We start from the raw sequence: 114007 nt of genomic DNA, 5'->3' as shown, positions 1-114007 counted from the left end.
CTAGATTTGTGTCCGAGTTGACTCTTTCTGTGCTACAGTGGCCCAGGGTACATGGGAGAAGAATTCGAAGTCAGAAAAGAGTACTTGTGCCATTCCACACCAGTAGAAACTATCCTTGTTTAGATACTGATAAGCAGCCATACTCTTCCCTTGGCGACTCTTTGCTCTGGGTAGGATAAATGAATTGGTTTCATTAGTGCATTCGGTGAATGGACACATTGCACAAGGATCAACCAGGGCTAATATGGCTCGGTTGAATTTTAATTTCTAGAAAAGTTTAAACAGAGCATTTTATGACAGAAATAGAATTTAATCCTGCGATCAGATTGGATAAAATAAACATATGCATATCCCAACTTATAGTTATATTATTATATACTTATATTATTATTATATTATTATTATTATCTGGCATTCGCATTGATATTTCAATTTCATCTGCGTCTATTAAATATTATCGTATCTTTTTGTTTTTGTGTGGTTTTTATTCTACTTCTAGTTGCTAGTTTAATTAATTAATTTTAAATCGGCCCACCGTGTCCGTACTCCGTACTCGTAGCGAAGTTGATTTGTAACTTGGCTCATCAAAATGCAACTTTGGGTCCTCCACTCAAATCCTATTTTAGCATATTATTAATATAGTCATTAGTGTCATTAAATTCACGTATGTGTGCTGCCCAGCATCGCCATCTCTATGATATATCTTTTTGCAATTTCCTTTCCTCTAATTACAAACCCGATAATTATCACGATAAATTTAGCTAATTAAATCAATATAGACTACCTGACGCATGGTTGGACAGTGAAATTTGCTTCAGTTTACTTTAATTTTTAACAAAAACTTACTGGGCCGCGCTCAGCCTGTCATTCCGCCTAATCTCTATAATTATGAACATGATAGCCTGAGGTCCCCAGGTAAACCTGTTGAGGTAAACCTAGATGAGGCTCATAGTCATAAAATGATTACTCCTTTTTTGTAAGCATTGTCAAATGTTTTAGAAATTTTTGAGTAGCATCAATTTTGAACTAATACAGGGTGGGCCAAAAGTCAGTACCCATACGTTGGCCTTTATAGCTCAGTCACTGAGTGCCCAATTTAAATACTTCTTTCTGGTATGACTTAGTACCACCACTGGTTCGAGGAATTTGTCAACTCGAAAAATATTCGCGTTCATTTTTTTTCAAATGGTGGTTCATTTTCACATTTATTTGATAGTTTGGATAGTCGGATCAAGCTAAATGTTATTGAATTGTGTTTGGTTATTTGAATTACGTTTGTCCTGAAAGAATTAGAACTGTAGCTTCTCAGATGACCGAGATATGAAGCATAACGAGTTTATTCATTACGTGTGATCAGGTGATTGGTTTACCTAATCACGTGATAAGGTGCCCTCGTTAACTACCCCGTTAAACATTATGGGAATTGTTAAGGGTGCCCAATTAAGGTGTCGTGTCACGGTGTCACATAATCACCCAGTCAATATTGTTAACAAGATACAGAAAATGCTTGATAACTTCGTCATTTCTAATCCGTTTTGCCTCATATTTTCAGATCATATGCAACATTTGATAATCTACCGTCTCTGAAAACATGAGGCGTTCAGCATGTTCAGAGAAAACGATATAGGTGTTTTAATATTGAATGGGCGTGGTCTAAAATATTCGAATTTTCAAATTTTGACGACGGAATCCTCGAACCAGTAAGTACAGTATGCCATCTGCAAAGCAACAGCTCTCAAATATAAAACACGGCGGAGCTATTAAGGCCAACGTATGGGTACTGACTTTTGGCCCACCCTGTATAATATAACCTAATACAAAAGAAAAGCAGGAAGACGGCGTCTTTCATTCCTACAGCATTATTTTATTGAAATAGGTGCAGAAAATTCCATTTTTCATATAAATATTTCCATAAAGGTGTGGTATTGATATAGCATATACAATATAGTCATAGATGAGCTACGCTTAAATTAACCTAAAATTTGTTAATTAGTATGTCCAAGAAAAGGTTATCCCACTTCTCCCGCTCTTATTAAATATTAGTACTCAATTAGGAAATAATCCTGTAACCATTTAAATTCCAGGCACAGACATTTTGGATGTGCTTGAACAATGTAATCTCAGTGTTCCTTTGTACTGAAATACCGTTTACCAAGGGCAGGGATGCACAGCGAGTTATGGTCGGGCACTCCTTAATGCTCGACAGTTAGGGTCTGTTTAACATCTTATCTATGTTCTGCACTTTTGAGTTTTGCCATCTACACAACTTTACCCGCCAACGTGACCCGAATGAATAATTGATGGGAACCCGGAACAAGGTCCTTTCGCCTTTGGGATGCATAATGTTAATGGCTCCTCAGTTCTCAGTTCTCAGCATGCGGCATGGGCGATCTATTATTCACTTTTAAATTTGACCACACAAACCATTCCCGTATCTCCCGTGGCATGAATATTAATATTCGGTTAGGTTCTTTGCATTGTTCAGTCTATACTCTACACGCTCTCGACTAACGATAGTGCAGGTCAGTATTTGCACATGTAACAGAGTCGAGTGTACAGGGAGCCATTATCAGGTTTAAGAGGGCAGACTCAGGAGAGTAGAGAGAGAGCCTAGACTTAGAGAGCCTAGAGAGAGAGAGAGAGAGTTGGAGAAAGAGATGTGACAGCTCTCTTGGTCCATTCCCACTAATGAGCGGTGTGTGGGCCCTCCTATTTCTCGGAGAGCTGGATCAGTGGTCAGTTATCTTTTGTTGTGAAGTTAACAGTGCACCTCCAGGCAGGATAAATGCTAATCTTCACCTTTCATCTCAGTCCCCCATTTTAGCCCTGAGAGCTCCGCCGTCCGCATATATCAAAATACTGTGTATGTAGTTGTGAGGTAGGCGGTAACAGTAACACTAGCTGAGGTTGTTGAATGATTTATATCTCGGAACCTGTACACCCATGAGCAAAGGTAGTTCCGGCCTCATATTCGTGCTGTCTAAAGTTTTTATTCCGTGATTTGTAATGTTAGTGAAGCTACCGGTAAACAACCAACTTTGCAACGCCAACATGCCCTGCCAGTGCCACTCATGCGATCGATGCTGAACGGCCGTGCCGCACGCGTTTGATGATTTCGATTGAGTAGGTTCAACTTTAAGTTTAAGCCAGTTGAATTTAGGCACCAGCATTGAATTTGTGCATATTGTGTTTTAAAACGTATACTGGTTTGATATCTATGATTTTTTTTTTCGTGATTGAAAGTTGAGCTTTCAAATTTTGGTTGTCTCAATAGTTTCTGTAAAGTTTAATGTACAAATTAAAACGATTGCTGCCAATAACTATAAGTATAAGCGTAATTATATCATGAACGCAATTTTCATCCGTCACATCAAAGTTCAGTAGTACTTCATAAGCCCGTTTGATTGATGACTGACGTAGACATGAGGATCACCAACAAAGACTCAGTCAAGTGGGAGAAAGGTCTTGTGACCCGGGAGAGATCCCTCTCCCCACCCCCACCTCCTGAACTACCTCCGCAGGACTCAACCTTTACCGCAGAGCCTGGTGAGCTGGAAATATACTGCACTGACTTTGGTACGTGGTGATCTTACTTCTTATCTCCGCTGAAACCCCATGTTACCAATAGAGCTATTATCTTATCTTTGCTGTTTACTATTTTCTTATCTTCTCTTTCACTTCTCTTTCACTTCTTGTACCCAATTTTGGGGAAATTTGGGTGGTTACGCTAAGGAGACGCCCGGCTGAGCCAGCATTTTAGTGACAGCTTAGTCATGGTTAGTGACATTTTAGTGACAGCTTAGTCATGGTTACTAGGTATCACTATCCAATTAGCTCGTTTTACAAATGAAAATTACATGTGCAAATTGTAAGGCTTTACTCCACATTGCTCACAAGCACTTACAAATCAATCTATTATTCGTGTCATAGAAATAATATAGTCAAACATGAAAGGCAAAATCTTACAAATCCTTACAAGTCGGAATTTCCACCTCAAGTATTGTTTCAAGACAAAGCTGCTCATTTGTGTCGAGCAGTTCGCAGGAACTTCGTGGAGTAATATAGCTGACAGATCAATGTTCCTTCTTACAAAACTAAGGGAACAAATTCCTTAATCCAACTTAATTTCTAATTAAGGAATGGAAACAGTTTACTTAGGCTGGTCGAGTATATCCCAAAATGATTAACGTTGTCACAGGACACTGTGTTAAAATGCTTCGAGACATCTGATGGTCTCACTCGTAAAGCTTCTTGTAAGACTAAGAGAGCTTAATATTTATTGTTTCGAAAGCTTGGTTTTTGTTAAGTTTCCTTTGCCAAAGACATCAGCTATGTCAGCTAGAAATAAGTGGAAGGCGCTCATAAATAAACACCAGTCCATGATTAACGCGCAAGCTGTTAACCAAGATGTTATTGTTAAGCAAGAGGTTAATCAAGATGTGTTAACGAAGCCAGCAATGTCACCTCAATCCACCCGGAACATGTGGGAGATGCTCATAAACAAACATCAGCCCACATTTAATCAAGAAAAACCAATCTTTAAGTCCCGTAGTCGATCTTCATCAAGCTCTATTAGGGGTGAAAATACTTTTCATTACATTTTCATAACTCTCCAGTAACAATTTTGAAAAATTCAAAACGTACAATCTGTGCTTTGTTCGACAAACTACCAGAGTTACAATATTTTCTTAAAACTCTGATTCTCAAGTGCTTAAGCAGAATGTTTATCATAATCAGCTTTTTCTTTCCGCTCTTGCTATGATGATTCATACAATTTAGCATGAGCTAAGTTCGACATTTTTTGAATGTTACACTTACACCATATTATGCTGATATATCTGCCGCACTTTATGTGTTATATTTGAGTGCATGACTAGCAGAAGCAATTCTTACTTTTTCTGTCTCTATAAGGAGTCGAGTCTGCAGGTTTGTTTTGACACGTCCTGCCTTTAAACTAATGATCCTGCCGAACAATGATCAGGTGAACCAAAGGCGCCGCGGAGCTCGGATCAAGGAAACACTTCAAGGTGCCGGGAATCTTGGGCACGTTGTAAGGAGGCCCACAAAGGAATTTAACGTGTCAAAACACACATGCACTTATAGTTAATAACATGTCTTCTCACCCACAATATATCCCAGAGATTCTTCCACCACCCACACCAAACAGCGAACCAGAAGTGGAGTATGATCAGAACGGGCTTGATGACGACGAGGATGAACTCATGGAGAACACCACCACTCCGGTAACTCCGGTAACTGCTGATCCTCTTAGCAGACAAAACTCAAAAGATTCATCTTCCCCGAAAGAAGACCAAATGATCAGGCGACCTAGCACTATATTTAGTTCGGCTGGAAATGGAGAGGTGGTCAGTCCCTGGGGTCCACCGACAAAGTTTGTATTTCATCTTATTTCCCTTGATGCTCACCTAAATTCAGAGCGTCGTAAGGTTTCACAGAGACCAGTTAAATACATTACCACTTTCTTTTCCTTTGAAATACAATCAAACGATGGAGCCCTTTATTAGCCTTCTCTGAGAAGTTCTCATACAACCCTACTCACAGGTCGATGAAGAAGAAAAAAGGTTGGATTGAGCCGGTAAAGCCAGTCACTGTAAAACCGACAAAAGAGATAAAAAAGATAGTAGCGGACACTAACGAGCTGTTCAATTTATTTGAGAGGCGAAACAAGGGGGAGAAAATCACCAAATTAGGGGACAGTGATGCTATAAGACCTGATGAGGTAGGTACACGCTTGCTTTTTTCAGATTGGCAAGTTTGGAGTATTTTCTGTCCATTACATTTAATATAATCTAGAAGATTGTAAAATAATTAACTTGACAGAAAGACAGCACGGAAGTCGGAGGCAATATCCACATGCGGATAAGCTTCAGTCAGCCAGCAACCCTCCAAGTTGAGGTTAAACAAGCTGACGATCTTGTTGTGTCCGTTAAGAACAAAACTTGTAACCCTTACGCTGTGGTCACACTCCTTGGGGAGTATGAGGTCTTCAAAACTGAGGTACTTTCTATAAATCAATAACTTGTTGATTCAATAACTTTTTGATTCCGCAACTTGTTGATTAAACAACTATTTAATTTAGTGAGCTGTTGATTCAGTTGCAATATAGCTCAGAATCATCTGGGTAATTTTAGTGTCCTGATCGGTGATGTTATAAGTATTCCCATCTTTACGGTGGTGTAACAAAGGCCCTGGATTGAAAGCTATGCTTGTACACTGAGCTGTGGTTACTTTAAACCTGTCATTATCTTATACTATCGGTAACACTGAGTAATAGTTACCTACTTCTCATCAACTCGTTAGCTGAAACCGATAAATAAGCAGTATTGGCCAAGATAGACTATTGATCTGCATTCTGCATGCTAGTGAACCATATTTGTCTGACACGTGACAGCGATTAACCAATCAGCTTCCATCATGGACGTATTAATACCAGGAATCACTGTTAGTACTGTGTCAAGACAAATATAGTTCACCTCTCCACCAGTATGCTGATCTATGATTTCTACTGAGTTTAGTTAACTTAACATTAGTACCAACTTCACACTTCACATGTGCACAATTTTCAGGTGGTGGCTCTTTCACAGAACCCAGTATGGAACCAAGTATTCGACTTTGCACTGCCTCTCAAATTCCTTCAAACCACGTAAGTCATGTCTAAGGTTTTTGTTAACATTACAACCTCACTTTCTACAACCTCACTTTCTAGATTATTCTCGTTGAATAGTACAATTACATACACGATATCAACCTCACTACGTCACCATGCACCCACTCCTTATCCAGGGACGGTCAGTGCACAGTGCACATTGTACATTATAATTATAAAGAAAGCGCCTTATTCATATATTCACTCTAACTTATCAATATTAAAGCTACTCCAGCGTAGCTCACATTGAGACCATCCTCATTAGCCCTCACGTACAGCGCCTGTGTCTACAATGGTCGAAACTTACTGGCTCACAATTAATAGTCTTATGTGGATTTGATTTGGTTTTAATCTCCACCACTGTACAAATGTAAATGTCGAATATAAGGATCATAGACTATGTTATAACTTATAAGGTGATCTCTACTCTTTTCATAGTGTCAGTGATCCACTGATCAAAATTGAAGTAGACAAAATCCTTACGACTAGTCATATTCCAATAATATGCACACATAATAGTAATACAATTTTAACATCTAAGACTCGACAAGGTGTGCCTTATTGATATAACGTTAAACTCCTGACTATCCCAGAGCTGTGCTGGTTGTTTTGTACAACAAACACGGGGAGACCGTGGAGGAGTTCCTGGGTGAGGTTCACATCTCCCTGGCTGGGTACAAACACTTCAAAGTCATGGACGATTGGTACCCTCTTGAGGATCTGGTTAGTGTGTGTGTGTGTACGTGTGCACGTGTGTACGTGTGCACGTGTGTACGTGTGCACGTGTGTACGTGTGCACGTGTGTACGTGTGTACGTGTGTACGTGTGTACGTGTGTACGTGTGTACGTGTGTACGTGTGTACGTGTGTACGTGTGTACGTGTGTACGTGTGTACGTGTTTACGTGTGTACGTGTGTACGTGTGTACGTGTGTACGTGTGTACGCGTGTGCACGTGTGTACGTGTGTACGTGTGTATTGTGTAACTGTCACTAAGATGCGTTAATGTAAGTACCTGTACATGTAGATCGCGCATCTATTAAGGACCTTAGCATCTATTAAAGACCTTAACAGGGTTATATCTTGGTGACAGTAAGTACGTGTGTAATTTCTGGAAAAGCTGGAACAATGGAGCACGGTCTTTAAAGCAGTCTATGTATTGTCCCTTGTACCTTGTAAGATCGTGCAGGTCGATTTGTTACATCTCCAAATGTTGCTTGTCATTGTTCTGGTGGGATAACCTGTATGCGATGAGGATTTAACTAATGTTGCCGCAGAGAGGAGAAGAAGCAAAGTTTGATGGTTACCAGGAACTCCAAAAAGTACTGAAGTCTCTGAAGACAAAAGCTCCGATGTCTCTGCCCGATACTCTGCGACAAGATGAACTGAGGAAGAAAGAAAACTTCAACAGTTACTAGAACTGCCGTCAATCAGGACTATGATAGACCAGGACAGCTGGAGTAACAGCCAGTTGGGAATGAGATTTATGAAAATATAGGACTTGATGGAATGGAATTAAATTAGGAACTTGATGAAAACTCAAAAGACGCTGGAAATATGTTCGAGATTTTGCTGAATCGTTTGCTAAAGATTTCAAACACCAAATAAGATACTATACAGAATGAAGTATATTATTATAGACGTGCGATAATTTTTTAAAGAGGATTTTACTTCTAGAATGAATAGACTATCACTTTCTCTAAATTGCTTGCCCAATGTTTTGAAAATTCTATGAGAGACGTATTATAACTCTTTTCTGACGAATTTTCGACAAAAAATACTTTTTTGGTTACGTGATAAAGCCAATGAACTCTAATTGGATTGTTTACAGTTAGATTAATGGTTTTGAAATTGCAGTTTCTTTTGCCAGAATACTGTCACAATCACGTGACATTTTTGGGTTTTACTGATATATTAAGAGGCAGACTTTTTTACTCATTATATTGAGATAAGATATTGACTGGAACTGACCTTTAATTCCTGATCGACTCTGCATCTCATTGCCTGATTATTGCTGGCTGTACCAATTTCAAATGCGAGAAAATGGTTACGAAATGAGGATTCGTGATTGCACGGTTTTAGGATGTTTTTAAATTTTCGAGGCGTTATTGTTTTTATGTCTCTATATTTCCTATTGTTTACAAAATTTCTGTAAAAATTAGCTTTGATTGTAAATGTTGAAAATTGTAAATGTCTTAGATTTCTTCTTAACTGCACAGTTAGCCATGTTTCGCAATGTTCCCTGGGTGGGTGTGGTACTTAAAGCACGAGGGCTAATTAATATCTTGAGAGGGTGGAAGAACAAAAGGTTCAAGCCAAGCGAAGCATGGCTAGTAATTGCACAGCAGTTTAGAGCTGCTTCGTCAAGTAAAAACCCTCAAAGATTTCATACTATTTCCTTTTCATACGTAACTTACATATGAAAATATGCGCTTATTACATTATTGTGAGCACAAAAAAGGACACCTGTTATACCTCCGCCATTGATGAACAATTGTATCGTCTAAATTCCACTTTAACAAATAACGATCTTTACTGGAAATAAATTGGTCTTAAATGCATGATATTGTCTTTGGAATCTTACTTTGAGTGACAAGATTATGGACGTTGCCTTGACAGACTTATTCACTTTCAAATGTTTTTCGTAACGAATGATGGAAATGAAACGATCTAAAATTCTGTTTCTAAAATATCCTGTTTAATCTAAGTAAAGATACCAATGTATTCGCTAATTGTTACATATCTATAATTAGTGTCGCGTTAAAAATTGTACGGCAATCAACATGAAAGTTCCTTGGAAATACAAAGTAAATTTATTTGAAATGATCATTAGGCATTGTTATTTGTTACCCGGAAGCGGCCAGCGCACATTAAATAATTTATAATCCCGAATATCTAGTCCAATTCCATCTTTAAAAGTCTGTTCTGTACATGTGACCATTCTATATAGGAGACCTCCATTGCTCTTCTGCCTCCCTGGTCGTCTTTAGAAACAGAGAAAGCGTTCCGTCCGTGCTGAACACGCCAGTTGTCAATCACTACAAGGTCACCTCCTTCCAGCTTTACCTGAATTGATACGTTATCACGACCAGAGATTCCTCAGATATAATAAGTGAAGCTAAGTAAGACAAATTGAAATAGTACAAAACATGTGACCAAATTGTTTATAATGAATATTTAAATGATTCATGAACATTAGAATTACTTGAGCTCATTAAGATACCCAGTCGATATAATAAGTTATTTTTAATTTATCGGCTAAAACTTCGGTGATTTCTTTTAAAAGTTTGTGGATTTCGGCACATTTTAACAGTTCGTTGAGTGCGTTTTATGTGCAGTTACGAGCAGTTCCGCGATAATAAGCATAATACGGAACGAAATACTTTTAAATAATTATAAAAACATATCATATCCTGATATCTTGTCAGAAGTGTGAATTACAAAAGCAAAGTTACCCCTCCTACCTGTACGCTTCTAGCGGGATTCTCCATAAGCTGTCTCAGATACCTGTACGCCTGCCACCATCGAGCCCTTATATCAGGGCTGTAATCCTGTATAAACTTAAAGGTATCTATCACAAAGCAACAATCCCTCACTCGGTAGATATCGTCCCCCATTAGTTCAACAGTCGGGTAACTTCCTGCCATGTGCCACTCTTTCGGGTACTGTCGGAACGGGATTTGGACCGAGGTCAACAGCTCGAACATGTCCGGATCTGTCTCTCTGAAAAGAAGTGCAGGGATGATTACCCTCCCACATAGTTTCAACTCTGTTTTTACGTTAACTTGTAGCAGGTAGCTGTGCATGTTAATAAATGATCACGAAAGGCCTGTAAAAATATAATGCAAGCTGTATTCAAATTATTTCACGATTTAGCCATGAAAGTCCGGACAAAGTAAGTGTACCGTGAAATTTAACGAAATTCATTCAATTGCTCGGAGACATATTAACCAACTTGCTCGGAGACATATTAACCTTTCAGCTTTGCCCAAATTCTCCGATTAGTCTATGGAGATAACTTTTGTATTCAATATGATGGTAAGGATAATCGAGATAAAAATCTCCATAATTTGAACATTGTGACTAAGGGTTGAAACAATGCAGTGTACATTTCTGATGAAAAAGATCCACAAGGGGGACTTTACTGGAAATGCAAAATAGCAAAATTGGAAGAAACTTTACAAAAATGATCACTCAAGTTATTGTCCATTTCAAGCTCAAGGAACAGTCAGCTCTTAAGAATAATTTTAAACACACTACTGACTACATAGAATAGCTCGAATTATCAAAAATACTGCACACTGAGAATTCTGTCTTATCTTTTGTGATGACCTGGGTTTTCGATGATCTGATGTATTCTAATTTTTAAAATCTTCAGTATTACACACATGTCCTCTCTACAGAAACTAATGGGACGCAGTTTCATCCAGAATCTACAAAGTAGTTTTTAGATTCGCCATGACGTATCTTGTAAGTGATCAAAAGAAATCGTTGTCTTACTCTTATGTTTATTGTCAGCTCAGGAACCCAACAAGACATATTGAGAACCACTTCTAAAATTACCTAATATGTTGAACAGAGCTGAAAGTATCAGACCAGAAACTCTCCCCACCTTCCAGCTCGTTTGCCACACAATGGAAGAAGTAGACAGAGGGAGTCTGAGTGTAGTAGGGCATGTCCGTGTGAGCTGCCAGTCGCTGGTTGTTGAACGCTTGGTTGGTCGGATCGTCTGGAAAGATAAATGGTGTCCTGTTTAATCATGAAACCTTGTGTTGATATGAGAGGTTTTCATTACGAAACACAAAGATGGTAGAGTTGACATAGCTCGGAGATCTCGCCATGTTAAATTAGTATTGTTCGAGAGGAATTTGAACTTACTTTGAAAAGAGACTTTGCTGAGGACACCAAACATGTTGTCCCAATAGGGAGTCACTTTGAGGTCTTTCAAAATCTAGTGAATTAAAAAGTTATTTCAAAATCTAGTGAATTAAAAAGTTATTTCAATTTCTGGTTCATTATCAACCGTTCTAAAATGTATACTACTATTTTAACATCAAACCCCATCCCAATGTAAATTGTAATCAAGTCTATTATAATCATTAAAAAATAGCAACAGCATATTAGGAGTTTAAGGGCGTAGTTCCATAACATAAAATTTGCCGAGATGAGCGGCAAACTGATGACACCCCCCCCCCCCCCCCCCCCCCCAACTTCTAATTTCTACCTGTAAAAGATCGTCAGGTTGGTGGGGTGTATTTGATAGAAAAGCAAGGCCATATTCCATGAAATGTGCCAAAAACTCTTTCGTTTTCTCGCAACTACTGATAACGTCTTCGTACTGAAACCTTGTGGAGATCTGAGCTAAATCGTTGTTATTATTCATTGGAATCAGAGGTAAGAAATGTAGCGATGTTTTACAATGTCATACCACCATCTGTGTAGAAAATTGTATGATTTAATATCACTTTAATTCGTGTGGAGGTGTAAAATTTACCGCAACTGAATTGATTAGTTAGATATGGTACAGAGTTAGATATGGTACTGAATTAGATATGGTACTGAGTTAGATATGGTACTGAGTTAGATATGGTACTGAGTTAGAATATATATGGTACTGAGTTAGATATGGTACTCAGTGAGATATTGTACTATTTACTGATCAGTGTTTTAAAGAAATATAATCTTCCTAAAAAATGAGCACTGAGCAGGCAGCTCGATGTTACCTTTTAGTGACTTCGCCTGTTGGGGACTCCCAAAATGTTTGTACGGAGTTTTTTCTTAAGCTTAGATCGTAGAATTTTGAAGAAGGGGTAGGCTTGTAACCGTTACCATAGGCCCCCCTCTGAAAATGATGGTAGTTATTATATATCTCTCCTCATTCGGATTATATATCACTTTTCCAAGAATGTTTTAATCTCTCCTCATTCTGAAATTCTTCAAACATATGTATATTAAGATCAATTGAGCTTCTTTAATTCTCATAATTTCCAAAAGTTGATAAAATTGCAAGCTGGTAGAGCTTGGATCCAGAATAATGATTATAGAAAATACAAAAGCTCCGGACGACAGGAGACTAACGTCTGATCTGGGGATGATGCCGGTGTGACCATCATCCCAGAGGAGAGATACGAAATGGTCCTGAACCTCCTTAACCTCGGTGATCTTCACATCTGAGTAGTCGTCAGTGTGGAGAGGTTGGTTACTTGTCGCTCCAAAACACTCACTGCACCTGTAACAATGAGGACAATGAGGACAATTCAGCAATGAGGAGTAGTAGTCCTCTAGTAGTACTAGTAGTCCGACTACTGCCGCAGAGCCTTCAACCAAACATAACTTAAACTTTGGACATTATCTTAGCTAACAATCTGAATCACTACTGTGAAAATCGGATCGAATGTTTATTTACTGGGCTGCGCTCAGCCTGTCATTCCGCCGAATCTTTATTCATGTTAATGAACATAATAGCCTGGGGTCCCCAGGTAAATGTTTATATATGATATTAAAATATTTGTAAATTCATCCAAATTAGTAACGTACACACAACTCGGTGAACACTTTTCGTTCCCCGTTTCGTCTGGCTTGATGATCGTTGATGATCCTTGTGCCAGTAAAAAGGTGGGCAAATTTTATAACCGAACCGTTCTGATGGATCGTTAATTACTGATCAGACCCTAATTGACATATTATATTTGATATGATAAGCTTACACTTTCTTCACGTTTGTTATTCGCATAGCATTTGATAAATTCATCATATAATAGCATTCAAAAGTAGGTAGAGTTTATATTCATGAATATACTGTTATTTTTCACTTGTTTGTTGTTGAATTGATTAAAGAAATATTGAATGTAGTTTCAATTTCAATTTCATGCAAATATGCATTATGCAACTAATACTATAGATATTTTAACGTTTAATTAAAACCGACTCGGTTTGCTTATTAAATGAGAGCGAGTTATAGGTTCGTCATCATATTAAAGACTGGTGAGTAAAATTGAAAGAAAATTAATTAATCGCGATTTACCAGAAACAACGATATCATTTCCAGTCGTGTGCTCTATCATTTGTGACAGTTTAGGTTAATGTTGGGGGTACTTTTGGGATATAATTATAAGGATCAGTTACCTATAGGGGTACCCTACGGGTTACTCAACTTCAAGTAACTCACACTTTTTGGGAGAGTGTCAAAGTGGAAACTGTTAAAGTAAATCCTTACTTGGTCAACATTTTGAAGTGCCCGAGTAGGAGACCCTCCAAAAAGGCTCTAATTGTTTACTTTTTGGCAGTTCCTCTTTAGGTTTGTGTTTAATTTCTGACGAGTTATAACGAAATTCCGAGAATAAAGTTATTCTAATAGAAAATGGTTCAATTGTATGAGAATTTAATCTACAGTATGCACTATGCATGCTGTTTCACTTTCAAACTTTGGTGTTTTTTAAACTTGTTTAACTCCGTCGTTATGTACAATTATGACGGTTATTTTTGGATCTCTGTTTTCAAAACCTGTTTGTAACAAATTGCAGTGGGCTTTTATCTGCATCACTAAGCTTTTCAAAATAATTTCTGTTTGATATTGAACATATTTTCCACCTTGGGCACTTATATTTTTCAGATTGGTAGATTTTCTCCATATTTTAAACTCGTGATATAGACACGGTGCGGGGAGGCGGTAAAGTTTGTTTTGACACATGACTAGTAACCAATATTAATAAGCTTACAGAATCTACCAATCAAATCTAGACGCTGTCACACTTTTTGATTCTTCTATCTTTATTAAAATCATTCTTACGAAAAACCAAATAGATCAACTGAAATTAATTTCATGGTCCCATGTGTTACTTTAGCTGTGTTTGCATTATTGCTACACTGTTCAACGTTTATACAGGACACTTACCTGCACAAGTACCGTGACTCGTTGTGAAGGACTAATTGTGTACCATCAATAAGGACACCTCTCTCCTCCAGAGTGCTTTGGTGGAGTCCGCTGAGATGCCGTGTGGTGCCGAGTTGTTGACAGGTGGTGCCGTGCCGGTTTCTATAGGCCGCTCCGGAGTTACCAGGAAGGTACCGACATACACGGTACATTTGTTTTGCTATTCCCGCCATTATAAGTAATGTCACTGAGAGGACAAGCTTAACTCAACCAAAATTAAACGAGGGAAATCGCCTAATGGAAGATTAAGTTAAAATAGCGGGCAGAGTATTACAAATTAAGACTAGATAACGAAACCAAAAAAATAAAAGAACTAGAACCATCGGTCAGGAGAGAATGGTCACATTTCATGTCAAAGTCCAGCACATTATGCATTATGACGGAGTCCAAAAAATATCCGATGTCATTTTATCAAAAAATTGTTTACCGACTGACATTACGGTGTGCACTACTGAAATTGAAAAAAGCAGGTCAGGGCGCATTTCGGTGGTCCCGTTACTAACTGAGTTAAGTTTTCGTCGGAGCAACACACATGGTATAATGTTGTTATAAGCTTTTATCTCGTTTTTATCAACTCGGAAAGAAGACTCGGCATCACAGTTATGTTAACTTAATTCAATTTATATCAGTTGACTTCAGTTCTTCTGTCAAAATTCTTTGGTCAATGGTTACACTTATAGCCATTATATGTATATACTCCATATTTTGTTTTCGTTAGTTGTTATTAGCTAAGCTGATTGAATGATGTCCTGTTGATTTTGGTAAAGCCAGCAGTCGATATGCACATAATCAGCATTTAGTCGCGGCAAAATACAGCGGGGCGAGAAAGATCAAATCAACGTGACAAGCAGAAACTCCAACGATCCCAACTCAGACATACTTAAAAGATTCCAAGTTTTTTTGGTTTTCACATTTTTTAAAATGCAGAAAATCTCTGCAACTAAATGATGCATCTAATGAGGCTTGACATGTGCAACCATGAGCACTGTATTAATAAAACGACGAATATCATTAAATAATTACATAGGTTAAGACATGCCAGCAGTCGTATTATGTGCAGTAGGAAACTCTACCTATTAAAAAAGTATTTATAGAATTGCTGGAGTCTGCAGCTGCTTTCCATGTTCGTCACACTTTTGGTGTAATCTGTATTGTAATTAGTATTTCAGTTAACAATATAGCTGAGGAATAGTGTTTATTATGGTCGCGTTTCAATATGACGCAATTTATTGTTTGTCGATTTTACTTATCAGTTCCAGCTTAATTGAAGAAAACTTGCGAATTTTAAAGACGGCAGTCCAATTAAGCAGAATCTTCAAAAATTGTGCAATCAATTGGAGAAATCACTTAAAAGTACCACACATTGCACCAGACAGAAAGAAAGGAAAGAGCAGCTCATCATAAAACAAATGATTACCTCTGACCCTACAAAGTATCACTATACGAGGGACAATAAGATGAAACTTACAGCAGTATAGCACGGTTTTTTCATTTTTAACTACGATTACTAATATAATTTATATCTTTATCCATCGCTAACAGTTTAGTGTGATGAAGTTCTTTTGTCCTTCGAAGTTTTCAAGATCTGTGTCATTGCTGTTGTCAAGATTGTGACTGAAATAATTTGTTTATGACAGGCATATTTGTAATTAGTAATTAGTATTAGTAATAATATAATCTAATATAGCTGTGACAAGGTCCTGACACTGGCACGGTCAATGTCGGACAAGTAAATAAGAGAGTTCACGAACACACCCTTGTTATAAACAAGAGCTAGGATCTGCATGGGAAATGGCGAAGATCCGGCTGGTGTGCGTGCTTTTGTCGCAGGTGGTGTTGGTGGCATGGCATTCTTGGTAGCTGGGCAACCATTCGATACCGTCAAGGTTAGTAAATTATGTTCACTATCACCTTGTTAAGTTCATTTCCGGTCGTTTCATCGTATGAATTTTGTTCTGTAATTCGACCACAGGAAGTGTGAAAAGAGGTTTTATGTGTTTGATCAGGTACGAATGCAGAGCCAAGCAAAAGGTACACTGTACAAATCTTCAACAGACTGTTTGTACAAAACAGTCTCACGAGAAGGCATCCGGGCCTTGTTTAAAGGAATGTCAACTCCCCTCGCTGCTTGCATCCCTTCTTATGCTCTTTGGTTTCTGGGCCACGACCATGCGATAACTTTACAGCAGAAGCTACTTGGTAGACAGGAGATGAGGTAAGAAAATAACAAATTGAACTGGTCCAGGGCTCCTACTTTTACATGATCTATGCATATGACATACTGCAACTCTTGGAGGCATTCTCATGTCCGATTTGTTTCAGTCTCTGGAACCACGGATTAGCTGGCCTGACAGCAGGTGCCTACATGGTGACGATATTGGGTCCTGGAGAACGGGTTAAGTGCTTGCTACAGGTTACAAATCTTAACATTAAATATCTTACATTCCTGATAAATTTCATAAATGAGAGAAGAGAATTAAAGAAACGCCATTTTAAGACGGGAGGAGGATTAGGACTCCTCGCTCCTCGGACTACATTAAATCAATTCCTTCTGTATCGTCCTCAATATAAATGTAATAGATTAGTAGTACTGCAATTTGTTTAAATATGTCACCTACATTCTTGAACTAATTCCAGATTTTAAGCTTATTGAACTCTGTAGATGCAGATGGACAAAAAGCAGAGGAAATACAAGGGACCACTAGATGTTATAAGTAAGACGTATAGGGAGGGTGGTTTTAGAACGCTCGGTAAAGGAACTCTCGTTACCGGTCTCCGAGGTAAACAGTAGACAATATAATCTACCATTCATATTATATTGTAATCGCCATCCGAACCAAAACATGCTCATCATAGTGGCAATGAGAAGTTGATATAGTGGGCTAATAGTAATAACTGAGTGAATTCGCACTCTAATTTTTTGTCCGGCAGATGTTCCTGGATCCGGCCTGTTTTTTGTCCTGTACGAGTATTTAATCAGCAAATATGGGGAGTCCCCAACTTCTATAACTATGGCCGGGGGAGTGGCAGGAGTACTGATGTGGTTTGTAGGAGTTCCCCCTGATGTTATAAAGACGCTCTACCAGACAGGTAATTACAGTGATCAGTTGTCTTGAATATCTTCTTTGTCAGGTTTTTAAGACGTGTTTGGTTAAATTAAGCAGCTCTACATATCACCATCTGTAAAGACATGCTTACTGCTTAGTGCAGTACTGAAATTCATTTATTCATTATGTTTGACGAGATCATGGCAATTTATTCGTTCATTAACAATAACACTGTATCGCACCAAGCACCTCCCAATGAATCTTCTTAATAATAATGTCTCCGCAGTTTCCTGATAACACACTTATAATAAACTCTATAATTTCAGCACCACACGGGAAGTACAAGTCATCTCTCCAGATAGTACCTGAACTGGTAATTTACTAATTCCTCTAGTTAAACTTTCTGTTTTCTAATATCGCTCAACACACTTTAAAAACCTAAATTTCTATTTTTATCACCTAAGGGATCGTTACATATTACGTCAGCTAGATTTTATACCCTCCCCGGCTCCCTCTCCGACTCTATGAGTATGATCACTTTTGCACTAATATTGAGTAGAATCTCAAGTGGTGCTTTTCCAAGCCCCCTAAGATGGCTTAAGTAACATGTTTACAAACTAAACGATCCCTTAATATTAAAGTAAAATATTACTCTTATCAGTATAAGTCAGAAGGGTTAAGCGGATTCTACAAAGGATTTGGTCCAAGTGGGATACGAGCATTCCTTGCCAACGGGGTACGTAAAAACATATTGATAAGTAGGGATAATAAGACATATATTATAAATATTACACGTTAATTCAGTAAATTGAGGACCTGATGTAGAGTGTAGGCGTGTATTTACCCACTATTTCTAACAGATAATATTTTCAATGATTTCATAAACAATCTTCGAAAGTTTATATTCGAATGTTCTCGTCGATGATCATGTCAAGCCTACCGCACACAACAACAACGTGCCCATCTTCACTGACGTGCATTTCCACCACAAACAATTATTAAAGGTCGCTAAAGGAGCACGAAGTTTGTGCTGCGATTATTATATTTTAGTGGTTACACATGAATATCATGGAGGCAACGATGCACGAACTTTTTATTGGACAGTCCATTATCATTCGAGTATAACCTGATGAAACATGAAGTTATATTTCCAGAGAAACTTAATCCTGAATTTTTTCAGATATGCTTGCTGACGTACGACCTGGTGATAAAAACGTGGCAGAAACTGTACCCCTTAGCAAACATGAACATCAACCATTCAACAAACGAATACTGAATTTTGCTTTTAATTAAGTTATGCTATATTACTTGAACATCATTTTGGTTTCAGATTTTATGATATATTTATTTCGTGCAGCTCTATTAGCGTTTCCATTATTCTATAAACGATCTCCAGTTTCATAAAGAAAATAAGCCAGTCCTATGGTCACAGAACAGTTTGGACTTTGGCACGGCTCTTATTATATTGAACAACACTACACTAAAAAGATATTAAATGCCACCAAGGTCGAGCAGCTTAAGTGCAAACTGATTGCCTCTTTATAAAGGAGTATAAAGTATAACGTGTGGATCACAGAATTGCTACCAATATTGCAATGATACTTGCAATCTCAATAACATATTTAATATTCATTTACGTCTCAAAACAAATATCAAGTGCTAGTGCTGCCTGTAATGTCCAAGCTATGTATGTGTTATACCAAGAATAATGTCAACAGTCAGTCATATGAGTCGCAAGATGGAATGAGATTAAACGGGATGAATATGAGCTTGTTTAACAGCTTCTCCCCAGTCCCCTGACGGCCTCTCGGACAGCTTTGAGAACACTCTCAAGTAGAGAGAAGCGAAGTTTCGTTCTTATGAAGCATATCACGTGAAAGTATTCCTACACTCTTTTACCAATGATGTTTAATGTGCTTCTGACAGTAAGTAAGCTAATTTGCTATAGAACACCGGCCTCTAAAGTCTAAATCACTTTCAGACTTCAGAGGAACAGCCACTAATATGAGTGACAACTCATTCGCAGTGAGAGCTGGACGACTCTGGAATGTTCTCCACAAAATTGTCAATATTCAAAAGACATTGGCCAAAAGTTGGTGTCAGTAATAGTCTGTTGTCGTACATAATGCGTCACCATTTGTCTTCCATTCGATCCGTCGCGTACCGCTAGCTTGAAATGATCTGAATTCCACAAAAAGATTGAAATGTACGTACGTGCGCTCTTCTAAACAAGCGTAGAGACTATACCAAATTATGGTTCGGCGGGCGCGCCGTACGTTCGTGGACAGTAACTCACCCCAGGTTGAAGTGTAGGTTCCCATGTTCATAATTCATATTCATAATTCAATTAAAGTATGTCTGCACCAGAATGCAAGACCTTTTTAGGAAACTTATGTACTAAGATTACTGAAAAAAGGCAAGACTCTTTTAAATTAAAGTATGTGTTTTTCAGAATCACATACGGAATGAAAATCACTGATATCGATACGCTCGAAATTATACCGCACTTATAAGTTATATATTAAACAATATTACCCCGTGGCGGTTGCCGGTTTCAACGAATTTTTTTCCAAGGTTCTGCTAAGTTTTTGCTTTAATCTAATATTGCATTAATTTTGAGCATTTGCTTCAAACTTCCCACATCAGAAAAGCTTATAATTATATCAAATCAAGCGTGTGACCACTAATTTTAAAATTATGCCTTGCACTTCTGCGAAATAACGGCAGATAAGAGATAAAGAACAGCAAGGGCTAAAAAATTCAGGTGAGACCACAGTTTGATGTGTTATGAAATTACATGATTCTGGTAACGAGTAATCAGATACTAAGCCAGGCCAGATTATGGGGAAGAAAAAAACAGTTAATTCACGTAAAAATCGAATTTATATCCAGGACACAATATTATCAATCGGACTGGCGGCACAATATAATTTACATCAGCTTAATTACGTTTAATTATGTGTCCAGTCCGGTAAACACATCTCTCCATCTAGTTTAAACTATGATTAAGTACCCACCACTACTATATACAAACTTCATTTGTCATAAAAATGGGATATTCAAGGTATTCAATACCAAAAACATAATAAAAGGTAAGTGAGCAACATTCCTTTGTCTAATGCAGACAGTCTAATTACTTATAAATCTAAATGATTTATGTACAGTGTATACTGTATATCTGTATTTGCAATGTTTGGTGCAGTTAAATGGCTGCTAAATATCTACTTTTAGGCAGTCTCCTACATAAGCTTACAAACAAAATTTCGTTAACCCTTCTTAATCCAAACATTCACAATATAAACAAATTAAACATTAATCACGCTACTATTATATCTGGTGACAATGAAAAAACTCATCGATATTCTATTAATCTAGTTATATTTTGTAGTCTTCAACTAGTATTCCTCTAAAGGAACGACAGCGTTCATTGCCTTGAGAGCCAACTCGTATCCCAACATGCAGCACTGCGAATATACTAATGTTAGTAAATGTGTTAATGTGATAAAAAGCTTTACAAGATATTAAAGAGTCACCAAAAGATGTAAAAATGAACAAATGAAATTGAAATAACGGTAAACTTACAGCATTGGCAGGCCAAGCTCGAAGCGCTATTGGAGCGAGTCCCTTGAAGAAACCACGGACGCCTTCTGTCGCATACTGAAATAGATACCAGTAATATGTGTAATCTGTATATCCGGAAAAAACTTTGAAAATTTCCTACCGGAGAAAACTTTGATGCAATGAAAATTTTGAATATGTCCGGTAGAACATATTCGAATTTCAGCTTTCCGCGACCCAAATTTCACTGTTTTGACTAAATTTTTCTTCAATGACCATCTTACAAGGTCACTGAGGATGGCCCAAGACACGATTGAGGTACTCAAATTTCTTTTCCCAAAGAAAGCTATGATAAACGGAAAATCATCAGAATATAAAAAGAGATTTTTGAAAGCTGAAAGTCGAATATGTCCTACCGGTAGGACTAAGGTATTCAAAATTTTCATTGCATCAAAGGTTTCTCCGGATATACTGCTTCCAGTACTTGATGGCGACTTGTGTCACTCTCACCGACCTCACTGATTGGTCACTGGTAAAAATTGCAATCAAAACCGCGAAATTTCGGTCAAGGGGACGGCAGAAAAGCTCCTCTTCAAAAATCTTCAAAAATCTATTTTCATATTCTGCTGATTTTCCGTTTATCATAGCTTTCGGAAAAGAAATTTGAGTACCTCAAGCGTGTCTTGTGCCAACCTCAGTGACCTTGTAAGATGGTCATTGAAGAAAAATTCAGTCAAAACAGTGAAATTTGGGTCGCGGAAAGCTGAAATTCGAATAGAAGAAGGTTTATATTGAGGTGCCTCCAATATCCTCTCTAGATTGATATCCACTAGAATTGGTGAATGACAGAGATGTTATTAATTATCATTTTAATTATTTCATCAGATAGAAAAGTAATAACTCACCAGTTCTGGTACTACACTAAGTGCACGCTTGTATTTTCCTTCTGGTGCTGCAAAATAACATTGGGTTAACCATTTGTTGAAATAACTTCATTAATAAAACATTAAAATATCATATTGGTGGTTTAGGATGGGTTCTAAGAATAGTGGTCAGTCGATTTTGTAAGCAAATTGAAAGCTTTTCTCTTTTTCTCAGACTAGTTTATTAAAACACTGATTGTTTGATAATATTGCGTTTGATTTATCATTTGAAGGATGTTCATATTAGGTACAACATATTCTAATGAATAGATTGTTTAACCTAAAGTGAGAGCGTTAATCTAACACCTGTTATAGTTGCAAGAATTAAGTAGGTTTATTCTAGATTAATAAGCCCATTGCCCAACTAATACTTATAAGCAATGAGAATATGGTTATCTCACAGGCCTTTGTTTTGAGTCTTCATGAAGAAACTTGCGTTTAAATTTACCACAGCGCTGTTAAATCGGCTCTTAACACACTCAATATCCAATAAGTTATTATCACAGTTTGAGTATATAATGTAGCAGTCTTGTGCGGTGAAATTCACAGCCCCTCACTACAATATTCAGTAGGCTATCAGATCGTGCAGGTCACAGATGAGTGACCTGGTGAGTTATCACATGACCAGGTGAGTTCCCACCTATCAACATCACATTGGTGGAGAATTATCAGGGTTTCTCCAATGTCTCACCTCCGGCTTTATAAGCCCTCTCTGATGCTCTCCAACCTCATCTCAAGATGACTCAACTACTTGTACTGTTAGCACTCTTAGTGGTAAGCACTGGAGCGTGGAGCCCTAAAACACGCTACCTCTACTGGAAGATATCCCGGGATGTGCAGGTGGTTGAAGGACGGACTCTCACTGTGAACACTATCAACGGCAGGATTAAAGGACCTGCCATCTTCGCTAGGCAGGGGGATTTCCTGGCAATCCAAGTAACAAACAACCTGCCAGATGCTGGACTGTCACTACACTGGCACGGAATGGAGATGAAAGGTTACCAGCTATATGACGGACCAGTGGGACTGGTGCAGTGCTCCCTGGCACCTGGGGAGACTATGACTTACAAGTTCAAAGTGCAGGAAGCCCCAGGAACCTACTGGTACCACACCCACAATGAGATGTTTCCCTCCGGTCATGACATGGTGAGAGGCCCTATCGTGGTGCTGCCTGAAGATGGACCCTGGTACCCTACCCATCTGGTTGATCCCTACGATTACACTCACCTGAACGAGAGAGTTCTATTCTACCAGGACTTCTACCCTAACTGGATAGCTCACGATTACCTGATGTCTCTCGGGGGGCTCAGGGGGCTGGGTGGATTCAATGCTGAGGGAGGATTTGCATTGACTGCACCCTGGAGTGGGGGCTGTCTGAACGGAGGAGATGAAAAGGGTTTCATGCAGTTTGATAACGGAGAGTACAGGTTCAGGATAACTAACGGAGGAAGTCTGACCCCCATGCTGTGGAGTATTGACGGGTACAGGTTCAAGATAGTGGCTACGGATGGAACTGATGTGGAGCCGTACGAAGTGGACCAGATCAGATCCATCTTGGAGAGAGGTATGATGTACTGGTAAACTTCAAGGTAGCTGCACCAAAGAACGTGTGGATGAGAGGTGCGGCTACTGCAGTGACAAACCCAGCAGCAGTGATACTGACCACTCTGCAACTCAGACCTGACAGTTCGTTCAAGTATGTGGAGGGACCAGCCAAAACCACTCCTAACCCTGATCCAGTCGTGATGAACTGCAACTACTTCGGAGAGCAGGAGAAATGTGTGTCCATAACAGCGCTCAAGACAAAAGCAGCAGAGTTCCATACACGTCCTCCTCTTGACGACACTGAACTTCACACTGCTGACTTCTTCTTCTCCCTCCCCCCTGTCTACGGATACTTCTTCGCACTTGACGGACGCACCTACATCCAAAATGCACTGCCTGGTAAACCAATAGCATACCCTGACTTCGACAACGATAAAGACATGACCAACCACACAAACGTGATGAACCTTGGTTTGCATAAAACTGTCACCATGGTCATCCGAAATGAGCAGGCATGGACCATCCTATTCATATCCACGGTCACAAATTTGAGGTTCTGGAGCAGATTTCCCGTGAAAAACCAAACTGTTTCGGAGGACATTGTGAGCTACCTGATCTGGAAACCGGCTTCTCCGCCCCCGTCTCGGAACTAGCTAAGAGGAAAACTCGAGGAGTCCTGAAGGACGTGATCATCCTCCCCATGTTCGGAGCAGCAGTAGTGAGGTTCAACACTGACAACCCTGGTGTGTGGTTCGTTCACTGCCATTTCGACGAGCACGTGGACGCCGGTCAGGGCTTCATCATGAACGAGGGTAACTGGAAAGCGAGCAAGGTACCGGACGACTTCCCCTCGTGCGACTACACTGGACGTCTCCAGAGCCTGACTACTGAGCTGTGTGGCTGTGATCCGGACAGACTGGACCCAACCTGGCTCTGTTCCAAGATTACATGTGTCACCATACCCGACGTAGAAAACCCGAGCACTAGGAAATGTAACGAAATTTTAAGAAGTAGCTGATTGGTTGCAGCAACCTTTACATGCTGTCCATCATTTCCAAGAGACGGTGAAGATGGGAACAAGTGATGAATGCATTTGTTCCAAGATTTATTCCAGTTTAATTTTCTGCATTTAAAGACATCGTGTTTAATTTCTACGACAATTATACCAAGGAATCTAGTATCCACAAAAACATCCCAGATTTAACCTACCTGTCTGATATCTAGTTTTAACAACATCAGGAGGGATAGCCCAAGCCCAATTAGCCCATCCAGCAAATCCTCCAGCCAATAAAACTTGGAAGAAAGTGAGGTCATCACTTCCGTTCTGACTCCTGAAGTAACACTTGGTTGCCTCGTATGTTCCGAAGTAGCATCCAGACGCCGGCATATCTGTAAATAAATCCCAGTCATTCATAAACTACATTAATAACTCATTTTCTAAAAGTTGCTCAAATATATATGCAAAGGATTTTAACTAATTTGATCTCTGAGAATGCGTTATTGTGGCTTATAAGACAATATTACAAGGTCTCAAGTTGAAATCTTTTGTCGCCCTTATTTTAAAAATGTGGAGATATGAAAATATTAAAAATATTTGTAAGCTGTAAATTAACGATAGAATTGACGAAAAATTACTTGAACAATGAACTAGTTGAAATAAAAATGACTCTGCCCACCTCTGAAAGCAGTTATAAAGGTTCCCCTCATAATGCCTCTCATACCACTCTCTCTGTACGTCTGCTTTATCACGTCCATTGGTCCGGAGTACTTAGCTTTACCTGTCGTCTGAATCTGGTGGAAGAGTTTAACTTTAGAGGAATATTTGTAATTAATTAATTAATCAAAGTGTGTGCGGGTGTGTGTAATGTAATGTACATTATGTTGTTTAAGTTGTCCAACGGGCAACGGCATAATATTTGTCAGATGAACAGATGAATCCTCTTTTGCCTTTAATCGTCTTTTCTATAGTACAAGGATTTGTTGATTATTTTTTGATTTGTGGACAGTAGACAGTAAGTTTGACTATATTAGCTATTAGCTAGTAGCTGGCTAGTGACAGGCTAGTGACCGCTTTTGAATAGCCGGCTAGTGACCACTTTTTAGTTTTTACTTGGTTATGACATGGTTATGACATGGTTATGTCCTGGACCCTGGTTATGACGTCGGGATTATAGTCTATGACCAACAGTTCTTTGATCAGGTTTGCTACAATTTTCAAAGCACCTTCAAACGTTAAAAAGTTTGTATAATGGTATGGATTTCTATGAATATGTTTCACTTTCAATACACATTTTTGTATTGTATTCGAATAAAGTTTAAACCAAATTTGAAAACAGCTACTCTGATTATAATTTACATCGTGAATGTGATCCTTAAAATGAAGTTTATTGATTGAAATCAGTATATAAAACATATTAAATGTACCTGAAGAAGACATTTGATTCGTTCACCGGGGGCAATAAGTACCGTCATGTACAGTCCACCGAGCGATCCAGCCAAAGCGTGGTTAATTGGGCTGAGATGAAATAGTTTTAAAAATCTCTATAATATATGTGTAAATATAATTGCAAATGGTATGTTAGGAATTTAAGAAATTAAGTAAACTTACGTCAAGTGTTTATTAGGATTGTTCATGAGTTGGAGGGATTTGCCGTGTGAGTATCCGAGAAAGTTAAACGCAAATATGGGGACCACTCCGACGAGAGGAGCTGCCATACCTTTGTAGAGTGCGAATAACCCCTGGTAGCATACTTTAGATTACTGGCATACTTAAGATTACAGCACTGATAATGTTATAACGTCAATCTTAGGATTATGTTTAACCAATTTACTGTATAATGAATGTTGCTTCTTAAACTTGGTTTGTAAATCTTAAACTTGGAAAACATGCATTTTTGAAACTGCACGATAAAATGCAGGAAGAAATAATAGGAAGTGTGAACTCACTTCGTTTTTTACGGTTTTAACAACACAGTCAGTAGTTCCCTTATAGAGTGCTCCACCTGTTTGATTCTGCATTCGAACCTGCAATGTACAGAATGACAACGTTTGTCACTCTATAGAAGACGATTATAAAGACATGGTAGATACCACAGAACTATTTAAAAAGGAAGTTAAACAGCACAATATTATAATATATTGGTATTTCAGAGATGACCCTACCTTGATGGTGTCGAAGGGTTGCCCTGATATGACACAACATACTCCTCCAAAACCTCCACCGACAAAACTTCTGACTCCTCCGGCTTCTTTTTTATTCCCCATCCTAGTTCTTAGGTAATTAGTAACTAGTTAACAATTATTGAGTTTCGCAAATAGATTAAACGTATTTTACAGATGATAAAGTGACGTCAAGAGTAAAAGCATTTTTAAGATTTGTTTATTGAGTACAATGTAGATTTGATAAGAGAACTGACAGTAGCTCAGGTCATGAAATAAACACACAGTCAACATACTCAAAACAAGGAAATATAAAACTTTATTGAAATCGCATAATTTTTCAGACAACATTTTTTCCAACTATGAGTGATCAACACAAACTTTACAATCGAGTTTCAGACAACGTTATTGTATAAAGATAGTCAACATGAGATAGAAAATGAGATAGAAGGAGCAAATGACCCCAAAAAAATAAATGCATGCACATTTCATATTGGCAAAATAGTTATGAATGTAGATGATGCAAATAAATTAATTCTAGCTGAGTTTAAGTATCATAAAATAGCACAAATATAATTCCTATTTCCCGAAGTAATGTCCAGTAACTTTTCTACATCCGTTGTAATAAATTAAACTATTCAAAGCCCATAAAGAAGCTACATAAAATCGCGACATGATACCAATCATGAGTTATCTTCTGAAGGGCTATCTGTAGAAGAGTTTGACTCATCATGTGACTCATCATGTGACTCATCAGGTGAACTTGTAGTTCCAATCAAGCTGTTGTATGCATCTTTTGACTTACTTGAAACTAATCGACCAAGAACTTTAATATCACAATTCTCTTGTAAATATTGACAAGATGTGATTATTCCTGTATTCCAGGATTTCTTAGCAGAGGTCACCAATCCACTTACATTAACACCCTGAAGAAAAAACATGTTAGAAGAAGAAGTTGAAATGATCGCCACAGAAATGACACATTATTTATTTCAGATAAGGTACTATGCGCAAGAGATATTTAACTAAATCGAATGAACATTCAAACACTCTTAAACTGGGATAATTAACATTTATTCGGAAAAAATTTGAAACGATGTTTCATATTAAAATGAGTGATGATAACAAGTCATATTACATAGATATATCTAAATCAGCACACAGTGACCACGTCAGCAGCCCATTTAACGCTCACTGTCTTTAGGCCCCCTGTATCATAGAGCTTAATCTTTTGAATCAACTAACCTGAGTGAGGACATTCCCGAAGCGTCGATCTGATTCCTCAAACGAATAGCTCAATTTCTCAGTTATTTGATTCTCATTCCAAAGCACTTTAGCCTCTCCAATTGCAAAGACAGTCGCACTGCCAACAGCTGCAGCTAGAATGGTTCCACGGATTATTTTAGACATGTTCTTCAATTCACATTCCCTAAGATGTACAATAAAGTTTAAAATGTTTGAGTGGCTTTCAAAAAAGTGATACAATAAATATTGAAAGGTAAAACAGTAACTTGCACTCATCAAAGCCATCCCTAAGAGTACTTATGAAGCTACTGCTGAACATATTTTGCAGTTTAAAATAAGTGTATTGTGTTCAGAATTTAAATCCGAATGGACTCACAAAATGTCAAGGCTCATTTAGGAGCTACGTGTCGATAATGTGAGTGACCCTGTCTGCTGTCAACAGCTACAGGATCTAGTAAGTTGGTGGGATCGACTGAGCACATCATTAACTGATAAGCTGCGCAGCACTCATCAGCTCTGTTAAAGATGATCAGGTAAATGACACCCACAATAAATTGCTCATTACTCGACTCATGTGAGGTTTTCAAGCAAATTAATGAGATGGTTAGCAAGCTCATCATCACAATATGATCTTCACTTTATTACCAAGACCAGCCGATTAGATGGCATATCGAGATATTCAAGATATCAGACAATTTGAAAAAGCATCATGAGGTCTGAAATTGTTTCTTTAACTCCGGAGATCGTACGATATGAATAATTCCCAACCGTTCGGGAGTTACAGTATACGAAAAAGTATGTTTACTGAAGGACCCACATACATAATTCAGAAAATAGAGAAACAATATATTGATATACGTATAAAAAAGCTGCATACCTTACTCGGGAATATTATAGCGGGTTAATTTATGACTGGGAAAATTAATAACCGGGAAAAATATGGCGGAATTTCCCAAAACCCGCCAAATTATCCCGGTCATGTATTTACCGGTGGCCGACCTTTCAAGTTTTTTTTTCAGAGGTCAACAAATTTTCAACCGAAATTTCTGTTTTTGTTACTTGTTAAAGAAGTTATTTCAAATTACAGTTACTGATATTACTCAGAAATAGAAAAAAAGACACGTCTGGGCACTTTCAAAAACTATGTTAACGAATCTGTCACGGGAAAAATTTCAACTTCTAGAAGCTCTCATTTGGTGGATAAACTCAATATTTTGATTAAACTTTTTTTCAGCATAGGATTTGCGATAGTTCAACTTTTACAAAAAGAATAGAATGTCTACTATGTCTATGAGCAGAGATACACGCATTTAAATCAGGGCTAATAATGGTGGATATACTTTTCAGAGGGGTTTGGTGGATATATCATTTGTTGGCCTGTAACTTTACGTGTGGTTAATTTATGGTGATTATTTAAAGATAGAATTGTAGCAAATCGATATGCCTCTATGATAAAAGGCGAAAACAAAGAAAGATTTCAATTTTAAGGCTAGATATGGTGGATAATAAAACGATGAAATAAATTTCAATACCGAAAATTTTCAACTGAAAAAATTATATTGGTCAACAAGTTCACCAGCTTTACTCAGTGAACGGATCAGGTTGGAAATCGTTTCAAGTTTATGATAGCATAGAAGATTTAATTTTTAGGCCATTTTTGGTGGATATATTGGAGCTTCAAGATTGATTTAATTTTAAGTCAATTTCTGAGTCAATAATGCAGGTTATCCATTGTTAGACCCCAATTATCTCGTCTAGAAGCTGAAAATGTATACAATTATTGCTCTAGGGCCATAATGAATGGATATAGTTTCATACGAACTTAACAAACTGTTTCCTTTCAGCCTTCAGAGCTGTTTTTGGTGGATAAAAGTACTAAAACGGGAAAATTTGCTTTTGTATCCACTATTTTTGGCCGTAGATGTGTTCTATCATGAAACTACAACTGTTTCTAGATAGAAAATCCCCTTTGCTGAGTCAGTTCAAAAGAATTTTCAGTCGAAGACGACTTTTAAGGTTAAAATTGGTGGATATTAAATGTGAATAACCTACCTCAGTGATTGAAATAACGATTTCTTGACTGATAACGTATGTGATCCACTTTCAACGCCCAATAATTATATCTTAAGATCGAAAGAGCTGAAAATCATTGCTCTGAGGTCGAAAAGAAGGGCTATAGTTTCAAGTAAACGTTCCAAACATTCTCCATTTAGGGCCGTTTTTGGTGGATAAATGCCTAAGAAATTAGCTTAAAAACGGTTAAATTTGCTTTTTTATCCACTATTTCTGGCCTTAGATTTGCTCGATTATGAAATCATACACTGATATTGGTTTGTTTAGACCTTTTTCTTGTTCAGCACAAAATGTGATAAGCTCAAGCCGACTTTTAAGGCCAAAATTGATGGATATCAAAATATCCAGGTCGATATTTTAAGTATTTTTGAGTTAATTATCCACCAAATTGGCCCTGAATGCTTAAAATGCCATAGTACCTTATGCATAAATGTTCAACATCTTATATTTCATCTTTTTCAACTGTTTCTAATCATGATGATGTCTTATTTATTGATATTTTGGTAACATTTACGTGTTTAACTAATTAATATTGACTTATATCCACCAAAAATAGCCTTTTAACTTGAATCTTGTACTTCATAGTTGATGCCATAGATTTAACATTGCCTTTGCATCATTTTAAGACCAGTAAATTGATGTTAGCTAACAAATAACAGTCTTAAAAAAGAGGTAAAAAAATATATCCACCAAATTTGGCCCTTAAGAAAAATCCCGGCCCTACTTATGAAATTATGAAGTTATAACGATTATTGTTAAGTCTCAATCATATTTTAGGAGTTTAGATGGAATTAAATATTTTTAAAGGCCACCTGAAGTGGATTGGTCTGTTTCACTTTTATCCACCAGATTTAGCCCTAAATCGAAACAAAAAGTGGCAGATAGTAAAGGTTAGGGTATAGCACACCATATCCTGGAGTTTCATTCCGTTCCAAAAATTATCCACCAAATTATGCCACAAAAACTGATTTTTGGCAAATTTTAACATTTTTTCCGTGACAGATGTTTTTGAAAGTGCCCGTCTAGTATTTAAAGGAAAATAAATCTATAGCAATAATAAGTCAAATCTTCATTAAAGCGTATTCTCATTCTCATTATCGCTAATTTCCCCTCCATTATCATTATTGATATCCCCCTGCTGCTGACCGTCAAATTCGAAGTTGTATTGTTGTCTTAACAAGACTTTCATTTTGTCCGCTAATGGGGCTACTGCTCTGAAGGTCAGCCGGAGCTTAATTTCCTGCCCACCGCTTGGTATTGGGGAACGTCTTGGCTTTGCATCTTCAACTGCTCCAGTAATCAATCCACCGTGGAGCATGAAATAGTGGCAAAGTTTACTCACTTCATGGGCAAGAAAAGTGAGAATCACGGTCCACCCTGAAATCTGATTTCTATAACCAAATTGTGATTTTTATAACGAAATTATGGTAGCAACCGCCAATAAAGTTACAGCCCTCCATCCACTGCTTCAAAAGTCTTCTCTAGCACACATGAGACTTCAGGTAAAATATGATGATCACCACCCCCTTGGAACCCCATAGTCTGAGTCGGCGGGTTTTTTTATGACTGGTAAAATTTTTGACCGGGAAAAATATGGCGGAATCTTCCAAAACCCACCACTTTATCCCGGTTATAATAATCCCGAGTAAGGTAGATGAATTCTCGATAATAAAATGTCGCGAGAGAGTGCAACAACCAAATCCTCTAAATGTTGCAGGGGTTGTGATTTTGGACCAAACGGAAAAGAATATTCAAACAATATACACATAATATAGCAATGGCCAATTGGCTGACTATAAGGTCATGGCCTGAACAAACAATTTTTAAAAATAGTCAAGTGATGCTAAAGCAGAGCACAAATGTGTAATAAGTTAATAGATTAAAAAACTGATTCATGTGATGCATTACGCAGAGCACAGATAAAAATACTGATTCAATGATTAAAATTATAGCTGTGAGTGTCAATAAATTACTGTGTCATAAAAAAAGGAACGATGTACACGTGATCTGAGATACCAATATCTCAATATCAAAAGGATAGTGTCTAGAAACATTCATAGTCCATGGTGGCAGGTATCAAGTTAAACGAAGTTACACTGACTGGCAATGTATACGATTGCCGTCTCCCTCTCTCACCCCTGACCGCTATCAGGGTGCTCCTGAGGATTGAGAATCTAATCCTGTTGCGCATGTAACACATAATAGCCGCATAGTCTTCTCCTCTCTTTTGGGATAGTTTTTCAGTGAGTCTCTTGTGGTATCTTGTGGCTTACTGGCTTGTGGACCCCATCCGCCATTTGTTGAGTATATTAGTGGGGTAAATGTGCCTTTTTCCACCTGGATGATTCTGTTGTTGTACTTTTTCATTTTCCTCATTTCATGAGCTTTATAGATCTGTTCCATATCTTTTTTGTCATATGTGGGTGAGTTGGGGTGGGTAACACAGACATCAAAGAATGTTCGTTCAAATGTGCTCCAGAGACCTCGTGAGGATACATCAGGTGCAGCTCTATCAGCATTGGTACCAACAATTTCTTCATTATCAAGGGGTATCAATGCTGGCTCAGTCGCTACATCTCTAGCTCTGCATACTACGCTGCAGCTCTGCATTTAGATCGCGGATGTTGTTGTGTCTCATAGAAACATAGCCACCTTTCTTGCATATAAGTGTGTGATTCACATTATTTCTCTCTCCACAAGCACAGTGAAATGGGGTGTTAGGGATCTCCCAACCATAACGCAAGTACAGAGCATCACGGAACTCAATCTTGTTCAGGGAGTAGCCAAATCTCTTCAATGGAAGTGCAGTAAGCCAACATCCTGAACCTTTCTCTTTGATGAACTGGAGAGATCTCTTTAGGTTGGGATCTCTTACACTGTCCTCTATTGATTTGCTAACCGTAAATAAGTGTTTCTCCTTGATTGCCTTGAGACTTTTTATAGTGTCATTTTGAATTGACATGTTGTAATGTTCAAGGGTGTTTTGCTGGTTGATAATCAGGTCTGTGAGGTCTTTTGTGATGGTGACTGAGGCTGTGAATTCTCTATTGCAGTTTTCAACTGGGTTGGAGATACCTAGGCCACCATGTCTGACTGGCAATGCAAATATGGAGCGGTCCAAGTCTGATACGTTCTTACCCAAGATTGCTGGAATAAAATCTGTTCTGATGCAATCCTCCAATGGTTGAAACAAGTGACTTATACCCGGGATGGTCCTCTGAATGAACGTCCACCGGTGACAAATTCCCTTAGTATATGCAGTCAAAGCAGCTTGGGGCTCCTCAACAGCATTTGATGACAACAGCCTGATGTCCTGACACCATTTATGGACTTTATCTGAGACATATTTGTTCTTAAAAGCTTCGCTGCCAATTGCTGCACCCAAATGGCGTTCTCCTTCAGACTCGATTTTAATACCAGTGCCTGAGAATACTTTCTGCGCAAGATCTAGGTCCTCGCTATTCTTCACAATCAGGACGGTCTTACTGGCTTTTGGGTAGTATCCATACTTTGGTCCTTGCTCCAACAGCGTATCCCACCATATCTTAATACCTTCTATCTTTCCACCAGCACTACTGTCGTCTGCATACCAAGACTGTTTGCAAACACTGGGCTTGGAGGCTGTGGCTAGGTCATCTACTAGAGGCTTGATCCCTAACGCATAGAATGCCATTGCTGCTACATCTCCCTGAGTTGAACCTTCCTCAGACTTAGGTTGGTAAGGAAACTGTCTGAGGACCAAACTGTCGTCTAACTTTAACCTACATAGACTGCTGTATAAAAAGCGAGAGAAAAAGAATAATTTAAATTAATTTTTTTTGGGGGTGATGCTGCTGTATAAGAATATTCAAACAATATACACATAATATAGCAATGGCCAATTGGCTGACTATAAGGTCATGGCCTGAACAAACAATTTTTTAAAATAGTCAAGTGATGCTAAAGCAGAGCACAAATGTGTAATAAGTTAATAGATAAAAATACTGATTCAATGATTAAAATTATAGCTGTGAGTGTCAATAAATTACTGTGTCATAAAAAATAAAAAAAGGAACGGTGTACACGTGATCTGAGATACCAATATCTCAATATCAAAAGGATAGTGTCTAGAAACATTCATAGTCCATGGTGGCAGGTATCAAGTTAAACGAAGTTACACTGACTGGCAATGTATACGCTTGCCGTCTCCCTCTCTCACCCCTGACCGCTATCAGGGTGCTCCTGAGAATTGAGAATCTAATCCTGGTGCGCATGTAACACATAATAGCCGCATAGTCTTCTCCTCTCTTCTGGGATAGTTTTTCAGCGAGTCTCTTGTGGTATCTTGTGGCTTGTGGACCCCATCCGCCATTTGTTGAGTATATAAGTGGGGTAAAGGTGCCTTTTTCCACCTGGATGATTCTGTTGTTGTACTTTTTCATTTTCCTCATTTCATGAGCTTTATAGATCTGTTCCATATCTTTTTTGTCATATGTGGGTGAGTTGGGGTGGGTAACACAGACATCAAAGAATGTTCGTTCAAATGTGCTCCAGAGACCTCGTGAGGATACATCAGGTGCAGCTCTATCAGCATTGGTACCAACAATTTCTTCATTATCAAGGGGTATCAATGCTGGCTCAGTCGCTACATCTCTAGCTCTGCATACTACGCTGCAGCTCTGCATTTAGATCGCGGATGTTGTTGTGTCTCATAGAAACATAGCCACCTTTCTTGCATATAAGTGTGTGATTCACATTATTTCTCTCTCCACAAGCACAGTGAAATGGGGTGTTAGGGATCTCCCAACCATAACGCAAGTACAGAGCATCACGGAACTCAATCTTGTTCAGGGAGTAGCCAAATCTCTTCAATGGAAGTGCAGTAAGCCAACATCCTGAACCTTTCTCTTTGATGAACTGGAGAGATCTCTTTAGGTTGGGATCTCTTACACTGTCCTCTATTGATTTGCTAACCGTAAATAAGTGTTTCTCCTTGATTGCCTTGAGACTTTTTATAGTGTCATTTTGAATTGACATGTTGTAATGTTCAAGGGTGTTTTGCTGGTTGATAATCAGGTCTGTGAGGTCTTTTGTGATGGTGACTGAGGCTGTGAATTCTCTATTGCAGTTTTCAACTGGGTTGGAGATACCTAGGCCACCATGTCTGACTGGCAATGCAAATATGGAGCGGTCCAAGTCTGATACGTTCTTACCCAAGATTGCTGGAATAAAATCTGTTCTGATGCAATCCTCCAATGGTTGAAACAAGTGACTTATACCCGGGATGGTCCTCTGAATGAACGTCCACCGGTGACAAATTCCCTTAGTATATGCAGTCAAAGCAGCTTGGGGCTCCTCAACAGCAATTGATGACAACAGCTTGATGTCCTGACACCATTTATGGACTTTATCTGAGACATATTTGTTCTTAAAAGCTTCGCTGCCAATTGCTGCACCCAAATGGCGTTCTCCTTCAGACTCAATTTTAATACCAGTGCCTGAGAATACTTTCTGCGCAAGATCTAGGTCCTCGCTATTCTTCACAATCAGGACGGTCTTACTGGCTTTTGGGTAGTATCCATACTTTGGTCCTTGCTCCAACAGCGTATCCCACCATATATTAATACCTTCAATCTTTCCACCAGCACTACTGTCGTCTGCATACCAAGATTGTTTGCAAACACTGGGCTTGGAGGCTGTGGCTAGGTCATCTACTAGAGGCTTGATCCCTAACGCATAGAATGCCATTGCTGCTACATCTCCCTGAGTTGAACCTTCCTCAGACTTAAGTTGGTAGTGGTCCTCGGTAGTATTAATGATCAGGTCTGCTGGCTTTTGGTAGTGGTTCTTTAGATACTGATAGAGCGGAGGACAGATCTCATGAACATTGTGAAGGGCTGCTTCTCTATTAAGACGATTGAACGCATTATCAGCGTCAACCTGTAGTATTGCTTCAGTGTCACTGTCTTCCCAGATCTGTCTCATTGCATGAATGGAAGCCTCTATTCCTGATTTGAGCCCTGCACAGGTCTGCAGTGGGCCAGCAGCATATTGTATATCAGTTTTGAAAGACATTATAACTGCTTTTCCGATGATTCTGCGCAATATCTCGCCGATTCCAATTGGTCTTACGCCAGGTTTCCCGTTCTTATCCTGGCCTTTATCAAGAGGGATTAATCTGCATGCAGTGAACTCTTTCAGACAGCTATGATGGATATCTTCTCTACAAAGGCGCCTTGCAACAATTGCTATTGACTCAGCAAGTGTCACTGATGCTTTGCCAAATGATTTGCTGCAGATGATATGCTTCCACAAATCTGAGTCCGTTAGTGTTGGGCCGCCTGATCCATCCAAATATAAACAAGCCCTCTTGACGGTCTCTGCGTCAATCCTCTCAAATATCACTTCCTGAGGTGGAGGAGTACTGTGAGGGTGCAGAACAACTGGATCTGCTTTAACAGCAGGAGGGTGTTTCTCCCCAAGGACCTGTTTAATGTTTGCTGTTAGGCTGTGAACTCCTAAGGTGTCATTGGAACTGTCAACAAATTTGGTGGCTTGTTTAACTTTCCCAAGAAGCATTAGTCGGCAGAAACTCTTCTTCCTGGATTCCTCGCTGATTTTTTGTTGCTGCACCAATGCTTTCTGAATACTCCTGCACTCCATCATTATACCTATTTTAGAAGAGATTTTTATAGAATGTTAGAAGTGCAGTAGGGTCAGTTTCAGACGAATTAAGCATAAATGACATCACTGCCATGTCTGAAGTGGTTTGTAAATGGGCCATTGTAAGCCCCAAGCGTTTTGGTCCCTCATTCCTGCCACTCAGCATTGCCTACTGTAAAGTAGAAATTTTTCTAAGATAATAGAGAAACTGACCTTGTCTCACTAAATTCAACCACTTACCATAGTAAAAATACTAACAACCAAATAAAGTTTTTTAAATAATTATATACAATCACCAAAAATATTTCCTCAAGTTTACTTCTAGCTAACTAATTCGTGGTTTAAGCTCTTATTTTATTTATGATTAAAGGAATGTAAAATAAAACTTTTCGTTTCATTGAAAACTTTTCGTTTCATTGATTAGATCGTCAAGTTCTCCATTTTTCCATTTAACCAAACGCTTGGTGAGATATGTTACATGGTCTCTTGCTTTTGACTTGCTTGACGGTTTTTGCAACATGATTGGCAAGAAGATATGAACCAGTGCGAACGATAGCCTTTCCCACTTGGTAGCATCTGCAAATAAGAGGATGAGCCGAGTCAGTTCTTTTATTAAGTCGCTACCTGATTTACCTCTGGGAACTAGGAAAAGATTCTTTCTCCATGTCACCATCTCTTGATAAACAGCTTGGACTTTCTCAGCTATCAACTCTTCACCAACCATTGAGCCCCAATTAATTTTGTTTGCTTTCACTGCTTGACAAGTATCACAAAACCATATCTCTTCATTATCCATCTCAGCGTACTCGGTTTCACTGATAAACAAACAAGGTGCATGGAACCATTCTTCACTGCCATCACAACCCAATGCCTTATCCGAATCCCCCACAACACTCCTACACACGGGACAGTTATAACAGATATCATTTTCCTCGTCAGGAGCATCAATGATCTGCTGGTTCTCTACATTATCCCTACATTTCTGACAAACCCACCGTTCACTGTCCACTGGTGCAGACTTGCCAAGACATTTAGGATGGAAAAATGTAAATTTAGGATGGAAAAATGTAAATAATTTAAATTAATTCATTCAGTCAAATCACATTATGTAGTTGGAGAAGTACTTGACGGATGATAGTCATCTAAATTTACTCAAAATAGAGTGTGCCGCTTTTTTCTCGAAATATCATGACCCGGGGCAAAGTGCAAGGTCAATCTTTTAACAATGCGGAACCAAAGTACACCACAGTGTAAGTGGCAGAAAAATAGTACATTTGCACAGTGGCGTAACGTTGCCTGTTGGCGCCCCCCTGCCGAAAAGGCGCCCCCCCCCCCCTGTTGGCCCCCCTCTCCTTTTGGTGCCCCTCCCTAAAATTGAACAAATTAGGCGATTTAAGAGGATACGCCGGTAAAATCTCTAAAAAAAGTGTGTATCTAGAGCAAAACGCGCAGTTTTGCTAGTACTTTAGTTAAGTTTTCGAAATTGTCCCACATTCAAACGACGATTTGGCGCCCCCCTAAGACGGCGCCCCCCTGCACAGCAGGGTCAGCAGGGCCCTTCGTTACGCCACTGCATTTGCATAGTAAATGTAAAGTAGTAAAGCAGATCAGGTCTTAATCTGGTTTCATCCAATAGATGTAGTAAAAGTGTGATAAAGGTAAAGAATCTTCAGTGTTCTTTTCTTCCAGAGCGGGTTGTTCCTTATTGGAACAAACTCCCTTCGGAGGTGAAGAACTGCTTGACAGTTTTGAGTCTTAAAATTGTTAATTGGATTGGAAAGTTTTAAAAAGAACATGATTTCTAATATAAATGTATTGTAAATGACTTTAATTTTTGGAATGTTTCGAAAGAAGTTTTAACAAGAATTGAAGGTACCAGTTATATCAGTAATAAGGAAAAACACAATTATTATCTGTGGTTTCATCCTTATCATGTACGTAGCAAGAAACGTTTTATGAATCTTTACTTCACTGGGAAGTATAGTATGAATAAATTACATTTTTTAAATGTTGTTTTTATTCATGATTAATATTTGATAAATTATTACCTTTAAATTTGATATGATGAAGACAGAAGAAATAGTTATTTTTCTATGTAGTGTGTTGTATCAAGTTGTGACCCCCACGACGTCGTTTCACTATAGCCCTGACGATACAGGGGAGCCGCGCACTCGTGCGCGGCGGGTCATACAACACATGACAAGTTGATACATGTTTCGTATCCCAATATCACGCGCGAAAAGTGGCATGCAACGTACTATGTCAAATGACAAGTTTTGATTAGATTTGATATAAATTATGCACCAGGTTGATTAATTCACTAAACTCTATCGTGACACAAAACTAATAAGTCGTAAATAAATCTTGCCCAATATCTTTTGTCTTTGCCCATCTTTTGTCTGATTGACGAGATGGGTACTCTTCCATATACAGTTGTCGAGTGGACATCCTTAATTTAATAACGCTGGCAGAGCAGCGAATACGTGGGGACCTCATTGAATCTTTTAAAATGATAAGTGGTTTGGCCAATTACGGAGCTTGTTAGTTCAGTATGAGAAGATCTGGTCTTAATGTGGTATTAAACAGTAGATGCAGTAAAAGTTGACCATTGTTAATGATGATCTGGCCCGGCGCGCGCTACTTCGTAGCACTTGCCATCGAGAAGAAAGCGGTGCGCGCTACTTCAAAGAAATTTAGGCGAGTAACATCCGTCAAATAAAAGTAAAAGTAGCAGTAAAATGAAGAAAGTCCACAGTTCTTTTCTCTTGGAGAGGGTGAGACCATATTTAATTGGAACAAACTTCCCTCGGATGTCAAAAATTGTGGGACTGTGTTAAGTTTTAAAATAAGATTAGAGGCTTTTTAAAAAAACTATTTTAAACGGATCTGTATAAATGATAGTTATTTTTGGTATGTTTCGGATGAAATATATATAATAGGAAAGATTGATGGATTAAATTATGCTACTAATAAAGAGAAGCACAATGAATATCTTGTGTGTAATCCTCATGTTGCTAAAAAACGCTTTATCAACTTATATAGTAGTGGAAAGTATGTAAATTAGATTCATTTTAACTTTATTTTTTTTACAGAAGAAAAGAATATTCAAACAATATACACATAATATAGCAATGGCCAATTGGCTGACTATAAGGTCATGGCCTGAACTTTAATAGTCAAGTGATGCTAAAGCAGAGCACAAATATGTAATAAGTTAATAGATAAAAATACTGATTCAATGATTAAAATTATAGCTGACATGAGTGTCAATAAATTACTGTGTCATAAAAAAAGGAACGATGTACACGTGATCTGAGATACCAATATCTCAATATCAAAAGGATAGTGTCTAGAAACATTCATAGTCCATGGTGGCAGGTATCAAGTTAAACGAAGTTACACTGACTGGCAATGTATACGATTGCCGTCTCCCTCTCTCACCCCTGACCGCTATCAGGGTGCTCCTGAGGATTGAGAATCTAATCCTGGTGCGCATGTAACACATAATAGCCGCATTCATTTTAACTTGGTTGTTTAGGCGAATAGATTTAAAATAATTTTAAAACTTTAGTAGATATATTTTTGATGATGTGTGATGATGTTTGTGTCATTATATTTTGATTTGATTTGATTTGATCTTGCCTACTTGGATCTCGGTAATCCAATTTGTATTCGTAAATATGTCTGTTTCTGTATTCACGTCTATTCGAAATTTTATCCTATCAGTCATCTTGCTAGATGTGCGTGATGTAACAGCTTCGTCGTCAATAATCAAGCTTCACCGAAACACTCTTGTTTTGCTTTAGAGCGTGCTGGTGGCCTACAAATAAAGTATTAAATATCACAGTCTCAGAAGGCATTATCTGAGCAAACAAACTGCTATTAATGAGCTACTTAAGGGGGCATACACCAAATCTGTCCAGACCAAATGACCTCATAGGCAGTTCAGTGACCTTCTAGCGCACCGTTTCCACACCAAAAAAAATTATTTTGAGAATACCCATTTTTGTAATCGACCATTTCCTGGTTAAGAGTGCATTTTCGGAAAAAATTATTTTGTGGTTGAGACGCTATAAGTTAATCATTTCTTGCGGTATCGGGTTGAAATTTTGCTCGCCGTTTATTCACATCTATTTCAAGGTGTGTGTAAAATCTTGATATCGTATCTAAAAAGGCTGGTGTGTTATGAATTTTTAAGTCAAAAAGCTAAAATTGTCCTTTTCAGGCTTATTTTAACAAAAAGTCAGTCAGGGAAGATCGGATTATTTGATGCTTGACATCAAATTGTTCTCTGAATTCTGGCGCAGTTTTTGATGCCCTCAAAAATGTTTTTACTCATTCACCTTCTGATCTATTGGACCTCAAAGCCAAACAACAAATTTAGGCACATTTTTCGTTTTTAATATTTACCGATTTTTCCAAAATTTTGATAGGAATGTGCTAGTGACTTTTTGAAGGGTGAAAAATAACCGCAACTAGCACATTTATATATGAGTTATGAACAAAAAAACACCCTAAAATGCTTCCCTTTGAAGTTATGGGAGAGAATGTGATTTTTTATCTGCAAAGCCAAAAAATCACATTCTCTCCCATAACTTCAAAGGGAAGCATTTTAGGGTGTTTTTTTGTTCATAACTCATATATAAATGTGCTAGTTGCGGTTATTTTGCACCCTTCAAAAAGTCACTAGCACATTCCTATCAAAATTTTGGAAAAATCGGTAAATATTAAAAACGAAAAATGTGTCTTAATTTGTTGTTTGGCTTTGAGGTCCAATAGATCAGAAGGTGAATGAGTAAAAACATTTTTGAGGGCATCAAAAACTGCGCCAGAATTCAGAGAACAATTTGATGTCAAGCATCAAATAATCCGATCTTCCCTGACTGACTTTTTGTTAAAATAAGCCTGAAAAGGACAATTTTAGCTTTTTGACTTTAAAAATTCATAACACACCAGCCTTTTTAGATACGATATCAAGATTTTACACACACCTTGAAATAGATGTGAATAAACGGCGAGCAAAATTTCAACCCGATACCGCAAGAAATGATTAACTTATAGCGTCTCAACCACAAAATAATTTTTTCCGAAAATGCACTCTTAACCAGGAAATGGTCGATTACAAAAATGGGTATTCTCAAAATAATTTTTTTTGGTGTGGAAACGGTGCGCTAGAAGGTCACTGAACTGCCTATGAGGTCATTTGGTCTGGACGGCACAAACCACTGTTTTGGTGTATGCCCCCTTAAACTTTCGTGCCGAACCGGTTTCTAAGCTGTTTAGTCAACGCGTTTTCATTACATCCTACCAGTATTGTTTAGCCTATTTCAATTTGTTTAAAGAACTAATTTTTGATTCTGCCCCTCAATTAAGTTTCCTATGCTATCATCTGGCTGAGTTATTTGAGGAGATTGCATGGATTCAATGGATCCTTAACTACTCCCTATATGTGTATTGTATGTTTTAATACATTGTAATTTAACTTTCTGAGGCGCTCATGCTGAGTATATATTTACATAACTTTCTACTCGTGTTTATTACTTCATTAAAGAGTGTTTCCACGCCCTTATTCATACTGTAGGTTTAGTTCTAATAAACCATCTCAATGTTTAACTTGTCCACAAAATGAAATTAAAATTCTAATTTTCTACACAGAATTTAGTGTCTTGACTAACTCACTGATATCTCGTCAACCTTGTGATTAAAAAAATGTCTTCGTTTTTGTTCTGGGACAGTATCAGTTTTCATTGAACTTTCAGATGAACGTATCTTTCCCTTAGTTTCACACATTGGTCTTAGTTATATGTAAATTTATTGAATAATGAATTATGTACTTAATTGTAACTAATTACTCTCATTTCAGCTCTCTTAGCATCATGGTTGTCCCACCAACATTCTCTGACCTTGGAAAGGTTGCCAAAGATGTGTTCAACAAGGGTTTCTCCATCGGCAGCAACAAACTGACCGTGAAAACCAAGACATCATCTGGTATTTCTCTGAGCCCTACCTTCGAAATGAAGAACGATGCTCTCGTCGCTTCATTTGAGACATCTGGTTCTCCCTCCGAGGGATTTACTCTCAAGGAGAAATGGACTTCTGAGAATGTGACCAAAACTAATCTTATTGTCGAAGATAAGATTTGCAAAGGACTCAAACTCGACCTTGAGGTAGTTGTTAATGCTGCCTCGGGAAAGAAGGGTGCTGTTGCCAAAACAGCATACAAAACGGACTGTTTCAATGGAACCTTCAATGCTAACCTTGACCTTGCTGGACCAACTTTGAACGCCACAGCTGTCGGAGAATACAGTGGAGTACAAGGAGGTGTTGAGGTTGCATTCGACACAGAAAAGTCTAAGCTCACCAAGAACACCCTCGCTGTTGGCTACTCTCAGAACGATTTCAGCTTTGTTGGATTCGTGAAAGATCTATCCCTGTTTGAAGGACTTGTCCATCACAAAGTAAATGATGATACTGAAGTTGCTGCTTCATTGAACTGGAACAACCAGACCAACGGATGTGCTTTCAACTTTGGTGCCAAACACACTCTTGACAAAGCCACTGCTCTGAGGATGAAGATCGACTGCAGCGGAAAGACCACCCTCTCCGTTACCCACAAAGTGAAGCCATGGCTGGAGGCTACATTCTCCAACCAGGTTAACGCCAAAACCCTGACCGGTTTAAGTCATGGAATCTCCCTTGAAGCCAGCCTCTAAATCCACAGTGACTTGAACTAGATTTTTATATAGAACAATGCAAGCATTGCTTCACGTTTATTAGTAAATAAACTTTATATCATAGCAACATTTGGACGTTCTCTAATTTATAAGTGGATGAATTTTTTCTAAGGTTTAGGTTTTATCTTGAAAAATGTTTACTGTCAATGCCTAAAATCGGCAAGCTTAGTTATTTATAGATAAATTGTTATGAGATTGTGATGTGGTAATTGAACTGGTCATTCCAAATCTTAGATTACATTGTTAACACATGGAATGGGGCTGAGAGTCTAATAAGAATTACTTTTTAAAGCTGATGAGTTTTGAATCATAAGATTTCGTTGAAATGTCATGGTGAGATTTTCGTTCAGTTAACATGTATTTGAATAGCTTTCTATGGCATTTTTTTCTAATTCTGATAATATGATATTCGAGTTTATTTGCATCTTCAAAATCCTATGGTCAAGCTGTTTTTCATCTGCAAACTACTAAACTTATGAATATCACATGCTGGTATATTGGGCATCTTTAATCTTAAGGGTAACCTGTAAATAAAAGAACACATCAAAATTTCTATCTAAAGTCAAACGAGTCAGGTAACAGCCTGTTCAATTGCAGTGATAAAGTATGAATGTTAGTTACCGCAATGTGTTGAATTAAATGTCCATGCTCTTATGAAATCTTTTATTTGAAGGTAATCCTTTACTTCTTTAGGTAATAAATGAGCTATTGGGGTAGTAGTAGTGCCGGTGGTACTTATAGCAAGGCGAAAAACAGCTTAATACCAGGATACAATCCTGCTGGCAGCAGTGCTGCAAACCCATCATATGTCACATATAGTACATCCAATACTACCTCTACCCCAAATGTCTCTTACCCTTCAGCTTCGAGCTATTCTAAACCTGCAGGAAAAGTAACTTACTACACACAAGACTGGAATCAGATAAAGCAGGCCCAGTACAAGGCAACTGGGCGCGTGACTACCGGCGGAAGAGGTCGCGGACGTGGAGGCTATAATGCTGGATCTGTGCAGGCTGTTCATTACTGTGAGATCTGCAAAATAACATGTGGAACAGCTGCAACATATAAAGCTCATCTGGATGGATCAAAGCATTTGAAGAAAGCCGCTAAAGCTGAGCAAGGTGCCGATGCTGATCCCAAACTTCCCAAATCTGGTTTCTACCAGTGTGTTCTCTGTGACATAACCAGTACTACTAGTGAAGCTTTTCAGGCCCACATCAAAGGTTCTAAGCATGATAAGAAAGTTCAGCTGCACAAGAGACTTGGAAAGCCTATTCCTGATAATATTACTCCTCTCAACCCTGAAGAATCAACAAACAAAGCTGAAAAAGTTGGGGAGGAATTCGTAGAAACCAAATATGATTCCACGACGAAGAGGACCATATTTTTCTGTAGCATGTGCAATTGCAGCTTTATGGATGCCACAGCCAAGGAATTTCATATTCAAGGTCGACGTCACAGACTAGAATATAAGAAAAAGTACGATAAAACTTTGAAGGTGGATCTGCCAGCCAGCAAGCGACAGAAGATGGCTCACAATGCGAGAGGTGGGAGAGGAGGATATCGTGGGGGTTCAAAGAGATCAGACTCTGGTATGGAGGATAACGGCTCTTACAAAGAGGTTAGCCAAACCAATCAGTATTATTCCTATAATTCGAATATTGTCTCCTTTTTAATTTTATGCTAAGTTCGTTATCTCATCATTGTATCTTAATAAGTTCAAAAAGCTCATTTCGTCTATTAAGGTAATTCGTTTTTAAGAGCTGTCAAGTTCGAAAATTAAAAATCTTGTTGGGATCATTTATCACTAATAATATTTTTCGTCATATTCTGGGGCCCAAAAGTTGTGACCAAATTCCTAAAAATAGGGCTGTCTGTTGTCATATTATAGCCAGTTTAACACATTAACCGTAAGTAAAGCCTGAAACGTAAGTAAAGCCTGACAGGCACGATGCTTTAGCCATCCTCCAATATCCTAATTGCAATGATATCGAACATTCAGTAATTTTTTAGGCACTGAAACTTGCAGCACTAGCTTACACGCCATATTATATCTGAATAACAAAAATCGAAAGGGCAATGTTTTTTAAAAACTCTTGAAATTCGAATATGTGAAGACGATCTAGATAATTACAAAATTCTCAGATCACAAAGATTTGTTAGTTGTTAAATGTTAATGATAGTAGAGCTAGATATCCAAATATGCGTGTCACAACTTTTCGGCCACCCTCGACTCTGGTTTATCCACAAATATCCACAAATCTAACTCATTTTGATATCCACAAATTGTGAAACCCTAATCTATAGGTTAATGTCTTACGCTCCATACTGGGGGCCAGCTACCCTAATACAAAACGCGATCCCTCCTGTTGAAGCTCCTGTTGAAACTGTAATCTCTACCTACAATACCTCGTATGGAGCCCACACCTCAAGTTACAGCACCTACGTGGCCAGTCCTGCCCTCTACATTGACAGACCTGTTGGGTCAGCTACTGTAGATGTGACATACACTTCACCTGGTTACGTGACCGCATCTCCTATCGTTGGTGCAATCTACAATCCTCTGCAAGTCTCTATTGTCGATTCTATTGTTACCCCTAACAATGCCGTTATAATTGCTCAGCCAGAAATACCCCTGACTGCTGAATCAAATCTAGAATCTTACACTCATGACCGTGGCAAAAGAGTGAGACAAAAGCCTACCCCCGAGTTTTGTGACATTTGTAAAGTTACTTGTGCGACTAAAGCTTCCGTTTATAGCCACTTTTCTGGAGCTCTTCACAAAAGAAAAGTTGCTCACCTCAGTCGTGATTCTGCTTCATCGAAACAACCGTGGAATTGTGAACTTTGTTCAGTCGAGTGCACAAGTTTAGATTCATTTAACAGCCATGTTAACGGAAACAGACATTTAAAAAAGGTCAATGAACGTCAGAAACAAAACATGCCAGTGAACGATAACTTACTTCCAAATTCAAGCTTCCAAAGTTCTGATAGCATGGTAGTTGGAGAGGAACTGATGGAAACGGTAACATCCAGTAGCGGAGTGTCCTATCGCTGCACGCTATGTGACTGTGAGATAACAGACCTTAATTCAAGAGCACTCCACGTTAAGGGCAGAAGACATAGACTTGCTTACAAACAGAAATACGATCCTGAAATGTTTGTTGAAATGCAGCCCAGTAAACGACTGAAAAGCTGCCTGCTAGCTGCTAAAAAGAGGATATCTCGTAAAGAGGCTAAAACATCCAGATTAGATAGTGAATTCAAGGTTTTATTAATACTACGTAACCTGCTGCTCATGTACCTAATTTTTCGGTTCTAAAACATATTCATTTAAGAATTCTAGGATTTCTAGTTATATTCCGACCAACTTTAAGAAAGTTTACATTGATGTTGCTACTTGTAAAGCAAAACACAAGTGGCTATTGCAGTATGCACCAAATTCTTCAAAACAAATAAGTTACATAATTTACAACACAAGTTACATGTAGCAACATCACTACAGATTTGTAAATATTATATCCCACTTTTCGGCCCTTATCATAAGTCATAAGTTGTTGTAAACACGTACTAATCATTGAAATAAACGCCCATTTCATTTCAGATTTGGGAGGCCGAACAGCGACAACTAGAATCAGAGTGGAGCCAGTACCGGGAGGAAGAGAGATGGTATCGCTACATTGAAGGCATAAAACGACAAGAGGAGGAGCACCGACAATGGTACATACAAGAAAGACAGAGATGTGAGAGACTGGGAATAGCTCCACCTCCACCACCCCCTCGCCCCCGTCCTCCACCACCACCACCTGCTCGGGATAACTCCAGAAAGCTTCTCAACAACCACGATGCTAACTTGATCCACACCAAACATAGCCAGTTGCAGCCTAGTAAAACAGAGATTGCTGAACTGGAAAAGCTTATGAAACTGACTGAGGACACTATAGAACTTATATCAGAAGAGCTTGATGAAGAACACATGCAAACACCTGAGTATAAAGCTTGGAAAGCTAAAAATACTGCAGCAGACGACACTGTTGAATCAGAACCAGCTCCGGCTCCAGAAGGTGAAGAGTTAGCTCCAGAAGTTGAAAATTCAGATCCAGAAGCAACAGAAACAACTGGTGCAGAGACTGAGGAAAATATGGATGCCGAGGAGACCATCGCTGCGGTCCCAGCCATAATTGAAGATGATCATTTGGTCATCAAAAGCTGTATCAGAATTGGGGACCTTCCAAAACATTCCATCATGAAGTCCAAGATTGAGGGTGTTCTAGCAGTATTCTGTGTCAAAAAGCCCTCCATCGAATTCTTTGAGAAGATTTTTATGAAATTAAAAATGAAGTTTGCTGAAACAGAAGATGCTTTAGATGTTGTGCTGGCTAGTGACATCTCCCAAGTAACCATATTTGTCAAGAGAACTGAACCAGTTGCTGTGGAGGTGAAGATAAGCATAACGTCCGCTGTGTTCAGAGAAGAGGAAGTCAACGAGAGCATTCTAGCTGAAGAGAAATCCAGCAGAGTTTTAGAAAGAAAGGCTTGTCTCGATGTCTTAGGCCTGCTTCGTCAAACTAAATGGTTTGAATCCCGCATGTCTGTCAGTCTGATTGTTGTCCTTCAGCTGCTTAAAGATCTCAGTAAACGTATTCCCGCGTGGAGTCCTCTATCAACTTGGTCACTGGAACTCCTAGTGGAGAGATGTGCCCGAACTAAGGGTTACTCAAGCCAACCCCCACAGTTCTCTCCTCCAGAGGTCCTGCGGAGAGTCTTTGAGCTCTTTGCTTCAGGATTCCTGTTGTTGAACAGCCCTGGACTGAACGACCCTTGTGAGAAGGAGTCAGTTGACGTTCTGGCCTACTTGACTAACCAGGAGCGTGAGGATTTGACCGCCAGTGCGCAGTATGCTCTCAGACTCATGGTCTACAACCAACTCTATAAGATCCTCGGAATTGCTCAACCTCCTGCGCTCAAGAACCTGGGTCAAGTTCCTAGGTCAGCTGCACCCAGCAGTTTCAAACAGAAGAGTTGAACTTATTGAACTTTATCAGATTTTGCCAAAAATTGGCTGCACTTAAAAGCGTTGAACATAACTGCTTTAAAATAAATTGACACAGATTGCAACTGTTTCTCGTTAATTTTGTTTTCTATAGAAAATATTTTTCAATTTACCTTGCACAGCTCTGCTCTGACTACTTTTCGGTTGTTAAGTGTACACTGCTTGTTTGTTTCTCAAGTATTTCTAGACGTTTAAGAGCGATGATGTATGGCAGTGTGAGCTGTAATTTATTCTTTTATTAATACATAGTCGAACTTAATAATTGTTTAATATTCATCGACACAACTGAAATTCGTTATTAATTATTTTGTTTTACTAAGAGGGAGTAACTTTGATTCATTATGATGTTAAAACAATTACAGTCACTTAATTCAACGTAATTTAATTCAATGAAATTTCGATCACTCTTGATCGGTCTTGATTATACATTTCCCACATTTAAAATCTTCTAAGCGACCCTGTTCGAATTTTCTGGATATGATAGTTTAACATTCTAACACCCTATTTTACAGGTATCATGTCTATTTTAGAATACAATGGTGCCTCCGTGGTTGCCATGAAAGGCAAGAACTGCGTGGCTATCGCAGCAGACAAAAGACTTGGTATTCGATTTCAGACTGTATCTTGCGACTTTCAGAAGATATTCCCCATGGGCAAGAAACTATTTATTGGTCTGCCTGGATTGGCCACAGACGTCATGACCTTTGCTAACGAACTGAAATTCCACACAAATCTCTACAGTTTATCGGAAGACAGAGAACTCAGTCCTAAAACCTTCCTCAGTATGGTCTCAAATTTCCTCTACCAACGTAGATTTGGTCCCTATTTTATTGAACCAGTTATCGCTGGACTTGACGAAAAAAACGAACCATTCATCGCTTCAACTGATCTGATAGGATGTCCGATGGTAACTAACGATTTCGTAGTCGCTGGAACTTGTCTGGAACAGCTGTATGGTATGTGTGAGACTCTCTACAAGCCAGAAATGGAACCAGATCAACTGTTCGAAACTATTTCCCAATGTCTCCTAAATGCTCAAGACAGAGACGCATACAGTGGATGGGGTGGTGTTGTGTACATTATTGAGGCCAATAAAATTACCAAAAGGGAGCTCAAGGCAAGGATGGACTAGAACGTTTCAGATATTATTGATAAATGTGATTTGTAAATATTGTTGGATTTCTGGCGATTCAAGTCCGTACGATATTTTATTTGTTGTTGGTTAATTTGTAGTTTGGCAGGGTTTCCATAATAAATAAATTTATTTGAACATCGTTATCTAAGAGCAACTAGCTGCTAAGGCACTAATATACCAGTCTAGCAATGGAGAAGCTTTATTTGTACTAGTTTCCATTTATCTAGGATGATATATAATGACTACAAGATGAGCAGGTTCTCAATTTTATGAGATGTTAAAGTTAATACACATGTAATTTCTAAATTACTTTGTAGGCATTAGCCGCTATTTAGAAGGACCTTGTTTCGTTTCTCATTTACAAATACCAAAAGTTGACAAACAGCAGCTCTCCCCAAAGTAAAGTGCACCATATTAATCAGATGTACGGGAAATTGACGACATTATTATAACGAGTGTGGGGAACATCCTGTTGTACACCCAAATGTTACAATACACTCCCTGACATGTATTATATTTACTTAATTACACCACTCCTAATTGCAGTCTAACTAACTATTCAGCTCACATCGGAAGCCGACCATATGTAGCCAAGGATCACAGAGCCAGAGTTACACGTGCTCATTATACCCTTCTAAGATGCTGAAAGCTAAGACATTTGTTAAGAAAACGAAGAGGGGGAATATTATAAAAGTAGTACGAGAGCACTACCTGCGAGATGATCTGTCCTGTGGAAGTTTGCTCTGTGGCGTTTGCCCTAATTTGTCCCCTGCCAAGTTGTGTGTAAAGCAGAATGCTGAGTCTTCTATTGTACCTAAACCTCACTACCTGGTTATTGATACCAATGTAGCCCTACATCAGGTAATTTCTACTGCGATTCGTCGGTTTACTTAAGTCAGAACAAATCTTTTAATCGCTCATTCTTGTCTTCGTATGAAAACTTTAAACGTTTTTTTCGTTCAAAGAAGTTTTTGTTAGTCTCAGACGCTGATTACCTTGTTTTCAGATAGATTTCCTAGAAGATCACAACATCACTGATGTAATCGTCCTTCAAACTGTCCTCCAAGAGGTAAATAACCAATTATCTTTGCTAAATTCCTAATGAAGTAATACGAGGGAACTCATTCATCAGAGATGATCTAATTGAATTAATAACTCTCAATAATCGATTTAAGTGTAATACCGGGATTACCAAACTTGATTGGCCCCGATTAAAACTTTCAAATCTGTATAATTTATATGACTTATCACTTTGTAATTCTAGGTGAGGCATCTCAACGATTCACTGTACAAGAGAATCCGAACGATAATCGAGAACAACTCCAAACGATTCTTCGTGTTATGTAACGAACATCACCGTGCTACTTACATAGATCGTGAACCTAACGAGTCCTGCAACGACAGGAACGACAGAGCTATCAGAGTAGCTGCAGCGTGGTATGAAGAACATCTGAAACATTTGGATGTAGATATCGTGCTTCTTACGAATGATAATGATAACAGAGATAAGGCCATCAAAGCTGGGCTTAAGTCTTATCAGGTATGTTATCTTTCGCACTGCACATCTTTAAATGGATCATTATGATTTCACCTCAGAATTTTTCATGCATCATTCAGTTTTATTTTTGGCCTACTTACAGTCATAAATAAGAGTTATCAATTAAAGCGATCCAACCGAGTCCTGATGAGCTTCTTATCACAGGTGATGGATTACGTGAAGAGTCTGAAAGGATGTGAGAACTTAATAGATCACCTGTCAGTCCAAGAGAAAGGTGACAAGACGTCCACTGTACACGATAAGAAGGTGATGTTCGACGAGCATCTCTCTTTATACGACATAAAGATGGGAGTTAAGAGCAACCGGTATGTGAACTTTTTATCAGCTACTTGACGATCGTTAACATATTACATAATTACTACCACATAATATGTGTGCGGCGGTGATTGTTATTTCTTGTTCCGCACTCCTGTACCTACCATTACTGATAATGAGGTAAGTATTGAAAGAACTGGTTGTTCTAATAGTTTATCTCTAAAACTCAACACTCCAGGTATCATCAAGGAAAGTTCGAGGCGTCCCGTGAGAATTATCTAGAAGGATTTGTATCGTGTACAGCGTACGACAAACAGGTTATCATACGTGGACTCAAGAATCTAAACAGAGCTGTTCATGAAGATGTTGTCGCTATTGAAGTATTCCCTAAAAATCAGTGGGTTAGTAAATTGAATATTTAATATTCAATTCACTGCTGTGTGTTAATGGTTTCTAATTTGAACTCGTTTGAATGTCACACCGCATGGAAAGTAAAATGAGATAATTGTGTTTAGTGTACCGTTAGTGTACTGTATTGTTACATTAAGAGCATTACTGAACCAATAATATAATTCCCATTCTTACTGGATATCATGGATATTACCATCCTCACACCCAAGCAGGAAATATAACATCTTCACTTCCTCCAGGTTGGTTCCAGCGGAACAGTCCAGCTTGACGAGAAGGTAGACGATGAAGAAGACATGAACACCATGGCTGAGGGAACCTCCGAGAGCAGCATCTACGTGAGACCCACTGGACGCGTTATCGGCATCATCAAACGAAACTGGAGGAACTATTGCGGAGTGTTGCTTCCAACTGTAAACACGGAGAAAACCAGACACATCTTCATCCCATCAGAGAAGAGGATCCCGAGGATACGAATAGAGACCAGACAAGCAGATGTACTGATGTCACACAGGATTATAGTCAGTGTGGACTGCTGGCCCCGATCCTCACGGTACCCATTAGGTCATTTCATCAGAGATATAGGACCCATGGGAGACAGGGATACTGAGGAGGAGGTGTTATTGTTAGAACACGATGTTCCTCATCTACCATTCAGGTATGGTGATACTTTGTTTTTGGGCACAACCTCTCCAGCTAGAATTCGATACGTCAACTTGATTTATTGCAAGATATCTTGTGTGTTATCTTCCCGTGTGCCTGCATTTTAATTAATTACCCGTAACTCGGACCCACATATCTGATTATCATGCTGCCAGCAGCCAGTTGTTATCAAGAAACCTGAAATTTGATTACCCCCAGTAAATCAGTGCTGGACTGTCTTCCAAAGTTGCCATGGTCTATTCCTGACTACGAGTTTGTGCTCCGGCAAGATCTGAGAAACACAACTGTGTGCAGTGTGGATCCGCCCGGCTGTACTGATATCGACGATGCTTTACATTACAAACCTTTACCGAACGGAAACTGCCAGGTAATTATTAAAATAACTTTTTGGAATATTCGAGAAATGTGTCTCGTTCCTCCTGGAATGTGATTATCCACCGAATAATTAGATTATCGTTACATCAATGAATGCTAAAAGCTACACACGCGGTATTGTTTGGTTAATAGAATTTAGGGCCCACCGAGAAATACTGGATATCATGCGATTTACAAATCTCATCCTTCAGGTTGGAGTCCACATCGCAGATTTGAGTTACTTTGTCCGACCAGGAACTGCCTTGGATCTAGAGGCCCAGAAACGTGGAACCAGTGTGTATCTGTGCGATAAGAGAATCGACATGGTACCTGAGGTACTAAGTTCTAATCTCTGTTCTTTGAGGGCTAACGAGGACAGACTTGCTTTCAGCGGCATCTGGGAGATGACCAAGTTAGTTATTTAGTATTGTAATATCTATTAAATAATTAGTATTTTAATATCTATTAAATAATTAGTATTGTAATATCTATTAAATAATTAGTATTTTAATATCTATTAAATAATTAGTATTGTAATATCTATTAAATAATTAGTATTTTAATATCTATTAAATAATTAGTATTGTAATATCTATTAAATAATTAGTATTTTAATATCTATTAAATAATTAGTATTGTAATATCTATTAAATAATTAGTATTTTAATATCTATTAAATAATTAGTATTGTAATATCTATTAAATAATTAGTATTTTAATATCTATTAAATAATTAGTATTGTAATATCTATTAAATAATTAGTATTGTAATATCTATTAAATAATTAGTATTTTAATATCTATTAAATAATTAGTATTTTAATATCTATTAAATAATTAGTATTTTAATATCTATTAAATAATTAGTATTGTAATATCTATTAAATAATTAGTATTGTAATATCTATTAAATAATTAGTATTGTAATATCTATTAAATAATTAGTATTGTAATATCTATTAAATAATTAGTATTTTAATATCTATTAAATAATTAGTATTTTAATATCTATTAAATAATTAGTATTTTAATATCTATTTCTGTAATATACTAGTCTCCTGCAAGCATCGTACATCTAGCAGCTGTGTTAAAATTGTTCTACATACATCCTTACCTCTTACAAAACCATTAACATGGTTACTCACCTAGTCCGGTGTGTCCGATGTAATTAGGTCACAATTGTCTCTTTGTACCCATGTGACTGTGTAGCCCAATGGGTTTGGTTTCCTCTGATTCATTTCTTAGCTCGCTAACCATTTACAGGCATCATTATACCGTATAGCTCGCCGAGCTTGGTATGTCATTTTACTATTCGGGAACTAATTGTAAGGTTATAAGACCAAATATGGCATTATTGTCCTTGTTACTGACGAGTGTATGTTGTATGTTATTTTTTGTTCTAGATAAATATTTGTACAAAGATGTGAGCCACCTGTCACGTTTAGTAAAGTGTAAACACTGCATGCACGATGCAGCGAGATAACACATTAACTCAGTAAAATGTGTTAATAAGCAAGATGTGGCAGGAAACGTCTAGATCTCTGTGTGCATTTTGTTGAGCCATGCTGCCTGTTTAAATGTTAAATCGCGATCATTCCAGAGCCTAGCTAATGTAATAGCCTAGTCAGTCTAGACTGCATCAGCTGCAAGCAAGATAAGTAAACATAGTTGCTACTTGTAACCATAGTTGGTACTTGTAAGTTGTGACCATAGTTGCAACTTGTAACCATAATTTCTACTTGTGCATGTGTAATACTACATACTGTAAAATCTAACATCAGTTACTTTCCAGAGAAGGGGAAATAGTGAGCAGGAGATTCTGTAAGACAGTGATCAGATCAGTAGCAGCTCTAACCTACATGGAGGCTCAGATACTGATAGATGATAAGAGTAGGACAGATCCACTCTCGGAGGGACTGAGAGGGCTCAATGAGCTGGCTAAGAAGCTGAAACAGAGAAGGATTGAGGCTGGAGCTTTAACTCTTGCTTCACCTGAGGTATGTGGGACTAATATTTCTAACATTTCTCAATCTAAAACACAATTTAGTACTTTAGTAACATGTTTATTATTTGTGAGCTTATTATTTGTGAGATAATTATTTGTGAAATTCTCACACCTCTCTTAACCAGGTGCGATTTCACATTGACAGTGAAACACACGATCCTATCGGTATCGAAACAAAAGAACTGAAAGAAACAAATTCTTTGATCGAGGAGTTCATGTTGTTAGCGAACTGCGAAGTCGCGCGACACATTGAGAAGGAGTTCCCCCAGTGTGCCGTCCTGCGTCGCCATCCCTCACCACCCCTGACAAACTTCGACTTGCTGGTCAATGCAGCAGCGGTGAAGGGGATCCAAGTGAAGTGTAGCACAAACGCTGAACTAGCATACTCGCTGGAGAATGCAAACATTCCGGGCGATCCTTTCTTCAATATTCTTCTGAGGATTGTCAGTACAAGGTGCATGATGCAGGCTGTCTACTTCTGCTCAGGTACGAGCTAAAACATTTTCCTTTATTATTAGGTAAAATGTTCAAAATACACGAATTGGATTCGTATGTGATTTTATTGTACGTGATTTTATTGTACGTGATTTTATCTCCATCCTGCAAATGTAAATTGTACGTGATTTACTAACGTTTTACGCCCCAGGAATGTTGCCTGAAGAGGAATATTTCCATTACGGTCTGGCAGTACCAATGTACACCCACTTCACCTCTCCAATCAGACGATATCCTGATCTCCTCGTCCACAGACTCCTCGCTGCAAGTGTTGGGCAGGACAAGACTTATACTGAGCTGCTGGACAGAAACATTGTAGGTGTAAAACTGGGGATTACTGGGGTTGTAGCAATGGGAATGTGTGGAATGCTGTGTGTAGCTTGGTGCACGGATTTCCTTACAATTTTTACAACATTCGATACTGTACTTGATTCGACTTGATTAAATATGCTCATCTCGTTTTAGCTTCAATGGCTTTAACTCATTTTAGCTTCTATGGATTTATCAAACTGAACGTGTATTCTCCCACAGGTACACGAATGGTGCGAGAACATGAACTACCGTCATCACCAAGCTCAACTAGTACAGCGAGCTTCCATCGCTCTCCATACACAACTCTACTTCAAGGACAAATGTATGGACGAGGACGCGTACATTCTCTTCGTACGGAGAAACGCTGTCGTCGTACTCGTTAGAAGGTACACGGGTTTTAAAACTAGTGTTCGGCGTATTATATAATATATATGTAGTATTCTCGAACGTTCTGTATAATTCTTATATGCAATGCCACTGCATATTACTAACAAGTGTAACGTGACAAATATTTTGTCACATGTCATGAACTTAGACCATGGTCTTAATATATTGGCGGGAGAAGACTCTAGAATTCCCAGTAAAATGTATGCATGACCTGACTAACAACAATTAGTTGGACATGTCTTGTCAGCAGTGTTGATAGAAACGTGTAATCTGTGTAAGGGGAGCTGGAGTGGTGTATGTTAATATGCTAATTGATTAGTGTAGTTTTACCCAATTAGCAGTAAATGCCCCTAAACGATCATTACAATTTATCAGGTACGGGTTAGAAAGCACCATATTTCTGAAGGCAGTGGATTCAAAGGTTGAATTTGTGTACGAAGAAGATAAGTGTAAATTGACAGTGGGCAGAGTTACCTTACAAATGTTCGACAGAGTTATAGTTCAGGTATGTTGCTAAACCTGGGGTTTTAAACTTGTAGTTCCTTTTCTAGAGACTGCCATTTTTGGAATTTTTGGCTGAAAAGCTCTACAACGGCAGCGTACGTGTTAATTCGGAATGACATTGAAAACATTATTAGTTCTTACATCTCAATACTACCATACTGCATGTGAATGTAATCAATATCATCACACCACGCATTGTTGGTGTGCTCGTGTCCATCACGTGGGGTAATCACAGAAATTATCTCCAGATCTCGGTGGAAGACTGCAACATTCAGCACAAGAAACTGAGGATGAAGCTTGTGAACCCCATTATACCTGGAGTTAGCGTGGAACCTATTTACGTTACTATGGGCAATAATGACGAGCCCCACGTGCCCCGACCTGATTCTGCCAGACACTGATGATGTGTCTTCGCAATTGAGACACGTGATCAGATATTTAGTCACACGTGATCGAATATATAAGAGACATATGATCAAGTTGTTTAGACTTTTTTAGGTTTTTATTTTTAGACAGAACCACAATGCCAGTGGCGTTGCTTTTAATTTATGTAGCCTGGCTTTATATTGGCAGTGTTTGACTGAAATGGGGGCTAATGAATCAAAGCACCGTGCTTTAAAAGCACGGTGTCAACTGCCAAAAGCAGAGATGTTTTTAACTATCATTTAACTTATTCTCTATTTATTGACCATTTGATATGTTTTGATTATTTTGAACTTTTGAAACAGTAGTATTACTTTGTCAGTTCTTTTCAACTTTCAAGCAACGATCTATAATAATATAACTGAAACCCTGTTCCTGCGCCGAAGCAAATCCCATCGTCAATAAAAATCCGTGTTTATTTTTGAAATTCAAAAGATTCCCACACACTCACATCTCCCCAAACATGTTTCTATTTGCAGCCCATTATTTCAGGGTCCCTAAACCCCTGTACCCTCTATAGTACACCCCACCATGGCTGCTCTTCTATTTGACGACATAACAGAAGGGCTCCAGCAGGTCAACTGTCCCTTCCAACCCCCGAATAGTGGGGCTCTGAAGGGTATGCTGGGTGGCAAGGCTTGTAGTAACATGTATACCAAGGTTGTGGTGTGGTTGTGTTATCAGATGAAGGGGCATGTGGAGCCGGTCTCTATTCCTCAGTCGCCTGATGAAGAGCCACTTTTCAGGTACAAATTAAACTCTCATTTTAAAAGTTGTAAATAAGCATCCTCAACAACATTTCATATCACAACTAACACATGATCAGTTTGTTGTTGAGATTTCTTTGTTTAACTTTTTCTCCATGACTCATGCACGTCTGTTTAAATCACGGGACAACTCATGAATACTACTATCCTCTAGAGTTGAACTGAGTACGGTTGTAATTGAGTTAGGATGTCCAGTTCCTGGTATAGGAGGAGCAGACTCACTGACTGATCCCAACAATCGTACTGCAGTCCTGCACTACCTTGTACATGAGCTGATGTCTGTTAGACTCGCGGCCGCTTCTCATACCAAAACTAAGCAGGTACACTCCGGTTTTTTCCGGGTCTTCAATTTGCTGCTCAGGTACTCAAGCATTCGGGGATTTTTTAAAGGTCGTCGCTATTATTTCATGTTGGATCTTGTCAAACAAATAAGTAAATTTGGCTCATTTAAAAACTTCTGCAGATAAATACAGATAAGGGTTGTTTCTCTGGTCACCCTGCCCTCCAAGATCTGGCAACTATTTACAGTACTCTCAGTCTACAGTCACCTGGTCCTGAGGACGAAATACCTGACATTTTTGAAACTATAATACACAAGATAAATGAAATTGCTAATAGAAATGGAGAAACTGTGAATGGTCTACTCTCTGATCCTATTCTGAAGTTATCCCTGAAACCAGAGGAATGGCAAAAGTTTGAGGAAGTCAGCCATGTTTTGAACGAAGAATACACGATAAGATTCAAAACTTTACTCAAGAGGCTGGACTTGACTTTATCTTCGTTCAAATGGGGAAAGAATAAGGTATTATTGATACTCCTATTTCTGTACGCACTCAATATTAATTTTGGGACCACTTAATCACCAAACTTTACCTATTTGGCGGTTTTGATGAATTGTAAACTATCAATCGTTGACGTTCTTTCTCCAGGATAAAGCTGAGACGCTGGACAAAGTTTATAACTTGCAAAGGCGGATTATGAAAGACTCTGCTAACCTTGGGGTGGCAGACGTTTTAGCTGCTAGAGTGGATTTAGCATGCATTCCTAAGACGAGTAGCGGTTCAGTGAGGGATAACACCAAGACCAAGCTCAACAAGATGGTCATTGTGGGACAGGTAAGAAATCTTACATTTTAAACGGCATGCACCAATCAGGAGTCCGGACATAACATGGGACAAAAGTGCAAGCTTGCCCTCGCTACTAGCAAAATGTAGTAATTTTGCGATACAAAGATCTCAAGCTTTCAGCAATCTACCCAGATTTTGGCGCGCGTATCTGCGCGTTTGATTTGTTGTCCATTCACCTAAGCTATATATGCTCAAGAGAAAGCCCTGAGCCGAATGAATTCGAGAAAATTCCGACGTGTAGCATGGGTTCTGAGTGTAAATTCACCCGGTAAACTGTCGTCGATGCTGCGAAAGTGATATGTCCGGGTGTTACTGCATCATTACACTAGCCCTGTGTGTGTGTCATTCACTCGCCTTGGACACTGTTTTGAAATACTGTCAACTCTGAACACTGTTTATTTACCATCATTTACTTTAATAATGTGAAAATTAACCGCAAGTGAATATGTATAATCTTGAATCTTTGTTTCAGGTTCCTGATAGAGGTGGAAGACCTTTAGAACAGCGACCAGAACCAGAAATACCATCTTGGCAGAAAGACAAGAATAAGAGGGGACGTGGAGGAGGTTATCATTACCAGCAAACACGCGGGGGTCAATCACAAGCATCGCGTGGTAATCGATATCAGCAACAAACTAATCAGAACAGACAGCAGGGGTACCATCAGAACAAAGGGTATCATGATCGAATGAACAATCCGGGACAACCCCAGAACGACCAGCAGAATCCGGGACAGCAGCCGAACCAAGGTGGTAACAGACGTGGTGGTTTCCAGAACAATCGAGCAAACCGGGGAGGGAGCTGGGGTGGTTATAGCCGGGGTGGGGGTGGTGGTAACCAGGGTGGTGTTTATTGAAGTATTGTTGTGATTTATGCATGGTGTTAGCGTAGTTTTTAATTTGTTGACCCTTTTTTATAAAGTTTTGTGTTTTAGAACGATGTTTAGTTGTATTTAACGAGTTGTTGGACAGAGATATTTGAGTATTAATTAAATTACGGTAGAAAGGTTTATTATGTAGAATCTATTCAAGGACATAAGAAGATTTAGTTTATCTTGTTACTTTTCGGTACTGAACTAATCTGTAAGGAAATGGTATTAGCGGCCATAACGCTAGTGTATTTAGATCGAACTTTTATGATCAACCTCTTGGGATCTCTGAAATTCTGAAATTCGGGGCGTGGTCTTCAAGTTTCAACAGCCACTTTAACTTCAAACTAAACGCCAAACATGACATAGCGGACGGTTATTCTTGGCTTCAAGGTGAATTATGTACCTTATTTACGGTGAAACTGATCTCCGAAGAAGGCTGTCTAGCTACACGGTTTTAAGGAACAATAAGGCATTTGTTTAGAGCCATTAACTCTAAGCATAGCCCCCCCTGGCCCTGGATGTGTCAACACACAGAACTTGCGTACGTGCGATAGGCCAATGCAAATGGGACTACATACACCCGGCCGCACGTACTTACGAATGCGACGCAGAGTGGAAATAAGATTTCTTGCGCTTCAATGTTAATCTATTAAACACTACTCCTTCCAAATATGTGGATTGTACTGCGACCGGCCCACTTAAAACGTGTTACACGCTTCCGTGGATGTAAGATTGTTGCTGATTATTCCACCACCGTACTACACAGGAAAATAGTGAATTTAAAACGAATAACTTACCACTTCAACGGAAACTCGTAACAAAAACTGGTCAATAAATAAAGAGAATGAACCCCAAATCTGAGACCTGGATACATGAAACCCTATAAAATGTAACCGCTAAAGATGTCCATTAAGGAGATTAAAAAGGAATATGCTGACTCTTTATTTTCCCTGTTATAACAAAATTAAGATGAGAAATGAATATCATTAGCGTTAAAACGTTCCAAAAGTTGTAAAAACTGGTCATTTGACATTGTTCTCGAACGTGTGATACTGAAGTCGCATTCCACTAATATTGCTTCAATCTTTTTCTTTATATCGAAGTCCTCTGGAACCATGACCTCGTTCAGGCTACAATAAATCTGATAGTTCTTTGTAAGAAGTTCGATAACTGCTTTAGATTTGAAGATCGCTGATAGAGTTTTGTTTTTACGAGTGAAAAGGATTCTAGTGAGTCCGTCCCATTCCACAAAGTTTATGTTTGGCATTGGGTTCAAGGGCTCGATTCTTACAACACTTGAATCAACCTGAAACGGTTTAAATTAACATGTGTATGAAAGAGGGTAGAATACAGTTTAATAACCACGAAATAAGGGTAGATCAAGTTTTAAAACCACAACAAAAATTCATGAAAATATAATAACGTTACCTTAGGTGGAGGTTTGAAGTTGTTTTTTCCAACTTTAAGCACGTGCGCAACTCTGGCCATAAGTTGGGTGTTAGCTGATAGCCTGCAGTAAAGCTTATCTCCGGGCTTTGCGTATAATCTCTCTGCAAACTGAAAACAAAAATATCATTTTCATCGTCACGAGAGGACAATATAAATTATTATGATTAAATTTTCTGATATGTAAAAAATTGATCTTTGAATTCGTATAACTATTTCTAACATCCCAAGATGATTTTGAGTTTACCTCTTTCTGAAACATAAGAACTGCACATCTGAACTTCCTATGAAGCAGAAGTTTGAAGACGAAAGGTGAAGATATCTGATATGGCATGTTGGCAACACATACATCAAAGTCCGGGAACTCTGATTTGATACAATCTCCGACCACTATTTCAAGCTTGCTCATGTATGGTGTTCCCATGAAGCGTTTCCGGAGTTCTGCAACCATCCTCGGATCTATTTCAAATGCTATCACCTGAAATTACCATAAGTGATCACTAATAAAGAGATTACTTTCGTTCATCTTCCCACTGAAAAGTATTAATGGAATGGTAAAGACAATTAAAATTTCGATTCAAAGTCACAATTTACCTTTTTTGCCTTCTCCAAAAGTTTAGCGGTCAAGTTTCCTGTACCAGGTCCAATCTCCATGACAACGTCTGAACTTTTGATACCTGCTTTATCCACTATACTTTGTACCACCATTGGATTCTGAAATTATCACCATCGGAATTACACTCATTGTCGAACACTTTGTATGGTATCAACAGAAATGTAAGCTGGTTTTGTAATATTCCACATTTTTCTGTCAGTAAAAACTTAAACGAACAAAAACGAAGCCAAGCTTCTGGAGTTACCCGAAGGATATGCTGTCCAAAGTCTTTGTTGAATGTTATGCTTTGTCTAACAGCTTGTTGAGTGGTCTTACCCTTGCGTTGCGCTGCCGCTTGGCGCTCTTTCTGCACTTTCGGCATTTCTAACTCTGCTACAAAAGCATGAGATCTCGTTAATATTTTGATAAAATAATAAATATTGATAAATAATGTTATCATAATATCAAATATTAGGGATAGTGGTGAAGAACTATATTAATTATAATCCTAGTTGAGAGGTCCATGTGTGATTTAAAGGGTTTAAAGCAACCAGCTTCTAACATATTATTAACCAACAAGAAGCAAAAAAACAGCAAATTCTTTAAAACTCATAAGTTATTAATAGAACATGGTTAACTAGCAGTTAATAACTACATAAACAATAAAATTAATCGATTCAAGTTATAAATTTAATCTAGAAATATGAAAATAAAAATCAGATTTTAAATGTTGTGGATATTACATATCATTATGGTTCACGAAGTTCGTCAAACAAAAATCAATATATTGAACGAAAATTACCAGGTGAAATCAGGGAAGATCTTCAGGAGCAGACGAGAAGTCTTGCCATGTCAGTTAAAAATCAGGCAACAGAAATATCATGGATACAAATAAAAGTAGTGAACTTTTAATACATACATTCGTGCAGGTAAAATAATGTCAAAGAAAATATCCAGTTATAAAAATTATCTTAACATGATGAACTAACATTTATTACTAAGTTACACAGTCGCTGCGCCACGAAAGTGTTTGAGAGTATTGAGGTACATACAGTTGTATTTTGAATCACACTTACGCCACGCAGCACTTTCATGCCTAATAACAATATATGGTAATACCACGGTTAACTTGAACACAGTCGCCATGATTAATCATTGTAATTTGTAATACGGTTTAATTGTCTGATAATTTATGACTATGAATTAAAGTAGTCTAATCTAATAATTTATGACTATGAATTAAAGTAGTCTAATATAATAATATTCTCGATATGTTAAAAACGAACAAATGTGCGAGTCCCTGCAAACAATTCAATGTCAACCCGTGTACCTACTTTAGGCATGAAAATACGGCTTATTAACCTGTTTAACTAAAAACTAATCATATGAAGTATTCTGAATCGAGGCACAAGTCTAAGTCATCAAGTTCATCAGAGTCAAAGATATTATCCACTGAATCCGCAGGCTCGGATGGGTTAGAGACAATAATTTCATTTTCTTGAGATGATTCACCCTCCACATGAGTGGTGGGTACAAGTTCGGGTGACTTAGCTGTTGGAAGAGCAGATTGAGGATCAGATATATCGTGAGAAGGTTGTTGGTCATCAGAGGAAACCAATTCAGTTTTTGGCAGAATAGCTTCAGCATTAATCTTGATTCGACTTTCCCTTCCAATGTTTGACTTGACAAGGTTTGTCTCGTTGATGCTCGGGGAGACAAGGGGCAATTTGAACTTGTCAAACAGTTGAGTTCGACAGTGCTCCTTGTGGGACTGGATCTGCGCAACATCAGATTGGAAGCATTTGTAGGAGCACTTATCACACGTGTAGTAATCTTCTTCAACAGGTTCCTGTTTGGGGAAGAGATGCTTCAGGGATGTGGCATCACAAACAGCAACCTGGGAAGAATTTGTTGTCGCATCTTCTGTGTCATTACAATGCACTTCAGGTTCCACATTTTCTTCAACTACATCATTCTGACATGGTTCATCGTTGTTATTTTCTTGTGGATGGTATTTACCCTCGTGAGATTTCATACCTCGTGGGGCTCCGGCTGTTAAGTAATAACAACCAGGGTAACTGCACGCATTGATTAATTTATCACCTTTCAATTTGCGGGCACATAAAAGCTTGTGTTTCAAAATTGCCATCTTTGATAAACAAGAATAAGGACACTTGTCACAATTGAATCTTACCATTTTATGCATTTTTTTGGGCCTCTTTTTGGAGCCACTAAATGAAGATACATTCTGAGTCAATAATGAACGAGCATTGCCTTTAGATACATCATGATCAATCATCTCAGAAGAATCTGGGGTTACAGCAACAGGATGCGTTTTCAGATGTACATTATAACCATGAACAGATTCTGATAAGAAATAACAGTCAGGGTATTCGCAAGCAATGATACCTTCTGTGTCATTACAATGCACTTCAGGTTCCACATTTTCTTCAAATACATCATTCTGACATGGTTCATCGTTGTTATTTGCTTGTGGATGGTATTTAGTCTCGTGACTTTTCATACCTTTATCTGAGGCTCCGGCTGTTAAGTAATAACAACCAGGGTAACTGCACGCATTGATTAATTTATCACCTTTCAATTTGCGGGCACATAAAAGCTTGTGTTTTAAAATTGCCATCTTTGATAAACAAGAATAAGGACACTTGTCACAATTGAATCGTACCATTTTATGCATTTTTTTGGGCCTCTTTTTGGAGCCACTAAATGAAGATACATTCTGAGTCAATAATGAACGAGCATTGCCTTTAGATACATCATGATCAATCATCTCAGAAGAATCTGGGGTTACAGCAACAGGATGCGTTTTCAGATGTACATTATAACCATGAGCAGATTCTGATAAGAAATAACAGTCAGGGTATTCACAAGCAATGATACCACTCACACCATTTTTACGGAGGGCACACAGGGCTTGATGAGACATAACAGGCCTGTTATCGCAGCGAGAATAAGGACAAAATGTGCATTTATGTCGGTTTTTATGTCGAAGCATTTTTGCTCTTTTTATGCTTGCCTTCGCTTCTAATGATTTAGGTTTCTGAGTCACCGACACTTTTGGACAAGAAGACGCCTCTGGAGATTCCCTGTGAACAACTCTGCAGTGAGTTTTCATGCCTTTTTTATTTTTAGCCAGAAAGAAACAGTCTGAATATTTGCATGCATCAACTATTTTACAGCCATTTTTTCTAGCGCGACATAAAGCCATGTGCCTCTCTATTTTAATCTTGTTACTACTGAAGAAAGGGCAAATCACACAACTGTGCCGAACACCCTTGGAAATGGCAGGTCGGCTAACATTGGGGACGCTGGGATGACTAACCTTGAGCTTGGCACTAGCTACAACCACTTCATTGTGAATCTTTCCGTTGTGTACCTTCATGGAAACATCACTTTTTCCAATGTAAAAGCAGCCTACATATGAGCACTTGAATGCCTCAAATAGTGGGTTACCACATCTATGTTTGTGTATCGTATGGTATGCAGCCATTGGTATCACTCCGGAACACTTTAAGCACTTCTTCGTAATCTTTCTGCCAACCCCACCAGACGCCTTGCAGCTCATTTTGTGCTTCAGATAACGATGAGGAGTTTTGGCAATGAAATGACAATTCTGGCACCTATTCGAATTATAAATGTTCTTTCCACAAATACTGGTGTGACTTGCAAGGCCGAGCTGGGTCCATGCACGGTATGGGCATTTTGAGCAAGTTTTATTGAGGATGTTACTTGCCTTCAAATTACACTTAGCAGTGTGGTGTTTGAACCCAGTTACATAACGCGAAAGATGATTGCACTGTTTACATCTAAAATTCTCTAATCCAGGCATTCCACACATATTTTGATGTATGGCGAATTTAACTTTCGAGTTGGCATGATAAGAGCACCTTTTACATCTTCTTTCTTCGATTTTTTGAGGCTTTTCATGTTCTGTACTGGCTGAAACAGACTTGCAATTCAGGATATGTCGATCAAACTTTTCTCTGGTGGCAAGAACGTCTGAACATTTTCCACATCTCCAATTCTTGTAAAGAGCTGAGCTGCATTTTCTTTCGTGATGCTTGACCATAATAGAAAACTTAGCTTTGTATGGGCAGAACGAACATTGTAGTTTCGGGGCAATATAATTTGACGATTTCGTACACTTTTCTTTGGTTAATTGTTCCTCGGCCTCTCTTAATTTTTTCTTGGCTTTTTTACAATGATCTGCAATTTTGTGCATATTCACAGAAATCTTGGTAGTACTTGTAAAAGAACAGAGATTGCAGTTGAACTTTCCAACTTTTGCTTGATCTTTGGTTAACATGACCCGCCTCAAAAGGACTTGAGCTTTCTTTTGTTTAAAAATTGAATCACGTTTTCTCTTGTTTCTAATACAGGATTTAATATGCAGTTCAAATAGAGCAACATTCTTTGTCTTGAAGCTACAATCAGTACATTTATGAAGCTCGAGATTGCTGATATTATCAATTGGAGAGAGTACACCAGGGGATTCAGTTGAAAGATTGTTGCCTTGTTCAGGCTCTGTATTCACATCCAATAACTTATCTGGAGTTTTATTGGATATACGGTGAGACTGCATATGGACCGTTAGAGTCCACGGATTTTGGGCATCATAAGAACAGATCTTACAAGACAGCACCTTTGAGTTGGAACCAGCACATGTCTTGTTGTGTCTCTCTAGATAACGTTCCTGTGTTGTAGAATAATTACAATTAGAGCAGTTTAATCTCCCAGATACGCCAAGTTTTTTATTCACTCTCTGTGGCACTGCATTTTCGTTCCCATCTTGATCTTCTTCATTATCACTCGTGTCTGGTGACTGTGGAGCAGAGTTTGATTTGCCCAGTCTCATTTTAAATTCATTGGGTTTGCGAGGCAGAGGTGGACTGGTCATTTCCAGTTTGAGCGGCGCCTTCATTTGTGGAGTTGAGCTAGCTGGTACAGATACTGTACTGTCACGTGTTGTTTCAGCAGGTTGTGCTGTTTTATCCTTACTGCAATAGTTAACTTGATGAGATGCTAAGTACCTTGCCTGGGTTGTGCTGTAGTTACAGTCCGTACAGCGATGCCTGTGACGGATGTTATGCCCTTTTGGAATCTGCTCTGCTACCTTCTGTTTAGGTAACTGAGAAGAATTACTCTTCTCCTCAGCATCTAAAAGTTTAGAATCAGAATTACTACAGGAGCCAGCCTCAGCCTCATTGTTCTTGTCAGCCTCATTGTTCTTGTCCGCCATATCTATCCCAGCCTTATTAGATTCGTCCTCAGAACTTGAACTGTCCCCGGTTGCAGAGCATGTTTCTTTATGGTTATCGAGATATCGCTGCTGAGTGGTTTTATAAGAACATTTCTCACATTTGTACCTGTACTTGGATCTGGCTTCTTCCAGCCAAATACCATGATTTGTGAGGTGTGAGCTGAAGTCTGTCGACTCCTTCACCTGTGCGGTGCAGTTCTTTAAAAAACACTGATAGAATCCGTAATTCAAGGTTTTTGTGTGGCTGTTGGAACTACTGACGAGGTTCAAGTCATCGAGGATACAAGATGGATCGTCATGAACTTTATCAGAGAATGTGGCTTGCGAGCAAAATTCACAGTAACGCAGATCATCTACATTAAGCAGCTGGGTAGGCTCAAATCTTACATTCATTCTTTAAACTTCATACCCTGAACATATATTGAATTATTGATTATTTTGTATTTGATAATTGAATTGGTCAATCATTAAATTATTAAATCTTATCCAGTGGATCTTATGAGTTAAATCAATCTAGCGCAATTTCAAGAATATTTAGAACCACAAGTTATAGATATTAGATAATGAGGAGAAAGTCTTGTAGAAAACGTGGAAATGTATTACTTATTCTAAATTATCGGCATGAATGGATGGTTACTCCGTCCTCCTGCAACCAAGACTGAAAGAACACACAATTGATTTCAAAATTATTTAAGAATGACTGATTCAAAATAAACAAAGTTCAAAATCAGTATGCCTTACTTAGCAGTGGTGATAATTTCAGTTTTACTTAAAAACGTTATCTTTCTTTAAAAAGTTATCTTTCTTGTCGTAAAGGAATTACTGACTCATATACCACAGTATTACTCAAATGAGGCCATAAAAATCGCGCAAACTGCCAAATAAATTACCATGGACCAATAATTTACAAAATATATACCAAGTAAAATGTTTTGCAACAGATTACAGAATTTGATCAAGTTCATCTTTTCAAGTTCTCCTCTTTTGGGATAACTTTACTCAGAACAAATCTAGGCTCCGGATGGTAGATCCTGTCAACACTAACGTAGGATCTCTCCCTTCCGTTCACTGCTTCCTTGTGGTATCTCACCTGGCCCATAGCCATGGATATCAGCGCATTCTCCCAATGATTACGCTGAGTAAATCAGTATGTTATTAAACTCAATACTGTGCCAAATTATATTGAAATAACCCATCTATGATCTAGGGCCAGTATTTAATTATTATTATTACGGGTATATTAACTTAAATTAACAAATTGCACGTTACCTCTAATTGTACATTAGCTCCGGGCCATATCGACTCAGTTCCTCTGGTCCTGGCAATAGTTCGTCCAGGTATAACACCCTCACCTGACAAAATAAATTTAACTGACATAGTGTTTAAATAGCAACGTACTGAGAAGGGCAATAACACTATGAAATAAAAATAGGTTATGAAAGTTATAGAGCAATATTATCCGGCATCAAAGTTCAAACTATCACTGTGCAAAAGCTGACATTTGCATTCCTGCGAGTTGACACACTAAAAGTATACAGCTGATAAACTATACAGATCAAATATAATGTTCTACAGTTTTATAAATATAATCTAATGAAACTCTAGAACACTGTGGTAAAGGAAGCCCGCAAAACCAACACTAATTGCATTAGAACTAAGGCCTAATAGGGTCAGGATTGAAAAATTACACACAACAACTGTATGGGACAAGAGTGTAGAATTACATCGCCTCCCTAACAGCTACCACATCACAACCTGTGCAATGTTCATAGCACGTTGAGAATATAGCTTTAATTAATTTCAAACAGCTAATGCTCGTCGAATCCATAACATAATGAAGTGGTAAAAACAAAACATACTATGCATATTGTATAACATCACACACAATGTATCACACTGCACACACTATGCATAGTATGCATATTGTATAAGAAGTTACCTTGCTCGACGATCCGGCCCCAATATTTGTCCCTGTTCAGAGGTCTGTATCGTTTGAAGTGCTCGCTAGTGAACTTGGTACGTACACACACAGTCACCAAGCCCGGTAACGTGTCCAGAGGTTTCCTCAACAGATGTAGTGACATTGCTGGAGAGAGAATGTGCAACTTTATTACCTACTGTGAATAGAAATGTAAATGATGAATTCAGTCATGTCAGGACATTTGATTTTTATTTTTCACGATGGACAGTGATTCGTTTTAGACAAATGAAATGTAATTACAACCAATTCTGATATACCCCCAACTTCAGACTTTAATAATGTCAACTTTAATAAAGTCTTTAATAAATATAAAAACAGGATAAAACAGAATAAACCGAAATTATATATTTTGGTTAACCTAAAAATGTGAAGAAAAAGTACACACAACTCTTTCAATCCATTGTTTCGACAACTTTTGACTTAGCCACGATTTTCTTAAATTTACGCTTTTCTTTTTTAACTTTCTGCTCTTTCTTCTTAGTCCAGCTGGGATTATTCTTGAACCTCTTATTTTTCTGATCTTTGTCAAGAATAGGCCCTAACTCCAATCGTTTCAAACGAGCTTTTTCCCTAATCTTATCGCTATAAGGAATCTTCTCAACATCAACCTCAACCGACAGGTTCAACTCAATAGTCCTGTTTTTCAGCTCTGGCATTTTTGGAACCTTCAACAAAGCGAACGACTCAACAAGACCCTCCATGTCCAGTTCTTTAAGGATGAAGATAGCTTTGCACATGTGTTTGGTGTATGACTGTATAAAGGAGACGAAGGCACGGACCCCTTTCTCGTACATATCCCGGTCGTGGGAAGCTAGTTTCCTTATCTTGGGAGTGCTGTCCAGGACTGGGAACTCTGTTTTGTACTCCTGGGGGTATGAGAAGTTAGTTTAAATAGTACGACTTGAAAGGTGGTGTAACTACCACTATTGTGATGGTCTGCTATGTACGCGGTGAATATTTTGTAGAATTATTAAGTTAGATTATATAGATTTATAATGTTAACAGATCATATAGAGAGTACAGATTTCTAACATTAGCAATTGATGGAATAATTCTTCTGGTCACCAGGGGGGGGGGGGTCCAAGGGGAACTTTGGGGAGTTTTGAGGAACTTTTTTTTGGGGAACTTCAGGAAACCTGGGGGACTTTCCCAAAGTTCCCCCAAAATTCCCCAAAAAATTATCATGCCAAAAAAATTATCATGCCAAAAAAATTATCATGCTGCAAGTATCAACAAGTAAGTTAAGATTATACCTTATAATAACATACATGTTAACATTAATGGGTATTAATGTATATTAGAGAAATTTTGAATAATTTCGAATAATTTTGAATAATTTTGAATAATTTTGAATAATTTTGAATAATTTTGAATAATTTTGAATAATTTTGAATAATTTTGAATAATTTTGGGGAATTTTGGGGAACTTTGGGGAGTTTTGGGGAACTTTTTTTTGGGGAACTTCAGAAATCTTGGGGGACTTTCCCAAAGTTCCCCTTGGACCCCCCCCCCCCCTCACCAGCGTGGGCAGTGGGTCTGACTACTGACTCAAGCACCTCTTCCGATGGGGTGGATATCCCTCAGTCGACAAGTTACTAGTGGTTGATAATGCTGGTAGAGCTTTAGGAAAGATGCAATGGAGAGTGCGTGCAATGGATTAGAATGCAATGAGAGAGAATAATGAGTTTTGCGAGCATAGACGGGGTAGTATTTTGGTGAGGTTCGTACGGTACCAGGGGAATAATTGAGTAAACACCGGAGGATCGAGAACACTCTAGAGGGGAGGGGCAGTTAGTAGAGCCACGAACGGAACATTATGTAAGGTCCGATAGAGGGCCAGGAAGGCAGATTGAGTTTGTAGGAGTTTGTCAAATCAGTTATTGTATTATTATATAGTTTAATATCTTGTAATCCTCTTTATTGCTCTTGTTTCTTTGTTTTCGTTGTTCGTACCCTAAATTGCTACAAATAATCTACGAATCCGAAGCAAGTGGTGACTGCTTACAAAAGAACAAGATCCCGTCCATCGTGATCACCTGACACGACACGTGACCTGTCGATATGCTAATTAAAAGTGGGAGATCTAATGACCCCTTGTTGGGATCACATCAACGTCATGACAGGTATAACGAGCTCGTTAATACGTGAGGACTACTGTACAATTACGGTATAAATACCGACTCTTATCTCTTTATCTCATCTATTTATTAGTTTTTGAAACGTTCCTACATTACAATTACCAGTCCTACAACATGACACTCCCCAATTCTAATCCTTCCACTCCAACTTCTCATCAACCAACTAGCCATAAAAGAAAGATATTGGACCTGAAAACTTATCTTTCCCAATCAAAGAGACCCTCTATCTCTTCTGAAGATAATCTATCCCAACAGACGGTTCATGAACATCAATACATTTCATTGATCTCATCTGATTCCACTTCAGCTACACAGAAGAAAAAGAGACCCCCTCCATTGGACCCTCGACTTACCCGCTCCAAGACGATCTTTTTATCTCCCCCAGATAAAGTCACCAACCATAATATAAAAGATCCTTACTCTCCAACTAAATTTACATCGCCTTCTGAACTTATTTCTCCTCTTGAAGGCGCCAAACGTAGACGATTACCATCCTGTTCTTTAACAGAGACTTTCCACTCAGTTCACTCCCCCAACATCCACTCTCCTGCTATCCAAACTGACTCTACTCCTCTCATCAGAATGCGAACAAGCTTTACCTACTCCCAGTTACAGACTCTGGAGGAGACCTTCTCGAACAGAATCAGATCAGCTTATTACATGGTCATGAGATCGCTGGACAGTTCGAACTTCCTGTTGAGTGCATCACTTCCTGGTTCTCAAACAGACGAGATTTACAAAGGAAACGAGATCAACGCAGGCTAAAGCTGCAGAAGACACGAGCTTGAAATAAACTCCTTTATTGACTGATTGTTGTCAATACAATATTTTCAATTTGTATATAAGAATTTCCTTAAAAACTGACAGTTTATTTGTGCATGATTCCAACTCTCAATCTTAGTTCACATGAGGGCCTCCCCGGCCCTGACAGGGGGAAACCTATGCCCAGCAGAAGAAGGGATAACTGACCCCGGCTAAACCTACACATGGTCGCTAACTGCATTGCTAGGGTGAGTTTATCTTACCCTAAAATCTTATGAAACCAGTCAGCAGACAGTAAAACTAGCAAGTTTATTAAAATGTTAAAATAAATCAATCCTTTGTAAATGTATAAAACACCATAATAATATGATCTACCCTCAAAAATATTCATTAATAATTATAATTATATTTTTTCTAGTTATTAAATTGTCCACTTTGCGCTGATCTCGTTTCCTCTGCAAATGCCGTCTGTTTGAGAACCAGGAAGTGATGCACTCAACAGGAAGTTCAAACTGTCCAGCGATTTGTTCAGCGTGTAATAAGCTGATCTGATTCTGTTTCGAGAAGGTTCCCTCCAGAGTCTGTAACTGGGAGTAGGTAAAGCTAGTTCTCAACCTAATAACTGGAGTAGAGTCAGCTTCAGGGGATTGTACAATTAAAGATTGCACCGCATGTCTTGTCTCCGACACCAAGCAGCAAAGTAACCGTCTTCGTTTAGAAGGTGAAGATAGTTTGGTTGTAGCGTAGGGTTCTTGCAAGTTTTGAATAACTTGCTTCAGAGGTCTCACTTTCTTCAGATTAGTTGGTATGTGAGAGATTGGAGCACGAGATCCACCTGATATCTTAGTCATTGTTAACAGAAATAGCACTAAGGTTTGTAAAGGTTTTAATGTAGCAAATGTAGACAACGAGGAGTGATGATCAAAACCTTGAAGCGTCTGTTTAAATAGGTCACATTTTATCCTAAGTAAATATCATAGCTGTCTCACTTTTCCTGTCACATGATGTAATAAGGTCCGTGCAGCTTGAGCCTTGATCATAAGATACTCAAGCTGCAGATCGTTTGTCAGATTATATTTCCATGTGACAGATTAAGCTTCAGCTTGACAGGATGATGTTTCTGAGCACATGTTTAAACCACACCCCCACGCACAACTAGTAAATCGCATTATTAAATAAAGCTTAAAACCCTAGCTCCCTAGGAACTAGCTCAGTTTTTGTAAAAGCGAAACTATTGAATCTTTTAAGTTCATATTGAGTGTGGACTTGTTGTACGACTGTTGTGTGTCAAGGGAGACCACTAATCTCTTCCAACAGTTCTCATATCCCCAGCAAAAAAATACATAGCCCTAGCCCCAAGGTCTTGAATGTAATAAAAGGTCAATAGATTATAAATAAATAAATAAATTCTAACATTTATTACACGCTTCGACATTAAAATATACCCAACAAAGATGTACATTAAAGTCATTCAAGCGAGACTTAGTGTTGAAATAGCAAGATTATGGACTTTTTAAACAGTTCAGATTTTATGAACAAATATTTGTATGAAGTTACCAAAATTATGCACTTTCATATCAGTTCAGACATTATGGACAAATATTAGAAATATTATCAAAAGCTAGTTGGAAATAAAACGTCTTTAGGGCATTTTTAAAACATTCTACAGATGATAATGATCTCACTGAGTAGGGTAGTTCATTCCAAATTTTTGGTCCACAAAACATAAATGCAGCATCTGTTCGTCTGAAATGAGGAGCAGGAGGAACTTTCAACAAATAAAAGTCATCATCTAGTCTGGAACTTCGTCTTCGTACTTCCCTTAGATTGACGTGTCCTTGTAAGTACTGAGGGGCTATGTTATTAAGACACTTGAAGACCAGAAGTGATATTTTGAACTTAATTCTGAACCGAACAGGCAGAAAGTGGAGCTTTTTGAGGTAAGGCATGATAGGTTCACGTATCTTTTTTCCGTAAAGACCAAATATAAATCTAGCAGCATTGTTCTGTATCTTTTGTAGCTTATGGAGATTCTTTTCTGTTATACCATAATAGACTGAGTTGCAGTAGTCTATGAAACAGAGGATATTGGAGTGAACTAACTGAACTTTTAGGTCATGGGAAAGCTTCGAACCGATTCTTGCTAAGTCCCTTTGATTCAAATAACATACTTTGGAGACAGCATTTATTTGAGAGTCCAGATTCATTTGGTGATCGAAAAGGAATCCCAGGTTCTTGGCCTTGCTAACAGGGCAGATTGAGAGGTCTCCTAAATCCATTGTCTGGATTGGGCTGACATATGGACCTATATCAATGAACTCTGTTTTTTCATCATTCAGTTTTAGGAAGTTAACTGTCATCCATTGCTTTATCTCCAGAAAGCAATTTTTCACAGCTGTTAAATCAGGATTAGAACTGTGAACATCAAAAGTAAAGTACACCTGTGTGTCATCTGCATACAAATGTATCGAGAAACCATATTTTGTGACAATTTCTTCAAGATCTCTGGTATACAATATGAACAGTAGTGGTCCTAAAATGGATCCTTGAGGTACACCAATATCCAGATAGCCTTCAGAAGATGTGGCTTTTTTTACTTTAACCTTGAATGTGCGATTATTAAGGTAACATTGTAACCAGCTGAGTGCTAGTTCTGTAATACCATACGCATTCTTGAGTTTCGTAAGAAGGAGGTTATGGTTTATGGTGTCGAAAGCAGCTGATAGATCTAAGAGTAGAAGCACAACATTCGATTTGCTGTCAATCATCATTAGAATATCATTATGTATTTTGGTAACTGCAGTTTCACAACTATGGAATTTTCTATAGCCTGATTGATATGGGGAAAACAGGTTGTTGACATCAGCATATTCATTTAATTGGCAATAAACTACTTTTTCTAGTATTTTGGACAGATAAGTTAGATTGCTAATCGGTCGATAGTTTTTCAGCTCATCAACATCTAAGGTAGGTTTCTTGAGTCCAGGCCTAATAGATGCTTCTTTTAGGGCAGATGGAAACTTTCCGACTCTTAGTGATTCATTCACGATGTAATGGATGATTGGGAGAAGCTCGGGTAAGCAGTTCTTGAAGAGCCACATTGGTATGACATCGAGTACGCTTGATTTATTGGGAAGACTCTTAATTAAGGTTTCAAGATCTGATAATGAGACTTCCTTAAACTGATTAAGTCTACACTTTGCATTATCTATCGAAGTAGAGTCCTTGGTACCTTGACCGTTTAGGGAAGTGTTTTGAATTTCCTTCTCAATTAATAAGTTTAAGTAAAAACAAACGAACCTGAAGAGGAGCTTTCTGGTTTATGCTCAAGAAGTTGACGTAAGCCATCTCATTGGGAAGTAAGAAAAGTAGAGCATTGCCTTTACACCCCATCCTAGCAGTTCGTCCACATCTGAAATTATATTTTATGTACAATTTCAAGACTGAGTGAGCAACTCAGGTATTTAAAAACAGATAAAGATCAAAAGCAAATGTGGTGACAAATGATGGTTATCCACCGATGGAAAATGGCGAAATTTCTGTAAATTTGTGGATAAATGGTGAATGATGAAACTGTACTGAATCTGACCTGTGAACGAACTCCTCTGGTTCCCGAGGAGGGTCGTACTGAAGAACCCAGTCAACTCCAGGCACGTCAATACCTCTAGCAAGCACGCTGGTACAGACTAGCACACCACGTGTCATCTTACGAAACTCTGAGAACACATCCTCTCGTTTCCTCTTCATCTTGCCGTGCAGTAATAACACCTTAATAAAAAACATTTATGAAAATCCCACAGTTTGCAAACGTTAACATTGTAATTTCCAAGTTCGTTTTTGACATCGATTTCTAGTATTATAATACCCGTTCGATAAATCAAGATCTAAGCTAGTTATATGTGGTTTTGGTAGAAACCAGTACAGTTTGATCTTGATATATCATGCCTCTCTATACCGGGTACCCAGATATGACAGGGCCTCCTCCTCCCCTAAACTATTAGTTATGATTTGAGTATGTAACAACTAGCATATCGAGATGTATTTCATCACAATACGTGCATATAAGGCCCTATAACGGGGTATATGAGACCAGAGACGCTTGACAGATTATTTGAGAGGCTACAGTTACTGGGAATTGGAGTCAGGCGAATCTCATTATACGTGATTTTTTAAAATAAAGTTTACTTTTCATTTTCCCCAAAGGTCCGGTATAATGGGGTATAATATAGAGGTATAACTGTAGTCAATTTTCTACCGTTATTTTTTTTAAAAACAAACCTTGGTGTTTTTGAAAATAGTTGTGATAATTTTGCCGAAGTATTCGACTGCCGCGCATGTGCTGAAGAACAGCATTTTCTTGGCATCCTTATTACATCTCAGGAATGAGATAAGACTTGACGACTTCTGGGCAGCATCACAGCAGATGTAGTAATTGTTCAGACTCAGAGGTGTCTTTTGTATCTGTTAAATTACAGTAATTAATTAGAAGTAATAAAACAGTAATTTAACATCATAGCATCATCAACACTGCACTCTTGAATAAATTATGAAGACGTCTCCAAAAGCTGAATGTTTAAAGCTGAAAGTATTCGCATTAGTTGATAGTAAACTAACCTGACGTTGATTAGTTGATAGTAAACTAACCTGACGTTGATTAGTTGATAGTAAACTAACCTGACGTTGATTAGTTGATAGTAAACTAACCTGACGTTGATTAGTTGATAGTAAACTAACCTGACGTTGATTAGTTGATAGTAAACAAACCTGACGTTGATTAATTGATAGTAAACTAACCTGACGTTGATTAGTTGATAGTAAACAAACCTGACGTTGATTAATTGATAATAAACTAACCTGACGTTGATTAGTTGATAGTAAACTAACCTGACGTTGATAGTAAACTAACCTGACGTTGATTAGTTGATAGTAAACTAACCTGACGTTGATTAGTTGATAGTAAACAAACCTGACGTTGATTAATTGATAGTAAACTAACCTGACGTTAATTAGTTGATAGTAAACAAACCTGACGTTGATTAATTGATAGTAAACTAACCTGACGTTGATTAGTTGATAGTAAACTAACCTGACGTTGATTAGTTGATAGTAAACAAACCTGACGTTGATTAATTGATAGTAAACTAACCTGACGTTGATTAGTTGATAGTAAACAAACCTGACGTTGAATAATTGATAGTAAACTAACCTGACGTTGAATTAGTTGATAGTAAACTAACCTGACGTTGATTAGTTGATAGTAAACAAACCTGACGTTGATTAATTGATAGTAAACTAACCTGACGTTGATTAGTTGATAGTAAACTAACCTGACGTTGATAGTAAACTAACCTGACGTTGAATTAGTTGATAGTAAACTAACCTGACGTTGATTAGTTGATAGTAAACAAACCTGACGTTGATTAATTGATAGTAAACTAACCTGACGTTGAATTAGTTGATAGTAAACTAACCTGACGTTGATCATTGAACTTCTGTTTAACAGTTACTCTGTATGGGTTCCTGAGACCTGCTCGTATCAGATCCTCTACTTGATCTGTTTGAGTTGCACTGAACAACCCTGTTCTTCTCTGTGAAAATACACTTTGTCATGAAGCTGTAACTGCCATGTGCGTTGTACATTGCACAAGTGAAGGTTTTTTTTGTATATGGATTTTCAGAGATTTAAAAAGGGATTTAAATTTCACACACAATGAAGGTCAAACAAATCAAATTTCCGTTAGCGAAGTCAAAATATGTAAATGTGAGCAAGATTTCCTTTTGTTTGATTTCTTACGATTAGGCAACTTATACTGTTCCAAATAAAGAGAGCCTATCAATTCAAAAATATTTAAACTAATACCTGTTTAGGTAATCGAGTTAAAATGGTGGTTAAACTTTTCTGGAATCCCAACCGGAGTAACATGTCTGCTTCGTCAAGAACGAGCATTTCAAGCTCTTTTAAATAAGGAGCCAACCGTTCTGTTAATAGGTGTGAAATATCAAAAAATGTAATATTTTAAAGAATTTTTTGCCAATAATTATTATATTGTGGGCACTTATATATTATCTCCCTAATATCTCCTGATATTTGAATTATGTAAATTATAAGTTAAAAAAAAATTCCCAACCAAGGCATTTCTCTATTCTTCCAGGAGTAGCTATGATAATGTTTCCTCCATCTGACTTGAATTTCTGCTCATCCTCCTCAGGTAATGAATGACCTGATAGAATATTTATTGTTATCTTACATTTACAGTACTGTTACATTTACTGTTACATTTACTGTTACATTTACTGTTACATTTACTGTTACATTTACTGTTACATTTACTGTTACATTTACTGTTACATTTACTGTTACATTTACTGTTACATTTACTGTTACATTTACTGTTACATTTACTGTTACATTTAATGTTACATTTTCTGTTACATTTTCTGTTACATTTTCTGTTACTGATCACAAATTGAGAAATTGTACCAAAATCATTCACACAACTTGACAATATAGAGCTATAATTTAATTTACCTCCAACAAATACACATGTTTTGATTTGAGAGATGTGCGTTGAAAAACGCTTTACGACATCATCAGTTTGCAAGGCTAACTCTTGAGTGGGAGATATTATTATCCCCAAAATTTTGTTGTCCTTAAGTGCAGCACCAGATTTGAGTATTTTGTTGAGCATCGGTACCACAAAAGCAAGTGTTTTCCCTGAAATTGATAAATATGATGATTTAGTTGAAGTTTTTAACTTCAAAGGTTGTTAGGTAAAATGAACATATAATGTCAATATCAAAATAATCTCACCTGAACCAGTCACAGCTTCAACAGCAACATCTTTGCATGTAAGAAAAAGAGGGATGGAATGCTCTTGAACAGGTGTGAGATCATGAAACTGAAATACTTCAGTTATAGCTGATAGAATAGCCGCATCAATATTCAGCTCATGCCATTTCATATCCTGAGAATTAGGATTTGCAGTTAATAAAAATATATTATTGTCAATTACAGTTAAAATTTAATTCTCTTGAGTTCAAAGAATACAAGAAATTCATTAAATGTCTCCAAACTGAGAATACAATACAAGGGATCTGGTGGTTAAGTAGCGGCTTCAATAATTTGAGATTGGTAAGTTGATGGTTTGAGACCCGCTTCTCCTATCAAGCCCATGGGGTGAGATAAGGATTTAGGTTTATGGAGTCCCCTCTTCTCTTAACCCTAAATCACGAACTTCCATCTGATAATTTGGTTGAGTGAACCTTGTAAAGTCCTTAGTCCACTTTAATGAGTTATGAGGAAGGGCTTTTCCAAAAATCTCCATTTGTTCTAGTAAGGATAGCCGTTATCCACTAATTGTTAACCTTTCAGTATACACGCGTTGAAGTGTGCCATAACAAATGTTGAGTAAATGCAACCTATTAACAAAAGCATCAAGCAAATTCAGAAACAAAGTATTCTCCAGTTTGCAGGGGTATCTTTTTCTCACGTCTTGAAGGTTAAGGTCTGTCTTTGAAGACAGCCTTATTGTCTATAGATAGTGTGCAAAGTAGAATGAACCTCTCAGCCCGTACTTCAAAATAACTTAAGAAGGAAGAAAGGGCTACAGAATCAACAAATTTATAACAATGAAAATATGATGCCCATCTGGTGTATGAATTTTTGTCCATGACTGCTAGTTTGTAATTGGACTGTAATCAAGGACAGACAACTAATGGGGCAAGAAATGTTGAATGTGCGGGCCCAAAAGATTTTGCACTCACCGAAACGCTAGTCCATATGAGTTTTTGGAGACAAAGCTCTATATGAAAAAAGGCTAGCAAGATAGGGGATGCAATAACGATTTTGAAATCTTGGACCTCGTCAAAAACCAAAGTTCAAAATGCCATTCAAAATCGAAATGAAAAGAAAGAGTGGTTCACTTGAATATGGTTCAAATTATCTGAATCAGATATGTTCAATATAAGTACATCAGTAATAAATATTGTTTCAAAGATAAAGCGTGCAATGTTAAAAGCTCTAAATCATCAAGAAATCTTAGTAAAGCGTTTCTATCTGAGAGAGTAATAACTTATTAGAATGCCCTACCGCTACCAGTGCAGTGAATGTTAAGAACTTCTATAGTGATTTTAAAAGAAATCTCGAATGCTTTAATAAGAAATGAAGCCTAAAAGGAATTTGTTCATATAATGAAGTGATAAGAATTGAAGGATATAATAATTTAGAAATAAGCGTAATCATAATTATCTGTGGTTTCATCAATAAAAAACGAAGAAGAAGTTTATAAATTTGAATTAGGGCTAGCGTTGGACCTAATTTAAAATGTTTTGACTCCTTAACATGTTCACTTCATAAAGTGAAAGTTTAAATTAATCGATATTTTTATTTATGAACATTTTTGATTATCTTAACAATGGTTGGAGCAAATTAGAGACAATTCATCAAAAATGGTGCACTTCGTTGTGTTACTAATACTTTTATGTAAGTTAGCAGATGTTCTTACTGGTGCCAATATAACTAATTTGGCGATCTCTGAGGAATCTACATTGCTTTATTAGTTGTGTAAAAATTATGTCCAAAATCAAGTAGTATCTGAGGCTAAACAAAACAAAAAAAACAGTTCTTGTAAGTCACATTTTAAAACAAAGCTCTTAAAACAAATCTCTGTAAAACAATTTGGAACTAACTAATAAATATTACTTTTGACCTAAATTTGAGTCTTTGAGACTTACAAATTTGGCCTCTAGGGTCATAGTAAAAGAGAAAGAATATTCAAACAATATACACATAATATAGCAATGGCCAATTGGCTGACTATAAGGTCATGGCCTGAACAAACAATTTTTTTAAATAGTCAAGTGATGCTAAAGCAGAGCACAAATGTGTAATAAGTTAATAGATAAAAATACTGATTCAATGATTAAAATTATAGCTGTGAGTGTCAATAAATTACTGTGTCATAAAAAAAGGAACGATGTACACGTGATCTGAGATACCAATATCTCAATATCAAAAGGATAGTGTCTAGAAACATTCATAGTCCATGGTGGCAGGTATCAAGTTAAACGAAGTTACACTGACTGGCAATGTATACGATTGCCGTCTCCCTCTCTCACCCCTGACCGCTATCAGGGTGCTCCTGAGGATTGAGAATCTAATCCTGGTGCGCATGTAACACATAATAGCCGCATAGTCTTCTCCTCTCTTCTGGGATAGTTTTTCAGCGAGTCTCTTGTGGTATCTTGTGGCTTGTGGACCCCATCCGCCATTGCTAAGCAGATATCCGGCAAGCCCTTTCGTTTGCTTGGCGACTTTAACTCAGACCTCTTCAAAGTTTCGTCACACAACCAGTTATTTGAAGACACTATAATTAGTAATGGTTTGTATCCATCCATCTCAATTGCTACCCACTTCCGGCCTAATTGTAAAAACTCGTGTATAGATAACATCCTAGTTAGTGATATTGATAATGTTTTGCTCTCTGGTGTACTTCAGGATAGATTAAGTGAACACACGTTCATATTCTCCTTCACCTCAACCCCGGCCCCAAGAAATAAGAACAATGAAAAACATGTCCGCTACTACGACTACTCAAGTGCCAAGCTTAAAAATTTTGTTTCTGACCTTGAGGTGAAGGTGAATCAGCTGTCCCAATCTTCAGATTTTTGCGAATTTGTCGATTGCTTCAAATCCACCCTTGACAAGCACTGTAAATTAGAAGTACCGAAAACGACCAAAAGAACACCAAAGCTTAATCCTTGGATTACAGATGGAATCATCCTCTCAATCGACAGAAAACATGAGCTTTGTAAAGAATGGTCAGATACAGTAACAGATAAAGATCCATCTGGCAATGTCCTTCTTTATAAGATATTTAGTGACTATCGTAGGATGCTTAAGGGTATCATAAAGGCAGCCAAACGCTCCTATTACTGTAACGAAATCTATAAAAACATTGAAAGCAGTAAGAAAACTTGGCAGATAATAAATGAGCTTAGGGGCAAAAGAAAGAAAACAACCAAACCACCTTTCATCATCAATAATGAAAGAATCTTGAACCGGAGAGCAATTGCCAATGGTTTTAATTCCTGGTTTGTATCAATTGCTCCCAAGCTCAATGAAACTATCACAACTGACTTGTCTTCTGGTATTCCAATTCTCCCCATGAAAACATTCCATGACTTCCTTAGCCCTAGTAACTCTCGATCTATTATGTTAGAGGACAGCACTCCTGAGGAGGTTCTAAGAATAATCAAAGAATTCGAGAATGGAAAGGCCAGTGATATTCCCATAACCGTTATTAAAACTTCATCCCACGTTATTGCACCAATTATCAGCAGATACTTAAACAAAATTATGTCAAATGGTATATTCCCTGATATACTTAAGACTGGCAGAATCACACCCGTCTTCAAAAAAGGTAATCCAGAAGAAATAGAAAACTACCGTCCTATATCCACCTTGTCCATATTTGGCAAAATATTTGAGAAAATCATATATTCTAGGATTTATTCGTTTGTCAGCTCTCAGGGAATAATATCTAAGACTCAGTTTGGTTTCAGGCAATCGCACTCAACCTCCCATGCAGTAAACTACTCTGTTGACCTCATATCTAAGCACATCAAATTGAAGCACCATGTGTTAGGCATATTCATCGACCTCAGCAAAGCTTTCGATACTATAGATCACTCAACATTACTTACCAAACTAGAAAGGTATGGCATCCGTGGCGTGGCAAACGATCTGATCAAGAGCTACCTAACTAATCGATTTCAGTACACTGATGTTGTAGGAGAAAAGTCTGACCTACTTCCAATAAAATTTGGGGTTCCCCAGGGGTCAATTCTCGGACCCCTTTTATTCCTACTTAACATAAATTATATCTCTAATAGCTCTAGCTTGGGATCGTTTGTCACCTTTGCGGTTGACACCAACATATTTGTTGTTGGTAAAACTGCACAAGAAGCATATGAACGCAGCAACGCCCTACTTTCAAACCTTCAAACATACATGCGGGCTAACAAGCTTCACATAAACATGTCAAAATGCTGCTACATTCACTTTAGACCTAAGTCACGTACTGAAGCAAACGTTGAAGAAGAATTCATAATGAATATAGACAACTACCCCATCAAAAGAGTAACGTCAGCTAGATTTTTAGGAGTCGTCATTGACGAAAATCTAACATGGGAAGAACATATAATAGCCCTAAAACGGAAGCTTAACCATGCCACCTCAACTCTGTGTCGTCTACGCTGCTCCCTCCCAGAATTTCTCCACAGACAGTTATACTACACTCTTTTTGAATCCCATCTGTCGTACTGCATATCAGCATGGGGTGGGGCAGCTAAAAATCGTATAAGCTCAATATTCACTGCACAGAAGTACTGTCTGAGGGTCCTGTTTGGTGATAGAGCAGCCTACCTGGATAAATTCAAAACGTGTGTTCGAACCAGACCATTTACTGACCAGAAACTTGATAGTAAATTTTATAAAAAGGAGCACACTAAACCTCTGTTTAAAAACAACGAGATACTCACTGTACAAAATCTTTATACTTACCATAGCTACATAGAATTATTCAAGATCATGAAGTTTTCTACTCCTATGTCTATGTACGAAGAGTATTCTCGTTCTTCCAGGAAACCAATGCTTATTATCAATAAACCGGATCCCCCAGACAACCATAACACGAGGTCAACGAAAATATGGAATATAATAACCCCTAACCTTAAAATCTTTGATTGTTCTGTTAGTATTTCTTGCCTGAAATCCAAACTGAAATCTTCACTACTTTCCAACCAGCATTGTCATGCCGTGTATGACTGGACAAATAAAGACTTTGATATTTGTAACCTTAAATTTTCGTAGGCTCCTGCAGGGATTCCACCTGACCTCCAAAATTTCATGACCAAATCGACTTACTCTGCCAGCGTATTCCTCTGTCAAGTTAAATGTGATGTGTGAGTGAGTAAGTGTAGTGTAAAGAGATCCTATTTTTGTATCCAATTTGAATTCTAATAAAGACCCTAAGCATTATGATCAAATTTTTAGTACAATAGTTATATCAGGGTTGACTTCTATGATTAATATTATAACCCAATATTCATTTCTTTTTCTCCCTTAAATTTAAACCCCCACTTAGACATTTAGCCATGATTTAGTATTGAACACCCAAAATACTTACCGTCCTTAATAATCGTAAAGACCATTTGTTACAAAATAGCTGCTAGAATAATGCATGCCAAATATTCCCTCTTACACCCACAAATTATAATGCCTTCCCATCAACGCCTCTAATTTGGTCACTAATCAACCAGACTAGCGTTCTGGTGTGTACAAAAGCTACCAGCCAGTACATTCCTTGCCCCGCTAGTTGATTGTCAAAAAATCATACAGCTCAGAACAAACGGCCATTTACCACTAAGAGCATTATATGTTTTCATTTGTTTAAATTTTATGCTGTAAAATGTGCTAAAACTTTGATTATTTGTTTAATTGATTATTTGTTTAATTGATTAAATTTGTTTAATTGATTTGTTGAGTATATAAGTGGGGTAAAGGTGCCTTTTTCCACCTGGATGATTCTGTTGTTGTACTTTTTCATTTTCCTCATTTCATGAGCTTTATAGATCTGTTCCATATCTTTTTTGTCATATGTGGGTGAGTTGGGGTGGGTAACACAGACATCAAAGAATGTTCGTTCAAATGTGCTCCAGAGACCTCGTGAGGATACATCAGGTGCAGCTCTATCAGCATTGGTACCAACAATTTCTTCATTATCAAGGGGTATCAATGCTGGCTCAGTCACTACATCTCTGCATACTTCACGCTGCAGCTCTGCATTTAGATCGCGGATGTTGTTGTGTCTCATAGAAACATAGCCACCTTTCTTGCATATAAGTGTGTGATTCACATCATTTCTCTCTCCACAAGCACAGTGAAATGGGGTGTTAGGGATCTCCCAACCATAACGCAAGTAAAGAGCATCACGGAACTCAATCTTGTTCAGGGAGTAGCCAAATCTCTTCAATGGAAGTGCAGTAAGCCAACATCCTGAACCTTTCTCTTTGATGAACTGGAGAGATCTCTTTAGGTTGGGATCTCTTACACTGTCCTCTATTGATTTGCTAACCGTAAATAAGTGTTTCTCCTTGATTGCCTTGAGACTTTTTATAGTGTCATTTTGAATTGACATGTTGTAATGTTCAAGGGTGTTTTGCTGGTTGATAATCAGGTCTGTGAGGTCTTTTGTGATGGTGACTGAGGCTGTGAATTCTCTATTGCAGTTTTCAACTGGGTTGGAGATACCTAGGCCACCATGTCTGACTGGCAATGCAAATATGGAGCGGTCCAAGTCTGATACGTTCTTACCCAAGATTGCTGGAATAAAATCTGTTCTGATGCAATCCTCCAATGGTTGAAACAAGTGACTTATACCCGGGATGGTCCTCTGAATGAACGTCCACCGGTGACAAATTCCCTTAGTATATGCAGTTAAAGCAGCTTGGGGCTCCTCAACAGCAATTGATGACAACAGCTTAATGTCCTGACACCATTTATGGACTTTATCTGAGACATATTTGTTCTTAAAAGCTTCGCTGCCAATTGCTGCACCCAAATGGCGTTCTCCTTCAGACTCGATTTTAATACCAGTGCCTGAGAATACTTTCTGCGCAAGATCTAGGTCCTCGCTATTCTTCACAATCAGGACGGTCTTACTGGCTTTTGGGTAGTATCCATACTTTGGTCCTTGCTCCAACAGCGTATCCCACCATATCTTAATACCTTCTATCTTTCCACCAGCACTACTGTCGTCTGCATACCAAGACTGTTTGCAAACACTGGGCTTGGAGGCTGTGGCTAGGTCATCTACTAGAGGCTTGATCCCTAACGCAAAGAATGCCATTGCTGCTACATCTCCCTGAGTTGAACCTTCCTCAGACTTAAGTTGGTAGTGGTCCTCGGTAATATTAATGATCAGGTCTGCTGGCTTTTGGTAGTGGTTCTTTAGAGGGTCATAGTGGCACAACGTACTAAAATTAAAGTGCAGATAGAGGTTTAAGTTTAGGAACTGTGAAAAATTCCTCTTGACCATGTCATAATTTCTATGTGAATACTCACCTATGGTTGACTCAGTCGAATGATAAAAACAGTGATAAAGGGTTATTGATAAAACAGTTATATTATTCATTGATCACTTTTTTCTAGGAACACACCACTTTACCATAGCTATAGAATTAATTAGAGCCCTGTCCCCTGAATCGTCCCCTTCAGTAAATGTAAATTATGTGTACTAAAAAAACCATTTCAAATATTTTATATAAAATTATTCAAACAATATACACATAATATAGCAATGACCCTATATAAAATCAACCCTTAAAGAATTCAAAAAATTCCCTTAACAATCAAAAATTACCCTTGGCCTTGTGGCTCCAAGTTAAGATCTAGACTGTTTATATCAACAATGTTTTTTCTTGCACCTCTGTCTCCACGGAGAGAAATCACTAATTGACTTGTAGCGCGATGCGTTACTGTGCCGCGCCGCGCACTCAATAAGGCTTCTCACAGCGACATCTCTCCTGGCTAGATCGGCGAGATGCGCTACTGTGCCGCGCCGAGCTGCCATGAATTGACATCGTCAATTAATAATTGACGATTTAAGTACAGGACCATACGTGACGAGTACTCCTTTGTGCTTTGTGCTTTGTATATTTAAAGTATTTAAAAGCAGTAACTTATACGGAAAACCGCTTGCCAATTTAACGAAACATGAAATTTTAATTATTTAATGACAGCAATAATGAATTATGTTAAATGTCATTGTGCTTTAAGTTTATTGTATTTACATATTGTACTACATTCTTACTTCTCAATCCTCTCCCTCGAGTGTACAACTGAAAAACTTTTCGGAGCTAAAAAGTTGACTCAGCTAGTGGTGACAATACAAAATTGCTATCAAAATTAAAGATAATTAACATTTTGGAAACCTCTAACAAATTGCAAATGTTAACTTTAATTGTAAGTGAGGTTGTGGTTGCGAGAAGCATAATTGAGTGCGCGGCGCGTCCCAGTAACGCATCACGCTACAAGCGCGACAAGCAACAGACAAAGAAATAAAGAAGATTTGTCAAATAAAGTGCTTGCAGTGGCGCGCGCCTACCTCCGCCCTCTCGGCGCAGTGGCGCAAAAGCACATGGTTAGGTGAACTTCAAAACTACAATCCAATATAAATAAAAATAATTCCCTCCAAAAACTGTAATCAAATGAGAAAGTATTGTCATGTTCACTGATTTTATAATACACGGATCTAATTAAATATTATTAACACTTCGCGCGCAGCATCAGAAATGATACCAAGATTTGTGGTGCCAAAAGTTGGTCGATGTGCAATGTGACAAAACCTTCCTGTGTCGCCGTTAGGTGGGCGCGCGCTATAGCTATATACTGCAAGCGCTAGGGCTCTGGTTGTAGCGCGATGCACTATTGGGCCGCGCCGCACATCAAATAATTCTTCTCTCAACCTTCGGTAGATCGGCAAAATGCACCACTGGGCCTCGCCGAGCTGCGAAGGATTGACATCGTGAATCAAGGGCTAGCCCTTGATTCACGATGTTTGCTCTAACCGGAGCCCGGGAACCCTTGTGCTTTGCGCTTTGCTCTAACCAGAGCTCTGGTTAGAGCAAAGCGCAAAGCACAAGGGCTCCCGGGCTCCGGTTAGAGCAAACATTTCGCTGAAAACCGAATCACGAATGCCGATCAACTTTCGAAAATAAATTCTAGCCAATGTAATTTTTTGTGTTGGATAGTATTATTTTTTAAACAAAATCAAGCCCACTATGACATATGAAATTATTTTGCAGTAATTGCTTCACGCTTTTCAGTCTTTTGTTCTATTCGCTTTTGTCTAGCTTCGCTTATTTGTCTTTTGTTATATTCGCTTGTCTCTTAAACCCAGCTACCTGCAACCTGGATACCTCAATCCTCGCTTCGGTTACTTGAAGACCTCACTCTTTTTATTTGTGATTCTGATAAACACGATTGGAGATATAGCGGGACAACAACCTGATTTATTAATTGTGAATTGACGGATGCAGGATGGTACTGAGATACTCGTTTAAATTTCTTCCCCAGAAAACCGTAGCTGTTAGCGGGCTCGCTATAACATATAAGAGATGGTTTAATTTAAACAAATGGCTTGAGCTGGCGTGCGACATTAAGCGCGACATTAAGCATTCGTGGCAAATTCCAATCTTTAAGCAGCCAGCACGTGACACAATTCAGCCAATCAGAGGACAAGAATCTGCAAAGTTAAAATTGCAAACTTTTGATCGGCCCAAAATGAGACTTTTGATAAATAACTCAAAATCTACGTTGTCTCAAATTTCCCCCTGGGGAAAACGTTATTTTTACGAGGCGAGCATTTTGCAAAAAACTGGAAGTCCTTATTTCTGATTTCTTTTACTTTGGAAGTCGCAGCCGTGCAGCCTCTGTCCGTTTGTGTCTAGCAAGGCTGCTCGATCTTGTAGGTTGGACTCGTCGACGCGGTTTTGATTAATGATCACACAAAAATATGGTTTATCTCCAGTTTGTGTCCGTATGTGTCTTTCTAAAATACGAGGAATATTAGTCCTGTAGTCACACAGTGCACATTTGTGCTGTTTGTTAGCAAGCTTAGCCGAATTTTTAACGAACGGGGTGGCTAGTCTCCAATAGTGTCACCCAAATTGCCACGATCAGGCTCGGTAGGTGTAGGAACAGATGAGGACTTTCCTGTAGCAAGCCTTGTGTTTGATGGTGTGAGCGGAAGATTGCAATTATCACACTGAAATTCTTTGCAATCCATAGGTTTAGTATTAGTCAGGGCACCACAGAAAATCTTGAAATCTTCCATTTTTACAAAGGTCACCGATTGCGACTTTGCTTTTAAAGTGTTCTGAATTAAATTCATCCTGATCTGCCGGTACGCCTTAAGGTTCAGCTTTCAAATTGTTATTTTCGGCATCCTTCTCACATTTACAAGTGCATACTGATGATAACCAGGTTGAAGTAGTGCTAACTTGCTGGTCGTCTGTCATCTCCTCTTTGATATCGACCCCCTCAAACATTTCTGTTTTTGAACTGACATTCCTGATTAAAAATGTCGAATGAATGTTTTTCATGTTTTTAGCAAACACAATTGAACAACAACTTTTTGTACAGCTCGAAAGGAATGCGAAGGTATTAGTATTACTATTGGATGTTGTAATGCCTGAACGAAACTTTATGAAAGAATGAATTGTCCGTGTTGAAACTATAGTACGATAATATTATAATTTGTTACGACTCAATCATCAAAAATACTAAACGTTTAATCTAACAAATTTTATTTAGCAATTAACGGAAAAATAAAGTACTCTCGTCTACACTGATCGGTAAAAAACGTTTAGCAACAAAAACTATGAGCATGAACGTAGTCGTTAGCGCTCATATTGTAGCCGACCAAATTTTTGCCGATACAGTATAGAAAAATAGACTTAAAATCGACACACTGGATAAAGTAGAGCTCTGGGAGCCATAATTGATTTAATACGGTTTATTTATACCATCTGCAATTTTATAACTCATGTTTAATCATATCTTAATGTAGATTTTGTAATTAATGCGAATATATTCGCATTAATTATATATATTCGCATTAATTATATATATATATATATATTAATTGAAGTCTGACTGAGTCTAAGTTATCATATTCTATTAAATCTCACGGTATCTGATTCAGATTGAATTGGTATATTTTCAAAATATCGTGATATTTAAGGCATCCATACCACCAATTTAAATGGAATAAATAAGTTCAACTTAATTATTATTATTATTTATATAACGAATTGTTGAATATTCGTATTATAGCGTTCGTTCAACAACTCTATCTTAAATCTATCAAACATGCTTTTAATAATTCCTATCAATAAATTAACCAACAAAATTCCATTATATATGGCCCATTCCAGAAATTTGTTGGGATTCAACTTTCTTTATGATTACGACCTTTGTTTAGGTGAGGTAGTATATGCCTCGATCTTATATGTTTTAACAAAGCGTCCTTTGACCTAGGATTACAGTCACAATATTCACAGCCATTCTGCCTACTATGAGTCAACATATGCTTTTTCAAAGTTTCAGCTGTCCTCGCTTTATAGTCACAGACAGTACAGTGGTGATGTCTCTCTCCCGTATGTGTCTGCTCGTGTCTAGCAAGATTGCTCGATTGATTCGATTTGTAATCACACAAATTGCATGAATAAGGTTTCTCTCCGGTATGTGTCCGTTTGTGAGTATTAAGACTGCTTGATGTACTTGATTTAAAATCACACAAACTGCATACATATGGTCTCTCTCCTGTGTGTTTCAATTTGTGAATAGCTAGGTGGCTCCTTGTAATCGATTTAAAATCACACAAACTGCACGAATAAGGTCTCTCTCCCGTGTGTGTCCGTTTGTGAATAGTAAGACTGCTCGATTGATTCGATTTATAATCACACAAATTGCAAGAATAAGGTTTCTCTCCGGTGTGTGTCCGTATGTGAGTAGCAAGACTGCTCGATCTACTTGATTTAAATTCACACAAACTGCATGAATATGGTTTATCTCCAGTGTGTGTCCGTATGTGTCTTTCTAACATACCAGGAATATTAGTCCTGTAGTCACACAGTGCACACTTGTGACGTTTGTTAGCAAGCTTGGCAGACTTCTTAGCGGACAGAATAGCTTCTCCAATTGCGTCACCCACATTGCCACGATCAGGCTCGGTATGTACAGGAAAAGATGAGGACTTTCCTGTAGCAAGCCTTGTGTTTGATGGTGTGAGCGGAAGATTGCAATTATCACACTGAAATTCTTTGCAATCCATAGGTTTAGCATTACTATTAGTCAGGGCACCACAGAAAATCTTGACATTTTCCATTTTTACAACGTCACCGTTTCCGACTTTGCTTTTAAAGTGTTCTGATTTAAATTCATCCTGATCAACCGGTACGCCTTCAGGTTCAGCTTTCAAATTGTTATTTTCGGCATCCTTTTCACATTTACAAGTGCATACTGATGATAACCAGGTTGGAATAGTGTTAACTTGCTGGTCATCTGTCATCTCCTCTTTGATATCAACCTTCTCAAGCTTTTCTGTTTTTTGAACCGACATTCCTGTTCGAAAGTATCAAATGAATGTTATGTTGTTAACGTCTTTAGCAAGCAGAATACAAATTATTTGTACAGCTCGAAAGGATCGAGAAGGTACCTATTACTATTATATGTTGTAGTGCCTGAATGAAATTTTATGAAATTTATTGGCGTGTTGAAACTATATTACGATAGGATTATAATTTGTAACAACCCAATCATCAAAAATACTAAGCCAGATAATTAAGCCACAAATTTATTTAGCATTTAACAGAAAATAAAGTACACTCGTCTACTTAATCTATATCTAGGTTTTAATACTTTCAACACTAATATATAACAAATAATTTTAGAATATGAATATGACGTAGAAATGTTGATACGTTATTCAGCTATTTATTTCCATTAGAATCTGTCTTCACTGAGTCTATTCAGAAACAATACGAAATTTGAATGAAAGAAACATCAATAACATTACATGAGACTCATTAAATTAATCCACTACATAGATTTAAGCAGTTTTAAATGACTGGCTAGGTGACAGTTGATAAAAAGAATAAGCATGATATACAAAAAAGTTACACTTTTTGTGGTACACCCTGTACTTATAGACTAAGAATCGCAGAAATAATTACTGAGGATTAAGTGGGTCAAATGTAATAGTGCTCGATATATCAATGTTCAAGTGGTATAATCAAGATTTCTCCCATATTTCGCGGCAAATCGTGAATAGTAATACAGATTTTGGCTCAGTTTATTGCGAAATAGCAAGAATATTTCAGTTTTCCGTGATATGAAACATAGCGAGTTTTTTGCAACGCAACCTTCCCGATAATTTCAAGTCTTCAAAGCTGCAAAGAAAATAGTAGCACATTCCAAATTAATATTTTTCTTGATCAATGTGTTGGAGTGTTTGAATAAATTGGACAAATAAAACAACTGTGTACAGCAATAAATTGGAACCGTTGAGAACAGAAGGGGCCTTAATACAGAACACTGATAATTATTTCAAGGGTGATATGACTAGAAATAAAATCAAAGACAATCTGACGTGAGGGTAACATCATAGGTCAATGTGATGACAGATGATACAAGATAAAGTTGTAAGATTCCTCAAGTCATATTGAGAATACCCGGGTAACGGGTAACCTTTCGGAACTGTTAATCTAATAAGGTGATATGGTTGATCGACTATCAAGTTACACATTCCACTCGGAGTCCGCGACCCCCTCAAAAATTTGGTCGCGGGCCCTGGTCTTGTAACAAATGGTAATGCGATAATTACTATACTCGCCAAAGCTCAAAAGTAGGGTGTGGCATAATCAATGTGATGATTCTACACACAAGTGCGGGGAAGTGCGAAAAGTTTTGTTCGAAAAATGAGCGAGAAAAGGATTATGGGTGACTATTGTGCAGACAATCTGCAGATGACTTAGCTACGAATGGTAAAACTAAACAGTTATCTGAGAAATATCTTTTTAGTGAACTAAGAGTTAGGTTTTGGTTAACTGTATTAGTCATTGGAGTTTTTATAAATTGAGAAAATGTGTCCCTCCTCCCTCATAAATTATCGATGTACACAAACAAGATCACATCTTTTTTATCTGATATCTAATATGTCGTCATATAGGATCATAAATTTTCATCTAATATCGCAAATAAATCAAATACCTTCATTCAATTACTCTCAAAATTCAAATCAGGATTTATTATTTATATCAATTTTTTATTCACATTAACTTATAATCACTTAAGTCACATTAAAAGTCATTTTATCTAGTAACTTGTTATATATGTACCTTAAAATCACTTAATATATGGCATATCGAGGTACCTGGCATAGAGAGGCACGGTATAAAGAGGTTCGACTGTAATAAAGGAATAATTTATCCATTTTACCACACTTTATATTTTGGAAACAAAGTACTGTATAAAACGTTTTTAAATACAGATTGAGAGGCACTTTACAATGTAGAAACCTTATTATCTAAAGAAACCTATATATCTATAATGCCGTAATTAGATTCATTTGTCTTACGAGCGTTGTGAAGGCTACACGACGTCTGAACAACAATGAACAAATGAATTAAGGAATGAACATCAAAATATGCAGCCCAGTTATCTGGTTTGAGGTTTGTGCCAGCTGTATGACATTTGTCGTGCTACTTTGTTCGATGATAGATAACATTAATATTATCCGATTCAGTGCAGGTTCACGGTTAAAGTATTTACTTCATCTCCAGAAAGTCTCCATCTTCTAGAATCTTCTAGAATTTACACCTCGAACAGGGCACTGTTTCCCATTAACAGAACTAGCGTTATTTCTTACCTTCACTCCGCCGACATGTTGCTCCTCTTAGTTGTGCTGGTTTTAGTAGCTTCCGTCCAGCCTAATGAAGATGATAAAGGGTATAATGCCTTACACTTTGGTACTAGCAACAGTGACTATGTGACATTTAGGTTTGATATATCCCCGTTCCGCAACTCGTTCTCTACGTGCATGTGGATAAAGCGTATCTACACCTCCTCCTCCTACCCAATGGTAGCAGACTACTATAGCTCTGGTGGAAATGATCTTATTATAACAGCTAATGGGGCCCAGACGTGTGTAGTACATGATGGTGGTCTGAGTAGCGCATCAAGTAAGTTTGCCACACCCACCGGTAAGTGGTTTAATCTCTGCCTGACCTGGTCTCTATCTTCAACAACAAGTAACCTGTATCTGGATGGTGAACTCGTGGCAACAGACCAGACAGCATCAGGGAAATCACTTACCGCGGGTGGACAGTTGTGGTTTGGCAGAGCCTCTAGTACTTGGACTAATAGTGCTAGTAGAGTATTTGGTGGTGAGTTGTACCAGTATAATATGTTTGCCGAGGTGTTGAGTGCTGCTACAATTAGGAAGATAGCTGATGGTGGGTTGTGTTTTGACTTGGATGGACTTTCTGAGACGAGAGTGTTACGGTGGGTGGACATTATGAAGAAGTCTAGGAGTGGGTCTGTGACGGATACTGATACAGGGTGTAAAAAAACATTGAATAATACGCGTGAGTCACAAGCGAATCTGAACGAAACAGAGACAGAGCTGCGGATGATAAAGGAGCAGTTTGAAACTCTCACTGGACAGTATGAAACTGTTACTGGACAGTTGAACAGGACTGAGGATAAACTTGAAACTGAAACTGGCCGATTTAACGAGTCACAGGCTGAACTAGACACTGTCAGAGGTCGACTGGGAGCTGAAACTGCTGAGCTTAACCAAACAGTAGAGGAACTGGAAACTTGTTCTGTTAATCTTAACAAGACAAAGTCCCAGCTAGACGGTGCCAGAAAGTTTGAGAATATCACTCGGTGGGATGTGTTGTTTACAGCGCCGTATTACAACAAGGTATTCTCAGATGATCTGTACGAAGAGCTGACTACAGGCTGGGACATGTTAAGTGAGTAATCTTCTTTGTTAAAATAACTGCTTCATTAAGACATTCTCTGTATATTTCTAACATACAAACTAACCTATAATTTCCCCCGCAATGCATTGAATTAATTTAAGATTGTCCAGGGAAATTGGTTGGCGTTAACATGACTGATGGGGTAGTCAACCACTTTCGGGAGTACCACTCGGAATCTATGTGCGGCGTCTTCGACCATTTCTCATCCTTTTTGGAAATACTCAGTAAGTTATCAAAACTTTTTAATTTGCCTTAGATGAAACTTTAGAGGTAAAATGGGTTTTATTTCATTTTGGCGTACCACTGACTTTGTTAAACAAGAATGTCCACTTTTTTAATGGCCTTTCTTAATATTTAATATATGGCTGGTAAAAAGAAGACGTAGTTCACCAACCAGATTTAGTTATCAAGTTTCAATTTGAGTATGGAGATTTGTCTTCTACCAACAGATTACCTTCATTGTTCGGTGAGTCTATCAACTCTACAATTTCTCCAACCTTATCAGGCCAGTTTATCGGAGTTGAAATGACAAAGGGGATTGTGGAACACTTTAGAGAATCCTACAACGGCGCAGAATGTGACAACAACACAAAGAGTTAACTCTCGCTTGATACGAATTGCAGATCCGATCAGGGGTTGAACCGCGGATGGAGATTAGATAAGAGACATATTTTTCGTCGGGACTTAATTTTACTTGCCCAGCTAATATTGCATAAATCAAGCTGTGTTACGACGGCCGTTAATCATTTTGAATTGAACACTGTTATTTAATCTTAAACAGTGAACATTTTTTACGGGAGGTTACAAATAATACGTATTACTATTACCTAATTTTTCTTGTTAGTGTTACCTGCTTTCAATTGTTCATTTTATTAGGACATGTGTTAGAACATATTCTGTTCAAATTAAATATCAATTGATGATATCTTGATCAAATCTTCTTTCAGGAAAATTACATCGTTTAATTTTATTCTACGGGAACAGCTGCATAGTTATGACTGATTTATAATACCATACCACTCTAATTTCCACTTAGTAAACGTGTCAATTTAATATTATTAATCTAATAGATTACCTCCCGGCAGGCCCTGACTCATTTCATACCGGAGATAACATTGCTTACAGCTGAGATCTTCTTCCTTGGTCGAGCACACGAAGTTGATGGTGTGACGATAGTGACGTCACTGACAGATACTGACTTCGGTATGTTCAGTATGTTAACCTGCAACATTTTATTAGTTTCTAAGTTTTCGGGTCTAGATTTCCCAAACATTTATTTGAGCAGGCGAATCCACAGAGTGTCCAAATTATTTGACTCTCATTTTCGGATTAAACCTTATTGCCACTTTAAGTTTAAAGATTGAATGTAGCTAGAATTTTACATTCCTAAAAGATATTTGGCATGTGTTTTAGTTATGTGTATGCTTACGATCATTTAATTCAGGATAAAAAATTTACGCTAGTTGCAGCGACACAGAGTTCAATTCTCACCAATCAAGCTCTATTGCTTCACAAACTTTCGCCTGCCCTCTACAATTCGGTGCGTTATATCTCGTTATAATGAACAAAAAATTATATTCTGCCACGTGGCCTTCAACGTCAGATTATGAGAATTTAAAATAAAATTAGGTACCGGAGGTACCACTTTGTTGATTGTTAAAACTAGGTCCTTCTAGTAATGAAATCCAGGACCGTTCCACGATGATTATCATACAGATAAGATTATTCAACATTTTTAATTACTCTTTAAATTCATCTAATTTGTGACGTGGTACAATTTACCGCCACCGGCACGTAACACTTCGTTATTACAGCATACCACGGTGCGGTGGCAAAGCGCTTCATGTTGGTCGTTGGAGTGGAAGCGAGCTGAGTCGGAGGACCTGATAGCGGAACGTACGCGCCTGAAACACGGCGAGATTTCCTATCAGGTGGGAGGTAATGATCAAGTCTTTCAGTTCTTGCTGATGCTAAAAAGGTTAGGAGAGTTTTGTGGTAATTCCTTGAAATCATCATCTTAGACTCAACTGATTTCAGCATTTTTTTTGTCAAACTTGTTAGGAAACTTTGTTTAATATTATTCAACATGTAAAATAAACGTTTAAGAATTTTTTTGATGAATTCAAACAGCCGTCATAGTTGATACTATTACTATTACATATATTTTAGACGACGAAAGATGATCGAGAGAAAATACCTTGAAAAAGCTGCTAAAGTTGGTCACAAAAAGCAGCTGGGACTATAAGTATTTAAAATAGATTATATACTTTTATTATTATACTTTTATAATTATTCTTGATTCTGTGTTCAGACACTTTTCAACAAGATAATCCAGTTAATTATTCGGAGAATTTTCACAATAGATTACTGAGTTTCGATCATGCCACTACAGTAATCGCAGTGACTTTAAAGTTTGTTAGTTGACCTAATCCCCTCTGCTATTTCCCGCAGTATAGTTCCAATTTTTAATTTCCTGTTCATATTTCCAGCCTTCATTTCCCGTTTTACATTTTTAAATCGCCAATCACCAAATCAAGCCGTTGCTTCACAAACTTTCGCCTGCCTTCTACATTCTATAATTCGGTGCGTTATCTCCCGTTCACAGTGCTGGCAAGCACGAGCGGTGTCTTTATTGGGGGTATACTATGTACCCCCTTTACTATTGTACCCCCTTTACAATTATACCCCCTTTACTATTATAACCCCTTTGGTACTCGTCGGAAGCCTCTTTCGTGCACGCGAAGCGTGCACTCCGGCAGGAGTTTTTCAGGCATTAAGACTCTTTGGAAGTCGTTCAGCAGATTTATTTTTAGTTCAAAACATTCTAATTTGATGTCAAAGATGACAGGAATAAAAAATATTTATGTTGAGATTTTTAAGAAATTTGCATAAAATACTCGCCAGCACTGTTATACGAAATTCGGTAAAAAACCCAAAATCGCCATATTCAGGTGCCTTAAAAACCATGTTAAAATTGAGTTAGAGATCTGAAATTTTTCAGGGTGTCTAGACGTTGACCAAATCGACTGCAAAAAAAGTTTCAGGTTTCAGGAGCATCGGGAAATGGGTTTTCTAGAACCCCTGTTTTACGATAGATTGTCGTGATCACAGTGCTGGCAAGCACGACCGTTGCATTTATTGTGGGTATACTATGTTCCCCATTTACTATTATACCCCCTTTACTATTATACCCCCTTTACTATTATACCCCCTTTGAAACACGTTACAAGCCTCTTTTGTGCACGCGAAGCGTGCACTCCGGCCGGAGGCGGCGGCCGAAGGCCGCCGCCTCCGGCAGGAGTTTTCCAGGCACTAATACTCATCGGAAGTCGTTCAGCAGATTTATTTTTAGTTCAAAACATTCTAATTTGATGTCAAAGATGACAGGAATAAAAAATAGTTATGTTGAGATTTTTAAGAAATTTGCATAAAATACTCGCCAGCACTGTTATACGAAATTCGGTAAAAAACCCAAAATCGCCATATTCAGGTGCCTTAAAAACCATGTTAAAATTGAGTTAGAGATCTGAAATTTTTCAGGGTGTCTAGACGTTGACCAAATCGACTGCAAAAAAAGTTTCAGGTTTCAGGAGCATCGGGAAATGGGTTTTCTAGAACCCCTGTTTTACGACAGATTGTCGTGATATATACATATATACATATTTTACCAAAACCCATATTCATGGGTAGAGTGGACCGCTGCCAGTGTCTCTCTTTCCCAAACAAAAGGAAATGATATTAATTTGATTGACCGTTCTCAAATGCAAAATGATACCGAGAATGAAATCGGTCGCTCGCTTTTCCCATTCATTTACAATTGTAATAGATTAAGAAGATCTACCCAAAGGCAGCTGTACTCGGCAATAAAGATTCAATAAACTTCAGCTAATTCAATAAGCAATAACTACTACCCTTACCCCGAAATACTAGGTATCGATCCGAACGCAACCCAAAGAGATTTTTACAGCATCTGACTGATGTAATCAATCGAAATTTATTACAATTCGTAAGCCGTGAATGAATGGAAAAAGCGAGCGACCGATTTCATTCTCGGTATCATTTTGCATTTGAGAACGGTCAATCAAATTAATATCATTTCCTTTTGTTTGGGAAAGAGAGACACTGGCAGCGGTCCACTCTACCCATGAATATGGGTTTTGGTAAAATATCATCTCTTTTTGATTATAATGTCAGGGTACTTTATAAAGTCGAAATATAAACTGATATCTTCATTAATTAATAAGGAGGAAGTTTCAACGATTTCGAAATTTTCCTTTAAAAACATTTCCTTGTGTTTAGGTAAGCATATCGGTCGATCACTGACTGAATATGCCACCTAATACTCATTCAAGTTGGCATTAAATTCATATATAATGACATTAAACTGTCGTGGCAAAGCAGAATTTGTTGGAAATCACGAATGAGCAAAATTCTCACCTTTCGCACGTGCAAACTTTGAGCGGACGTTGCGTGCGCATCCAATATTGAATCGCCGTAAATTTTTGCATGTAATTGTTTTATATATAGCTTGATAAGCATGCAAAGTTTCAAAGTATTTCAAGAAGAACTGTAATCACAACGGCACTCTAAAGTTGACAGAAAATGACGAAAACAGCAATTTTCAGTGATTTTAGCAATTTTCTATCAATTTGGGCGTGTCCCCACGTGTGCAACTTTTCGATTTTCAACTTCAAAACTAGCCTAATGCACAATTTATACCTATAGGAAGCAGAACTGAGCTCCTCAACTCAAGGCATGGCCCAACACCAGAGAATACTAAATCGCAAAATTGACGTTTTTATAAAATAATTCTTCAAAAAAGCACAAACTTCAATGACGAATATCTTTATGAAGGAGCAAGCTAGAAAAACTTTCCGGTAGATTTTCAGAATGCTTGAACAATTATCTAAGATGAAAATCTCCTCAGATTTTGAATAAAATTACTCCTTAATGGTTTAAAATTAATTTTAAAAGTTATTACTTTGTCAAAAATCAAGTTTTAAAAACGGTTAACTTGATGACGTCATCAAGGGGTGTTTATGACGTCAAATAATTTTTTTATACAATGTAAACTAAAGTGTAAACAATTATTTGCAAGACCTGTGGTCGGAAATGGCTTTATCTTTTATACTTTTGAATCTATGGACAATTAAATACAGGCTACAATTGACTGGCAAAGCGTCTATCCCTGAATATGTATATATATATATATCACGACAATCTGTCGTAAAACAGGGGTTCTAGAAAACCCATTTCCCGATACTCCTGAAACCTGAAACTTTTTTTGCAGTCGATTTGATCAACGTCTAGACGCCCTGAAAAATTTCAGATCTCTAACTCAATTTTAACATGGTTTTTAAGGCACCTGAATATGGCGATTTTGGGTTTTTTACCGAATTTCGTATAACAGTGCTGGCGAGTATTTTATGCAAATTTCTTAAAAATCTCAACATAACTATTTTTTATTCCTGTCATCTTTGACATCAAATTAGAATGTTTTGAACTAAAAATAATTCTGCTTAACGACTTCCGATGAGTCTTAATGCCTGGAAAACTCCTGCCGGAGGCGGCGGCCTTCGGCCGCCGCCTCCGGCCGGAGTGCACGCTTCGCGTGCACAAAAGAGGCTTGTAACGTGTACCAAAGGGGGTATAATAGTAAAGGGGGTATAATAGTAAAGGGGGTATAATAGTAAATGGGGAACATAGTATACCCACAATAAATGCAACGGTCGTGCTTGCCAGCACTGTGATTCAGGGATAGACGCTTTACCAGTCAATTGTAGCCTGTATTTAAGTGTCCATAGATTCAAAAGTATAAAAGATGCAGCCATTTCCGACCACAGGTCTTGCAAATAATTGTTTACACTTTAGTTTACATTGTATCAAAAAATTATTTGACGTCATTAACACCCCTTGATGACGTCATCAAGTTAACCGTTTTTAAAATTTGATTTTTGACAAAGTAATAACTTTTAAAATTAATTTTAAACCATTAAGGAGTAATTTTATTCAAAATCTGAGGAAATTTTCATCTTAGATAATTGTTTAAGCATTCTGAAAATCTACCGGAAAGTTTTTCTAGCTTGCTCCTTCATAAAGATATTCGTCATTGAAGTTTGTGCTTTTTTGAAGAATTATTTTATAAAAACGTCAATTTTGCGATTTAGTATTCTCTGGTGTTGGGCCATGCCTTGGATTGTGAAGCTCAGTTCTGCTTCCTATAGGTATAAATTGTGCATTAGGCTAGTTTTAAAGTTAAAATTCGAAAAGTTGCACACGTGGGGACACGCCCAAATTGATAGAAAATTGCTAAAATCACTGAAAATTGCTGTTTTCGTCATTTTCTGTCAACTTTAGAGTGCCGTTGTGATTACAGTTCTTCTTGAAATACTTTGAAACTTTGCATGCTTATCAAGCTATATATATAACAATTACATGCAAAAATTAACAGCGATTCAATATTGGATGCGCACGCAACGTCCGCTCAAAGTTTGCACGTGCGAAAGGTGAGCATTTTGCTCATTCGTGATTCCCAACAAATTCTGCTTTGCCACGACAGTTTAATGTCATTATATATGAATTTAATGCCAACTTGAATGAGTATTAAGTGGCATATTCAGTCAGTGATCGACCGATATGCTTCCCTAAACACAAGGAAATGTTTTTAAAGGAAAAATTTCGAAATCGTTGAAACTTCCTCCTTATTAATGAAGATATCAGTTTATATTTCGACTTTATAAAGTACCCTGACATTATAACCAAAAAGAGATGATATTTAACCAAAACCCATAATCATGGGTAGAGTGGACCGCTGTCAGTATCTCTCTTTCCCAACCAAAAGGAAATGATATTACTTTGATTGACCGTTCTCAAATGCAAAATGATACCGAGAATGAAATCGGTCGCTCGCTTTTCCCATTCATTTACAATTGTAATAGATTAAGAAGAACTACCCAAAGGCAGCTGTACTCGGCAATGAAGATTCAATAAACTTCAGCTTGTTCAATAAGTAATAACTACCACCCTTGTCCCTTACCCCGAAATACTAGGTATCGACCCGAACGCAACCCAAAGAGATTTTTACAGCATCTGATTGATGTAATCAATCGAAACTTAATTATACAATTCGTAAGCCGTGAATGAATGGGAAAAGCGAGCGACCGATTTCATTCTCGGTATCATTTTGCATTTGAGAACGGTCAATCAAAGTAATATCATTTCCTTTTGGTTGGGAAAGAGAGATACTGACAGCGGTCCACTCTACCCATGATTATGGGTTTTGGTTAAATATAAATATAATGAACAAAAATTATATTCTGCCACGTGGCCTTCATCAGATTATGATATTTTAAAATAAAATTAGGTACCAGAGGTACCACTTTGTTAATTATTAGAACTAGGTCCTTCTAGTAATGAAATCCAGGACCGTTCCACGATGATTATCATACAGATAAGATTATTATAAAATTTTTAATTACTTTTTAAATTCACCTAATTTGTCAATTTTGAATTTACCTTTGGCGTCTAACCATTTAGACCTAACCAGTCAGGCCTAACCAGTTAGGCCTAACGCAGAGTTAGGCCTAAATTAGACCTAAATTAGGCGCTAGGCCTAACTGAATCTTGGTGACAGTTACTTATATTTTAGACGACGAAAGAGAGACAATACCTTGAAAAAGCTGCAGTCACAAAAAGCAGCTGGGACTATAAGTATAGGTATTTAAAATATATTATACTTTTATAATTATTCTTGATTCTGTGTTCAGACACTTTTCAACAAGATAATCCAGTCAATTGTTTGGTGAATTTTCACAATAGATTGTTTACCAGTTCAAATCCTGGTGTCTGGTCTTTCTGGAAGATGTCAATATTTATCTCCCATTAAGTCTGATTCTCTCTGCAGTATTACGAACACAAGATGTTCAAGCTGGATTCTGACGGAGGACACAAAGACGCTACCCCCACGTGACAGCTCTGTTTTGTCACTGAAGCGTGTTGGCAGCACAATTTTGAGCTTTGATTGGCATCAAAGTAATACTAAGAATACCTACAACTTTATGCATCGCTTTATAGTTATACTTATAGCCAAAAAGAACTCAAAGTCCAAAGATTCAGCATTAAGCCATTTAAAGCGACTCGTGAATATAATATATAAACATTCTTTATGAAGTATGGTTTTTATACCATATTATGAGAAAGATATTATATGATACTTATATGAATACTTTTTCAAAGAGATGAGTCTTTAGTCTTTTTTTAAACAAGACAATATCGATCAATGTTCTCAATTGACTTTAAAGTTTGTTAGTTCATGACCTAATCTCCTCTACTATTTCCATTTGCTTAGTGTCAGGATCATCAATGATCTGCTGGTTCACATACATTATCCCTACATTTCTGACAAACCACCGTTTCACTGTCACGGTGCAGACTTGCAAACATATATGATGAAACATTAAATAAGGATGGGAAAAATGTAAATAATTTAAAATAAATCATTCAGGCAAATCACAATATGTAGGTGGGAAGGTACTTTACGGTATGATAGTCACTAAATCTCTCAAAGATAGATGTGCCGCTTTTTTTCTCGAAATATCATGCCCGGGTAAAGATGCAGGGTCATCTTTTTAACATGCGGAACCAAGTACACCACAGTGTAATTGCAGAAAAATAGTACATTGCACAGTGGCGTACGTTGCCTGTTTGCGCCCCTGCCGAAAAGGCCCCCCCCCCCCCCGTATGGCCCCCCTCTCCTTTGGTGCCCCCCCGTACAATTGACAAATTAGGCCGATTTAAGAGAAAACGCCGGTAAAATCTCTAAAAAAGTGTGACTAAGCAAACGCGCAGTTTTGCTAGTCCTATAGTTAATTTTCGAAATTTGTCCCACATTGCAAAACGACGATTTGGCGCCCCCCTAAAGACGGCGCCCCCCTGCAACAGGCAGGGTCAGCCAGGCCCTTCGATACGCCACTGCATTTTGCATAGTAAATTAAAGTATAAAGCAGAATCAGTCATAATCCTGGTTTCATCCAATAGAAGATAGTAAAAGTGAGATAAGGTAAAAGAATCTTTCAAGTGTTATCATTTTCTCCAGAGCGGGTTTGTTTCCCCTTATTGAGACAAACTCCCTTCGGAGTTGAAGAACTGCTTGACGATGTTTTGAGTCTTAAAATTGGATTGGAAAGTTTTAAAAAGAACATGATTTCGAAAGAAATTATTGTAAAATGACTCCAATTTTGGAATGTTTCAAAGAATATTTAAAAAAACAAGAAATGAAGGTACCAGAATATCAGTAATAAGGAAAAACACAATTATTATCTGTGGTTTCATCCTTATCATTACGTAAGCAAGAAACGTTTTTATGAATCTTTACTTTCACTGGGAAGTATAGTATAATAAATTACATTTTTTAAATGTTGTTTTTTATTCATTGATTAATATTAGATAAAATTATCACCTATAAATTTGAAATGATGACGACAGAAAAATAGATATTTTTCTATGTATGGTTTTGTATCAGTTGTGCCCCCACGACTCGTTCACCTATAGCCCTGACTATACAGGGAGCCGCGCACATCGTGCGCGGCGGGTCATACAAACATGACAAGTTGATAACATTTTTCGAATCCCAGATATCACGCGCGCGAAAAGTGTCAAGCAACGTACTAAGTCAAATGACAAGTTTAGATTAGATTTGATATAAATTATGCACCAGTTGATTTAATTCACTAAACTCTATCGTGACACAAAACTAATTAAGTCGTAAATAAATCTTGCCCAATATCTTCTTGTCTTAGCCATCTTTTGTCCTGATTGACGAGATGGGTACTCTTCCATATACAGTATCGAGTGGACATCCTTAATTTAATAACGCTGGCAGAGCAGACGAATACTGGGACCTCATTGAACTTTTAAAATGATATGGTTTAGGCCAATTACGGAGCTTGTTAGTTCAGTATGAGAAGACTGTCTTAAATGTGGTATTAAACAGTAGATGCCAGTAAAAGTGACTCAATGTTAATGATGATCTGGCCCGGCGCGCGCTACTTCGTAGCACATGCCATCGAGAAGAAAGCGGTGCGGCGCTTAACTTCAAAAGAAATTTAGGCGAGTAACATCCGTCAAATAAAAGTATAAGTAGCAGTAAAATGTAGAAAGTCCACTTCTTCTCTTGGAGAGTGTGAGACCAAATTTAAATGGGAACAAACTACCTCGGATGTCAAAAAATTGTGACTGTGTTAAGTTTATAAAATAAGATTAGAGGCTTTTTAAAAAAACTATTTAAACGATTCGTATATAATGATAGTTATTTTTGGTATGTTTACGATGAAATATATATAATAGGAAAGATTGATGGAATAAATTAGCTACTAAATAAAGAGAAGGCACAATGAATATCTTGTGTGTAATCCTCATGTTGCGAAAAACTCTTATTAAATCAACCTATATAGTAGTGGAAAGTAATGTAAATTAATTACATTTTAACTTATTTATTTTTACAGAAGAAAAGAAATATTCAAACAATATACACATAATATACCAAAGGCCAATTGGCTTGACAATAAGGTCATGGCCTGAACTTAAATAGTCAAGTGATCTAAAGCAGAGCACAAATATGTAATAAGTTAATAGATAAAAATACTGATTCAATGATAAAAATTATGCTGACATGAGTGTCAATAAATTACTACTGTGTCCAAATAAACTAAAAAAAGGAACGGTGTATCACGTGAACTGAGATACCAATATCTCAATATCAAAAGGATAGTGTCTAGAAAACATTCAGAGTCCATGTGGCGAAGGTATCTAGTTAAACGAAGTTACACTGAACTGGCAATGTATACGCTAGCCGTCATCCCTCTCTCACCCCTGAACCGCTATCCAGGTGCTCCTTAGAATAGAGAACAAATCCTGTGCGCATGTAACACATAATAGCCGCATAGCTTCTCCTCTCTACTGGATAGTTTTTCAGTGAGTCTCTAGTGGTATCTTGTGCTTGTGGACCCCATCCCGCCATTTGTTTAGTATAAAAGTGGGGTAAAGTTGCCCCTTTTTCCACCTGATGATTCTGTTGTTGTACTTTTTCATTTTCCTCATTTCAGACTTTATAGATCTGTTTCCATATCTTTTTTGTCATATGTGGGTGAGTTGGGTGGGTAACACAGACAACAAAGAAGTACGTCAAATGTTCTCCAGAGACCTCGTGATGATACATCAGTGCAGCTCATCAGCAATGGTACCAACAACTTTACTTCATTATCAAGGGGTATCAATGCAGGCTCAGTCACTACATCTCTGCAAAACTTCACATCGCTGCAGCTCTGCATTTTAGATCGTAGGGATATGTGTTGTGTCACATAGAAAAACATAGCCACCTTTCTTGCATTATAAGTGTGTGATTCACATTATTTCTCTCTCCACAAAGCACAGTGAAACTGGTGTGTTAGGGATCTCCCAACCATAACCAAGTACATAGCACCACTGAACTCAATCTTGTCAGGAGTATCCAAATCTCTTCAATGGAAGTGCAGTAAAGCCAACATCCAGAACCTTTCTCTATTGATGAAAACTGAGAGATCTCTTTAAGGTTGGGTCTCTTACACTGTCCTCTATTGATTTCAAACCGTAATAATGTTTCTCCATGATAGCCATGAGACGTTTTTATAGTGTCATTTTTGACTTGAACATGTTGTATGTTCAAGGGTGGTTTTGCTGTTTGATACACAGGTCAGTGAGGTCCCTTTTGTGATGGTTGACTGAGTGCTGTGAATTCTCTATTTCAGTTTTCAACTGGTTGGAGATACCTAGGCCCCCTGACTAGACAGCAATGCAGAATATGGAGCTTTCAAGTCTGGATACGATCTTACCCAAGATTGCTGGAATAAAATCTGTTCAGATGGCAATCCTCTCTATGGTTGAAACAGTGACTTATAACCCGGGATGGTCCTACAGAAAGAACTCCACCGTGGACAAATTCCCCTAGTAATCAGACAAAGCAGCCTTTGGGCTCCTCCAACAAGCAATTGAAGACAAAACAGCTTGATGTCCTGACACATTTATGGACTTGTATCAGAGACATATTTTTTTCTTAAAAGCTTCGCTGCCAATTGCTGCAATCCCAAATGGCGTTTCTCCTTCAGACTCAATTTTAATACTCAGTGCCCTGAAATACATTCTTCTGCGCAAGATCTAGTCCTCCGCTATCTTCACAATCAGGACGGTCTTACGGCTTTTGGTAATATCCATACTTGGTCCTTGTGCTCCAGGACATCGTAACCACCTTAGTATTAATACCACAATCTTCCACAGCACTAACTGTCGTCTGCATGACCAAGATTGTTTGCAAACATGGGCTTTGGAGGCTGTGGCTAGGTCATCTACTAGAGGCTTGATCCCTACGCATAGAATGCCATTGCATGCTACATCTCCCTGAGTTGAACCACCCTCATACTTATAGTTGGAAGTGTCCTCGTAGTATTAATGATCAGGTCTGCTGGCTTTTGGTAGTGTTCTTTAGATACTGAAAGATCGAGGACAGGATCTCATGAACATTGTGAGAGGGCTGCTCTCTAATAAGACCGAATTGAACGCATTATCAGCGACAACCTTAGTATTGCTTCAGTGACCACTGTCTCCTCAGATCTGTCCATTCATGATGGAAGCCACTATTCCTGATTGAGCCCTGCACAGGTGCTGCAGTGGGCACAGCAGCATATTTATATCAGTTTTGAAAGACATTATAACAGCTTTTCAATGATTCTGCGCAATATCTCGTCCGATTCCAATTGTTACTTACGCCAGGTTTCCCGTTCTAATCCTTGCCATTATCAAGAGGGAATTAATCTCGCATCAGTGAACTCTTTCCAGACAGCAATGATTGATATCATCTCTACAAAGGCCGCCATGCAACAATTGCTATTGACTCATAAGTGTCGACTGATGCATTGCCAAATGATTGCTGCAGATGATATGCTCCACAAATCTGAGTCCGTTAGTTTGGGTTGGGCCGCCTGAATTCCATCCAAATAAAAACAATCCATCTTGACTGTCTCTGCTTCAATCCCTCGAAATATCACTTCCTTGAGGAGGAAGGAGTAATGTGAGGGAGCAGAAACAACTGGATATGCTTTTAACAAGCAGGAGGGTGTTTCTCCCAAGGAACCTGTTTAATGTTTGTGCTGTTATGCCTTGAACTCCTAAGGTGTCATTGGAACTGTCAACAAATTTTGGTGGCATTGTTTAGACTTTCCCAAGAAGCATTAGTCGGCAGAAACTCTTCATTCCCTGGATTCCTCGCTGAGTTTTTTGTTGCTGCACCAATGCTTTTCTGAAACTCCCGGCACTCCATCATTATACTATTTTAGAAGAGATTTTTATAGAATGTTAGAAGTGCAGTATAGGGTACCAGTTTCAGACGAATTAAGCATAAATGACATCCACTCACAGCCATGTCTGAAGTGGATTTGTAAAATGGGCCATTGTAAAGCCCCAAGCGTTTTTGGTCTCTCATTCCTGCCACTCAGCATTTGCCTTACTGTAAGTAGAAATTTTTCTAAGATAATAGGAAACTTACCTTGTCTCACTAAATTCAACCACTTACCATAGTAAAAATACTAACAACCAAATAAAGTTTTTTTAAAATAATTTATATACAATCAACCAAAAAATAATTTCCTCAGTTTACTTCTAAGCTAACTAATTCGTGGTTATAAGCTCTATTTTATTTATGATATAGGAATTAAAATAAAACATTTCGTTTCATTGAAAACTATACGATTTCATAGATTATATCGGACAAGTTTCCATATTCCATTAACCAACGCTTGGTGAAATTTTACATGGTTCTCTTGTTTCATTTGACTGCTTGAACGGTTTTTTGCAACAAATTGGGCAAGAAGATATGAACCATGCGAACGATAGCCTTTCCACTTGGTAGCATCTGGCAAATAAGAGGATGATCCGAGTCAGTTCTTTTAATTAAGTCGCTACTGAATTTACCACTGGAACTAGGAAAATATTCTTTCTCCAATGACCACCATCTCTTGAAAACACAGCTTGGACTTTCTCAGCAATCAACTCTTCACCAACCATTGAGCCCCAATTAATTTTGTATTGCTTTCACTGCTTGACAGTAACACAAAACCAATATCTCTTCATTATCCATCTCAGCGAACTCGTTTTCACTGTAAACAAACAAGGTGCATGGAAACCATTCTTCACTGCCATCACAACCCAATGCCTTTATGCCGAATCCCCCACAACACTCCTACACACGGGACAGATAAAAACTAGTATCATATTCCTTCGTCAGGAGCATCAATGATCCATCAGGTTCTCGTACATTATCCCTACATTTCTGACAAACCCACCGTTCACTGTCCACTGTGCAGACCTTGCCAAGACAATTTAGGATGGAAAAATGTAAATTTAGGATGGAAAAATAAATAATTTAATTAAATTCATTCATTAAATCACATTATGTAGTTGGAGAATACTTGCCGGAATGATAGCCATCTAAATTTACTCAAAATAGAGTGTGTCCGCTTTATTCTCAATATCATGACCCGGGGCAAATGCCAAGGTCAATTCTTTAAATCAATGCGGAACCAAGTACACCACAGTGTAAGTGGCAGAAAAATAGTACATTTGCACAGTGGCGTAACGTTGCCTTTGGCGCCCCCCTGCCGAAAAGGCCCCCCCCCCCCTGATGGCCCCCCCTCCTATTTGGTGCCCCTCCTCTAAAATTGAAACAAAATAGGCGATTCAGAGGATACCCGGTAAAAACTCTAAAAAAAGTTGTGTATCTAGAGCAAAACGCGGCAGTTTTTGCTAGTACATTAGTTAAGTTTTTTCGAAATTGTCCCACATTCAAACGACGATTTGGCGCCCCCAAAGAACGCGCCCGCCCTGCACAGCAGGGTCGAGCCATGGCCCTACGTTACGCCACTGCATTTGATAGTAAATGTATAAGAGTAAAGCAGAAACAGGTCTAATCTGGTTTCATCCAATTTGATGTAGTAAAAGTTTGATAAAGGTAAAGAATCTCCAGTGTTCTTTCTTCCAAGAGGGGCCGGGTTGTTCCTTATTGAACAAACTCCTTCGAGGTGAAGAAACTGCTTTGACATTTTGAGTCTTAAAATTGGATTGGAAAGTTTTAAAAAAGAACATGAATTCTAATAAACGTTATTGTAAATGACTTCAATTATTGGAATGTTTCGAAAGAAGTTTTAAACAAGAATTGAAGGTACCAGTATATCAGTAAATAAGGAAAAACACAATTTAATATCTGTGGTTTCATCCTTATCATGTACGTAGCAATAAACGTTTTTATGAATCTTACTTCACAGAAGTATAGTATGAATAAATTTACATTTATTAAATGTTGTTTATTATTCATGATTAATATTTGATAAATCTAACCTAAAATTTGATAAGCTGAAACATAAGAAATAGTTATTATTCTAATGTAGTGTGTTGTATCAATTTGTGACCCCACGAACGACGTTTCACTAAGCCCTGAGATACATGGAGCCGCGCACGTTCGTGCGCGTCGGGTCATACAACACATGACAAGTAGAATACATGTTTCGTATCCCAATATCACGCGCGAAAAGTGGCATGCAAGTACCTATGTCAAATTACAAGTTTTGATTAGATTGATATAAATTAATGCACAGGTGATTAATTCACTAAACTCTATCGAGACACAACACTAATAGTCGTAAATAAATCTTGCCCCAAATCTTTTGTCCTTTGCCCATCTTTTGTCAGATTTACGAGATGGGTACTTCTTCCAAACAGTTGTCGAGTGGACATCCTTTAAATAATAACGGCTGGCAGAGCAGGCGAATACGTGTGGACCTCATTGAATCTTTAAAATGATAAGTGGGTTTTGGCCAATTAGGAGCTTGTTAGTATCCAGTAATGAGAGATCCAGTCTTAAAGTTATTAACAAGATGCAGTAAAAGATGACCATTGTTAATGATGATCTTGCCCGGCGCGCGCTACATCGTAGCACATGCCATCGAGAAGAAATGCGTGCGCGCTACTTTCAAAGAAATTTAGCGAGTAACATCCGTCAAAAATAAAAGTAAAAGTAGCAGTAAAATGAAGAAAGTCCACAGTTCTTTTCTTTGGAGAGGGTGAGACCATATTAATTGAACAAACTTCCTCGGATGTCAAAAATTGTGGACTGAGTTAAGTTTTAAATAAGATAGAGGCTTTTTAAAAAAAACTAATTTTAACGGATCTGTATAAATGATATTTATTTTTGGTATTTTCTGATGAAAATATATAAATCGGGAAAAATTGATGGATTAAATTATGCCTACTTAATAAAGAGAATCACAAGAATATCTTGTTGTGTAATCCTCAGTTGCTAAAAAAAACGCTTAATCAACTTATATAGTAAGTGGAAAGTTGTAAAATTAGATCATTTTAACTTTATTTTTACAGAAGAAAGAGAATATTCAACTATTACACATAATAAAGCAATGGCCAATTGGCTGACTATAAGGTCATGGCCTGAACATTAATAGTCATGTGATGCTAAAGCAGAGCACAAATAAGTAAAATTAATAGATAAAAATACTGATTCAATGATAAAAATGATAGCTGACATGAGTTCAATAAATTACTGTGTCATAAAAAATAAAAAAAGAACGTGTACAACGTGATCTGAGTCCAATATCTCAATATCAAAAGGATAGTGTCTAAAACATACAGAGTCCATGGTGGCAGTATCAAGTTAAACGAAGTTACACTGACAGGCAATGTATACGCTAGCCGTCTCCCTCTCTCTCCCCTGACCGCTATCATTGTGCTCCTGAAGAATTGAGAATCAATCTGTGCGCATGTAACACATATAGCCCCGCATATCCTTCTACTCTCAGCTGGGATAGTTTTTCCAGGAGTCTCTTGTGAATCATTGTTGCTTGTGGACCCCATCCGCCATTGTTGAGTGTATAATGGTAAAGTGCCTTTCCTCCACCTGGATGATTCGGTAGTTTGTACTTTTTTCATTTACCTCATTTCATGAGCTTTTATAGATCTGTTCCATATCTTTTTTTGTCAATGTGTGAGTTGGGTTGGGTAACACAGACATCAAAGAATTACGTTCAAATGTTGCTCCAAGAGACCTCGTGAGGATACATCAGGTGCATCTCTATCAGCATTGTACCAACAATTTCTCATATCAAGGGGTAACAATGCTGGCACAAGTCACTACATCACTGCATACTTCACTCTGCATCTCTGCATATAGATCGCGATGTTGTTGTTCTCATAAAAACATAGCCACCTTATAAGATTTTTTTTCATGCATATAAGTGTGATACACATTATTTCTCTCTCCACAAGCACAGTGAAAATGGGGTGTTAGGGAATCTCCCAACCATAACGCAAGTACAGAGCATCACGGACTCAATCTGGTTCAAGGGAGTACCAAATCTTCTTCCAATGTCTGACAGTGCAGTAAGCACATCCTGAACCTTTTCTCTTTGATGAACTGGAGAGATCTCTTAGGTTGGGATTCTTACACTGTCCTCTACTTGAAATTTGCTACTAACCGTAATAAGTGTTCTCCTGATTGCCTTGAACTTTTTATAGTGTCATTTTGATTGACATGTGTAATGTCAAGGGTGTTTTTTGCTGGTTGATAAACAGTCTGTGTGGTATTTTGTGATGGTGACTGAGGTGTGAATTCTCTATTGCAGTTTTCAACCTCAACTGGGTTGGAGATACCTAGGCCACCATGTTCTGACTGGCAATGCAAATATGGAGCGGTCTCCAAGTCTGATACGTTCTTACCCAAGGATTGCTGGAATAAAATCTGTTCTGATGCAATCCTCCAATGGTAGAAAACAATTGACTTATACCCCGGATGGTCCTCTGAATGAACGTCCACCTGTGACAAATTACCCCTTAGTGGTATAGCAGTCAAAGCATCTTTGGGCTCCTCAACAGCAAATAGATGACAACAGCTTGATGTCCTGACAACCATTTATGGACTTTAACTGAGACAAATTTTGTTCTAAAGCTTCGATGCCAATTGCTGCACCCAAATGCGTTTCTCCTTCAGACTCAATTTTAAAAACCAGTGCCTGAGATACTTTCTGCGCAAGATCTAGGTCCGCGAAATTCTCCACAATCATGACGGTCCTTACTGGCTTTTGGGTAATATCCATACTTTGTCCTTGCTCCAACAGCCGTATCCCACCATATCAAAAAACCTTCAATCTTACCTCCACACTACGTCCGTCTGCATACCAAATTGTTTTGCAACACTGGGCTTGGTAGGCTGTGGCTAGGTCATCTACTAGAGGCCTTGATCCCTAACGCATAGAATGCCATTGCTGGCTACATCTCCCTGATTGCACCTTCCTCAGACTACGTTGTATGGTCCTCGGTATTATTAAATGATCAGGTCTGCTGGCTTTTGGTATGGTTCTTAGATACGATAGAGCGGAGGACAGATCTCATGAACATTGTGAAGGGCTGCATCTCTATTAAGACGATTAGAAACGCATTATCAGCGTCAACCTGTGAGTAATGCATCAGTGGCACTGTCTTCCCAGATCCTGTCCTCATTGCATGAATGGAGCCTCTATTCCTGAATTGAACCCTGCACAGTCTGCAGTTGGGCCAAGCAGCATATTGTATATCAGTATTAGAAAGACATTATAACTGCTTTCCATGATTCCTGCGCAATATCACGCCGATTCCAATTGTCTTACGCCAGGTTTCCCGTTCTTATCCTGGCCTTAATCAAGAGGGATTAATCTGCATGCAGTGAACCTCTTTAGAACAGCTATTATGGATATCCATCTCCTACAAAGGCGCCTTGCAACATGCTATTGCTCAGCAATGGCACTGATGCTTTGCCAATGATTTGCCTGGCAGATGATATGCTTCCACAAATCGAGTCCGATAGTGTTATGTGCCTCCTGATCCATCCAAGTATAAACAAGCCCTCTTGACGGTCTCTGGCGACAACCCTCTCAATATCATCTTCCAGAGTTGGATAGTACTGTGGAGGTGCAGAACAACTGGATCTGCTTTAAACCGCAGGAGGTGTTTTCTCCCCAATACCTGATTTAATGTTGCTGTAGCTTTGAACACCAAAGTGTCATTGGAACTGTCTAACAAATTTGGTGGCTTGTTTAACTTTCCCAATAAGCTTAGTCGGCAGACACTCTTCTTCATTGATTCCTCCGCTGATATTATTGTTATGCTGCACCAATGCATTCTGAAAACTCCTGCACTCCATCTATTAAACCTATTTTAGAAGAGATTTTTATAGAATGTTAGAAGAGCAGTAGGGTCAGTATTCAGGACGAATTAAAGCATAA

General features: G+C 38.0%; 13 protein-coding genes and 1 long non-coding RNA gene across 19 annotated transcripts; 9 read left to right on the top strand and 5 right to left on the bottom strand.

Annotated features, from left to right (window-relative positions):
* The first annotated feature begins 3379 nt into the window (after positions 1–3379).
* LOC134815376 (synaptotagmin-like protein 2) lies at positions 3380–9343 on the top strand. 3 transcript variants are annotated; one of them, XM_063823908.1, is made up of 7 exons: positions 3380–3576; positions 5140–5392; positions 5563–5740; positions 5842–6018; positions 6588–6664; positions 7261–7390; positions 7943–9340. In XM_063823908.1, exons 1-7 carry the CDS (start codon positions 3408–3410, stop codon positions 8081–8083), a joined length of 1125 nt encoding a protein of 374 aa, XP_063679978.1. In that variant the 5' UTR covers positions 3380–3407; the 3' UTR covers positions 8084–9340. The 3 variants fall into 3 exon arrangements, with proteins under 3 accessions (XP_063679978.1, XP_063679979.1, XP_063679977.1); XM_063823909.1 differs by having other exon boundaries at positions 3380–3546; positions 7943–9339; XM_063823907.1 differs by lacking the exon at positions 3380–3576 and adding an exon at positions 4261–4578 and having other exon boundaries at positions 7943–9343.
* A 3-nt stretch (positions 9344–9346) lies between these two features.
* LOC134815374 (uncharacterized) lies at positions 9347–14853 on the bottom strand. The gene is made up of 8 exons (XM_063823905.1): positions 14560–14853; positions 12744–12894; positions 12389–12507; positions 11890–12010; positions 11544–11616; positions 11229–11394; positions 10130–10388; positions 9347–9731 (listed from the first exon to the last, which is right to left on the bottom strand). The coding sequence occupies exons 1-8, from the start codon at positions 14769–14771 to the stop codon at positions 9561–9563; spliced, it is 1272 nt and encodes a 423-aa protein (XP_063679975.1). The 5' UTR covers positions 14772–14853; the 3' UTR covers positions 9347–9560.
* A 1436-nt stretch (positions 14854–16289) lies between these two features.
* On the top strand, positions 16290–18997 carry LOC134815619 (mitochondrial carnitine/acylcarnitine carrier protein-like). The gene is made up of 8 exons (XM_063824167.1): positions 16290–16484; positions 16605–16813; positions 16921–17011; positions 17261–17378; positions 17530–17688; positions 17972–18018; positions 18307–18381; positions 18826–18997. The coding sequence occupies exons 1-8, from the start codon at positions 16383–16385 to the stop codon at positions 18919–18921; spliced, it is 897 nt and encodes a 298-aa protein (XP_063680237.1). The 5' UTR covers positions 16290–16382; the 3' UTR covers positions 18922–18997.
* Positions 18998–20509: 1512 nt separating this feature from the next.
* On the bottom strand, positions 20510–91300 carry LOC134815768 (probable dimethyladenosine transferase). Of its 2 annotated transcripts, XM_063824358.1 has the most exons (10): positions 91290–91294; positions 26834–26938; positions 26618–26695; positions 26280–26410; positions 26096–26186; positions 25348–25462; positions 24881–25060; positions 22109–22155; positions 21228–21302; positions 20510–21109 (listed from the first exon to the last, which is right to left on the bottom strand). In XM_063824358.1, exons 2-10 carry the CDS (start codon positions 26933–26935, stop codon positions 21041–21043), a joined length of 888 nt encoding a protein of 295 aa, XP_063680428.1. In that variant the 5' UTR covers positions 26936–26938; positions 91290–91294; the 3' UTR covers positions 20510–21040. The 2 variants fall into 2 exon arrangements, with proteins under 2 accessions (XP_063680428.1, XP_063680427.1); XM_063824357.1 differs by lacking the exons at positions 20510–21109; positions 21228–21302; positions 22109–22155; ... (4 more) ...; positions 26618–26695; positions 26834–26938 and adding exons at positions 60620–61147; positions 61270–61398; positions 61535–61765; positions 61882–62001; positions 62148–62277 and having other exon boundaries at positions 91290–91300.
* LOC134815772 (uncharacterized) lies at positions 22862–24779 on the top strand. Its single transcript, XM_063824361.1, is given in 3 exon segments — positions 22862–23669; positions 23672–24204; positions 24207–24779. Coding segments are annotated over 3 exon segments (1821 nt in total). The 5' UTR covers positions 22862–22864; the 3' UTR covers positions 24690–24779.
* Positions 27121–28261, bottom strand: LOC134815368 (uncharacterized). Its single transcript, XR_010160251.1, has 2 exons — positions 28076–28261; positions 27121–27756 (listed from the first exon to the last, which is right to left on the bottom strand). It is a non-coding gene; the product is annotated as an uncharacterized LOC134815368 (long non-coding RNA).
* On the top strand, positions 42667–43930 carry LOC134815770 (voltage-dependent anion-selective channel protein 2-like). The gene has a single exon (XM_063824359.1). It carries the CDS (start codon positions 42667–42669, stop codon positions 43501–43503), a length of 837 nt encoding a protein of 278 aa, XP_063680429.1. The 3' UTR covers positions 43504–43930.
* LOC134815765 (zinc finger RNA-binding protein-like) lies at positions 43961–48879 on the top strand. 2 transcript variants are annotated; one of them, XM_063824354.1, is made up of 2 exons: positions 43961–45145; positions 47129–48879. In XM_063824354.1, the coding sequence occupies exons 1-2, from the start codon at positions 44225–44227 to the stop codon at positions 48548–48550; spliced, it is 2343 nt and encodes a 780-aa protein (XP_063680424.1). In that variant the 5' UTR covers positions 43961–44224; the 3' UTR covers positions 48551–48879. The 2 variants fall into 2 exon arrangements, with proteins under 2 accessions (XP_063680424.1, XP_063680423.1); XM_063824353.1 differs by lacking the exon at positions 43961–45145 and adding an exon at positions 45776–46792.
* LOC134815771 (proteasome subunit beta type-3-like) lies at positions 49088–50049 on the top strand. The gene has a single exon (XM_063824360.1). It carries the CDS (start codon positions 49095–49097, stop codon positions 49707–49709), a length of 615 nt encoding a protein of 204 aa, XP_063680430.1. The 5' UTR covers positions 49088–49094; the 3' UTR covers positions 49710–50049.
* On the top strand, positions 49088–57378 carry LOC134815764 (exosome complex exonuclease RRP44-like). 2 transcript variants are annotated; one of them, XM_063824352.1, is made up of 14 exons: positions 49088–50573; positions 50723–50781; positions 50977–51252; positions 51415–51575; positions 51764–51926; positions 52176–52591; positions 52795–52963; positions 53163–53362; positions 54743–54947; positions 55081–55441; positions 55602–55765; positions 55982–56148; positions 56525–56654; positions 56902–57378. In XM_063824352.1, exons 4-14 carry the CDS (start codon positions 51418–51420, stop codon positions 57052–57054), a joined length of 2286 nt encoding a protein of 761 aa, XP_063680422.1. In that variant the 5' UTR covers positions 49088–50573; positions 50723–50781; positions 50977–51252; positions 51415–51417; the 3' UTR covers positions 57055–57378. The 2 variants fall into 2 exon arrangements, with proteins under 2 accessions (XP_063680422.1, XP_063680421.1); XM_063824351.1 differs by having other exon boundaries at positions 50042–50573; positions 50719–50781.
* On the top strand, positions 57564–60011 carry LOC134815767 (protein FAM98A-like). Its single transcript, XM_063824356.1, has 5 exons — positions 57564–57822; positions 57998–58163; positions 58307–58645; positions 58773–58958; positions 59443–60011. Exons 1-5 carry the CDS (start codon positions 57608–57610, stop codon positions 59824–59826), a joined length of 1290 nt encoding a protein of 429 aa, XP_063680426.1. The 5' UTR covers positions 57564–57607; the 3' UTR covers positions 59827–60011.
* On the bottom strand, positions 67771–69248 carry LOC134815782 (uncharacterized). The gene is made up of 3 exons (XM_063824371.1): positions 69103–69248; positions 68433–68515; positions 67771–68298 (listed from the first exon to the last, which is right to left on the bottom strand). The coding sequence occupies exons 1-3, from the start codon at positions 69245–69247 to the stop codon at positions 68125–68127; spliced, it is 402 nt and encodes a 133-aa protein (XP_063680441.1). The 5' UTR covers position 69248; the 3' UTR covers positions 67771–68124.
* On the bottom strand, positions 69391–79013 carry LOC134815766 (ATP-dependent RNA helicase DDX55-like). The gene is made up of 9 exons (XM_063824355.1): positions 78856–79013; positions 78574–78759; positions 78173–78265; positions 77905–78023; positions 77516–77632; positions 76323–76505; positions 75634–75812; positions 75345–75456; positions 69391–70010 (listed from the first exon to the last, which is right to left on the bottom strand). Exons 1-9 carry the CDS (start codon positions 79004–79006, stop codon positions 69537–69539), a joined length of 1614 nt encoding a protein of 537 aa, XP_063680425.1. The 5' UTR covers positions 79007–79013; the 3' UTR covers positions 69391–69536.
* Positions 91301–93550: 2250 nt separating the features above from the next.
* LOC134815816 (uncharacterized) lies at positions 93551–95258 on the top strand. Its single transcript, XM_063824402.1, has 3 exons — positions 93551–94649; positions 94769–94882; positions 95164–95258. Exons 1-3 carry the CDS (start codon positions 93554–93556, stop codon positions 95256–95258), a joined length of 1305 nt encoding a protein of 434 aa, XP_063680472.1. The 5' UTR covers positions 93551–93553.
* The last annotated feature ends 18749 nt before the right edge of the window (positions 95259–114007 follow it).

Source organism: Bolinopsis microptera, chromosome 5, assembly GCF_026151205.1.
Source record: "Bolinopsis microptera isolate Bmic1 chromosome 5, MBARI_Bmic_1.0, whole genome shotgun sequence".
In the NCBI taxonomy this organism is placed as follows: Eukaryota; Metazoa; Ctenophora; class Tentaculata; order Lobata; family Bolinopsidae; genus Bolinopsis; species Bolinopsis microptera.
Note: the sequence above shows the minus strand (reverse complement) of the source record. Positions and strands in the feature narration are given on the sequence as shown.

What these genes read in the sequence shown, in the direction of transcription:
- LOC134815376 (XM_063823907.1), top strand. Translation starts at nt 4,332, where the DNA reads ATGTCAGCTAGAAATAAGTGGAAGGCGCTCATAAATAAACACCAGTCC. An exon ending in CCCTGGGGTCCACCGACAAA is followed by an intron (nt 5,393 to 5,562) that starts GTTTGTATTTCA and finishes CCCTACTCACAG; the next exon opens with GTCGATGAAGAAGAAAAAAG. An exon ending in ATGCTATAAGACCTGATGAG is followed by an intron (nt 5,741 to 5,841) that starts GTAGGTACACGC and finishes TTAACTTGACAG; the next exon opens with AAAGACAGCACGGAAGTCGG.
- LOC134815374 (XM_063823905.1), bottom strand. Translation starts at nt 14,771, where the DNA reads ATGGCGGGAATAGCAAAACAAATGTACCGTGTATGTCGGTACCTTCCT. An exon ending in GCATCATCCCCAGATCAGAC is followed by an intron (nt 12,508 to 12,743) that starts GTTAGTCTCCTG and finishes CATCATTTTCAG; the next exon opens with AGGGGGGCCTATGGTAACGG. An exon ending in CAGCAAAGTCTCTTTTCAAA is followed by an intron (nt 11,395 to 11,543) that starts GTAAGTTCAAAT and finishes TTATCTTTCCAG; the next exon opens with ACGATCCGACCAACCAAGCG.
- LOC134815619 (XM_063824167.1), top strand. Translation starts at nt 16,383, where the DNA reads ATGGGAAATGGCGAAGATCCGGCTGGTGTGCGTGCTTTTGTCGCAGGT. An exon ending in AACCATTCGATACCGTCAAG is followed by an intron (nt 16,485 to 16,604) that starts GTTAGTAAATTA and finishes GTGTTTGATCAG; the next exon opens with GTACGAATGCAGAGCCAAGC. An exon ending in GAGCATTCCTTGCCAACGGG is followed by an intron (nt 18,382 to 18,825) that starts GTACGTAAAAAC and finishes GAATTTTTTCAG; the next exon opens with ATATGCTTGCTGACGTACGA.
- LOC134815770 (XM_063824359.1), top strand. Translation starts at nt 42,667, where the DNA reads ATGGTTGTCCCACCAACATTCTCTGACCTTGGAAAGGTTGCCAAAGAT.
- LOC134815765 (XM_063824353.1), top strand. Translation starts at nt 45,836, where the DNA reads ATGTCTTACGCTCCATACTGGGGGCCAGCTACCCTAATACAAAACGCG. An exon ending in GATTAGATAGTGAATTCAAG is followed by an intron (nt 46,793 to 47,128) that starts GTTTTATTAATA and finishes ATTTCATTTCAG; the next exon opens with ATTTGGGAGGCCGAACAGCG.
- LOC134815771 (XM_063824360.1), top strand. Translation starts at nt 49,095, where the DNA reads ATGTCTATTTTAGAATACAATGGTGCCTCCGTGGTTGCCATGAAAGGC.
- LOC134815764 (XM_063824351.1), top strand. Translation starts at nt 50,352, where the DNA reads ATGCTGAAAGCTAAGACATTTGTTAAGAAAACGAAGAGGGGGAATATT. An exon ending in GTTCCTCATCTACCATTCAG is followed by an intron (nt 52,592 to 52,794) that starts GTATGGTGATAC and finishes GATTACCCCCAG; the next exon opens with TAAATCAGTGCTGGACTGTC. An exon ending in GGCTGTCTACTTCTGCTCAG is followed by an intron (nt 55,442 to 55,601) that starts GTACGAGCTAAA and finishes TTTACGCCCCAG; the next exon opens with GAATGTTGCCTGAAGAGGAA.
- LOC134815767 (XM_063824356.1), top strand. Translation starts at nt 57,608, where the DNA reads ATGGCTGCTCTTCTATTTGACGACATAACAGAAGGGCTCCAGCAGGTC. An exon ending in CTCATACCAAAACTAAGCAG is followed by an intron (nt 58,164 to 58,306) that starts GTACACTCCGGT and finishes AAACTTCTGCAG; the next exon opens with ATAAATACAGATAAGGGTTG. An exon ending in AGATGGTCATTGTGGGACAG is followed by an intron (nt 58,959 to 59,442) that starts GTAAGAAATCTT and finishes TCTTTGTTTCAG; the next exon opens with GTTCCTGATAGAGGTGGAAG.
- LOC134815768 (XM_063824357.1), bottom strand. Translation starts at nt 62,264, where the DNA reads ATGCCGAAAGTGCAGAAAGAGCGCCAAGCGGCAGCGCAACGCAAGGGT. An exon ending in TTGGACAGCATATCCTTCGG is followed by an intron (nt 62,002 to 62,147) that starts GTAACTCCAGAA and finishes TGATAATTTCAG; the next exon opens with AATCCAATGGTGGTACAAAG. An exon ending in ACTTCAAACCTCCACCTAAG is followed by an intron (nt 61,148 to 61,269) that starts GTAACGTTATTA and finishes AAACCGTTTCAG; the next exon opens with GTTGATTCAAGTGTTGTAAG.
- LOC134815782 (XM_063824371.1), bottom strand. Translation starts at nt 69,247, where the DNA reads ATGTCACTACATCTGTTGAGGAAACCTCTGGACACGTTACCGGGCTTG. An exon ending in GGGCCGGATCGTCGAGCAAG is followed by an intron (nt 68,516 to 69,102) that starts GTAACTTCTTAT and finishes TTATTTTGTCAG; the next exon opens with GTGAGGGTGTTATACCTGGA. An exon ending in GAGCTAATGTACAATTAGAG is followed by an intron (nt 68,299 to 68,432) that starts GTAACGTGCAAT and finishes TGATTTACTCAG; the next exon opens with CGTAATCATTGGGAGAATGC.
- LOC134815766 (XM_063824355.1), bottom strand. Translation starts at nt 79,006, where the DNA reads ATGAAATGGCATGAGCTGAATATTGATGCGGCTATTCTATCAGCTATA. An exon ending in TGAAGCTGTGACTGGTTCAG is followed by an intron (nt 78,760 to 78,855) that starts GTGAGATTATTT and finishes TATCAATTTCAG; the next exon opens with GGAAAACACTTGCTTTTGTG. An exon ending in AACATGTGTATTTGTTGGAG is followed by an intron (nt 78,266 to 78,573) that starts GTAAATTAAATT and finishes ATATTCTATCAG; the next exon opens with GTCATTCATTACCTGAGGAG.
- LOC134815816 (XM_063824402.1), top strand. Translation starts at nt 93,554, where the DNA reads ATGTTGCTCCTCTTAGTTGTGCTGGTTTTAGTAGCTTCCGTCCAGCCT. An exon ending in TACAGGCTGGGACATGTTAA is followed by an intron (nt 94,650 to 94,768) that starts GTGAGTAATCTT and finishes AAGATTGTCCAG; the next exon opens with GGAAATTGGTTGGCGTTAAC. An exon ending in ATCCTTTTTGGAAATACTCA is followed by an intron (nt 94,883 to 95,163) that starts GTAAGTTATCAA and finishes CAACCTTATCAG; the next exon opens with GCCAGTTTATCGGAGTTGAA.